The sequence below is a fragment of the Melanotaenia boesemani genome, chromosome 12, assembly GCF_017639745.1.
Source record: "Melanotaenia boesemani isolate fMelBoe1 chromosome 12, fMelBoe1.pri, whole genome shotgun sequence".
In the NCBI taxonomy this organism is placed as follows: domain Eukaryota; kingdom Metazoa; phylum Chordata; class Actinopteri; order Atheriniformes; family Melanotaeniidae; genus Melanotaenia; species Melanotaenia boesemani.
The window spans coordinates 34,577,244-34,721,422 of record NC_055693.1 but is presented as its reverse complement, the minus strand read 5'-3'; the positions used below and the strand labels follow the sequence as shown (position 1 = coordinate 34,721,422).

The window sequence follows — 144,179 nt, the reverse complement described above, 5'->3', positions numbered from 1 at the left end:
GGCTTACCCACACTCAGTGGTCTCTGTCTGGACCCTGCAGCTTCTTTCCCTAAAGGAGTGACTTCTGTTTGATCTCTTCTGCCTCTGGATCTCTGTGTCCTCTCTAATGTGCCGGTAACATTATAACTGTTTATATGTCCTGGGAATAGAAACAGAACCCGCATTTGTGACAGTGGGGTGAGTGGATTGGAAACAGATGAGTATGATTAGGAATCCAGAAAAGTGACTGGCTGGCAAGGGTGTGAACAATCGGCAATTCAAAGAGTGATTGCTGTGGAGAATGGCTGGGAAAGGGTGTGAAAATGGCAGAACGGGTGCGGGTGTAACAGTACCCCCCCCAAAGGCCAAGACGGCAGGAGCTGGATTTCTGGTGGATGCCCAGTAGGCCGAGACAGCAGCAGACCGGGCATTGGAGGACGGCCAGGAGGCTGCGCAGACAGGAGCTGAACCTCTGGGGGGCTCAGTAGCATCCACATTATGACTAACCCTGGTGCCAGAGGCAGAGGAGGAGTGACCTCCTCGGTGTTGGGAACCACAGGAGATGAAGGAGGAGCAACTTCCCCAGAGACTGCAGGCAGCGGAGGAGGAGCGACCTCCTTTGAGCCAGGAACCAGGAGAGGGTAGCGTCTCAACAAAAGACCCCTCAGAGCCAGGAACCAAGACCGGGTGAGGAGCGTCTTGACCAGAGACCCCCTCGGAGACAGGAGCCAGGAGCGGCTCAAGCACTGGACAGGACATGGGCGCCGTTGTGGGATGCTGAAGCACTGGGCAGGACCTGGGCACCGGCATGGGATGTTGAAAAGCTGGAGGTGACACTGGAGACGTGGGCCTGGGAGCTGGAGGCGACCCTAGGACATGAGGCATGGAGCTGGTGGAGACTGTGTGAGGCAAGGCCATATGGAACCCCGCCTCCTTCTGGGCTCTGCCATCTGTCGCACCGACCTTCGAGACGTGGTTTTGCCTGGAGGTCTCCAGATCGCCAATCTGGACCCCTGAAAGAGCAACCACTGGGAGAGTTCTCTGTACAGGAGGTACGCCACTCCAACCAGCTAACCATCTTCTGACCAAGTTAAACTCAGAGTAACAGAACATCATGACAGTAGCTGAAGACAGAGACTAATGTTTATTATTTAACTTTTCCCCCTCAATAATTAATATTGTTGAAAAGGGGTCCAATATCGTCCTGCATCCAGGTAAGGGTGCCAGCTGACCTGCCTCTAGACAACAGCAAACGTTTGGTTATATGTTGTGCCAGTCAAGAAAACTGGCCAATCAGAGTTGGTGAAGCCTCTTTTTCAGCCTCTTCATCAGGTTACTGTTTTATTATCTGGACAACTGGTTACTTTAACATTCACACCAAAGTAAGTAAGTCTTGTCTTGTCTTGTCTTGTCATATCTTATCTTGTTGAGAACTATTTTTCTATTATTAGACTTTTTTTTTATATATAATATATTCTTTGGGCCTTGTGTCATTGCCTCTGTATGTATTTGGAGCGCCTAGCGGTCTTGTTGCACTGCTGTGTGTAATGACAATAAAGGCTTTGAATTGAATTGAATTGAATTGATCAGAATTGAATTGAATAATAATAATAATAATGGATTAGATTTATATAGCGCTTTTCAAGGCACCCAAAGCGCTTTACATTGTGTGAATCCATTATTCATCCACTCCTCACTCATACCTGGTGATGGTAAGCTACGTGTGTAGCCACAGCTGCCCTGGGGCAAGCTGACGGAAACGTGGCTGCCAGTCTGCGCCTACGGCCTCTCCGACCATCACCGAACATTCACCCACACATTCATACACCAGCGATCCCAACACTGGAGGCAAGGAGGGTTAAGTGTCTTGCCCAAGGACACAACGACAGATGACTGCGGGAGCGGGAATCGAACCGCCGACCTTCCGATCATTGGACGACCTGCTCTACCCCCTGAGCCACTGCCGCCCCTCATCCCAATTGAATTAAATTGAATATGTGTACTGACCTTTTTTGAACTTTTTCTTTGCGTTTTTGTTGTATAATTAAAAAGAAATTACCTGATCTATTTAGCTGTTTTAATCACATTACATGAGTTTTATCAGCAGAGTTGTAGAGAAGAGTGACTGTTTTTTTTAGCTCTTCATAAACTTCTTAATCAGTGCTTAAAATGTTTAGTTACAGCTGCGCTTGCAGCACAATGCTGCAGCAGTGAGGTCTGGTAGGAATGGGATGTTGCTCAGATGAACAACAAAATGAAGCAACTACAACTCACACAAAGATGCTATGATGAGATTTATATGTCACTGATCACATGGAACACCACCCATCTCTAAACATCACTTCATGTTGGACAAACGTTCCTGTTTCAGGTTCTCTTTCCCTTCATTCATTCGTCCATCCAGAACTCCATGTACAACCTGTTTCTCACACTACACATTTAGCTTCTGGAACAAAGAGACATTTTCAACAATATCTTCTGATTTAAATGTGTTCTTACGTTGTATTTAAGAAGCTTTCTACAAAAATACTCTGATACATCTGATTTACGAACATGTGTGTGTCTTTCCTCTCAGATTGGTGAGTAAGTTAAAAGGATGTACCAGCTACTTCTACACCTGAAAAAGGCTTATACAAGGTCATGAGACTGAAAGACCGTGTGCAGAGACAAACAGAGGTGAGTCAGAGAGGAGAAAAAATAATGAACACAATGCCTAAAGAATGAATTAAATAAATAATCTGAAACCTGATTGTCCTTAAAAATAATCACACAGTGAGATTAAGATCATATAAAAGCAGTTTTATGTACCAACAGGTCATTAATTCCTCCTGAATCAGCCTGGTCCATGAACGCATCATGACCAACAACCTGGTGGTGACATCATCCTGCAGACTGGTCCACGAACGCATCATGACCGACAACCTGGTGGTGACATCATCCTGCAGACTGGTTCATGAACGCATCATGACCGACATCCTGGTGGTGACATCATCCTGCAGACTGGTTCATGAACGCATCATGACCGACATCCTGGTGGTGACATCATCCTGCAGACTGGTCCGCGAACGCATCATGACCGACATCCTGGTGGTGACATCATCCTGCAGACTGGTTCATGAACGCATCATGACCGACATCCTGGTGGTGACATCATCCTGCAGACTGGTTCATGAACGCATCCTGACCTACAACCTGGTGGTGACATCATCCTGCAGACTGGTTCATGAACGCATCCTGACCGACATCCTGGTGGTGACATCATCCTGCAGACTGGTTCACGAACGCATCATGACCGACATCCTGGTGGTGACATCATCCTGCAGACTGGTTCACGAACGCATCATGACCGACAACCTGGTGGTGACATCATCCTGCAGACTGGTTCACGAAGGCATCATGACCGACATCCTGGTGGTGACATCATCCTGCAGACTGGTTCACGAACTCATCCTGACAGACAACCTGGTGGTGACATCATCCTGCAGACTGGTCCACGAACGCATCATGACCGACATCCTGGTGGTGACGTCATCCTGCAGACTGGTTCATGAACGCATCCTGACCGGCATCCTTGTGGTGACATCATCCTGCAGACTGGTTCATGAACGCATCATGACCAACAACCTGGTGGTGACATCATCCTGCAGACTGGTCCACGAACGCATCATGACCGACAACCTGGTGGTGACATCATCCTGCAGACTGGTTCATGAACGCATCCTGACCGACATCCTGGTGGTGACATCATCCTGCAGACTGGTTCACAAACGCATCATGACCGACAACCTGGTGGTGACATCATCCTGCAGACTGGTTCACGAAGGCATCATGACCGACATCCTGGTGGTGACATCATCCTGCAGACTGGTTCACGAACTCATCCTGACAGACAACCTGGTGGTGACATCATCCTGCAGACTGGTCCACGAACGCATCATGACCGACAACCTGGTGGTGACATCATCCTGCAGACTGGTTCATGAACGCATCATGACCGACATCCTGGTGGTGACATCATCCTGCAGACTGGTTTATGAACGCATCCTGACCGACAACCTGGTGGTGACATCATCCTGCAGACTGGTTCATGAACGCATCCTGACCTACAACCTGGTGGTGACATCATCCTGCAGACTGGTTCATGAACGCATCCTGACCGACATCCTGGTGGTGACGTCATCCTGCAGACTGGTTCATGAACGCATCCTGACCGGCATCCTTGTGGTGACATCATCCTGCAGACTGGTTCATGAACGCATCCTGACCGACAACCTGGTGGTGACATCATCCTGCAGACTGGTTCATGAACGCATCCTGACCTACAACCTGGTGGTGACATCACCCTGCAGACTGGTCCACGAACGCATCATGACCGACATCCTGGTGGTGACATCATCCTGCAGACTGGTTCACGAACGCATCATGACCGACATCCTGGTGGTGACATCATCCTGCAGACTGGTTCACGAACGCATCATGACCGACATCCTCGTGGTGACATCATCCTGCAGACTGGTTCACGAACAGATCATGACCGACAACCTGGTGGTGACATTATCCTGCAGACTGGTTCATGAACGCATCCTGACCGACATCCTGGTGGTGACATCATCCTGCAGACTGGTCCACGAACGCATCATGACCGACATCCTGGTGGTGACATCATCCTGCAGACTGGTCCACGAACGCATCATGACCGACATCCTGGTGGTGACATCATCCTGCAGACTGGTTCACGAACGCATCATGACCGACAACCTGGTGGTGACATCATCCTGCAGACTGGTTCATGAACGCATCATGACCGACAACCTGGTGGTGACATCATCCTGCAGACTGGTTCATGAACGCATCATGACCGACATCCTGGTGGTGACATCATCCTGCAGACTGGTCCACGAACGCATCATGACCGACATCCTGGTGGTGACATCATCCTGCAGACTGGTTCATGAACGCATCATGACCGACATCCTGGTGGTGACATCATCCTGCAGACTGGTTCATGAACGCATCCTGACCTACAACCTGGTGGTGACATCATCCTGCAGACTGGTTCATGAACGCATCCTGACCGACATCCTGGTGGTGACATCATCCTGCAGACTGGTTCACGAACGCATCATGACCGACATCCTGGTGGTGACATCATCCTGCAGACTGGTTCACGAACGCATCATGACCGACAACCTGGTGGTGACATTATCCTGCAGACTGGTTCATGAACGCATCCTGACCGACATCCTGGTGGTGACATCATCCTGCAGACTGGTCCACGAACGCATCATGACCGACATCCTGGTGGTGACATCATCCTGCAGACTGGTCCACGAACGCATCATGACCGACATCCTGGTGGTGACATCATCCTGCAGACTGGTTCACGAACGCATCATGACCGACAACCTGGTGGTGACATCATCCTGCAGACTGGTTCATGAACGCATCATGACCGACAACCTGGTGGTGACATCATCCTGCAGACTGGTTCATGAACGCATCCTGACCTACAACCTGGTGGTGACATCATCCTGCAGACTGGTTCATGAACGCATCATGACCGACATCCTGGTGGTGACATCATCCTGCAGACTGGTTCATGAACGCATCCTGACCTACAACCTGGTGGTGACATCATCCTGCAGACTGGTTCATGAACGCATCCTGACCGACATCCTGGTGGTGACATCATCCTGCAGACTGGTTCACGAACGCATCATGACCGACATCCTGGTGGTGACATCATCCTGCAGACTGGTTCACGAACGCATCATGACCGACAACCTGGTGGTGACATCATCCTGCAGACTGGTTCACGAAGGCATCATGACCGACATCCTGGTGGTGACATCATCCTGCAGACTGGTTCACGAACTCATCCTGACAGACAACCTGGTGGTGACATCATCCTGCAGACTGGTTCATGAACGCATCATGACCGACATCCTGGTGGTGACATCATCCTGCAGACTGGTTCATGAACGCATCCTGACCGGCATCCTTGTGGTGACATCATCCTGCAGACTGGTTCATGAACGCATCATGACCAACAACCTGGTGGTGACATCATCCTGCAGACTGGTCCACGGACGCATCATGACCGACAACCTGGTGGTGACATCATCCTGCAGACTGGTTCATGAACGCATCATGACCGACATCCTGGTGGTGACATCATCCTGCAGACTGGTTCATGAACGCATCCTGACCTACAACCTGGTGGTGACATCATCCTGCAGACTGGTTCATGAACGCATCCTGACCGACATCCTGGTGGTGACATCATCCTGCAGACTGGTTCACGAACGCATCATGACCGACATCCTGGTGGTGACATCATCCTGCAGACTGGTTCACGAACGCATCATGACCGACAACCTGGTGGTGACATCATCCTGCAGACTGGTTCACGAAGGCATCATGACCGACATCCTGGTGGTGACATCATCCTGCAGACTGGTTCACGAACTCATCCTGACAGACAACCTGGTGGTGACATCATCCTGCAGACTGGTCCACGAACGCATCATGACCGACAACCTGGTGGTGACATCATCCTGCAGACTGGTTCATGAACGCATCATGACCGACATCCTGGTGGTGACATCATCCTGCAGACTGGTTTATGAACGCATCCTGACCGACAACCTGGTGGTGACATCATCCTGCAGACTGGTTCATGAACGCATCCTGACCTACAACCTGGTGGTGACATCATCCTGCAGACTGGTTCATGAACGCATCCTGACCGACATCCTGGTGGTGACGTCATCCTGCAGACTGGTTCATGAACGCATCCTGACCGGCATCCTTGTGGTGACATCATCCTGCAGACTGGTTCATGAACGCATCCTGACCGACAACCTGGTGGTGACATCATCCTGCAGACTGGTTCATGAACGCATCCTGACCTACAACCTGGTGGTGACATCACCCTGCAGACTGGTCCACGAACGCATCATGACCGACATCCTGGTGGTGACATCATCCTGCAGACTGGTTCACGAACGCATCATGACCGACATCCTGGTGGTGACATCATCCTGCAGACTGGTTCACGAACGCATCATGACCGACATCCTGGTGGTGACATCATCCTGCAGACTGGTTCACGAACGCATCATGACCGACATCCTGGTGGTGACATCATCCTGCAGACTGGTTCATGAACGCATCCTGACCTACAACCTGGTGGTGACATCATCCTGCAGACCGGTTCATGAACGCATCCTGACCAACATCCTGGTGGTGACATCATCCTGCAGACTGGTCCACGAACGCATCATGACCGACATCCTGGTGGTGACATCATCCTGCAGACTGGTCCATGAACGCATCATGACCGACATCCTGGTGGTGACATCATCCTGCAGACTGGTTCACGAACGCATCATGACCGACATCCTTGTGGTCTTGGGGCAAAAGGGAAAAGTGGTTCATTGTTTTTATTATTGGATTTTAAATATCTGAACAAAATAAAACAAACTAAATTCTACACAGTAAACAAAAAAAGTACATAAGTTAAATATATTTACCATATTAGCTTCCATTCCATAACATTTATTGCTTATGTCAATGTCTCAGCATAATTTGTCCTTTTTCAGCTGGCTGAAGTAATAAATAACCAATTTTACTTTGAAAATGAATTTATTCAGTTATTTCATTAGAAGATGTCTATGTTTATATCTAAATATTGTCTGCCATCCTGAAAGGCTGTGCCTCTGGCCCAGGGGTCAGGGTCTGGTGGGACCTAAAGGAGAGAAGGTAAAACTAAATGTTGTTCTGACCTACAAACCAATAGTAGATAAATGCTACTCTTTCTGTAAAAGGTTCGTAAGTAGAAGAAAGGTCGATGAGGACCAAATGTTGTTGGGGAGCAGCTTTGGGGCGACAGATGTTCGTCTATAACTTGACTATCCATCCATCCATCCATCCATCCATCCATCCATCCATCCATCCATCCATCCATCCATCCATCCATCCATCTGCTGTATCTCTCACCCTGCCAGCCTGAAGCTGTTGAACACAAGAAGAGGCTTTGTGGTCCCTGAACGCGCCTTCAGTACTGCAGGAGTCAGGAGGTCAGCATGGTGGAAGGTGGGGTGAGAAGGTGAGAAGGCTTACAGCTTGACAGGGAGACATATTAAATAGTTTTTTGTTGTTGTTTTTAGTGTGGGGGAGGGCAGGGCAGCACAGCTGACAAGGCTTCAGTTGTTTTACTGAACTGGAGAAGAACAACCATGACATTATGACATCGTGGACTCACAAAAATATACACACTGTTCCACACTGACCTCTTCACCTCCATCAGCCGAAGAGAAAACATAATTTCTGATCTGTTTACAGTACTCAGACAATGTTAATGCTGCTTTTCTTAGCAACACAAGTCAGGATTTATGCTTCAGTCAATCAGATTTCCATCCTAAACATTACCAGTTTCACCATAAACCTGTAAACCCAAAAGAAAGGAGTAAAAAAAAGAAAAGGAAAGGAAAAAACGGAGGTCCGTTAGGCTTTATGCTCATTAATGTTCACAAATATGCTTTCAAGTTTCAAAGCCTTTTCTCTCCTGCAGTAATCTGTCTGAGAAAGAGCTGGGAGGGAACATAGTCCATGTTACCAGAAAGGTCAAAATGTCGCTTTGGGTTGAAGCAAGAAGTAAACAGGGTTGGAATAAGCTTCTATCTTAAGGGGCCCGCAGCGTAAATCCTTAGAATAAGATTGGGTTAACATGATGACTCTGAGCAGAAACAAAGGGTCAGGATTTCATCCCCCATGGTGAACAGCCGTTACCGGCATTGGGGAAGGTGAGGCACAGAAAGCTGTGTCAAGTAACGGGAGTGAAGATCAGCTATTCCAGGTTCAGTAAACGTGGAGCGATGTGCAGCAGAGGAATGCCTGGCCTCAAGCGATGAATAGTCATAGATTAATTGCTGGAAGAATGAAGTTGCTGCGCTGATAAACCAGCTGACCCTGTCAGCTTAGCAGCTGTCATGACCTCAACCTGTGTCTGTATTAGATGTGGGAGGGGGGCCGAGGGACAATATTTGTTCTAGCTGATAAGTAGGGGTTGTAGAGGTTGTGAATACATATTCTGTAACCTAGATTATGTAAACTTGTCATGATGTAGCAAAGGAGAAGGATGCCGTTATTGATGCAGTGCACATGCAACTACACAACATTAGGGTGTGATTTTGCATGAGCGAGTGTGTGGCCCGGGTGTGCAGCGTGCTTAATGGCCCAAAGCTCGTGCTTGACTCCGTTAACATTCCATCTGTTGAGATTTTTGGCATGCATTTGAAGCATGACAAGACAGCTACACACTCTCAGCTCAGACTGTCGTTTATCTGAAGAAGCATGAGCTTCTTCAAGATGATTAACCTCTTCCTGACTAGTCATCTGCACAGGGTTAGCATAAGATCCTACGGTCCAGAAGATGTTAGCAGCCACCAGGAAGCAGCAATGCTAGCATGTAGCATAGCAACATGATGGGAGAAACTCAGCTAAAAGACTCCACCAAGCATCGGCATCCAAAACAAACACAGTTCAAACCCCAGCAGTTATACAGGAATGTGAGACAACCAGGAGAACATCTCTGTCCACTTTACAGCTTCAACTAGTTTCTCCACACAAACCAGGAGTCACATGACAGCAGAGACTCTGCTGGTTCCAGAGACGTCCGTCTCATCACTGTGGGACAGAAATTATGGAGCTAGCAGCCAGAACCAGAAACCAGGTCTTACTGTTGCTGTTTGTGGTGAAAAGTTTGATTCCAGCTCTAAAAATTCACTCTTCCTGTCATAGACTGTCTTGCGCTTCACTTCTTCCTGAATCCTCATGGTGTTTCTAAGGTGAATGTGGGGCTATCCCTGGATCCTCCTCACTCTGATCATTGTCCACCATCATCATCATCATCACCATCATCATTGGCCGATGGCTTCCTGACATCGGCCAATGATGATGGTGTTTAATAGAGGCGATGGTGTTTAATAGAGGCGTTCCTTACATTCCTGTAACGCCTCTATTAAACGCCTGGACTCCTGCTCAGGTTCACGTTTTACCTTCTACTGCAGCACAGTTCCTCATCAGATATTACTTTACTCATTTCTAGGATTACTTTACTCGTTCTTACTCGTACTTACTTCTGTATACTCTCATATGTCTCAGCTTTCCTAAGAGACCAAGATGATACATACAACCCTTGTAGCTTTGAAGATATATGTCATTTCAGTCGAGAGGCAGAAAAAAGCAGACCTCATGAAGAAGTTAAAAACAACTTCAGCTCATTTCTCTTCTTGTCAGCCTGCACATCAATAACACCATGACACTGATGTGTTTTCTCCTGATTACTCTCAGCAGGACGTTGCGCTGCGGCTGACTCATCCGTACTACCGCAGGTAAAGAGTTATTTACACTGATCCCTCCCTAACGTGCTATTTGCCCCGCAGGCAAACAAATCACAGATCCAAATACACACATATCCAGACGTTAGGTTGAGCAAGCCTCGTGCTGTTGACACACTGCTCCTGATGTTATGGCAACCTTGTGAAACAGAAAAGTGTTGCAGCGAGGATGCAGCTGTGGTGCAACAAACAGCACGGCTGCACCTACGAGCAAAAGAACTATGCAAACTATAACACCAAAATCTCTGCATGCACATGCAAACACACTTCAACTCCGGAGACGAAGGGATGGAGCAGATAGGCCGAGCCGAGGTATGTGAGCTGGCACACACCGTGCATGCCTCTCAAACTGTTAATCATGACTGTAATTATCGTCTTACAGCTCCGACTCAATCCTGAGAGAAGACAGCAAAATACTTTTTATGTTTCGACCACAGCGAGACTGAAATGTGTGTGTGCAGCTCAGCCCCACGTTTTTGTTTAGGTGTGCATCAGCTCATAGAAAAAATTTAAAACACAATCAGGAGAAAAACAAGGAAGAATTAAAGGTTACGAAATATTTAGCAAAACATTTTATTTTACATAAACTGTACAGATCACATTTATTTGACTAAATGACTCATAATGAACTAAAAATAATTCTTATTAAATAGAAAACTGAAACAAAAAAATAGAATTAAGATGAAAAAGTAAGTGTTGCTTATTGTACAAAACAGAGTGAAAATAGAGCCGAAAAAGAAAATCATACATCGTACCCTGATACAGTGGTAGGCCTTTTCCAAAATGATCAAAGACAGTAATGTACACAGCAGCTGGATGGCCTCGCCATCTCAGCTCAGTAACTAACACCTTGGCCTCTTTGGTTGCATTAATTAGGTAAAATACATCTTAGACATAATTCAGTTTACTTCTATAAAAATAACTTTTTAATGGCAATTTCTGTTTCACTAATCCCGCAACTTTTCAGTGCAAACGTCACAACAATCATTCGCTTTGGAAAGAAGCGAAAGACAACATTTCAAGTATTCTTTTAAACAATTGACTGAAGAGAGAGAGAGCAATAGAAAGAGAAAGAAAGAGAAAGATGGCGAGAACTCCGTCTAATAGAGCGTGTTGAGTGTGGGTGAAGGTTACTATACATTGCATAGCTCATGTGGCACTTATGTAGCGATCTGACAGGACACTCGGTACCCCTTGGAAGGCATTTCTTTTATACAAGTGCTATTCAGGGTGTGCATTTCAGTTTCTGCAAGTGCTACACTGCACCGTGGCGACCCATCGGGCCAGAACTCCACGCTCCCAGCCCACAGGCCGTCTTCTACTGAGGCTTTATGGGGGAAGGAGGAAGCAGTTCTCTCTCTGTCACGCCCAGTGCACAAGTGAAGTGCACTTGTGAGCTCCGTCTTCACCTGGTTGTCATGGTAACAGGCAGGAAGTTGAGGTTGAGGCCCAGAGTCAACAGCAGCGAGTCGTGGAGGACTTTGTTTTGCCACTGTGCTGCTGGGGAGGCTCTAATCCTGCAAAGCATTAAGCACTGCTGGTCTAATTCCACCAGAGAGGACAGTCAGACTGTATCTGTCTGCATAGGAGGGAAGTGCTGGTGTTCTGAGTTGTATAAGCTGATGAATTGTCAGTGCTTTACAAAAACAAAAGGTCTCTCTTGTGCTAAAAGTACTTAAAAGGGTTGGAGGAGCAGGGATGGGGGCGTGGTCTGATGCCAATCTCGTTATTGGCCGATCCTGTCACTGTCTTTAAGCGCTTCTTTATCTTCATTCAAGAGATGATGGGCCATTATTTTTTGACTAGAAATGGCAAAACTAGAGCAAAGTAGCATTTGGTGATAGTCATACCCTTCTCGTCCTGTTGCTGACCAGAACTCAGACAGCAAGTGTTTCACTCAGTCAGATAAATACACACACTCGCACCAACAGGCACACACATGCACGCATGGATAAAACACTGATAACTGTGTTTGCTGGACTGTGCCAGTGTTGTGTGAGTTGCTTGCACATACAGTAGATACAGACAGGATGAATATGTGTACCGTACAAAAATGTCATGTTTGTACAAAAGGCCTTTCTGACTGTTCCGAGTTGGGATCCGGAATACTCGGCCGGACTCAAGCGCAGCCACACTCCTCCACGATCATGTTGGGCACGTCTCTCTTGACGATGTTGTACTCGTCATCGAAGTAGAGCATGGACATGGTGCTGAGCTTGGTGGGGATGCAGCAGGAGTTGACCGAGCCCGGGCTCATCCCTCTCATGCGGTACTGGTTGACCACTGCAGTGTGGAAGGACGAAGCCGAGCCCGGGACGCCTGCCATGTAGGCGGGGCAGCTGCCCTCGCAGTAGTTACCGTAGTAACCAGCTGGTGCAATGATCCAGTCATTCCAGCCGATGAGGCGGAAGTCGATGTAAAACTGCTGCCGGCAGCACAAGCCCCCGCTGGTACCATCGCACTCCAGGCCCCGTTTACGGATGCGGTGTTTTCCGTCCACCTGCCGTGCACGCACCACCAGGAAGGGCCTGTGGGACGGGTCACCTGGATCTACCAGCACCGGAGCCACGCCGGCTGTCTCACAGCCCTCACAGTGGACCTCCAGGTCCTGCCTTCGGATACCTTTCCCAAACACAGCACGCACTGCCTCAGAGAGGGGGAACGTGTGCCACCCGCTGCGTTTTAGATCCACCCGCTTCTCCACCAGAGCCCAGCGTCCTGTTCCCCCTCCTCCACCTCCCGGACCTCCCTCTGCGCTGTTCAGAGCGCCAGCTTCCTGATAGTGTATCTTCACGGTGATCTTCCTCCGGAGGCCCTTCTCAGGACCGGCGGGCAGCAGACGGAAGTACAACCACAGGTTGGCCTGGGACACAAACAGGTTCTGGTGGCCCTCATTGGAGATGAGGAAGTACAGACCCGACTTGGGGGATGTGTGTTCATCTGTTGGGGAGAAAAAAAAAAAAAAAAAAATAAGAGGAAATCTTTAGTTTATTTAACCAGAACAGAGAATCCTGACACAAAGTGATCTCTGAAAACCTCCGTCTGACTGTTAGATAATGTCAGTTTCAGACATGAGTTATGAAGCAAATCTCTTTTTACCATTTCCATAAATCTGCCACTCTGGACTCAGGCCTTTCTGACCACATCATACTTAGACTGTTATTGCTATCAGAAGGTCAGGTGCACTGTGACTGTATGTATGCAGGGTTCAGCTGACAGCAGATTTTTAACCATGTTCTAGTGACTGAGAGGAAGCCACAGAGTGGGACGGTTTGGACTTAACATGGAAAAGTATTCTGAAATGCAGATTGTTGGCCAAGTTCAGACCCACCACAGCTTTGTTTAAATGTGGCTGCATGCAGATCACAGAGGTATGAAAATGTTAGCATGATGCTAACACGCTCAGTTGACCTCAGATGAATGAAAATCATGTTGCATGGTTGAGTTTTTAGCTGGGTTTGGTTAGGAATCATGAAACAGCGATGACCTGTGGCTGAAGCCTCGCTTCAGACTTTTCTGTCATTTTGCAGAGAGACACACAAACATGACCACACCAACACACACTAACAGAAAGACTGAAACCTTAAGAAAGGGCTCCACTTTGTTCTTAAAGATTTGTTTTCTCTCCTCACTCTCAATTACTATGTCAGGTGACCCCTGTGGCAGCCCCCGATAGGCCAGCTGTGTCCAACCAGTTCTGGGATCGGGGCCCAACTGGCTCCAGGTCCAGCTTTGTAAGTGACAGGACCAAAGAGAAAGGGAGGAGAACAGAGGGGAGGAAGACCAGAGAAAGGAGGAAGGATGCACGGGACGGTGGGAGGGTGGTGGACAGGGCCAAGGCCTGCGGGGGGTTCATTGAGTTCACTGTTACTGCCCAGCCTGGAGCCCACCCCTCGCGATGGGAGCACCCTGAGAATGACAGCACAAAGCCCCCTGTGAGGCTCTGGGAGGCAGCCATGCTGCAGTACAGCATTCAAACGCGTGGCTTTCCAGCAAAAAGCACGATGAAGTAAAAATACGCAGCATTTACATGACACAGGCCACTTTCTACAGCAGCACAATGAAGAGATCCCATGAGTCTAAAGGTGGCGCTGGGCTCCCCGGCAGCGTTTTCTCTCTTCTTTTTCTTTTCAGAAGCCTAATGATGTCTTCCAAATTACCCCGAGGTAACTTGAAAGGTTTCTATTTCAGGAGATTTGGTACAATGTGCTCAAGCAGCTCTTTTGAAAGCTCTTAAATGACTTTGTTTGCCAACTGACGAGTGTGTGTTAATGTCAACAGGTGGCCACCAAAGACGGGGCCCTCTTTAAGGTGCCGTGCACCTCTTCCTCCTGCAAACCACAGCTTTACATTCACACACAGACCTGTTCAGACCAGCACCTCACACACGCATTCACACACGTTTGCATAGATCACACAGCCGGGAAGCCGTGCATCAGTCCTCTCATGTGGCTGCAAAGCGTGCACATGCTGAAACCTCTGCAGCAAACACCATGAAGGAATCAGCTGACCAGCAGCTTTTCCTTTAACTGCTGTAAACAGCCCTCAGGGCTACAAGCAGCAAACTCACCTCAGTCAGCGCTGTACCATCTTACGTGCCTCGACAGCTCCGAGCTTTAAAAAATGTGGCATCGCACAGCAGCGAGTGCTCAGTGACAAACAAGCAGGGACTCTCATCAAGATCAGCTGTTTGTGTTTGATCAGACCAACTCATATGATTCGCTTCACTTCATGAGCTGATTGGTTCCCTTTCATGATGTCTGTCTCCCCCCAGGAAACTAAAATCATGTGCTTCCCAACAATGTGCAGCATCGACTGCTTTTTGATTTACATTCTCTAAAGACAAAGAGATCTTTAAAGCTCAAGAGCTTTAGGTCTGAATGACAGATTCAAGACATGAGGCGGTGCTGCTAACAAAACCAGGCATTATCTCAAGTTTTCTGTTAGAAAATAAACAGAAAATCAGCTAAAACTGTAAGCTGCTGGTGAGAAAGACCTCGAAGCTCTCATCTCATCCCATCAGCCGCATCTACCTCTTCCATCATCATCAGTGTCTCAGGAGCAGTGGTGTGTAGCTCTGCGGGGTAAATGTGATGGATAGCTACATTTCCTGCTATTTCTATCCCATCCAGGAGGTTTATAATCCAGCAACTAAATGTAGTGATGATCCATGATAACAGCATTATTTATCACATTTCACCATAAAAACATCACCATCACTACTATGTTGCTAAGAGACCTCTATTTAGACCTGGACATGATGATGAAGCCACTTCCTGTCAGACTTTCCACCAATCAGAGAGCTTAGATTGACGGTAACGTCCAATCAGGAGCAGCCAAAGATCAACCAGTGAGCAGAAAGTTCTGTGTGTGTGTGAAAAGAAGAAAAATAATGCTCCTCTATGGCTGGAATAAAGCCAAGAAGACGTTTCTGATGCACGGTGGCGCCACAAAGCAGCTGAGCTGGAGTTGGTTTAGTGAGGATAGCAGGTAAATAGTAGCAGGAATAACTGGAAATGAGGAAAAAGTGGAAACATGGAAATAGTTTCTGTTGTGTGTTTGTTTCAATAACAATATTTTTTCTCCTGAAAGCCAAGACTTGAGAGAACGATGAGATGAGAAAAGGTTTGGTCACTGTTGATCTGTGTGTTATTTCTACAAAGTTCTGTTAGTAATAAATTCTGCTTTCTTCTTCTGGTCGACCTTTATGCTGCTACATCTATTCATACATTCATTTTACATCATTTTACCTCCCAATCTGACAGCTGAGAAACTTCATGATGCTGACTGGGATTAAAAGGCTTCTGCGTGCATTTTTACATTTAAAAAACAAACAAAAAATAAATAAATAAATAAAAAACTTTGAAGTTATAAGGGTTAAAGGAATGAATTGTTCTTTTCCTTCAAAGCTATAAACAATCTGGAGCTGGCCTGGACACGCTTCAGCTGACCCCACACAGGAAGAGTTGCTGCTGATTATCAGCAGGCAGGACACCTGGGTGGGCTCGGGTGGAGTAAGACCTGCTTCAGCGTGTCTCCACCTGCGAGGCAGAGAAGAGGCTGTGGAAGCAGGCGGAGAGCTCCACAGCTCATTACTCAAAGCTGCTGTCGACAACTCTACACGGCGTGGAAGGACCGGGCCTTTAACAGCAGCTGGTCCTCAAGATCTCCAGGAATTCAACACAGAGTGAGGAGGTGTTGGAGGGAGGTGGAGAGGGTGGAGATCTAAATCTGGTGCTGTCAAAATGATATTACATAAATCATTTATAGCAGGGATTCCCAACTCAGGTCCTCAAGGGCCCCTGTCCTGCAGACTTTCCATATTTCCATGCTGCAGCACACCTGACTCAAATGACGGGCCAGTAGCAGACTAGTGCAGAGCTTGTCAGACATCCATTTAATATGAATCAGGTGTGTTGCAGCAGGGAAACATGGAATACCTGCAGAATAGCGGGCCTTGAGGACCAGGGCTGGGGATCACTGGTTAATGGGATCAAGAGCTGGACAGTAGCAGCCAGACTTTGAAACCCCCCCACACCCCACCGCTGAGTGAATGTGGAAAGTGATCTGGAGTGGGTCCAGGACTGCTGTGACTGACAGCGTCTCATGTCCCAGAGAAGACCTGCCAACCTGATCCTCTGGAGGAACAGTGGAAGTTAATGAGCTCCCATGATTGAAGTCTTAATTCTAAGTCTTTGACCACTTGCCACTCGTACGCCGGGTCCAAACAGCTGATCTTAACTCCTCTATGGACCCCCTGCTCTCTTCCCCTCCCTTCTTCTTTGCTTGTGTTCCCCGCTCCGCTCCCGTGGATACGGGATACCAAATCCCTCAGTAAGGACCCACGGGAGCGTGACAGGTGAGAAGGGAGATTGGCATCATCTCCCTCACCTGTCCGGGGCGACTTGGCAGACCTCTTACCTCTGCAGAGCTGCAACTAGAGATAAGGAGCTGCAGTTAACCCTGAGTTGAGCAGAGGCAGAAGACAGAAGTTGACCTCCCTGTCCCACATGCACACAGCAGATAAACACCCATCCACTTCCATTTGGTGGCTTAAACATGTGCCAACCCCACACCCCCAACCCACCTTGTCCTAAAACAACAAATCATGGCTCCCTCATGCTTTTGGGACAAGCGCCCCTGGCTTCAGAGCTTTCTGGAGACCTTGCCTCTGAGCCATGCCCCGGCTGGCAGCATCCGATCTGGGGGGTGTGAGCCAACTGGCCAGGAGGCAGATGGGGTCTAGGGAGCAGGGACCCAAGCCAGCTCCATGGTACAATGCCACACAAAGGCTCAAAGGTGTGAGGAAGAATAGGACTAGAAAAAAGAAGTAGAAGAAGAAGAAGAAGAAGAAGAAGAAGAAGCAAAGGAGCCCAGCGAACCTTTAGAATGACAAAAGCATTCTTTTCAATACTGCAATATGGGCACACACACGCTGCTGCAATATCAGCCCCCGCCACCACCATGTCCCTCCACCCTTACTCCCCCAACACAACCCTGCTGGGACTCGAATGTCTCATGCATTATTCTGAGCAATTTCTTTTGTTTTGGCTGCTTTTTTCTCAACATTGACATGAAGAGTTCAGCAGGAACACACACTGCTCTTATAATAATTGCCTGGCTTTTGTTCCCTTGTCATTAGGGGGCTCGGATCATTCCCACTGGAGGACAGGACCCAGCGGTCCATTCAGGGCCAATGGGAAAAGACAGGACCGTGTCTGCGTGTCTTTAATTGTATGTTTTCTTTTTGTTGAGCTAACAGTTTGTGTAAAACTCATGTTTCTCACAGCAACAACTGGCAATTATTGGATTCAGTCAAGTACAGAGGATTTTAGGTGTGTGTGCATGTGTAGTAAGAGGTGTGTGAGAGGAGACAGAGGACAGGGTGAGAAGTTACACATTCTCAGAGAGATAAATGTCCAATTTAGAGACTTTGTCCGCGTTTAGAGGAGACTTCAGAGTTCAGCCTCAGAGATGAAACTGGATTTTTTTAGGTTCTTTTTGTCCTCAGATCAGCACACAGGAGTAATTTAAGGACTTTGTTTCATTTCGTTTTGATTTTCATCAGACTAAAAAGGGAGGATTTAACAGCACTTTGCGCAGGAGTGAGCTGTGATGTAATGAGGAGATAAAAACGGATCCCATCAGTTTATGGCGTGTTTTTAAACAGTTAAACATGACAGGATAAGCCCGCAACCTAAAATGTAATCTATCAGCGGGACTGATTTGATGTTATCATCTTACCTGCTTCCATTCAGCGCTTACACCAAGTTAAAAGGTGAGCGAGTTCACCTGAGGGTCGATCTAGACATGCGCAGTAAATTATTGATTATTACCTGACTCGGCGAAGCTGATAATCTCGGAGGTCTCTGCCTGGACCTCGTTGTTGAAGGCAGCATTCCCATCGAGGCTGGGGATCTCCACCCGCCCGTCCTCCCGCACCTTGCCCGCGTGCAGCCTTCTGAGCGCCGTCACCATCGCAGCCTTGGGGATGGGGTGGGTGATGTTCGGCCTGTCCCTCATCTGCAGCCGGTTCAGGATGTGCCTCTTCACCGCCTCCACGAAGTCAATGTTCACCCGCTCCGCCTGATCCGGCGCCCTGAGGCCGCAGGAGGCGCACGACTCCTGGGGCGCGCTCTGAGTCTCTGCCCCGGTCACCGAGATGCAGCGCGTGAACAGAACACACGTCACTAAACTTGCCAAAACCAGGCTGTGTGAGCTCATGTTTCACAACCTGAACCTTGAGTCCAAAACAAATAAATGTTGAAGCACGCACACTGACTTTAAAACTACTTTTAATTTACAAAATGCGCGAGTTCCGGGAGAACATCTACGGCGCTCTCACAACGGAACCTCAGGAAATCCACACAAGCCACAGACAGATTTGTATTCCCCAAACTGCTGAATGTGTGAGGTTAATTTCCTCCAGTCACCGCGCATTCAGCCATCCAGCTCTGCGTCTCTTCTCTGCGCAATGAAACAGTTCATCCATTTGATTTCGAGGCGCACTCAGGAGTTGTGATTGTTGACGCGCCTCTGAAACCCCACGGTTGGGTTGAACCTGGAATCAGATACACTGACTCTCTTATATGTGGAGATAAAAACCACCTGGTTGCCAGAAGACGTTCAGTCTGCGCTCTGCAGTCTGAAATCAGTCAGAAAGTCCACTTCCCCAGCTGCGCCCGCTCGGTCCGGTGTCTATTGTGTAGCCCGTGCGCCTTGGTACCGCGTTCGGTGCGCGCAGGTCCCGTGCGTACTTCAAGATGCTGCTCGCTGAGACCCTTTCTCTCTTTGTAATCACGACAACAGGGGCTCCGCACACCCAAAGTTTTTATACAGGAGTCCAAACCACGTGGGGATTTCCACCAAATGGGCGCAAAGGGATTATTAGCGCAGGAGCCCACGGCTTCAAAGCTGCTCCGGTGGAGAGAAAAAAAAGCTTGTGTTACGGAAACAGTCCGACTCCTGGAAGGCAGCGCAGTTCTTCCACCTAAGTTGGAGGATCAAACATCCAACTTTTAAAAGTTAGATGATCATCACAAGCGGAGCTTTCCTCACGTTACACGCGTGTTCTGTCAGTTCGGCTCGGGGTCTCCAAATACTTGATCAGACTGAAATGGCCACATAAAACCATTTAGACATGAAATAAATATGATTTAAAGACATATTAGGGCTCCTTTCAGGGGCCATCCAGATTCCTCCAAACATTTAGGTTTGTGGGTTGCTTCAAAATGTTTTATATTAAAATGAATGTTTTTATTAAAAATCTTAAGAACATGTTCATTAATAATAAAAAAAAAACTATTAATAAAAATATAGATGAAATCATGAATGGAGGATGGAAGTTTGAACCCAGTGAGCTGATTATTGTGTTGATTATCAAACAGCGCCATCTACTGACAGAAGCATCTCATTACTGGTTAAAGTCAGTAAATGTGTTTTTTTTTTTTCTTCCTGGTAAAAAAAACTGATGCTGCTGGAAAGTCTGTTTATTTCCTTTATAAATGGAGACACATTTTAAAGAAAAATACATTTGTGGGATCAGCAGCAGAGCCGTGTGGGTTTGTCCATGAAAAACGTCTCATATTTTCTCTACCAAACAGCTGATTCTGCTGTTGATTCTTGTTTGTTTCCACTTGGACCTCTAAGATATTTATTGTCTTGAAAAAAGAGAGATGGTCTATTAGCCCATGATACCCGCATGATTTCATATTTTATCTGTGAATAAAGAAATGAATCAGTGGGATAAATGGGAAGAAGTCAACTCTCAGTGTACCGTTACCCCCCCAGCGTGATGCTTGCCTACTTTGTGTTTCTGGAGGAAGACATAATCTACGAGTCCTTCCATTTGTCCTGTGTGCTAAGCCACCAGGAAAAATGCGAATACACCACCAGCTGCCTTGTAACAGCTGGTTCTCAGCACTGGGATTGAGAACACAGTATGGCTTCCTTCTGTCACAAATTAGTTTGAGAAGTTTGAAAGATATGTAAGTATTAACTAAAACTACAGTCCTGAAAAAGAGTCTAAAGTGAACCCACGTCCACATACAGAACGTAAACAATCAATGGCCACATCATGTGGTTGTGAGAGAAACTTTCTGTAGAATAGAAGAGTGGAGATGTCCACTGATGTGATGCAGGTGAACCAACGAAACTTAGATTGATGGATTATTTTATTTGTTGTTAACGATGCTTCTAAAGAAACACAGCATGGTGGTCATTTAGCATTTATCAAGATCCAGAAACAAATACACCCTGGTACCTCCTCCTCTAGCCTGATACCTCCTCCTCTAGCCTGGTACCTCCTCCTCTAGCCTGATACCTCCTCCTCTAGCCTGGTACCTCCTCCTCTAGCCTGATACCTCCTCCTCTAGCCTGATACCTCCTCCTCCAGCCTGGTACCTCCTCCTCCAGCCTGGTACCTCCTCCTCTAGCCTGATACCTCCTCCTCCAGCCTGGTACCTCCTCCTCTAGCCTGGTACCTCCTCCTCTAGCCTGGTACCTCCTCCTCCAGCCTGGTACCTCCTCCTCCAGCCTGGTACCTCCTCCTCCAGCCTGATACCTCCTCCTCCAGCCTGGTACCTCCTCCTCTAGCCTGGTACCTCCTCCTCCAGCCTGATACCTCCTCCTCCAGCCTGGTACCTCCTCCTCTAGCCTGATACCTCCTCCTCTAGCCTGGTACCTCCTCCTCTAGCCTGATACCTCCTCCTCCAGCCTGATACCTCCTCCTCTAGCCTGATACCTCCTCCTCCAGCCTGATACCTCCTCCTCCAGCCTGGTACCTCCTCCTCCAGCCTGGTACCTCCTCCTCCAGCCTGATGCCTCCTCCTCTAGCCTGGTACCTCCTCCTCCAGCCTGATACCTCCTCCTCTAGCCTGGTACCTCCTCCTCCAGCCTGATACCTCCTCCTCTAGCCTGGTACCTCCTCCTCCAGCCTGATGCCTCCTCCTCCAGCCTGATGCCTCCTCCTCTAGCCTGGTACCCCCTCCTCTAGCCTGGTACCTCCTCCTCATGCCTGATGCCTCCTCCTCTAGCCTGGTACCTCCTCCTCTAGCCTGGTACCTCCTCCTCATGCCGGTGTACAGCCTGGTACCTCCTCCTCATGTCGGTCGTCGGTCTCCAGCCTGATACCTCCTCCTCTAGCCTGGTACCTCCTCCTCCAGCCTGGTACCTCCTCCTCCAGCCTGATACCTCCTCCTCATGTCGGTCTCCAGCCTGGTACCTCCTCCTCATGCCGGTCTCCAGCCTGGTACCTCCTCCTCATGCCGGTCTACAGCCTGGTACCTCCTCCTCATGTCGTTCTCCAGCTTGGTACCTCCTCCTCATGTTGGTGTACAGCCTGGTACCTCCTCCTCATGTCGGTCTCCAGCCTGGTACCTCCTCCTCATGTCGGTGTACAGCCTGGTACCTCCTTCTCATGTCGGTGTACAGCCTGGTACCTCCTCCTCATGTCGGTGTACAGCCTGGTACCTCCTCCTCATGTCGGTGTACAGCCTGGTACCTCCTCCTCATGCCGGTCTCCATCCTGGTACCTCCTCCTCATGCCGGTCTCCATCCTGGTACCTCCTCCTCCAGCCTGATGCCTTCTCCTCCAGCCTGATGCCTCCTCCTCTAGCCTGGTACCTCCTCCTCTAGCCTGGTACCTCCTCCTCATGCCTGATGCCTCCTCCTCTAGCCTGGTACCTCCTCCTCTAGCCTGGTACCTCCTCCTCATGCCGGTGTACAGCCTGGTACCTCCTCATGTCGGTCGTCGGTCTCCAGCCTGATACCTCCTCCTCTAGCCTGGTACCTCCTCCTCTAGCCTGGTACCTCCTCCTCCAGCCTGGTACCTCCTCCTCCAGCCTGATACCTCCTCCTCATGTCGGTCTCCAGCCTGGTACCTCCTCCTCATGCCGGTCTCCAGCCTGGTACCTCCTCCTCATGCCGGTCTACAGCCTGGTACCTCCTCCTCATGCCAGTCTACAGCCTGGTACCTCCTCCTCATGCCGGTCTACAGCCTGGTACCTCCTCCTCATGCCGGTCTACAGCCTGGTACCTCCTCCTCATGCCAGTCTACAGCCTGGTACCTCCTCCTCATGTCGTTCTCCAGCTTGGTACCTCCTCCTCATGTTGGTCTCCATCCTGGTACCTCCTCCTCATGTCGGTCTCCAGCCTGGTACCTCCTCCTCATGCCGGTGTACAGCCTGGTACCTCCTCCTCATGTCGGTGTACAGCCTGGTACCTCCTCCTCATGTCGGTGTACAGCCTGGTACCTCCTCCTCATGTCGGTCTCCATCCTGGTACCTCCTCCTCATGCCGGTCTCCATCCTGGTACCTCCTCCTCATGCCGGTCTCCATCCTGGTACCTCCTCCTCCAGCCTGATGCCTCCTCCTCCAGCCTGATGCCTCCTCCTCTAGCCTGGTACCTCCTCCTCTAGCCTGGTACCTCCTCCTCTAGCCTGGTACCTCCTCCTCATGCCTGATGCCTCCTCCTCTAGCCTGGTACCTCCTCCTCATGCCGGTGTACAGCCTGGTACCTCCTCCTCATGTCGGTCGTCGGTCTCCAGCCTGATACCTCCTCCTCTAGCCTGGTACCTCCTCCTCCAGCCTGATACCTCCTCCTCATGTCGGTGTACAGCCTGGTACCTCCTCCTCATGTCGGTGTACAGCCTGGTACCTCCTCCTCATGTCGGTCTCCATCCTGGTACCTCCTTCTCATGCCGGTCTCCATCCTGGTACCTCCTCCTCATGCCGGTCTCCATCCTGGTACCTCCTCCTCCAGCCTGATGCCTCCTCCTCCAGCCTGATGCCTCCTCCTCTAGCCTGGTACCTCCTCCTCTAGCCTGGTACCTCCTCCTCATGCCTGATGCCTCCTCCTCTAGCCTGGTACCTCCTCCTCTAGCCTGGTACCTCCTCCTCATGCCGGTGTACAGCCTGGTACCTCCTCCTCATGTCGGTCGTCGGTCTCCAGCCTGATACCTCCTCCTCTAGCCTGGTACCTCCTCCTCTAGCCTGGTACCTCCTCCTCCAGCCTGGTACCTCCTCCTCCAGCCTGATACCTCCTCCTCATGTCGGTCTCCAGCCTGGTACCTCCTCCTCATGCCGGTCTACAGCCTGGTACCTCCTCCTCATGCCGGTCTACAGCCTGGTACCTCCTCCTCATGCCAGTCTACAGCCTGGTACCTCCTCCTCATGCCGGTCTACAGCCTGGTACCTCCTCCTCATGCCGGTCTACAGCCTGGTACCTCCTCCTCATGTCGTTCTCCAGCTTGGTACCTCCTCCTCATGTTGGTGTACAGCCTGGTACCTCCTCCTCATGTCGGTCTCCAGCCTGGTACCTCCTCCTCATGTCGGTGTACAGCCTGGTACCTCCTCCTCATGTTGGTGTACAGCCTGGTACCTCCTCCTCATGTCGGTCTCCATCCTGGTACCTCCTCCTCATGCCGGTCTCCAGCCTGGTACCTCCTCCTCATGCCGGTCTACAGCCTGGTACCTCCTCCTCATGCCGGTCTACAGCCTGGTACCTCCTCCTCATGCCGGTCTACAGCCTGGTACCTCCTCCTCATGTTGGTGTACAGCCTGGTACCTCCTCCTCATGTCGGTCTCCAGCCTGGTACCTCCTCCTCATGCCGGTCTACAGCCTGGTACCTCCTCCTCATGCCGGTCTACAGCCTGGTACCTCCTCCTCATGTTGGTGTACAGCCTGGTACCTCCTCCTCATGTCGGTCTCCAGCCTGGTACCTCCTCCTCATGTCGGTGTACAGCCTGGTACCTCCTCCTCATGTTGGTGTACAGCCTGGTACCTCCTCCTCATGTCGGTCTCCATCCTGGTACCTCCTCCTCATGCCAGTCTCCATCCTGGTACCTCCTCCTCATGCCGGTCTCCATCCTGGTACCTCCTCCTCATGCCAGTCTCCATCCTGGTACCTCCTCCTCATGCCGGTCTCCAGCCTGGTACCTCCTCCTCATGCCAGTCTCCAGCCTGGTACCTCCTCCTCATGCCCCATGAGGAGGAGGTACCAGGCTGCATCTCATTCTTCAACCAGCATCCCTCACCAGTCAGCCAGTGTGGTTGTGTCGGTCACTCTGGTACCAACAGCCCAAGATAATCCCACAGGTGATCAGTGTGATTGGGGTCAGGACTGCAGGCAGGCCCTCCATCCTTTGTTGATGGTCTCTGATAAACCTGCTATGTGTGTACCAGCGTGCTCATCTTGGAGGATAGAGTTCAGTCCCAGACTGGGTTGTTATTCCAGTAAGGGAGATGCTGCCCTGCACCATCACACTCCCTCCGTCAGAAGACGTTACCCTACATAGGTTTCAGCAATCAGCATCATGTTCTCCAAGTCTTCTCCACACTTTGATCCTACCATTCAACTGCTGTAGACAGGAACTGGACTCACCGCTGAACATAACATTCCTCTACAACACAAAAACTACATTTTCTGGACACACTCGTATCCCTACAATGAAGCACACTGGTGGTATTGTCATGCCCTGGCAGTGGTTACACCAGAAATTTCTTCAGTACGACACTTCAGCCGAGACAATGTTGTAGTGTCTTCAAGTTTTCCAGTGATCCGGCCAAACAGGCTGAAACCTGACGGAGCATCACTGAAGGGAGCTGGAGCAGGTCCAGTCTGCTGGATCTGCCAGCAGTTCTTTCATTAACCTTAATTTCACCAGGAAAAGATTAAATATCACTTTTACAAATGTTCAAACAAACACACACACACAGAACAAAATAAAATCTAGACAAAGGTTTGCTCCAAAAAACTTGAATTGCACTACAAAATGACAAAAAATTTCTATTCAGACATTAGTAATGTTATAGTGGGGTCGTTTATTTTTAACAATAACAGTGTAAAATTATAATGATTTTCTTCATCGGCTGCCTGTAAAGAAACGTTAAACAGTAAAATTCAGAGATTTTGTTTTCTTGAAATGTTCAGAAAATGAAAGTTTCATCCAGTCCTCTGGTTGTTGAGGAAGGCCTCAATAAAACCTACTAATGAATAATCAGACTACGTTTAATAAACTCTGACTTTTTCATTCACTTGTAAAATCCTACAACTAAAGAAAAAAAAACTTGTTTGGTTGAGACTTCATGTCAGAGATTCTGTCTGAGTCTCAGAGCAGAGCAGCCGTTCAGGTGCAGTGTGGTAATCAGCTCAGTGTCCCTAAGCTCTGGTAGGGTTCATAGAAGGCCCCCCACCACCAGCACCACCACCAACAGGAGAGCCCCACCACCAGCAGCAGAGCCCCACCACCACCACCACCAGGAGAGCCCCACCACCAGCAGCAGAGCCCCACCACCACCACCACCACCAGGAGAGCCCCACCACCAGCAGCAGAGCCCCACCACCAGGAGAGCCCCACCACCAGCAGCAGAGCCCCACCACCAGCAGAAGAGCCCCACCACCACCACCACCACCAGGAGAGCCCCACCACCAGCAGCAGAGCCCCACCACCACCACCACCAGGAGAGCCCCACCACCAGCAGCAGAGCCCCACCACCAGGAGAGCCCCACCACCAGCACCACCACCACCAGGAGAGCCCCACCACCAGCACCACCACCACCAGGAGAGCCCCACCACCAGCAGCAGAGCCCCACCACCACCACCACCACCAGGAGAGCCCCACCACCAGCAGCAGAGCCCCACTACCAGGAGAGCCCCACCACCAGCAGCAGAGCCCCACCACCACCACCACCACCAGCAGCAGAGCCCCACCACCAGGAGAGCCCCACCACCAGCAGCAGAGCCCCACCACCAGGAGAGCCCCACCCCCACCACCAGGAGAGCCCCACCACCAGCAGAAGAGCCCCACCACCACCACCAGGAGAGCCCCACCACAACCACCAGCAGCAGAGCCCCACCACCAGCACCACCACCAGGAAAGTCCCACCACCAACAGAATAGCCCCACCACCACCACCAGGAGAGCCCCACCACAACCACCAGCAGCAGCTGGAGATGACCTGGTCAAAGATCTCCAACGTGTTGCTGCAGACATTGAAGGATCTGAACCGTCTCCAGAAGTAGAGCCTGCCCATCCCCTTCTGGTACACAGCATCTGTGTTGGATTTCCAGTCCAGACTGTGGTCGATGGTCCCTCCCAGGTACGTACAGGTCTCAGCAACCTCCAACTCCTGCCCCATGATCTTCAGTGGAGGTAGAGGAGTCCTCCAGATGTAGGCGATTCTTGCCAGTCCACTCTACAACCCGTCCACCAGTGCTCTGTCCTCCTCAGATAACAGACTGAATTTTTAAAACAACAGATCTTTTAATAAACAGATCCAGCCAGGTCCAGGCCAAGTCCTCCATACTACCGTCAAAAGATGCATGTGAGGACTTTGAGAACCACTCAGAAGTAAAATCCAATCCAATCTGTTATCTCAACAGGATGTTTATTTGAAATAATCTGAAGCTTTGTTTTTACCTGAGGAAACACTGGAGAGTTTTGTCCTGGTTGATGCAAAGATGCTTGGTCGAGTTTTTTTCCCAACTAAACCAACAACCTGCCTTTTAGACCCAGTTCCCACATCACTTTTAAAAACATTTTATGGTTTCTTTGAGTGTGAACTTTTAAATATTGTTAGTTACTCTCTTCAGACGGGTGTCTTTCCAACTGCCTGTAAAACAGCGGTGACGAGGCTCCTTCTGAAGAAGCGTCATCTCGATCCCACTGTTTTTAATAACTACCGACCTGTATCCAACCTACCATTTTATGTAAAATAATAGAAAAAGTTGCTTTAACTCAGTTAAATGAGTTTTTAAATAAAAACAATATCTTGAAAAAATCTCAGTCTGGTTTTAGGACAAACCACAGTGCTGAGACGGCCCTTTGAAAGACCTCAGGTGTGACTGAAGCTTCAGTTCTGGTTCTACTGGATCTAAGCGCCGCCTTTCACCAGTAGATCACCAGATTTTATTAAATCTTTGTATGTTGTGAGAGTGCGTGTGTGAGATTGTGTGTAAAAAAGTGAGGTGTGTTTTAATTTCCTGTTATTTACTCTGGTGTGTGAAGGCTTTTAAAATTTGTTTTTAATATTAATAATTTATTTTTATTGTGTACAGCACTTTGTGTTGTTGTGCATGAAAAGCGCTCTATAAATAAAATGTGATTAGATTTCATTTCAACTTAAACCTCTGAAATCATCTTCAGGGTTTTTATCGTGTGAGATGTGGAGACATACACGCTCTCAGAAGTCAAATATGATCTGTTTACTGTGAAAAACACGAGTGCTTAATAAATTTACAACAACAAAACTTGCTTACTTATAAAAGTAATTTTAACATGTGGACTTATTAACAGGGCGTCAGTCTTTAACTTGCTGTCATGGAGAGGGAACGTCAGGAGTCCGTCAGAGTCATCTGCCACACGGAGATGGGACTGTGTTGGGCGTACGGCCGTCCTCCCAGCACCAGCAGCAGATCAGGGAGATGCTGGGTGATGTCCTCCTCTTCCTCCTCCTCCAGCAGCTCCTCCTCTGTGCAGCTCCACTGCTTCCTGAAAGCCCGGTTCTCAAAGGTCAAGCAGCTTCTGATCAGCTGGGGCTCGGTGCTGCTCTTCACCCCAAAAGAACGGCTTCCATTTTCAAAACACTTCCCAGGACTTAACGTCTCCAGTTCGATGGTGACCTCTGACCCCAGATAGGTGAGCGGTGCAGGGAAGCACCGGTTCTTAAAGGGCCTGAGTTTGGCCTCCAGCAGCTTGGGTTGGAGCGCAGAGCTGGGGGGGTGACTGCTGGTGCTGGACTGGTAACTGACACCCAACCCGGCGCAGCAGTGGTGGATCTTGTCTGGGGGATTGGAGTCCGACAGCGTGGCCATTTGGGCCCAGGTCTGCGTGGAGAAGCTGTACCTCCACAAGCAGCTGCTGAGAGAGTTCTGGCTTTCACCACCTCCGAAGAGAAGCATGCTTTCTTTGTAGGTCACAGCGGAGTGGCCCACCAGTCGGGGGGGTCCGGACCTGAAGGAAACAAGCACAGAAACATACGAAGGCTGTGGATCAGGAGCTAGCGTCCCCAACCAATCTCAGCTGCTGTAACTGCTGACCAGTATGACATCACTGATGGAGGAGCGAGGGAATCAGGGCTTCAGTGAAGGGTGGGTGTGTGATTCTGTCCGTCATGCCAAGAAATAATACCTTGTCAACCTACTTAAATAAGATGGAAATCCCCTAAAAAAAAAAGTCATACGTACCTTGTCATGGTCTCGGTTTAATTCTCCTACATTTTCATGTCTTAGGGCTTGCTGAGCGTAATTATTGTTTAAATGCTTGTGTAGTGTACCAGGCTGTCCATGACCTCAAGCATAAACTGTGCAGCCTCATTCCAGCCTTCCTGCCTACTTATACCACCAAGAATAAAAACCAAATTACTGGAAAAAAATTAAAGCTGAGTTTCCTGAATGTTATTTAAAAAACACAAAGGCTATAGTGTTTGGGCCAAATGGCTCCAGTGGCCCCTCCCCAGTTGATCTGGGCCCCTTGTCCAGCTTTTTAGAACCAACTGTCACTAATTTGGGTTTTAAATTAGACAGTGATTTTAAACTAGATCATCAGAGGATTTTTAACCTTAGTCAATTTGCTTAGGCAAAATAACTTAACTGCTCCAACCCTGAGACAGTAATTCATGCTTTCATCACCTCTTGGCTGAATTACTGCAACGCACTTCATCTTGGAGCCAGCCCGTCATCTCTATCGCGTCTGCAACTCGTCCAAAATGCTGCTGCTTGTCTTCTGATTGGTGCCCGTAAGAGAGACACATTAGCTTATTTTACCATCGCTTCAATGGCTGTCTGTACGTTCTGTTCATTTTAAGATTCTTTATTTAAATGGTCTGGCCCTGCTGTGCCTCCCTGAGCTGCTTTTCCCATACTTGCCAGTCCGGCACCTCAGATCAGCTGATCAGCTTCTTTTGGAGGTACCGAGGTCTCGGTGGAAGCTCAGAGGGTCAGAGCCTTTGTGGTCGCTGCTCCTAAGCTGTCGCTACAGGTTAGAGACGCCCCATCACGGCCCATCTTAAAAACTCACCTTAAGACCCATTTTAGTGATCTGGCCTTCGATCTAGCATGAGACTCTTGCTTTCTTAATTTTTTATTTTATTTTTTTTATTGTCTTACCTCTATCGTTTCTGTTTAATAAATTTTATTTTACTATTAAATTTTTTGCTTCTATGCTGTGTTCAGCACTTTGTTCAACTGATGTGTTAAAGTGGGCTAAAAATAAATAAAGTTGAGTCTTTATTCACCTCCTGCTGGGCGTTTCATTCTGCTCACTGTAGAGCTTCTGCTAATTTCTCTACTTCAAGCAAACCACCTACTCTGGATTAAAGCTGAATGCTCCCATCCTGCTGTTTAAAACCCTCTTAGAAACGGCAGTTTTTAAAGCTGTAAGGTTATTAAATGTTATAACACACTGCCTCAAAGATAAATTCTGAAGATATAGAGAGTGACGAGTTTATGTGGTGGAGACATGTTTCCGTGTCCAGCAGGCCCTTCCAGGCTATGGTATCAGGTCATTTAGTGGAATAGAAATGGATAATGTGCGAAGTCCTTGAATCCAGATTTACAGGAAAAGGCCTCATCAGGAAGAGGACAAATAAAGTTGTGTAGATAAACTACCTGAATCTGATGTCTATGGTGTGTTCACGGTGTGTGGAAACTTTCAGTTTTACAGAACGTTCAGCTTCACTTTCTTTAAATCTTTGAAGAATTAAATGTAAGTCTGTAAAAGCTTGATTACAGGAAAGAATAAAAAGGTAATTCGAGGTAAAAGTGGTCCTTCCTCCTCAGCAGGTGGAGGACTCGCTCTGTTGTCCATGAAATCAGGACCGTGGTCCGGAACTTGTGGAGTTGTTCTGGTCTGCTCTCACACTGACATGTTTAACACGATTAAAGTGTTTTTATGACTTTCAGTCTTCAGTAATTAACAGTGTAGAGTATAAAGGAGGCTGCAGGTCTGTTCACACATCTTCACTCTGACGACCCCTAAACAGCAAAATGAGGAGGGTCAGGTGGTCCACTCAACGACGAATCACTTCTAAGACAAGTGGAGTCAGACATCACCGCCATCTGGATGTTTCCATGGTTTCCTCTGCCAAACGCCAAAACTCACCACTTACTTGTTTTTAAGTTTAGTCCATGTGTGGTTGATGGAGCTCCACTTCCAGAAGTCTCTCTGCTCCTGCAAACCTTTCAAACCCCCGAAGATATACATGCAGCTCTGGTAGGCCACGGCTGAGTGGCTGTGCCGGGGCCCGGGGCCCAACGAGCCACTGAGAAGAGACCAAGCCTTCGTATCTGTAATCCAGAAACAAAGGAAGTGATGTTATCTGCCGCCTTCATAGGAGGAGAAAACTGGAATGTTCTCAGGTTTACATTCACAGGTTGGTTTCAAGCTGGAAGACAGATCAGGATAAAGACACCTCGGTGAATAAAGGCGTGGACTGATGTCCGCCATGTCCATCTGACATCCGTTTACATCCAAAAAAGCTGTGAGTTCAGGGTTTAAAGGGAAGTCATGTTCTGGATCTCTGACATTTAATGAAAGTAAATGGGAGGATTATAGTAATTATAGAATATTATAGTAGATTTTCTGGTGAGAAGTTTTGGAAATTATTATTTTTAATGCAAAACAAAATTAAACAAATTCTAAACTCACCAAAATTCAGACTCCAAAAGTCTTGCGAGGATCCTTTAATATCTACAATCCCGCCGTACATGAGCATGGCAGAGCCCACCACCACAGCACTGTGTCCTTTTCTGTTGGTTGGGTTCTGCACACAGACACAGGAGAACATGTAATACCACCATCTTCTCCACCCACTGCAGGGGGACAGGAAATAACCTGCCAGTGCAGGAAGATCATTACACCTGGAAAGATTTCCTGGAATAAAAACAAATATCTAGAATCTAGACGAGTAAAAAAATATATTAAAACAAGTAATGAAACACTCATTCCAGATTTACTATCAAGTAAAAATGTTTGTCAATGTTTCTTTCTCACTTTGGTGAAAAAACCTGAAAACAAGAGAAACTAAACAAGATGATTTTCTGGATAGAAGAACTGCTAACTGCTTACCAGGCAGTAGAACTGCCTGAAAGGACAAACAATTAATAGCAGTTATTTCATTCAGAGGAATCATTTCTCTCATTTTCAGATCTTTTCTCTCAATGTGAAAAGGAAACTGTAAGAAACATTGACAGGATGGTTTCTTTTTAATAGAGGACTTGGGATGAGTGTGTAGTGTCTGATTCATTTCATAATTAGAATTAATTAAAATGACATAGATTAGCTGTAAGCAGAGAAGTGAATGTTAGACTCCATGTAAGGACCGGCCGATAAGTTCCTAGAACTATCTAAGCATAGCATTATGTAAGACACAATGAGATTGTCGCCATATAAGTATCTATGTCTTAAAGGACTCCAGCACAGGACACGCATAAAATTTGAAGAAGCACACGAACATCATAGAGGGTAATGTGATTTGTTATTATATGTGGAGTCTCAGGAGAGCTGAGGATTGGTTCCAGATGTCCTTATGAATATTCTTTGTTTGAGAAACCATATATAAAGCACCTGACACGTATATTCAGTAGGTTTTCTATTTCGGCTGTAACAAAACCATCTTTTTTATTATACATCAAGCTGGCATCCAGAGCTCTTTTTGTCACATCACCTGCTTAAAGTAATTCACTACAAAACGGCAGCATGATCCCGAGAAGAAGACCGTCATACAATGAAGCCATCACATCGCAGAAACAACAGCACCAAGAACACCAAAAGAAGGAAACGGCACCGAGAAGAGGGAAAGCTGTCAACCACACAATGGCTTCACAAAACTACAGAATGCTGTCAAGAACAAATAAACAACTCGTGTTTCACCACTTTTTATTAATTCTAGAATATTCTTCTGTCAGGAAATCTTACCAAGTGTAATCCTCTTCTTGTTCTGGCAGATTATTTCACTGGATTATAGTCTGAATCTTCTCAAATTATGTGTTTTTCCAAATATATAGACAGATAACTTTTGCAATGGCCTCCCCTTCACTCTGTGGGTCAGATGAACCACCATCATGTTTCTGAACTGTGGAGGAAACTGGAGAATCTGGAGGGAACATCCACATGCAGGTGAAGAACATGAACACGGTGACTTCATCTGAGATGTCAACCAGGAATCTTCCTGCCTTGAGGAGACGAAGCTAACCAACCAATGTGCAGAAACAACCCTGGTTCCTTCAAACTGGGCTGACCTGTGGTATTTAGGACTTCTCTCAAGTCAATGGAGGACTCAGAAACCTCTACAAAGTCCATTTGGACATTAGCTTGTTTAAATGCAGAAGCAGGCAGTGATACGGTACATCTGGTCGGTGTGATCAGCACAAACAGCTGGTTGAAGAAGCAGGTAGTGAAATTTAGCTGAACTAACTAATGAGAAACAATTTTCTGATCATTTTCATGGGTTTTGATAGAGAAAGAGAAATGTTGGGTCTTTTTCTTCTTTCTTAAGTTCCAGACAGAAAACATCTCTTCATGTTAATAAAGCCACTCTCTCTGACTACATCAGACGCTGCAGCAGGGCCAGACCTGGAGGAAGAGCCCTGGTCTGCAGCCTCTGCATGAGGTTCCTCTGGTTCAGAACCAGTGAGCAAGAACTCTGGCTCTGGTGTAAAAACTGTGTAAGCGTGCGATAAAAAAAAAAAAAAATTAATTAATATGTGATAATGCGTGATAATAGCGCATTAACGTGCCCTGTCCTATTTACTGTTAACTTCCCTTAAGTAAATGTCAGATGTCCAAGGGTCAGTAAATGCAGCATGTAATGTGCTTCTATATGTTGTTCTAAATCATCTCTACCATGTTTTAGATCATAATGAAGAATTAATCTATCCTCATCTCACCAATTGTCTCCATGGTGATAATTTCTGTCCTAAGTAAGTAAGTAAGTAAGTAAATGTTTATTTATATAGCACCTTTCAAGATAAAATCACAAAGTGCTTAACAACAAGATAAAACACCAAATAACAATAATACAGAGATAATAAAAACAAATAAAACTAAGTAAAAGCAAGTTTAAAAAGATATGTTTTTAGCTGCTTTTTAAAAGAGGTCATGGAGTCCACAGATTTGAGGCCTAGAGGAAGGGAGGTCCAGAGGACAGGAGCCACTGCTGCAAAGGCTCTGTCACCCTTAGTTTTCAGCCGTGTTGGTTTAACAACCAGCAGATCCTGATGACTCGATCTCAGGGACCTGCTGAGCACGTAGAGCTTTAGGAGATCCCTGATGTATTCAGGTGCCTGGTCATGTAGGGCTTGATATGTAAACACCAGAATTTTAAAATGCACCCTGTAATAAATGGGCAGCCAGTGCAGCTGGATTAGTAGAGGAGTGACATGGGTGAATTTGGGGGATTTAGTTATCAGTCTTGCAGCAGCGTTCTGAACCAACTGGAGACGGTCAAGCGATTTTTTGTTTAAACACGTGAAGAGGGAATTACAGTAATCCAGTCTGGATGAGATGAAGGCATGTACGATCATCTCCATCTCAGATGAAGAAACAACTGGGCGCAGCTTAGCAATGTTTTTGAAGTGATAGAAACAAGTGCGAGCAAGTAATTTTACATGAGCATCTAAGGACATTGCAGGGTCAAGGGTCACCCCAAGGTTCCTGACCGAGGGCTTAATGCATGAGGCAAGTGGGCCGAGACTCTCAGCTATCTCAGGTAAAAATCTGTCAGGGGCACAAACAAGGACCTCGGTTTTTTCATCATTAAGTTGAAGAAAGTTGTCATTCATCCAGCTCCTGACAGCATCCAAACACCCAAGCAAGGTCTGAATCTTAAAAACATCCTGAGGTTTAAAAGAAATAAAAAGCTGAATATCATCAGCATAACAATGATAAGAAATATCTTTAAAAGAGCCAATAATGTGCTGCAGAGGCAGCAAATATAAAATAAACAATAAAGGACCCAAAACAGATTCCTGTGGAACACCAAAATCAAGAGCTGAAGACGAGGATTTAAACTTAGCAGCAGCCACGGAGACTAATCTCCCAGAGAGATAAGAGGAGAACCATTTAAAAGCAGATCCTGAAACCCCCACCCAGTGTTTCAGCCTGTCCAGCAGGATGCGATGATCTACAGTGTCAAAAGCTGAGGTCAGGTCCAGTAATAATAACACAGAGCAATGACGAGCATCGCTCTGCATCAGGATGTCATTGGTGACTCTGAGCAGGGCTGTTTCAGTGGAGTGAGCCCTGCGAAAGCCAGACTGAAAATGATCCAGGATATGGTGTGTTTCTAAAACAGCTGTAAGCTGCTTAGCAACAATTTTTTCTAAAATTTTAGAGATAAATGGCAAATGTGAAATAGGTCTATAGCTGCTAAAGAGGGAGGGATCGAGCTTGGTTTTTTTAAGAGTGGATGAATGACAGCATTCTTGAAATAGCAGGAACTTGACCAAGCAGCAGAGAGGAGTTAATTATTGTGAGGACACAGGGACCAATAGCCAGGAAGACATCTTTAAAAAGGGATGTAGGTAGAACATCAAGAGAGCAGGAAGATGCCTTCATTGAGCCAACTAATGTCACCAGCTCGGATAAAGAAACAGGTGAAAATTTATCTATAATCACAGGCCGAGATGGACTGGGAGCTGGCAGAAACACAGCTGACGGAGACAAAGAGCTTCTCACCGTTTTTACTTTATCAGAAAAAAAGGCTAGGAATTTTTCATAATCCTCATTAGAAGCAATAGGCACAGCAAGAGCAGTAGGAGTAATTAATTTAGTAATGGTGTTAAATAACACTTTAGGATTACCACGACTTTTTGTGATTAGATCTGAGAAGTAGGCAGCCCTTGCATCTTTAACAGCATCATTAAAGGAAGCCAGGAGATCCTTCAAGTAAAGCAGGTGGACATGCAAACCAGTTTTCTTCCACAACCGCTCAGCTCTTCTACAGCAGCGTTTAGACAGCGAGTGCTGTCGTTTAACCAAGGGGACAACTTAGCTACAGAAGCAAATCTGGTTTTAACAGGACACACTTTATCTAAAATGGAAAGACTATAATCATTAAAAAGATCAATGGAGAGATCAAGGTCGTCATCAGAGGATAAGACTAAATGAAAAGCATCAGAAAAAACACCAGCAGTAGAGGAGTCGATGATACGAGAGCTCACCTCTCTCCGAGCAGGAGAGATCGACACAGGAAAGGACAAGTTAAAAAATACAGAGGTGATCAGAAATAAAAATGTCCTCAGAAAAAAGACAATCAATATCCAACCCCAAAGTAAAAACAAGGTCTAATGTGTGGCCTTTGGCATGTGTGGGCACAGACACATGCTGGGTAAAATTAAAAGAATCCATGACACTGATGAAACCTCTGGCAAAGAGGTCAGAGTCATCATCAACATGTATGTTAAAATCACCAACTATAACCAGGCTGGACAGCTTCAAAGTGGAGGATAAAAAGTCACTAAATTCAACTTAAGACTGACTGTTTGGACCAGGTGGACGGTAGACAATAGTGCAGTAAAAGGGGGTTTTATCACCCACTTTAATCAGTTGCAGTTCAAACGAAGCAAAGTGTCCGACGTTCACGGATCGACATGCAAAACGGGTCCTAAAAACTGCAGCAACTCCGCCTCCACGGCCAGATGTCCGAGGCTGACCGATGAAGGAGTAACCAGCTGGGCAGAGTTCAATGAGAGATGAAAAGTCCGAGGAACGCTGCCAGGTTTCAGTCAGAAGCAGGAAATCAAGATTTTTAGAGAGAATTAAATCGTTCAACACAAACGTTTTATTTGATGCAGATCGGGCATTAAGGAGAGCCAAGTTCAGAGGGGCCTGTTTTTTTACAGAGACAGCCCAAGTCAAGGGCCGCAGGAACTGTGGATTAACTCCATGATTCTCTGGTAATCCGCTCACAACGGGAAAATGAGACCAAGCACACGAAGAGTTTGGATGAACACTCCGCAGATAGCAAGGCCTCAGAAGTCCAGGCCCTGCATGTCCAGGCAGGGACGCGGAGGAAAAACTCTCACCCATGGAAAACGACCGAGCACAGTTGACCATGAACGCTCGACGTCGCTTACCGGACACTCCACGCTTCCAGAGCAACCTGATCATCACCTGGACACCAGCTCCTTTTCCTCTCCTCCGCGGTCTGCGTGATCCCGAGACGCCAGATGAGAAACCAGCCTCCGGGAGTAGAGAATGGAGAACACCAGCGCACGGAGATGAGGTATCCTTTCCGATCATGAAAGATCCGATGGATAAAAGTGTCAGGCAGTCGTAAACTATAGCAGCAAAAACGTTAGTGGAACTAAACAAAAACAGCAGAGCAAGAAGCAGCAGTAACGCCGCTTTGCTAGACAGACAGCTGCCGGTAGCGGCAAAGCCAAACACAGGCGCCATCATACCGGAAGTCCACTCTTAGGATCCAAGAGGACAAAGATGTGACGACTGAAGTTAAACAGCCAACACTGATGAAGAAACTCTGATAAAACTGATGATCTGCATAAAAACAGCTTTTTCCTTTTATCATTGAAGTGTGAGTGTTTGTGCAGCAGTGATAAAAGTCCTACAGCAGCATCAGAGGGAGGAAGCAGCTGCTGCACAAACAGAGACCAGAGATCCACTAGAGCATGTTTGTGTAAAATACAGAAAAAGTAATAATAAATAAAATGAAATATAAATAAATAACTAAATAAAGTGAGGGTGTGGAACCGAATTAACATGACAAGTGTGGGCATTAAAACACCATCATCTACCATGGCAGCGCCGCCCATGTGTTGTTGGGTCAATTTTCTTTTTATTCTCATCAGCAGGCTCATCTTTTCCATCTCGCCTCTAGACGCCTCCATGTCCCGCTGTCATAACAAAGAAATGACGGTTGTATGGGGCTTGTCATGCTGTGCATGCTTTAATTGCATTAAAAATATTCAAATCAAATCAAACTTTATTTATAAAGCACCTTTCATGCCCCAGCCACCCCGATAAATGCAATCACCATGACAGCAGCCCCCAGATCGAGCAGGCAAAACCTCCCGGCGTGGAGGATCCCCACAAGGAAAACATTGGAGTTAAAATTAAAATTAAACAACCTTAAGAAACAATAAGAACAGCTAAGAATGAATAAATAAGTAAGTAAATAAATAAATAAATAAGTAGTACAGTTGAATAAAATGAAAATAAAATAACGTGAAATAAAATTATGTAAAATAAATTAAGATCAAATAAATTTCGTTAAAAGCTAAGCTAAAAAGGTAGGTCTTAAGCCTCTTTTTTAAAAACATCAACGTTCTCTGCAGCCTGAGGCCCTCCGGCAGACTGTTCCACAGACGAGGGACGTAACAATGGAAAGAGGCCTCGCCGTATGTCTTGGTCCTCACCCTTGGAACAACTAAAAGGCCAGTACCAGAGGACCTCAGGATCTGCGAGGGTTCATAATTTAAAAGAAGGTCTGGTGAATAAGAGGGCCCAAGACCATTAAGACATTTATATACTAAAAGAACCTTAAAGTCAACCCTGAAACGCATGGGGAGCCAATGCAGCGATTTTAAAACTGGTGTGATGTGTTCCCGCCCTCTGGTCAGAACACGTGCCGCTGAGTTCTGAAGTAGCTGTAGGTGTAAGATGGACTTTTTAGGAAGACCAGAGAGCAGGGCATTACAGTAATCTAATCTACTTGAAATAAAGGCATCAGCACCTCTGTGCTGGCAAGAGAAATGGGCGGACTCTGGCAATGTTTTTAAGATGATAAAATCCCGCTTTTGTTATATTTCTGATGTGTGGAGTAAAATCCAGCTCAGAGTCAAAAAGAACACCCAGATTTCTCACGCACTGAGAGGGATTAAAAGGATGTAGTTTTGATAAAATAATCTCTCTCTCTCTTGTCCTCAGGACCGATAATTAAAACTTCAGTTTTGTCCTGATTAAGCTGTAAGAAGTCCTCTGCCATCCATGACTTAATGTCTAAAATACCGTTTAAAAGGACGTTAACTGGCTCCAGGTCATCAGGAGACACGGCGATGTAAAGCTGTGTGTCATCAGCATAGCTGTGAAAATCAGTGCCGTGTCTCCTGATGACATCCCCAGGCAACATGTACAAATTAGAAAGTATTGGGCCTAAAATTGATCCTTGGGGAACCCCACACTTGACTTTATGGATTCCTGAGGAGCATGTATCCATACTTAAAAAGAATTAGCGATCTGTGAGATTGCAGTGAAACCATTTAATAACAGTACCTGAGAGGCCCACCAGACTTCTGAGTCTGTCTAGTAAAATCTGGTGATCAACTGTATCAAAGGCGCCACTAAGATCCAGTAGAACCAGGACAAAGTTTCTGTGAGTCTAAATTAAGTCTAAGGTCATTAGCAATTTTTAAAAGGGCCGTTAAAAGTAGTTTTAAGAATATTTGTGAAGCACAACCAACTTTATGAATGTAGTCAGAATGTGCAGGAGAAACATCCAATTCTTTCAAGTGAACTTGACATGGGCCTCTGGGGTGAAAAATGTTCATTATGTAGAAGCAAAGATTAAGCTTTCTGAGAAACAGAGAAAGTTGAACATATTAGGTGTGTCCAAGTTCAGGGTCTGCACACTTCAAAGTGCGGATTCGTCGGCCACGTACGTCATCACGGTGTGCGATGAACTGTCCCAATTCACAGAATTTGAAGGACCCTCCGAATCCACCCTTCAAATCCGCACTTCGTTTAGCCCCAAACGAAGGCTGCTGGTGATGCATCCTTCACAGCATCTTTTCTCCCAGAATTTATTGCACACAAAACGGTGGCGAATCACCAACCAAGCTCAGAAAAGTCGTATAAAGTTTAGATAAAGTTTTATTTTAAAAAAATATGCTTTTTTTAACTACACTTTAGTATAAACATTACAAAACCAACAACATTTAGCACATTTGTTAAATGGTGACATTGAAATTCGGTAATATTTTATATTCATGGACTTTTAAGGGGCTAATGAAGTGTGTATCAGGTGGAAAACAACAGAGCCTCAGACCGTGTTTGTTTTTTTGTTTTTTTTTTTTACTGTCGGTGTTACCGGTTGGTGTTCAGCGTCCACTGAAGTGTCCTACGAGTAAGTTTAGAGGTTTAAGTGATTCAACGTCCTGTGTTGTTGCTATGGGAAATTCTTGTTGGCTAGGTAGGCTGTCCCATTTCACGAATGTTAAGCAGACTTTGAAGTGTGTAGACTACGGAGGACACTCTGTAGCCTACGTAGTCTGCGCACTTCGAAGTGTGCAGACCCTGAATTGGGACACAGCTATCGTTCAAGGTTCAAGGAATCTTTATTATCCCGTGAGGGTAACTTGTTGTACAGGCAGCAGTAAAAACAATCAGTCACAAACACACAAATAAAAATAAATATTTAAAAGGACTGAGATAAAAATAATATTTTTTAAAAAAATAAAAAATTAGAGCTACTTGTTCAACAGGGCAATGGCTGCAGGGACAAAAGAGTATTTGTGCTTGTTGATCCTGCATTTTGGTGGGATGTACCTGCGCCCTGATGGAAGCAGCAAAAATTCACGAGCCAATAGGTGGCTTTGGTCTGCAAGGATTAAACGAGCCTTGTTTAACACTTTGGTTTGATGCAGGGCTGAAAGGTCATTCAGGGAGATCCCTGCAATTTTCCCACATAGTCTAACAATCCCCTGTAATCTGTTCTTGTTCTTGAGAGAAAGGGAGCCGTACCAACAGATGAAAGAGAAGATTAAAAGTGATTCAATAAAACAAGAATAAAACATTTGCATAAAAGTCCTGTCAACATTAAAACTACGAAGCTTCCGATAAAAATACATGCTCTGGTGAGCTTCCTGGTCCTGGTATAGTTTCCGTATAGCGGATTACACAACATGGAAATAAGCATGCATGTGGGAATCTTTGGTTATTTATAATGTCATCAATGATAATCCTGAGTTTTAACTTGTGAAAAACATCTATATTGTAAATGCATCAGTGTATTATTTTGAATGCCAACCTCTCTCTACAGCTGGGTGGAATAACCACTACTTGGCTTATGAGGTAGAAGTTCCCTGCCTTGCTCAAGGCAATATTTTTGTGCATACTGAAAATCACCACACTAATATGTAAATCTCAATAACGGCAAATCCAGTGAAGTAGGACCAAACATCATTCTTGTGGCTGTTTGGGCTGAAATGAATGTTTTTAAGCACTGGTACACCCTGTAATTGATGACAGTATTTATGAATGATGTGGTGCCGTCTGTTCAGAGAAGGAGATGTAATTCCAGCTTTTGTCTCTATTTCCAGATTACATGGACAATTTTATGGAAATAAGAAAAAATAAATAAATAAAACCACACTCGACTTAAGTAAGAATCACTGTGTGTGTGAGTTGGAAATGTTACTCTGCAGTTTTCAATAAAGCAAGTTCAAGTTAAGCCATTTTTTAAACAAGATGATTCGTCTTTTACAAATAACAGCAGCTTAAAAACCTTATGACACGTCAAAAAAAGCTTGTCTCATCTGAGAAATGACTCAAAACATGATGGTTTCAAGTCAATTTCACTCAAGATTTTCCAAACAAGATTCCAAACAAGTTCCTATAGCTCGCTGAAGTGTTACTCTTCAGGTGATTCTGTCTTCTGGTGTGATGAGATATTTGGACTAGAAATTAGACAAATACACTCGGCATGATTTTGACCTTTGGTTCATTAGTAATTCAAACAGAATCCCACCAGATCTTTTCTAAAATGTTAATGACGTTTGGCTGGTCGTTCATTTGACATGAAAGTTCCTGTAAAACAATAAATTCAGTTAAATGAATGTTTCTTCTGTCCCAAGTTGTCATGGGATTCCTCTGCTGCTTAACTTGGACTTCCCTTGTTCTGCTGGTGAAATGGAAAACTAATGTGTGTTTTTCTTTTCAAAAACCCTGTACATTTAACGGTGCATGGTAAAGTCTGATGACTACAGAGTGTTACTGTTGAAGTCTGATGATTAAAACCAGATTACAATGGTCTGTCACAGTTCTCTGGTTACCGCCTTATCGCTCCGATATGAAAAGCAGTCTGTACCTGAGGGGAGCTCGCCTTTCCTTGGAAACACACCCACTTCTGCTTTACTGAAACACACAACAAAAAGAAAACTAAATCCACCTTAAACATGAGATCGGAGATGACATATGAAGTAATCATTTTCTTTAGTCCACATACAAACAATTCAGAAGTAGACATATATGTTTGTGTTTTAGCTCTGAAAGGAAAGTTAGAAACATGACTGTTCTAGCTCGAGTGAAAGTGTAAAGAAAGAAGTGAAGCAAAACCAGGATTGGGTCCTAACACACAGGAGCCAATAAGCCCTGGGATCTTCGGATTAGGAAACTTCAACTGATCCTCCTCATATCGGTTTTACTTACAAGTTCTGACAATGTGTCATATGGACATCACAGCTGTTCAGTCCTTAGAAAGGCTTGTTCTGGGAATATGTCGGTGTAAGAGGTCTTTTAACAGCACAAAAAGGTTCATTTAGTCTTCTTTCTTAATATATTTAACGTTTCTTCTTTCAGACAAAGAATAAGGCAGAGGATGCTTGTTGTTTACCTCCACATGTTTGGACTGGCAACTGCAGTCTTGCTCAGAAGTGTCATCTGACAGCTGGCGCTGGTTGAGGGATGAGGGAGCTTTTATGCTCTCGCACACCTGGGACTCTTCCTCCAGACCATCGAGCAGTGGGGGTGGACACTCGATGGTCCCGCCTGGGAAAAACAGCTGATAAACGACACGTCACAGCTGTCAGATGACGCCTCTGACTGCCAGTCGAAACATGTCGAGGTAAACAACGAGCGTCTTTTGTCTGAAAGAAGAACTCTTTAATATAGTCCTGTAACAGCGGGGAACTGCTACGTGAATGACTTCACGTGTTGGCGGCTGAAATCAATATATAACAACATGTTCCATCTATTAAGCTCATTTGCTGACAATAAGTTGAGGTGTGTTCACAGAGATCCATGCAGCTCCAGAGCGAAACTCACCAACGTCAAATACCCAGAGGGCACATCTACATCTGGTGTACGGCGAATCCAACATCCCTCCAAACACATAGAGGAAGCCCTGAAAAGTCAAAGCATGTCTGAGCAGGGTGGACAGAAGAGGACTTTTGCATTTTTAAACAGAAACTTAAAGGTGCTGGCTGCAGAAAAATGTAATACACGCCACAAAATGGATCAGCTGATCCTGGTGAGCTGGTACCTCATGCGCCACCATTGAGTGTTCCTCCAGTTCCTCCGGTGCAGCTTCACCAGTGCAGCTCAACTCTGTCCATTCGTTGTGCACTGAAAGATTGAACACAGCCATTCAATTACATAAAGGACACGTAACATAAAGCTGTTAATATAACAGCTTACACCATGGTGTATGGATATTGTATTTATTAGGGGGGACTTGATTCAAAAAATTAATCTCATTACTTTTTAAATCAGGCTTTGGAATTAATTAATTTTTAATTAATTTTAATTAATTTGATTTGCATTTTTATTGCATTATAACATTTGCTCGAAAAAGCAACTTTTTTTTTATTTAAATGGATTTTAGTGGATGACTGAATCAATCAACAGACAGACATTAATAGTGTGAACTCAAGCTCTAGTAATGTCTTATAGAAAGCATTTGATTGCATTTTAATTCCAAACAGGAGAAAAAGAAATAGAAAATATCCCTGGCCAAAATGAACAGACCTCAAGTTAAAGTGTCATTTTAAGTCTTTTAACCAGCAGCCCCAGATGTTCTCTGATTAAAAGTCGACAACATGTTACAGAACTTTAACTTTCAAAATGTGTCCTCCACACTCTTTATTAATAAGCCTTAAAGGTCCCGTATTATGTAAAATTCACACTGTTTTCTGACAGTGTATGAGGTCCAAAAATGAGAAAATTCTGTCTCCTCTCTCACTTGTTTGCTCCACTTTTTAGTGAATGTGTGCTCAAACAGGTGAGTCTGAGACCTTTCCCTTTGTGACCTCACAAAGGGAAACAACCACTGCCCCCAGCAGTGGATGCTGTTATTGTCCCCCCCCCCCCCAGCTAGCTGAGTCTGCCCTCAAAAATGGTGGTCGTCAGTGAAAGCCAGATCCTCTTCCAGAGAGGGGCATGGACAGGCACCACTCGTAAACATCTAAAGGTTCGGACACAGGAATAGTCTGTTCTCCGTAGAGCTCATTAAGGCCACTTTTGGAACGGCTGAAATTAAGACCAAGGCTGAATTTGGGGTTATACACCTTGAAAACAATGTTGCTGGACCTCTGACACCCATATGAAGTTGTTGAAAATATGTATAAAATGGACCTTTAATATGTGATGGTAAGCCAGCAGCAGCTTCATTCTGGTCCTGGAGCAGAGGGGAACGTCTGCTGCTCTGACTGCAGCAGGAAGCTAATGGACGGGGGAGGGGCCTGTGGACAGGGGAGGACCTGGTGGAGGTGGGAGGGGAGGAAGCTGAGAAGAAGTAAACATGCTTTCACCTCAGTTTCCAAAAGTCTCCAATAACACCAGAAAAAGTGACTAGATTTCTTGCTAGTCGCTTCTTTGAACTACAGTCGCTAGATGGATCTGAAAACTCGCTAAATATAGCGCCAATGTAGCGAAATTAGCATCACTGATTTAGCCGAGCTCTGGCGTGTGCATCAGTTAATTCAAATCGTGCACTGACAAACATTCCACGTTTGGAATTCAAACAGCAATTAGGTGCGTACATTTTTTAATGCGTTAATTTGTTGTAATTAATAATTGTAATTACCGCGTTAAAGTCCCACCCCTAGTACATATATATGTAGCGCATTGTGCTTGCTTTAGGCACCCTACGTCCTGGGTGGATGTCTTGCCTTGGGCAATGGATCATTGTGTTAAATAATCATGATTTCATTACTGACCAAAAACATTCAGGATCAATCCCTGCATTACCTGACAAATTTCAGTATTATTCTGCACCAGGTGAGCCTGTTTGGACCTGGTAGTGATCACTCTGACCGATCAGGTGGGCAGTGCTGAACACAGGATTCAGATCTAATCACTGCCCACATTCAGAAGTTGTCTGTGGCACATTCCTGTAACACATTTGTTCTGGCTACATTACAGGATGAACTCCCCTGATTTTATTTTTACTGTGTAAAAGTCACACCTATGCCGTTCATAGAGAAATCTCCTGCTGGTCTCGTTTGTTTCTGACCATCAGCATCAGTGAGCGTAGAGCCACTCACCTTTTCCTGGGCCGGGCCCGGCCTCATATTTCTGCTTTCAGAACTGGTGTTTGAATGCAGCACAGCAGAACTGAACATGGCGTGTTGGAGTAAAGGGAAATGGGGTGCTAGAGGTGGCTGGCAGGTGTGAAGGTGTCCACCTGTGACCTGATCATGGACGATGCACTTCTGAACATCCTTTCTGCCTTTATTCCAGCAGCCGTCCTGCTGATTTTGTTTAAACTTGGACAAAATGATTAGTGTAGACTTACCTACGCTGTACTTCCAGAAGTCCCTCAGGCTGCTGGTTTCTCTGCCTCCCAGGATGTAGACAGATCCATTGTAGCTGCAGCAGGCGTGTTTGTAGCGGTCACATGGAGACTGGCTGCTCTGAGGGAGCTGCAGCCACAGACAGGGATTACTCTGACTCATTGCTGGAATCCATCAATCTCACTGGATCATCCTCTTAAAGAAGCCTTCAGACACACAGATAAATCTATTCAACTTTGATTTTAGCAGGTTTTACAAAAACCTTAAAGTGCTCTCTGCAGAAAAATGTAATAGACAACATGGTGCTGGGTGATATACTGAGATCTCTTCATTAGTGCTGGATCAGTGCAGATCTTAAAGCAGGTGTTTCTGTCCGTCTTACAGCTGGTTGATGCAACTATTTCCAACGTGCACGCTCTCTGTCTGCAGGTGTGAGTGTAGCTCACCTGGGTGTGCACGTGGCAGGTAGCGATAGGACGTGACTACATGTCAACATGAGAATGAGATGGATAAAACCAGGCTGTGTAGTTCTTATAAACCTGTTCTAGAGGAAAGGGAACCCTGGACCACTGCTGCTGTCATCTGGTGCAGAATTAAATAAGCTGAATAATAAAATCATATTTTAATATAAAATAACTGAATGAAAAAATATGTCAGATATTAATTGAGTAATTATAGAAAATAAAATAAATTTGATGTTCTAGGGGTGGCAGGGGTTGATGATAAAATAATGGTCGGGGAAAGAAGAGCAGGTCCTGGTTCAGAATAAAAAAATAGTTGAAAGTGAAAAATCACTATAAATAAAAAATATCGATATGAAATTTGGTTCATGAAAAAAATGAGAGGAGCGGCTGCACCAACTGAATGTTCTTCAGATGACCAAATCCCTGAATCCATCTCTACATTTCTACCTGACGGATGAAAACTAGGAAAGTTTCAGCTAAAAGTGACTCCAAGTGTCCGCTGACACGTATTTATATTTATATTAGTGCTGGGCAACGATTACAATTTTTAATCGCAATTAATCGCATTGTTACGTGCAAAATGTCTCTTTCCTTTAAAAGAAGGCCTACGGCTACATGAAGAAAATCCAAACTTGGTGTTTACAAACACTACGTCAGGGGCCTCGTCTGTCTGGACCTTCCACAAAGCCTCTAAATACGTGGCTAACATATTTTTTTAAATCTATCTTTCTTGTCATTAGGTTGGAAACCAGGGATTTTTTTCTTTTACATCATTTTCCACAGATATCTACATCCCTTAGAAGAAAGTCTGTTTAGCCTCTTTTTATAAAGGTTTTATGTTTTTCTTCATTTTAAAACATAAAAATGGAAATAAAAATGTGGTTCTTTAACAATAACAAACATCCTATGGTGGCTCTTCATTAAAATATATATTAAGTTTCCTTTTTGAAAAGTCTGGTAACATCTGCGTCTCTAAAGGAGTTTTATTTAGCTGGCTGAGGGAAAAATGGCTCTTTGGATTGGAAAGGCCTCAGACCCCTGCACTTAACACATAAACAGGTTTAGCAGCAGTTTTCTCTTTAAACAGCAACAGTTAAAATATTTGTGTGTGTGAGCAGGACGAACGAGCACTGTGATTGGCTAATGTGTGGAAAGAGGCGGGTCTTGGGGGAATTTATTATTCCTCAGTGTTACCAGCGTAGCGACTTTGTGGTTGTATTTAGCGAGTTTTCAGACCCTCTAGCGAGTTTTTCTGGTTATTGGAGACTTTTGGAGACGGAGGTGAATGAAGGGAGTTTATCGGTGCTGTGCAGACCCTCTCATACGAGGCTTGGTCTTCTCGCAGCAGCAGCAGCTGCATTCAGACGACGTTCACCTCTGTTTCATGACCAGGCTGGAAATGAAACGTAAAAGCTGCTGCTGGAGGATCCTGCTGGTTTACCGTCACAGTAACGTCTGTTAATGAAGAGTGTGGAGGAAATATTTAAAACGATACGAGTCATGCTCCAGACTTCTAATTAAAAAACAAAATACAAGTAAAAAAAACTGAACCAAAAAATAAAGAAAATATTGACAGAATTATTATTTTAATTTATTTATTGATTTATTTTGCTGTTCTAAACATTTTTAGATTGTCTTTTTATCAACTTTTGCTTTTCCCACCACGTCCCTCTTTATGGCAGCATCCATAACTATATGTACCAGGCTGATGATGCTAATTAGTGACTTGTAGGACAGCCAATAGCTGCTGTTCTTACTGAGGAGTGGGAACAGCGGCTGGAGGAGCATCAGTCCCTGAAGCTGTTTATTACCAGGAACTACATGGAGCAGTCGTACCAGGTCCTGTGGGGGATGATGAGGACAACGATGTTGTTCTGCTTTGACTACAAAGTGAAAATCAAATCAAATCTGATTTGATTTGATAAGTTCTGTCTTCTTGTTTTGTATTAGTGCGACAAGTAAGATGTTTTTTAATGTTATGTCAACTGCAAAAATGTGAAATGTAAACATTGTAATTTCTGAATTTATTGTTCAAGTATTTATCACTAATGCAGTGAAAATGAGAGGAAATGTGAATATTTGCTTTGCAAGGCGAATTCAGTTTGCACCCCTAAATTTTCTGCTTCCGCTCCTAAAAATCTAAGTTAGGGGCTGCTGTGCTCCTCGTAAAGAAAGTCTGGAGCCCTGACGCTTTACGTTTGTAAAAGTCAGAGAGGAGTTCTTACCTTTGCTGTCTTGCCTAAATCAAAAACACATTTATTAAAAAAATAATAATAAATGAATAAAAAGTTTCTCGTTGTCTTTTGGGAGCAGTTTCCCGTCCAAAAATCACGAAATTCTACCATCTGCACGAGTTTTGACAGACAAAGATAAACGTTGATTATTCTTCTTTTTTCTTAAGTTCCAGACAGAAAACGTCTCTTCATTTTGATAAACCCGCTCTCTCCGGATTACATCAGACGCACCGCTGCAGCAGGGAAGAGAGACATGGACGCCATGTTTCTGTCATCAAAGCCAGCGCCCAGCAAAAAAAAAACAAACAAAATAAAAAACCAAAAAAAAACTGCACGATTAAAGAAATTAAGAAATTAATGTTGTTAATTAAACACTGCGTTAACGCATATATATATATATATATATATATATATATGTACATATATATATACACACATACATACATACACATATATATATACATACATATATATGTATGTATATATATATATGTACATATATATATACACACATACATACATACACATATATATATACATACATATATATATACATACATATATATGTATGTATATATATATATATATATATATACATACATACATATATATATATATACAGTCATGGACAAAATTGTTGGTACCCTTCGGTTAATGAAAGAAAATATCACAATGGTCACAGAAATAACTTGAATCTCACAAAAGTAATAATAAATAAAAATTCTATGAAATTTAACCAATGAAAGTCAGACGTTGCTTTTCAACCATGTTTCAACAGAATTATTTAAAAAAATAAACTCATGAAACAGGCCTGGACAAAAATGATGGTACCCCTACAAAAGACTGAAAATAATGTGACCAAAGGGACGTGTTAATCCAAGGTGTGTCCACTAATTAGCATCACAGGTGTCTACGATCTTGTAACCAGTCAGTGGGTCTATATATAGGCTACAGGTAGTCACTGTGCTGTTTGGTGACATGGTGTGTACCACACTCAATATGGACCAGAGGAAGCAAAGGAAAGAGTTGTCTCAGGAGATTAGAAAGAAAATTATAGACAAGCATGTTAAAGGTAAAGGCTATAAGACCATCTCCAAGCAGCTTGATGTTCCTGTGACTACAGTTGCACATATTATTCAGAACTGTAGCCAACCTCCCTGGACGTGGCCGCAGGAGGAAAACTGATGACAAATCAAACAGACGGATAATACGAACGGTAACAAAAGAGCCCAGAAAAACTTTTAAAGAGAATAAAGGTGAACTTCAAGCTCAAGGAACATCAGTGTCAGATCGCACCATCCGTCGTCGTTTGAGCCAAAGTGGACTTAATGGGAGACGACCAAGGAGGACACCATTGTTAAAAACAAACCATAAAAAAGCCAAACTACATGTTGACAAGCCACAAAGCTTCTGGGAGAATGTCCTATGGACAGATGAGACAAAAATGGAACTTTTTGCCATCAGCTCTATGTTTACAGATGGAAAAATGAAGCATATGAAGAAAAGAACACCGTCCCTACTGTGGAACATGGAGGAGGCTCTGTTATGTTCTGGGGCTGCTTTGCTGCATCTGGTACAGGGTGTCTTGAATCTGTGCCGGTACAATGAAATCTCAAGACTATCAAGAGATTCTAGAGAGAAATGTGCTGGCCAGTGTCAGAAAGCTTGGTCTCAGTCGCAGGTTATGGGTCTTGCAACAGGACAATGACCCAAAACACAGCTAAAAACACCAAGAATGGCTAAGAGGAAAACATGGACTATTCTAAAGTGGCTTCTATGAGCCCTGACCTAAATCGTATTGAGCATCTTTGGGAGGAGCTGAAACATGCCGTCTGGAAAAGGCTTCCTTCAAACCTGAGACAACTGGAGCAGTTTGCTTATGAGGAGTGGACCAAAATACCTGCTGAGAGGTGCAGAAGTCTCACTGACAGTTACAGGAATTGTTTGATTGCAGTGATTGCCTCAAAAGGTTGTGCAACAAAATATTAAGTTAAGGGTACCATCATTTTTGTCCAGGCCTGTTTCATGAGTTTATTTTTTTAAATAATTCTGTTGAAACATGGTTGAAAAGCAGTGCCTGATTTTCATTGGTTAAATTTCATAGAATTTTTATTTATTATTACTTTTGTCAGATTCAAGTTATTTCTGTGACCATTGTGATATTTTCTTTCATTAACCGAAGGGTACCAACAATTTTGTCCATGACTGTATATACACACACATACACATATATATATTACATATTACATATATATATATATATATATATATATATATATACATACACATATATATATATTACATATTTCATATATATAAGAGGTGGAGCTGAGAGGGGAACTGTGAAGGTGAGGGTGGATGATTGACACCCATCAAACTCCAAGCTGACTGTAGCTAACCGAGCTAACCCGGAGCTAACAGCAGCTAACCAGCTAACGGAAGTAGGCGGGCTAAAGCTAAGCCACTGTTTTGTTGCACTCTCCCTTCTTGCCGTGGATATTGGATACCTGCCAATCAAAAGGACACGCCCCTAATTTTGCCAAATTTCAAGATTAAATAACATCCAAACAAATGAGTTAGAAAAAAATTCACCCCCCTCACAGATGTCATGAAGGTAAACTTGACCTATTAATCCTAAAATGGATTTTTGTACCAGGTTTAAACATGTTTATTTCTGCTGTAAAGTTGGTCTTTTTAACATGGAAGTCTATGGGGATTTGCTCTGTTTTGGAGCCCCTAGTGGACGAGGGGGGAAGTGCAGTTTTTTACACTTCCGCATAGGCTAGGATAGCAGGTAAATAGTAGCAGGAATAACTGGAAATGAGGAAAAAGTGGAAACATGGAAATAGTTTCTGTTGTGTGTTTGTTTCAATAACAATATTTTTTCTCCTGAAAGCCAAGACTTGAGAGAACGATGAGATGAGAAAAGACTTGGTCACTGTTGATCTGTGTGTTATTTCTACAAAGTTCTGTTAGTAATAAATTCTGCTTTCACATACATTCATTTTACATCATTTTAGCCTCATATTCTGACAGCTGGTGGTGGAAACATCACGTCGGCCTGACTGTATGATTTTTCTGTTTTATGTTTTCTTGTTTCAAAACCTCTGAGTGCAGCAGAAATGTGCTGTGTTCATATATCCGTCATCATTTCTGACTGTGCAGCAACGGTGCAGGAACAATAAGACAATGAGGCTCTGCACACAAACAGGTGAAAATGATAGTGTTATTACTTATTAACGTTAACCTGCTGAAGACACCAGTGGAAAAACTCCAGCATCAGTTGCTATGGATGTGAAGAGCTTGGTATAATGTTTCTCTGGGAATCTCGCAGTCACAGAGCACATGACTGGCCACAGAGGCCTTGGTGTCGGGGGGGGGGACAACTCCTGGGAATATTCTTCTGTCTGCAGTCTGCTCTCTTTACTGCATTTATCGTCCTCAGACTTATTTTAATCAGCAGTGAACACCCTGATAAAAAACACAATGTAGATCCATCACATCAGCCATGATGTGTTCAGGTCAACATCACAGTTACCATGACAACAGATTAAATTCTTATCATCTAGTAATGTAAATATCAGTAAAATTAAACATAAAATAAAACTAAGACGAAACCAGTCAGTAGAGATTATTGTCTCTCAGACCAGCAGCAATGTTCTGCCCGATCTGGAAAAAATGAGTCTGGAGACATTTTGTTTTCACCTTGAAATCCGCGTCATATTCGGCTCTATGGTGCAGCTTGACCACAGGTCCGTAGCCGTGGCGAAACATTGAAGCCACGTCCTTCACCCTCCCCACACTCCCCATCCAGGCCCGGGAGAGACGCTTCACTAACATGGAGACGAGATGGCAGTGATGCGTTTGTCCAAAGTTGTTCACTGTGTTAACTGAGTGCTGGTGTTTGGTGAGAAAAAAAAGTTCTGTTTGTTTATAACGTTTGTCTCTCTGCGTCTCTGGATTATTTAGTCGCGGCTCACAAAAATTTTACATTTTTCTATTTTCTTGTGTCATGTCGCAAGCCCCCGTGTGCACGTCTACGATCAATTGCCCAGCGTTTGTATGTTCTTGGTCAAATCTATTTGAAATCTGAACCAAGTGTTCAGAAGTGTTTGATGCATGTTAATTACAATTATGCTTAATAAAAAGCCTGAAGTTTAAAGCATTATCTGTAGTCTTTTTCACTCAACACAATAGGGTTTACCTTTTCTGTCACCCATGCTGAACTAAGAGATCTTGGGCCTTAAAAGGTTGGTCATCACCGGCCTAACGGGTAAGCTATCATCACAGTTTACATCACGGAGTTACACACTAGCTTCCTGACACACTGATGATGATGATAGGAGAGATGGCCACCATAGTGGAGCATCTTCTGATGCTACTTCCAGCAGGATAATGCATCATGTCACAAAGCTCAGATCATCTCCACCTGCTTTCTAGAACATGACGATGAGTTCACTGGACTCCAACGGCCTCCACAGCCACCAGATCTCAGTCCAGTAGAGCAGCTTTGGGATGTGGTGGAACGGGAGATTCTCATCATGGATGCAGCCGACAAACCTGCAGCAACTGTGTGATGCTGTCATGTCAATATGGAGAAAACCTCTGAGGAAGGTTTCCACCACCTGCTTCATCTATCATACCAGGATTAAAAAGGTCCGACCCGGTACTAGAAGGTGGTCCTGATGAAGAGGACGACCCGGTACTAGAAGGTGGACCTGATGAAGAAGACAACCCGGTACTAGAAGGCGGTCCCGATGAAGAGGACGACCCGGTACTAGAAGGTGGACCCGATGAAGAGGACGACCCAGTACTAGAAGGTGGTCCTGATGAAGAGGACGACCCGGTACCAGAAGATGGACCCGATGAAGAGGACGACCCGGTACTAGAAGGTGGTCCTGATGAAGAGGACGACCCGGTAGTAGAAGGTGGTCCTGATGAAGAGGACGACCCGGTACTAGAAGGCGGTCCCGATGAAGAGGACGACCCGGTACTAGAAGGGGGACCCGATGAAGAGGACGACCCGGTACTAGAAGGTGGTCCCGATGAAGAGGACGACCGGGTACCACCATGAAGAGGACGACTCGGTACCAGAAGGTAGTCCCGATGAAAGGACGACCCGGTACAAGAAGGCGGTCCTGATGAAGAGGACGACCCGGTACAAGAAGGCGGTCCTGATGAAGAGGACGACCCGGTAGTAGAAGGTGGACCCGATGAAGAGGAAGACCCGGTAGTAGAAGGGGGACCCGATGAAGAGGACGACCCGGTACTAGAAGGTGGCCCGATGAAGAGGACGACCCGGTACTAGAAGGTGGCCCGATGAAGAGGACGACCCGGTACTAGAAGGTGGACCTGATGAAGAGGACGACCCGGTACTAGAAGGCGGACCCGATGAAGAGGACGACCCGGTACTAGAAGGGGGACCCGATGAAGAGGACGACCCGGTACTAGAGGGCAGGCCCGATGAAGAGGACGACCCGTTACTAGAAGGCAGGCCCGATGAAGAGGACGACCCGGTACTAGAAGGCGGACCCGATGAAGAGGACGACCCGGTACTAGAAGGCAGGCCCGATGAAGAGGACGACCCGGTACTAGAAGGCGGTCCTGATGAAGAGGACGACCCGGCACTAGAAGGTGCACCTGATGAAGAGGACGACCCGGTACTAGAAGGGGGACCCGATGAAGAGGACGACCCGGTACTAGAAGGCAGGCCCGATGAAGAGGACGACCCGGTACTAGAAGGTGGACCTGATGAAGAGGACGACCCGGTACTAGAAGGGGGACCCGATGAAGAGGACGACCCGGTACTAGAAGGCGGTCCTGGTGAAGAGGACGACCCGGTACTAGAAGGCAGGCCCGATGAAGAGGACGACCCGGTAGTAGAAGGTGGACCCGATGAAGCAGTAACATTAGGCGCATTCCGACAGAGAAGTTCTAAGAACGCAGTTCTAATAACTGTCCTAGTTCTAAGAACTACCTTCTCCAGGGGAACTGTTTCATGTCGCATTCGCACATGAGTTGGGGGCGGTAGCGGGACCGATGTGACGCATACGTCTGCGACAGTGGCATGTGACTTTAGCGCCACATAACAACAAAACAAAACCCGCTAAAAACAAAACAACACGGCAAGCTAATATGGAGAAGAAAGAGATCGTAGTGTTCATGCTCTGCTTGATGGAGATGTTACTGATGGACGATACAACCAGGCGTCTCACGTCGAAGCCGGAAGGCTCCTGAAAGTCAGAAGATGAAGAATCCAGCAGCAGGAGATACGCCGCAGACAAAGGAGATGACGTGTAAGTTTAACTTATTAAACATGCGCCGATTGTATACGTGTCTTATGAGTAAACATTTCAGACGGTTTTCTACTGTCTGTGTTGAGCAGATTACAATAAGTAAATATTTCAGACGGCGGGTTTATTGTAACTCGTGTTCTGCGTTTCAGACGTTGCTGCAGCTCATTGAACCTTCTCACCGTCCAGCTGGTCCGGAGCAAAGCTGATAACTAGTGGGAAAAGGTTGTTCTCAATTTTACCGATGAGCAGTGGATAGAGAATTTCTGTTTGTCCAGGGAGACATTTCAATACATCTGTGGCCGCCTGAAGCTGCACTGGAGAGGATGGACACAACCACCTGCTGCAGATACTGAAGGAGATGGAGAACAGCCTGGATGCTTTACCTCCTGCCTTCCAGCTAATCACTACACACCTCTTCATAATAAGCATCATGTTCTGGAAGTTCCACAGACAGAACATACATGTATACATGATGTACACATTTAAAGAGAAAATGTTCCATAGAAAACGCATCATTTCATCTTTTTTTGTGTTATGTGTAAAATAAAGATCTCATCATCTGCTTTAAGCTTTGTGTGTTTTATGGAATCATCAGTAGAAAGGTGGAGGAGTGATCCATGACTGAAGGGTTGGTTGTGACTGACTTATGGTTTAGAATTATGACGACATAGTCACACAGATTTAGCGTAGATGAAGGTAAAAATATAAAAAGGGTGGTGAAATGTTTACAGGTGTGTAATTTGTGTCAGATCTTGGTTAAACATGATAAACTTCGTTCTGTGATATGGAGCATATTATAAAGTTGATAAACTAACATAATTTACACCCAGGATAAGACTTAAAACGTAGCGACCAAAGATGGATTATTTAATGTTTCATAGCTGTGATAAGTTAATAACTACTCAATACTTTTATTAGCTAAAATTTTATAGATGTGGCCAAAGCACATCTAACAGACACAAACTGAATACTTCAGACTCTTTACAAAGTCATTTATTTTTTTATAGTGAATACAGCAGATCAAAAATAACTATTTACATGTGTGTATATGCTGCATATCACACTGGCTTTTCCTGCCGCACGCAAGAGTCATTTGCTGCGGCGTTGCCCGAGTAAACATGTCGGTGGTACAAGCTGTCCAATTTACTGTTTTTTCGGTTCGTCCCGCTCCGGTTGTCGTGGTTCTTAATTTATTTGTAGTCTTGTGTGAGTTTTCTACGTGCGCTGCTTCGCGTTATCCCGTGTTCTCTGACTGAGAGCTGATCGTCAGGAATATTTTTATATTTCGCTGCGAACCTTCAAAACCTCTGAAAATCCTCTGTGGTGTAGACGGTCAGAAGAGCTTCGACCTCCTCGTCGGTCCATTTATCGCTTGCTCTGTTGTTGTTTTTGTCCGTACGTGCAACCGTGTTTTTTAAATGTGGCGGGGACACAAAATGCGGAAATCTGGCAAGAGGCGGAGCTACCAGTCACCAAACACCTACGTCAGTAGGGTTCCTATAGAACCCCGCTCAGACCCTGCTTCGGAGTAGGAGCTAAAATGGTTATAGGAACTGGGGGCTTTGGTCCCTAGTTCCTGTATGTCGGAATGCGCGAAAAAACGGTCTGGTTCCTGAAAAGGTTATAGGAACTGCAAAAGGTTCCTACAGTCGGAAAGAGCCTATTGTAAAGTTTTTTTTCCTAAATGGCATCATCCCCTCTGGCGTGTCACGGAGGTAGTTCCCTCTGGGTTATTCTGGTAGCAGCTTGGTTCCTTGCTGGACACGGTGGAGGGGTAGTTCCCTCTGGGTTATTCTGGTAGCAGCTTAGTTCCTCGCTGGACACGGTGGAGGGGTAGTTTCCTCGCGGCTTATTCTGGTAGCAGCTTGGTTCCTCGCTGGACACGGTGGAGGGGTAGTTCCCTCTCGGGTTATTCTGGTAGCAGCTTGGTTCCTCGCTGGACACGGTGGAGGAGTAGTTCCTTCTCGGGTTATTCTGGTAGCAGCTTGGTTCCTTGTTGGACACGGTGGAGGGGTAGTTCCCTCTCGGGTTATTCTGGTAGCAGCTTGGTTCCTTGTTGAACACGGTGGAGGGGTAGTTCCCTCTTGGGTTATTCTGGTAGCAGCTTGGTTCCTTGTTGGACACGGTGGAGGGGTAGTTCCCTCTTGGGTTATTCTGGTAGCAGCTTGGTTCCTTGTTGGTCACGGTGAAGGGGTAGTTCCCTCTCGGGTTATTCTGGTAGCAGCTTGGTTCCTTGCTGGACACGGTGGAGGGGTAGTTCCCTCTGGGTTATTCTGGTAGCAGCTTGGTTCCTTGCTGGACACGGTGGAGGGGTAGTTCCCTCTGGGTTACTCTGGTAGGAGCTTGGTTCCTTGCTGGACACGGTGGAGGGGTAGTTCCCTCTGGGTTATTCTGGTAGCAGCTTGGTTCCTTGTTGGACATGGTGGAGGGGTAGTTCCCTCTGGGTTATTCTGATAGGAGCTTGGTTCCTTGCTGGACACGGTGGAGGGGTAGTTCCCTCTGGGTTATTCTGGTAGCAGCTTGGTTCCTTGTTGGACACGTTGGAGGGGTAGTTCCCTCTCGGGTTATTCTGGTAGCAGCTTGGTTCCTCGCTGGACACGGTGGAGGGGTAGTTCCCTCTGGGTTATTCTGGTAGCAGCTTGGTTCCTTGTTGGACACGGTGGAGGGGTAGTTCCCTCTCGGGTTATTCTGGTAGCAGCTTGGTTCCTTGTTGGACACGGTGGAGGGGTAGTTCCCTCTTGGGTTATTCTGGTAGCAGCTTGGTTCCTTGTTGGACACGGTGGAGGGGTAGTTCCCTCTTGGGTTATTCTGGTAGCAGCTTGGTTCCTTGCTGGACACGGTGGAGGGGTAGTTCCCTCTGGGTTATTCTGGTAGCAGCTTGGTTCCTTGCTGGACACGGTGGAGGGGTAGTTCCCTCTCGGGTTATTCTGGTAGCAGCTTGGTTCCTCGCTGGACACGGTGGAGGGGTAGTTCCCTCTTGGGTTATTCTGGTAGCAGCTTGGTTCCTTGTTGGACACGGTGGAGGGGTAGTTCCTTCTTGGGTTATTCTGGTAGCAGCTTGGTTCCTTGTTGGACACGGTGGAGGGGTAGTTCCCTCTTGGGTTATTCTGGTAGCAGCTTGGTTCCTTGTTGGACACGGTGGAGGGGTAGTTCCCTCTGGGTTATTCTGGTAGCAGCTTGGTTCCTTGCTGGACACGGTGGAGGGGTAGTTCCCTCTGGGTTATTCTGGGAGCAGCTTGGTTCCGTGCTGGACACGGTGGACGGTGGACATGGTTTTAAACCATTCAGAAAGTTGTGAGGGAAATGTGGACGTTGTCCTCTGGTGGACCAGACTACAAATCAGGAGCTCTTGAGAGGTGAAGATTACATCACTGATATCAGCCATCACTGAAAAGTTTTATCATAACCACAACTAAAGTTTCAGTATTTGGAGTAATTTTGTTGATAGTGACCAGTAACCAGTTAACCAGCTCCAGACGCTAAATCTATGTGTGAAAAAGAAACCGCTAACTTAAGGAATGCTGACCTTAGTAAAATAGTTTCCTTTTCTCTGCTGTGGAGAAGTCTGGACACCGTGTGTAACGACCGTTAACCCGGTGGTTAGTAAACGCCTGTAACGGCTAGTTAACGTTAACGCCCCTTTGACGACCACTTCAGGAGGAAAGGATTTGTGTTTCCAGGAGTCTGGCTGTCGTTGCATGACTTTACTGGATTGAATATGCGCAATTTTGACTTGAGCCTGAAAACTAACGGAACATTAACCGGTTACAACGGTTCAACCTAAAAAGAGGAAATGACACGAACTTTTCTGAACTCCTTTCCGACTGCAGCGACGTTTTCCACACAGACCAGAGTAAAAGAAGCTCCAGCTTCGACCCAAACCGTAAGACACACGTATGAAAGACCCAGCAGAACAATAGGAAGTTACTTACGGTTTCTTCTGAGCGCCTCCGGTTGTTGTTTCTCTGAACCGCTCGGTCCGCGAGCAGAACGGTCATATGCTGCGTTCAATGCTGCCTCGGAAAACGCGCTTTCTTAAAGTAGGATCTACTCTAAAGAGAAGATTAAAGTAGCTGGACATGCTGTTTTTTTTATAGAGGACCAAAACTCCAAAATTACAAATAAACTCAGAAAGATAAAAATATAAAAAGGTCTCAGTAAACAAACTGATATGCCAGTCAGTTGTACAAAAATGTATTAAAAGATTTTTTTTCATTAAGAAATCGATAAAATGTGATATGATAGTTGCCCCATTATTGATTATGATTGTTTTAATGCAATGGCAAGTTAATTATTTATTTTTTTCTGAAGATTTCAGTGTTTTGTTTATTTAGATCACAAAAGATCAGCATGAGCTCAGAAGTAAGTTGTTAATACTGAATTTATTTGATGATTTTCATAACTGGTCTCAATCTATAACAACGAATTAATTTTTTTCATGCCATTATCTCAATGTTATAAAGCCCATACGTTAAATTTGGTCATTTTTTAAAGAAATGGGCTTTTTGTTGCATTAACCACATACTAGAAGTAGTACTTCACGTTATAATGAGCTTTGCTTTTTTTCAGCATCAAGCGACGATCAAGGTGCGCTTGAAAATGAGCGACTGTCCAAACACAACTCCAAAACAGTTCGGTCTCTGTGTAAAATATAAATAAAAACAGAATTTAATGATTTATAAATCCAATCAAGTCATATTTTATTCCCAGTATAAGATGAATAACATGTCAGAGGATGAAACGGAGACGTTTCACCATGTAACGAAAATATGAGCTGATAGTGGATCTGATGGAAAAAGTTGGAACAGGAGCAACAAAAGGCTGGAAAAGTACCTGGTACAAACCAGGAACACCTGGAGGAGCATTGGACAACTAACCAGGTTACCTGGCAACAGGTCAGTAACATGACTGGTATAAAAGGAGCATTTCAGAGAGGCAGAGTCTCTCAGATGGAAAGATGGACAGAGCTTCACCAATCTGAGACAAACTGGATCTAAAACTGGAACAATTTCAGAAAAATGTTCCTCAGACTTTGAAGATCCTCCATCTACAGTGTAGAATATCATCAGAATCAGAGAATCAGGAGGAATCTCTGTGTGCATGGGACAATGCAAATAGACCAAAGTGAGAAAATTTGTTATTTCTATTAAATTTAAAGATTGAGAAATAAGTCCATGTATGCTTTTTTCTTTCTTTCTTTGTTTCTTTCTTTCTTTCTTTCTTTCTTTCTTTCTTTCTTTCTTTCTTTCTTTCTTTCTTCCTTCCTTCCTTTTTTTTTGTTTGTTTTTTTGGAAACACTATTTTTTGAATTGTGTAATTGTGACCCTGTAAAAAAATTGTGAGAATTCCCGGCCTCGTAGGAGCAGTGAAACCAACATGAGTGGGAGTGGCCTCTGTGATGACAGACAGGAATCCTACTGAAACATGTTCAGGTGTTTCAGAGCTGGAACTTAGTAAATGTTCATCACATGACTGTAGTTACCGTATGGTAAATATCTTGGTGCATGTGGACGTGCGTTTGTAATCACACGTTGGACTTTGAACTAGATGAGTTGGGATTTATAACAACTGGTAAGTCTTAAGTTTCTGATGTTGGACTAAGTGATGTGTAAATAAATGTTAACATTTTATCTCATTATGTAAGAAGACATCAGGTTTCCTCTGATGTGTGCACGTGTGTGCGTGTGTGTATGCAGAAATATACATATAGCCATTATTACTCCCTGTATTATGATTCAGATTCTGAGCTACTTCTAACTTTCATATTTAGCCATGAAAACTGTTTACTGACACCTGTTCAGAGATAAATCTAAATCCAGTAACTGAGTCAAGACCAGAGCCGGTCCGGTTCTGAGGGTCTAAGAATGAATATCTGTTCTGAGCAGCTTTATTCTTCTTCCCGGTCTGAACCCTCTAGGAGAAGCTTTCTGTCATTTCTTCCAGTAGTCTTCAGGAATAGTTCTCCAGGATCCTTGAAGGTCCAAAGCTCTTTTCTAGATGTTTCTGCCTTTTGTTCCATTCTCTGTTCAGATGATCCCACACTACTTCAATAATGTTGAGGTCCGGGTTCTGGGGAGGATCCATCTCTTCATCAGACCTGTCTTCACTGATCTTCAGTCCAGTTCTTGTGTCATGTGACCTACCTCAGCTTTTTCTCCCTGTTTCCCTTCTTTAAGAAAGGCTTCTTGACAGTCACGTTTCCATGGAGACCATTTCTAATGAGGCTACAGCCAACAGCAGATGGATCAGCTGAAGGTTCTGATGCATCTCTCAGGTCCTGGTTCAGGTCTTTGCTGGATTTCAGATCCTGTTCATGTGCTGTAGATGGTTTTTAGTCCTGACTCTTCTTTTTTGTCCAGTTTCTGCCTCCATGCTGAGATAAGACAAGTTTCCAGCTAACAGCTGTTTGGGAATCACCAAGCAGTACGCAGCTAGCTCGCTAGTTTAGCTAGCTCGCTAGTTTAGCTAGTATAGCTAGTTTAGCTAGCTCGCTAGTTTAGCTAGTTTAGCTAGTTTAGCATGGTGAACAAGACGTTGGTTTTCAGCAGGAATTCTCCTCAGAAGAGACGACGATGACGAGGAGACGCATCGTTCCACTGTTCCTGTTTCCTGATGGAGACGAAGTTCTTAGAACACCAGAGCAGGAAACTCCTCCTCCTGCTCCTGCTCCTCCACCTGCTCCTCCTCCTCCTGCTTCTCCTCCACCTGCTTCTCCTCCACCTGTTTCTCCTCCTCCTGCTTCTCCTCGTGCTTCTCCTCTTCTTGCTTCTTCTCCTCATGCTTCTCCTCTTCTTGTTTTTTCTTCTCCTGCTTCTCCTTCTCCAACTTCTACTCCTCCAGCTAGTTCTTCTCCTCCACCTGCTCCTCCTCCTCCGGCTTCTCCTCCTCCACCTGCTCCTCCTCCTCTGGCTTCTCCTCCTCCAGCTGGTTCTCCTCCTCCTCCTACGTCTCCTCCTCCTGCTCCTCCTTCAAAGGCTTCTATTCCTCCAGCTGGTTCTTCTCCTCCTCCTGCTTCTCCCCCTCCTGCTCCTATCCCTCCTACTTCTCCTCCACCTGCTCCTCCTCCTCCGGCTTCTCCTCCTCCTGTTGGTTCTTCTCCCCCTTCTGCTCCTGTTCCTCCTCCTGCTGTTATTATTGAATAGGAGCAGATCTTAAAGCAGGTGTTTCTGTCCGTCTTACAGCTGGTTGATGCAACTATTTCCAACGTGCACGCTCTCTGTCTGCAGGTGTGAGTGTAGCTCACCTGGGTGTGCACGTGGCAGGTAGCGATAGGACGTGACTACATGTCAACATGAGAATAAGATGGATAAAACCAGGCTGTGTAGTTCTTATAAACCTGTTCTAGAGGAAAGGGAACCCTGGACCACTGCTGCTGTCATCTGATGCAGAATTAAATAAGCTGAATAATAAAATCATATTTTAATATAAAATAACTGAATGAAAAAATATGTCAGATATTAATTGAGTAATTATAGAAAATAAAATAAACTTGATGTTCTAGTGGTGGCAGGGGTTGATGTTGGGAATTCTAAAATAATGGTCGGGGAAAGAAGAGCAGGTCCTGGTTCAGAATAAAAAGTTTGTTGAAAATGAAAAATCACAATGAAGATAAATTTAGTATAAATTTCGGTCACTACCCACAGCTCGTGACCATAGGTGAGGGTCGGAACGTAGATCGACCGGTAAATTGAAAGCTTTGTCTTTTGGCTCAGCTCCTTCTTCACCACGATAGACCGATGCAGAGTCCGCATCACTGCAGACGCCGCACCGATCCGCCTGTCCATCTCCCGCTCCATCCTTTCCTCACTCATGAACAAGACCCCCAGATACATGAACTCCTCAGCATTGGGTAAGGCCTCATTCCCGACCTGGAGAAAATACTCCACCCCTTTCTGGCTGAGGACCATGATCTAGGATTTGGAGGAGCTGATTCTAATTCCAGCCGCTCACATTCAGCTGCCGGTTGCTCAAGCGAGAGCTGAAGATCACATCCTGATGAAGCCATCTGCAAAAAAGCCGAGACCCGATCCTGAGGCCACCAAACCAGATGCCCCCTGAAAGATGCTGAAGAGGGTGTAGAGCTGGTCCACTGTTCCACGACCAGGACAAAAACCACACTGCTCCTCCTCAATCCGAGGTTCGACTATCCAATGGATCCTCCTCTACAGCACCCCTGAATAGAGCTTACCAGGGAGGCTAAGGAGTTTTGATCCCTCTGTAGTTGGAGAACCCACCACCCAGTCCAGGAAAACTGTACCCAATGTCCACGCAGTGCTGCAGAGGCATGTCAACCAAGACAGCTCTACAGCATCCAGAGCCTTAAGGAACTCAGGGCAGTTCTCATCCACCCCCGGGCCCCTGCCACCAAGGAGCTTTTTAACCACCTCAGCAACCTCAGCCCCAGAGATAGGAGAGCCTACACCAGGTTTCCAAGACTCTGCTTCCTCATCAGAAGATATGTCAGTGGGATTGAGAAAGTCTTTGAAGTATTCCGTCAACCAACCCACAACTTCCCAAGTCGAGGTCAGCAGCCCCCCATCCCTATTGTAAACAGTGGTGATGGAGCACTGCTTCCCCCTCCTGACCCACTAGATGGTGGACAAGAATGTCCTCAAAGCAGTCATTCTCCATGGCCTCTCCGAACTCTTCCCATGCCCAGGTTTTTGCTTCAACAACCGCCAAAGCTGACAGCATTCCTCTCTGCTGGTGTTCACCAACGAGTTTGGGGATTTCCGTCGCGACAGGCACGACGACCTTACGGCCACAGCTCAAGTTGGCCTCCTCAACAATAGAGGCACGGAACACAGCCCACTGGGACTTAATGTCCCCCGCCTCACCCGGGACATGGTTGAAGCTCTGCCGGAGATGGGAGTTGAAACTCTTTCTGACAGGGGGCTCCACCAGATGTTCCCAGCAGACCCTCACAACACGCTTGGGTCTGCCAGGCCTGACCGGCATCCTCCCCCACCAGCTGAGCCAACTCACCACCAGGTGGTGATCAGTTGACAGCTCTGCCCCTCTCTTCACCCGAGTATCCAAGACTTGCGGCCACAAGTCCGACGACACGACTACAAAGTCGATCATCGAACTGTGGCCTAGAGAGTCCTGGTGCCAAGTGCACATGTAGACACTCTTATACCTGAACAAGGTGTTCGTTATAGACAATCCATGACAAGCACAGAAGTCCAACAACAAAACACCACTTGGATTCAGATCAGAGGGCCGTTCCTCCCAGTCACACCCCTCCAGTTCTCACTGTGAGCATTTAGGTCCCTCATCAGAACGAGGGAGTCCCCGGAAGGAGTGCTGTCCAACACCCCATCTCAGGACTCTAAAAAGGGTGGGTAGTCTGAACTGTTGTTTTGGTGCATAAGCAGTTATTATTATTCAGAATTTGCGTGCAGGGAGGCTTTGGGAGAAGGCAGGAATGGGATTTAAAATCCCATTTCATGCAGGTCTCTAATTCAGAGGTCAGAGTTAAGTTCAGATACCAGGACTAAACTGAAAATGAGGAAAAAAGATGGACAACTATTGATCAAGACCACTTTAAAATATTATAAAAGCATGAAGAGGACTGGATCAGAACTCTAGCTTAGGACACTAGATCAGGACACTGAATCAGGTAGTCAGGTAGGATCAGCACAGTAACTATGAGATATTTTCATTATTTCAGGTCTAAAGGGCCGCTGGCCGTATGTAGTGAGCTGCTTTCATGACTGAACGCTGAAATTCAACCAATACTGAACAAGAGTCACAAGCGCATGAGTTGAGATAAGTTCTTCAAATAGAGCCTCCAAGAGAATAGAACAAGGTCATGATCTTTGTGCCTGAAGGACAGTCCTTCATCAAATGTGTTTATTTAGTCCACGGCAGTGAAGAGAACTAAATATTTAATTTGGCTCTCCTCCAGATGCCTTTAGCTCTGCAGAGCTCGCGGATGTAGACCAAACAGCAATTTTACAGCGTTTGGGAGGATGAGGCTGCATTCACGATGAACACCTGAAACACACGTTAATGACACTGAAGACCAAGAGGGATATATTTATCACTCAGTATTTCAACAAGATGAATAATTATTGGTTTGGGTTGGTTATTAGACAGAAAACTAGCAAATAAACGAGTTGGAGAAAATCTGTCAATTCATTTACCTGTTTAAATAAATCAGGTCAAATACATATATTTTTGTGATGAATGAAAAAATGACTTTTACATACTATTAGAAAAATAATGAATTGTGTCAGTCTGACTAAATATGGACATTTGAATTTAGTATAAACGTATTCTGGTATAGTTTACAGACCATTCACATCAACATCACATCGTTCGTTTACGCCGCCATGTTGGGTGGCAAAAAAAATAGCTGGGACCCGCTCCTGCTGTAGTGCCTATTAACCGTTTCTCATCAGGGATGGCGCTAGCGAACTGAACACTTTCCACACCAGTTCAGCACTTATGAGGTCAGACAGTGATATTTTGGGAAAAAAAAAAGTACACTTGATGGTGCTGTAAATACGTTTGATTTTCTAAATTCCTGGTTAAAAAAACTCCAAAACAGACAGATCCAACTGATGATACCCAATTTACCTGACCTAGACATACTACCTACGGACAGTCGCACTTTACAGGAGCAGAATTAAAAGCATGAAGTCAGATTAAAGGCTTATTATTTAGTGGCAGGATAGGAATCAGACCTTCAGCTGTGGAAAGTTCCCAAAAGTTTTTCCTCTTCATGTCAAAGCTGAGCAGAAACCAGCAGATGCAGATACCGTTACCGCGATGTAGAGATTAGGGACATCCCGGTGAGATATTTAGGAGTTTACATTACTAACAGTTACTGGGAGGAAACATCGCTGTTAAAAGACTGTTTGGTTTATTGAGACCACAAAGGAAAATCCATGTCCAGCTTTTCATCAACACTGAAACCTGCCGTCACCGTGGTGATCTGCGGTGGAGGCTGGATTAGTGGAACATCCACCCGTCACCGTGGTGATCCGCGGTGGAGGCTGGATTGATGGAACATCCAACCAGTTTCACCGCCTTTGCATTTCTACAGGGAGAAACTGGAGAACGTTTTGTTCATGAACTTCTTATCTGACCGTCCTCCCGGTTACACATGAACAACGTTTCTGTGTTTCTTGTTAAATGAACCAGAAAATCTGTTCAAGAATTAAAGGAATGAACGAGACCATTTTAATGTAATTTGTTCTCTTCTGCTCTTTTTTCTTGCTGTCATCTTTCAAACTTTTCCAGGTCATGTGGATGTGTGTGTATGTATGCATGTGTGTGTATGTACGAGTATTTATGTATACACATTTACATATGTTTTATATTAGTGTTGAAAATGGTTTTCCTTTAGGTTTGGTGTGTATTGTGTTCTGTGCAGTGATTTTGACATGTCTGCAATGAATCACTCAGTCAATCAAAAAGATGTTTTTCCCCAGAAAAGATGCATGTCGTGTAAGTTCTTCAGGAATCTACCAGAACCTTTGTCTGCTGATCAGAAAAATTCATTTACAGCTCTGGTTGTTGTCAGACTAATAGACTGAGCTCACATTCACAGCAGGTAGTAAATAAATATTTAAAGGGCACCACGTTGTACATTATAAACATTTATTTCTGTACACTTATTAACAGACAGGAAAACTTTAAACAGATGATCAGAGTAGGAAAATGGCAGACTTTTTATTAAACACGTTTATTGTGATGCAGCACACGGGTTACAACACAGTGGTTTAATAAAGTTGTTATTAACAACAGCCACAGATGAATAAATATCTTTGTTAAGTTTGCTCAGATTTCTTCACATGAAAAAGGGAAACTGAGTCTCCGTGTGGTAAAAATCTGTCTAGAGGAACGTTGGGTTTGATCACAAGACCGAGTTCTGCTCCTCGGTCAAGCCCTGAATTTAGTTTGCCTGAGCTTCTCCGCTTTCAACCATGTGTTTGTTTACCTGAAGCATTCCTGAGATAGTTATGGACGCGTGTGTTTGCAAAGTTAACATGAAATAAATCACTGTAGCTGTGTCCAGCACAAAAGTCCACCTTGTAGAAATCATTGATCACTGATCAGAACACTCACATGAAGAAAGGCTTGTTTTTTAAAAAAATATTTATACACGAATAAATTAAAGGAGAGGAGGGCCTTGAGTTAAAAATACCAAAGCCGTTCAGCATTAAAGAGAAGGATGCATGTGCCCTCCTGGTCCTCCTCTGCATCACACACTCGCAGCCTGCAGATGGTGGTGTGTGTCCAAAGTCTCATCTGAGATCTCACAGATCCAGATTCTTGAAGGTTCCCTTGATGCCGCTGTTAGCGTTCTCATCAAATGCAAAGGCTCGATTATCCTTCTCCTTGGTTGCGTCGGTGTCCACGGCCTCGCTGTCGGTGCCGTCCGGGCCGCGGCTGCAGTGCTTTTTATACAGCTGGTAGACTGAGGAGGAAAACAGAGGTCGCTTACTTCAAAAACAGCATCATTTTCTCTCAGTTACAAACACACAGATTCAAGGAACCCGGACAGGAGGAAGCCGAAAGACCTCTGAATCAGCACTGACCAGAACCAGGCAGTTACTTGTTAATTGAAGTGATTTATTAAAGGAGTTCATCTTGCTGATTCATCAGGAAATCCAGGGGTGGAGCTAGAGTTGTGGTCAGGGTGTCACCTTTATCACTACAGGTTAGAAGTAAATGTTAAACTAGTTTCTAATCAGTCATCCTTTATACATATTGACATCTGGCACATTTCTAAGAGATTTTCTGTGCAAGCAAAACCACTAATGCTATGTAAAGCTATTAACCTGATGTTAGCATGACGCATGTAGCAGTGCTAATCTTGTTCTATGCTAGCACTAGGTTAGTTTTAGGATAATGTGGGGAAATCATATTTAGTTTTCAGTGAGTTTCATTTAAACAGGAGGCTAGCAAGGCTGCTAGTTGGCTTTAAAGCAGCTACAGCATGACAATGTGGAGAAACAGATCCTGCAAACAGTCATGTTGTAGAGGAAGGTAAACAGTGTTGTGACAAAGTGTTTGGCCCCCTCCTGATTTTTTATTTATTTATTTTTGGTCACACTTAAATGTTTCAGATCTTCTAACACTTTAAATATTGGTCAAAGGGCCATGCAGGTTTGGATTTCTTTCTCTCTAATAATAAAAACCTTCATTTAAAAGCTGCATGTTGTGTTTACTTGCACTGTCTTTCACTAATATTTAAATTTGTTTGATGATCTGAAACACATCAGTGTGACAAACATGCAAGAAAATAAGAAATCAGGAAGGGGGCAAATACTTATTCACACCACTGTAAGAAAAAGAGAAAGGAAGACATTTTTTGTAAAGAGGAAGGACACAGATGGGGCCGAGACAGACCCTAACCTGGAGCCAGCCATGCAAGTCACTGTCTCCAACCACATCAAGCTCCTCATATCCTAACACACCCAGCTTTCCTTTCTATGGATGTTTTTGAGCAGTGGATGTGTGTGTGTTAAAGAGAGGAAAACAGTAATTCCCTTTTTTCAATATATGACCCCCCTGATAAAGTCTTATCCACCCTCTGGCCCCCCACGTATAAAAGTCTAGCACCGCCACTGCTCAGAACTGACTCGGTATTTTGGGAGCCTAAAAACAGTCCCTGACCAGACCAGAGTTTCAGAGGGAAATATCTTATATGTTGACATTAGAGAAGATTTGGAAGCAGCAGCTTGATGAAGTGCAGCGTTTCATCTCTTACATCCCACAGAGAAAAGCGCAGCAGCCAGCTGGAAGATGCTGTAGATGAGAGGGAATGCAAACATGACTTCCAGCTCCTCTGGTTTGAAGGACAGCTGGACGATGGTGCTGCACAGCTGGGAGTTCTGGAAACCTGTCTCCAGGGCGATGGTCCGGCATCTGAAAGAAGAAAGGAATTAAAGACATGAAGGTCAAATTTGTTTTTATCATTAAAACTGTATTAGAATTCACAAACACTCCAGCCTTTCCAAACTGTCCCCCCACCTGTCCCAGGGTTGACCCACAAAGCGGGCCAGGAGGAACCCCAGGCCAAATCCAACAAAGGGGTAGATAGCACCAATTATCCATAAGGAGGGAGCAATGACCCAGGAGGACTGGTACAGGACCCCCCCAACCACAGCTATGATGACGATGAGAGCAAATCCAGCAATGGATCCCACCTGTGGAAAGTCAGACTTTATTAGAGCCTGGTCCGGGACTCCCCAACGACCACTCTTTATGCCCATTTATGCTGGACACAGAAGACGGATACACAGACGGATGGTTTCATCCGTCTTCTGCATCGGTTATGCGTTTAATTTCAACCGTCTTCCGGCAGCTTAGCTATTCATCGCTTGACGCAGAAGAAGAGCAACACCACCAGAAATTGTGGGGCAGTGCTGAGATGAATGACATGCAACCAGTGAAAGAACCAAACCAGAGAAGAAGAGGAGCAGGAAGGGAACAAAAAAGCAGAAGAAGAATGAAGACGAGGTCAACTACTGTAGAAATTGCGTAATCTTTTGAAGAAAGGAAATATACAAGTGTTTAGGGTGTGTTGGGCGGTTGAAAACAACTTCTTAGTGATGCATTACCGCTGCTAAACGATGTTTAAAACGATTGTTGGCTGGCGGGAGTGAACTCTGAACTCAGCACTGCCTCCTAGTGGAGAAACTGACTTATGGTAAATGGTCTGTACTGTGTCTGTGGTCTGTACTGTATATATATATATATATATATATATATATATATATATATTATACTTTTATCCAAAGCGCTGTACATATAAATCAATGCCGCACCAACAACACACCCATTCACATTCACAAACTAATGGTGGAAGCGGTGGAAGTGAACCGGCAACCCTTGGGCTACAGGACGACCACTCTACCCACTGAGCCATGCCGCACCAATGACTTAACAACCACGGCAACGTAAAGCGCACGTGGAAGTATGAAGATGGCAACGTATGACAACGTAAACGGATGTCGATATTTACGCATGTTAGGGAGCATAAATGGGCCTTTTCTCAGACACAGCATGAAGACGTGGAGCATTCCTACCTTCAGGATCTTTTTGGCTACGTTGGGCCACCGGCGCTTCATGTATATCCCTGCAGCGATGGGGATGAGCAGAGCTGCCAGGGTGATACCTGGAAACATAAAGCTTAAAAATGAGGCCGAGGCCGCATCCATCGCTGGAGCCAATAACTGCCCATCCTAATATCACCTGCAACCCTTCTTTACACATCTCCATACCACTGTGCTGACACAGGTAAGGACATTTGGTTTTGAGGAAATACAATAAAATGTGAAATTCAGCCATTTTTGTTAGTGAGGTTTTAATATATTACACTTTGTTTTATTATATTTACTATATTATTATTTTATATTTTATTATATTTAATTTAAGAAATATAAACAATCTTACATTAATGTATAGTCTAATTATTTTCTCTTATTTAAGGGATATAATTTTATCTTATTTTTTATTTAAATTAATGAAAAATATATTTATTATATTTTCAATGCATTTTTTTCTTGTATTTATGTTCATTTTATTCATCTTTCATAGTGTCCTGGTAATAAACATATTAATGCACACTGTACAATCGGGGCCAAAAGCATCATATCTATATTAATGGAAAAAGTACCATAATCTCATGGTATCGTATCAATAGGAAAGTTTTTGGTGTTCCTACTGAAATTAGGACAAGGTGATCTGAAACACAGTTTACATAACTGTTAGAACAAACTTTCTATCAAATAAATAAGATTTATCATTAAAAAATATATGATTTAAAGATATGAAAAAATAATTTTGCTTATTTAAAAACACATATGTTGTTTATAAGGACTTATTATAGTTGAGTTAGTATTTATTTATTTTTTTGCCTCTCCTCCGTCCTCCTAGCTCTCCGGTTTGGCTGCTTATTGGACACAGCTGGTCCTGACTTGGCTCCACCATAAAAGCCTGGGGTTCAGCGCCGGTTGGTTCGCTGCTGCTTCTTTTCAGGATTTGACCAAATTCCAGTTTTTTTGGTTATCAAACCGTTTCGTTTTTTTTTTCCTCTCATCATCTCTTCATTTCTGTTCCTGGCATCCATGCTCATCTTTAAGCATTATCACTGTGTATTATGGTTTGTAATGTGTTAAATATCCGATGAAATGCTGTGAAAGTTTCAACACTTAAGTTATGGTGGTCAACAGGGTTCGAACTAGATAATTATCTCACTTCATTTTTACCCTTTTCCAATTTTAAAAGCTTTGATTTTGTGTGCTAAATGTTTACTTTTTTCATTTTCATAAAATAAAAATAAATGAATAAATAAAAGAAAATTTAATCTATATTTGGATTACAGTAATTACCTCAGCTGTTTGCTTACCAATGCTGTCAAAGGGAATCTTAATGGTGTCGCTGGAAGTCCATGTCGTGGTGTAAATGAAGAGACAGAGAGGCATCATCCCCAACGCCAAGATGGAGGAACAGGCCGTCATACTGATGCTGCAGAGAGGAGGCCATCACAGAGATCAGAAACAATCAATCTATCCTGAAAACGGCTCAGATTAAAACTGATCTCATCCCAGAAGAAGAAAGAAATGTTTGAAATATGTCTAGCTATAGTTATTTTTACAATGATGCTGCAAACAGAGCTGGATGTCTATGCAGAGGCAGCTGTTGTGTAACTGGTTGGTATTGTGACAGAGCCGGTCCGGTGAGGAAGAGGCTGCAGAGACACCTCTATAAAACACAGGTGTGTGTTGGTGTGTGAGAGAGAAAACTGTGTTTAAATATTGAATCACAGCACTTCAGTAACTGTGGATGCTTCATTAAATGCATCCTCTCAATCTGTGTATTTGACTTGAGGTATGTGTGATTCCAACGTAGCACACACAGCTGCGCCTGCTCATTGGTGTTGCTATGACGACAGAGACATCAAACACACTTCTCCCGATGGAAACACATGTTTTAATATAACTTTTGTGAGTGCTGAGTTGAATCTGCCTGACTAGTAATGTGCAAAAGGTTGAGACAGAAAAGGGAGAAGTTTAATGATAAGGTGGAATAAAAGCATGTATGCACCTTAATGCCTCTATTTTACTTTATACCTGTATATATTATACCTTGTGCTTGTCCTGCTTTACTGTTGGTGTTGTATTGCTGCTGGTACCCAAATTTCCCTGAGGACTCTCCAAAGGGATTAATCAAGTATTCTATTCTATTCTATTCTATTCTATTCTATTCTATTCTATTCTATTCTAATGCTTGCAGTTGGTTACTGTAATAAAGGTCAGATTTCATGCTTGTTTTCTGTTTATATAACTTCACAGCACACTGCAGAGCAGTGATTCTTACCTCAGGTCCATGTCTCCATCCAGCCAGTAGCAGATGATGTTTGAGCCCGAACCTCCGGGACAGCAGCCCATGATGATGATGGCGATAGCCTGAACAGGCAGCACCCCGAAGGCGAGCGCCAGGGCAAAGGCCGTGAAGGGCATGATGCCAAACTGGCAGAGGAAGCCAATGACGATGCCCCAGGGCCTCTTGATGTGACCCCACAGCTTTTTGGCGTCCACAGTGCAGCCCATGGAGAACATGACCATGGCGAGCATGACGGTGAGCACTGTGCTCAACACCAGGCTGAGGGTGGCGTTAAAGTCACTGGAAGGGGCGAGGCAGTTGGCACCTGAACAGACTGTGGCGAGAGGGTCGCAGGAGACCATGACTGCTGCCTTCAGGGACATGGTGGACGACGTGAAGGGAGGAGAGTTTTCACAAGACTTCCAGATTAGATTCCAGAGGACAGCTCCAGGGTGTCCCTCCCCGTCTGTCTGATCAGGTGGTGATGGTCACAGTGACAGGAAGCATCCAGATCACCAGCCTTTATACCCCGCCATGCTGCAATCACGTAAAATTGGGTGGGAAAAGTCAGGTGAGAAAAAAATGAAAAATTAACCAATACTTGGTGTTTTATGGGGTCAGTGTTCACACGCATATAAAAAGAAATTTCTCTGAAATACAAAATGTGATTGCTCTGTGGCTCCAGCCTTTTACAGCATCATGGCCATTAAAAGTTTATTGGGCAGCCATGCCATGCAGTATCATTACTGTTCCCTGCCAGCATGGAGGAAAGATGTCCAGGAACATCATGCACACAGTCGGCACATTCCTTATAAAATTCACCCCTTTGGCCTCCTTTTTATTGTTTTTTAAACGTAAACCAGACAGTCGTGTGGAGGACTAAAAGTCTTTCAGCTTATTAACAAAAAACACATCCTGAAAGTATGAAAAACTGGAGAAATTCCCTCAGAATACACAGAAAAGGCATTTCCTTACTGTATTTCTGTTTCAGTATGTGGATCTGCTTCCCTTTTTAAGCAGCTACTTGATTCCATCCAGGACAAACGTTTACAAGCTGAAATCTGCTCAGATTGCGTCACGTTTCACAAGTTTCCCTCAAACACTGATGACGTAAAACTTGTGAGCACGTTTGAATTCACTGCTTTTGTACATTTTAGTTTTTTAGATGCCCTGATGTCTCCACCTCATGTTGTAAAACAATAAAATGTAAGAAAAAAGTTTTATAGACTCTTTCAGTCCAGCAGCTGCACATGTCAGCTGTGGAAACAATAAGAATGGTTTCAGTGTCATTTAGTCCAAAAAGTCTCTAACCAGACAAAGTTAGTGGTAGTCGGTTGTTCAGGTCTGCTGTGATCCTGATGAAGCGTTCTTACCTTCATGACTCCTGCTGTTGAGCTACATCACAGTCTGTGCTGGTCTTAAAGGAGTAATGACTAACTTCGTGGTTAAAGGACAACCAGCTGACAGACATCTGAAGACCTCCAGCTGGGAGGATTACATGTGAAGAGAAGTTTAACATAACACTGATACTGGTTTATATACAGCTGCTGGAGCTGGGCCACATCTGGGCACAACTGTTGTTTAAAGCTGCAACCTGCAATAAAATAAAGAAGACAGAAAATTTTAATCATAATGCATCAAAATTCTCTGTGAGCAGCTTGTTTGTCAAAACATAAACATCACTTTCAACCAAAAGTACATCACTTATTTCACAAAAGACTGGCGCATCATCTTTCATTGTAATACAAATCACAAGTCCAGCTTTTTAGTCCAGTCTATCAATTTTAATGCAGCTGGTTGAACAAACATCTTTGGGTGCAATCATTTCAAACACCTCACTGTTGACCTCAACTTCTCCAAGGGAAAACGATTTAATTGGTCCATACTCTGCTTCAGGGAAAATGTTTCCCAGTGATTAGCGATGGTCATCTGATGTTTTGTAGCTAAAGATTTTGTTATGTTTTTGAAATTTTTAAAATAATCTTTAAACAGTTTGTGTTTGGCTTTAAACCTCATACTCCACGTGTACAATAAAAGCCCAATTTTCCTAACTGAAGATGGGTAATGAATCATAAAATCATGCGGGGGTATTAAATTTCTGTGTGGAGACAAGTATTTAAAAAGTTGGTCAACAATTAAGTGTTTTAGATAAACTGTCATGCCAGTAGTGAGGAAAGGTGAAAAGATTATGTTCACTATCTTTAGTAATAAAAGAAATAAACTCCAGTTTTTGTCTCCTGGAGGAACAATGTCTCCAAACAACAATGGGATGTTTTTCACCAGGCACAATGTCTGAATGAAATTCAAACCAATGCTATTACCTGGTGTAGTGGAATTTTTATTATCAAAGGTCACACACTAAGTGAGAATCAAACAAAGTATTTTTATTAAGAGCTGATCAGCAATGAGAATCCCACAGTCAAAGAAGCTTTGGCTGCGCGAGTCTGAACAGATGCATTTGGGTTTGGTTTATATAGACGAGCATGAGCTGATCACATCAAGATAAATCATTAGTCCTCTGTTTCAAAGGAATGTTATCAGAAGATTGGAAGGGGAAGTAAATGGAGCTCACTCAGTTCTTATCTGGGTAGAAGTCATCCTCCTTCCTTAGTAATTCACAAGACAAGGTTTTGTAACAATACAAAGTGTAGAATACAAACTATAAGGGTTATGTGTATAAAATTTTCCATTACACTGGACCCTCCAATATAACCTTTCTATGACAATTTTTACATTCTAAAAAACCATAATCAGAGGAATAAATTCTAAAAAGCAAGTCCTGTTCTGATAAAAAGTTCTGAATGAGATAACCAAAAAGCAGTTTTATTTCGTATTGAGCCACACCCCCAAGAAGATCATGCATGATATCAAATGAAAAGCTTTTGCAAACATGAAAATACTTTGTGTACTAAGAGTACACTAAGGGTACTAAACACTACAATATTTAGTGTACAATTTCTTTTTAAACCATAAAATGATTTCAAATGTGGAATTTTTTTTTTTTTTGGAGAGACTGGCAATGCATGTCAAAGATTTCTTTACCACAAAGAATCACCATTGGATCATCTTCACTGTATACGGTTTGAATATCATTCTTTTCAATCAAGCAAAGGTGACAGCATGAAGGCTACTAAATGATTTATTAAAACCAAGGATTGTGTTCATCCCTAGATTATCCCCAGTGATTTGTGCAATTGTGCATCTCTAAATGGAAGCTTAATTCCTTCACATTCCCGTTTCTTAATATCATTTATCAATGGTTCAAGTATGACATCAAAACCATACTTATTCAGATCTTTTATATGAAAAAGTGACAAATTAATATTCATAAGGACTGAACTAAATTTCGGGGGCAAGTTTCTTTTGTGAATTCTTCGTTTGGAGAGGGTTGGCAGTTTTGAAATCATCATATTATAGTTGGATTTGTTATACATGTCTTTTAGTCATAAACAAAGGGTGGGCTTTAAAATAACTTCCATCACAAAAGTCTGTTTAAGTGTCTGGTTCTGATATATAATCTCTTCTGAGTAGATCACAAATTCCCAGATTTCTGCCCATAAATTTCAAGGTTTCTAAAATTGGTACATATATAAAAGTATCTTTAACAGGTACTTGATCATAAGTACCAGATTCCTTTAGTCTGTTGTCATATCTCACTCCAAGTGACACTTCAATTGGCTCAACAATTCCCCATTTTAAGTTAAAGTATTTATTTAGTTTCCATTCAGTATTAAGACTAGCAAACAGATTTTCTCATTTTTCAAAAGACTCCTTTATCACTGATAAGTAGGGATCAGTTTATTGGTAAAGCAGTAAGCATGTTATGCTTTGCTTGTAACCAGAGTTGGGAGTAATGAAATTACTTTTTTGTGTAACAAAGTAAAGTAGTGCGTTATACTTAAAATATTGATAACAAAATTACTTTACTGGACTACAGTAACATGTTTTTCTGCGTTACTCGAGTCGTGTTTGTCTGTGTGTAAAGTTCTGATCTGTTTTAAGTGGTACGCGTATGCTGCTGCCTGCGTGTGTGCTTGCCTTGACACGTTGCCATAGAGATCGATTTGTGTGACATAGCTGATAGTGCGCCAACCAAGGAAAAAGAAAAATGCAGCTGACAGGGGCTTTTGGTCAGTGGTGATATTCGCAATATTTTCAGTTCAGTCCAGTTTCAGTCCAAACTTGTGGAGAAAGATCCTCCTCGCTGGTCAGAGGAAGGACACCCGCCTAAACAAGCAGCCACCCGCCTTAACAAGCAGCCGACCTGCCTAAACAGGCAGCCGACCAGCCTAAACAGGCAGCCGACCAGCCTAAACAAGCAGTGGACCCTCCTAAACAAGCAGCCGACCCACCTAAACAAGCAGCCCACCTGCCTAAACAACCAGCCGACCCACCTAAACAAGCAGCCGACCCGCCTAAACAGGCAGCCGACCCGCCTAAACAAGCAGTCTACCCCCCTAAACAGGCAGCCGACCCGCCTAAACAAGCAGTCTACCCCCCTAAACAAGCAGCCGACCCACCTAAACAGGCAGCCGACCCGCCTAAACAAGCAGTCTACCCCCCTAAACAAGCAGCCGACCCAACTAAACAAGCAGCCGACCCACCTAAACAACCAGCCGACCCGCCTAAACAAGCTAAGCTTTTTTCAACATTCCCTGGAGCGCAGCAGCCGGTAAGACAGAAATTAACAAGCTAGTTGCAGGTTCATTGTAGGAGACATGCCCCCCCCCGTGTCCATTTCTTTCCACAGTCAGGAATGTTATTCTTGTGGTTTTAAAGCCATTTTGTTTACAATATACAGTAAATACAGTATTGTCCACGTCTACAAGGTGATGTAAGAAATGGTAAAGTACAGTAATAAGTAGTGGTGTTACTTTTCAAATGCAGTATCAAGTAAAGTAATTTCATTACAATTTACAGAAGTAATGAGTAACTAGTAACTAATTACTTTTTTAGAGTAACTACCCCAACACTGCCTGTAAGTGAAGCTTCGCTGTGAGTTCCTCTAAATCTCCTACAATTGAGGACACTAAACTGTTTGAAATGCCACTTCCTTGTAGTTTGGCCACAAGCGATGCACACAATTCTTTAGCTGAATCTTCAGGAAGCTCTGAATTATTGTTCTCCAATGAACTACTGGAACAAGCAGATTGCTGTAGGGAACAGAATGGCTCCTCCAACACAGGAACTTGGGATGAAGTTGCAACTAGCTCACTGGAACATCCAACAGTGGACGTTGGAGCAACTTGCTGAACGTTGCTATGAATATTATTAATGTCAGGGACTGATGTCAACAACCTTTTTGTGAACAAATCAGTTTGAACTTGGGCCCAGTATAATAGCAATGTTCAACTCTTAAATGTGAAATTAACAGCTGAGTGCTGGAATATAATTTCTGACAAAGAAAACAAACCAGGATTTTCTCAATGCTAGCACATTAAGTTAAGGCTACTGACTGGCTCAGCTGTCTGGCTCTCAGGTCTCTTACTCTGAGTGACTCTTTCATTTTCCCCACATCAATGTTGTACACTGTTGTTTGTAGGAATGTATAGAAGTTTACAAGTGCACCATCATGCGACAAGTTAAACACAAAATGTGTCTTAAAAAGTTCATCAAATGCTCCAAGGGAGCGGTTTGCCTGGCATGGGATCAGATACTTGTCAAAGGCCATGTAGAAGTCCTCAGTCTTGCTTTTTGACGTCCAGCAGCAAGGAGGTACGTCACTACCATTACCTTATGGAAGACACATAAGTGAGACAGTTATCTCTCAGACCTGGTGTTTGCTGAGATGCTCCTCCAAACTGCAACATGACCAGGATTGAGAAATGAACACTAAATGTTAGACAGCGATTAACTGCTGTGACTAGCAGTTATTCAAGTGATGATCAAATGATAAAGCAAACACCAAATTAAACTATGTTGTATTAAAATTCCACTACCTTATGGAAGACTACAAGTCTTTCAGCTGCATCACAGGCACTAATCTTTGGAGACTTCTGTCCTCCAGGTCATGGTGAAAGGAGATGTATCAGCAACAAAAGGGATTTCCTGGACATATTCTGAGGACAAACAGCAGAAAAAGAAAGTGATGAGATAACATTCATCAGAATAATTGCGACCTACTTGGGACAAATTGCTCTGGCACAGAGTAATAAGTTACTGAGAAAAACACCCACTTATAAGTCGTGTTACAAACATTAACAGAGTTTGTGATTACAGTGGCGGTACAAATAAAATTAAAAGCTTATCATTTACAACTCACCTCCTATCTCATCAAGGTCACTTCCTTTCTGCTGACTGCCACAGCTGATTCTACTCTGGTAATGAAGTGAGTCGCTTGGCCTCTTTGATAACATTTGGTTTGAAGAACATGTCCCATTTCCGAAGCAGCCTGGATGGTGTCTCATCACCACATAGGAGAGCAAAGTCTTGATCCACCTTAAAAAGAAGCAATTACTAGAATATTCTACTGAAGCCATAGTAAGCAAGTTATTTCAAACTTACCAATCCTTTTGTTTCCAAGAATCTTAGAAGGTAGAAAGGATATCAACAGCTCTGCCTGGATCATTAACAAGTTTCTGATGATGCTGAAAGGCCTTTCTCATCATCTGGAAAATCAGAGACTTGTCTGTGGTATGGTTGAGCAAAGACATGGCCTCTTGACAAGCATCACCATCAAGCTGTCCTTCAACATTTGAATTCCTCTGGCAGTTTGGGCCTCCAGGAGAACCATCCGCAGGACTACCACGATGCCACGATGAATCTTTCTTTGGGCCGTTTTCAAACATCAAGCAATGTATCCTGTATATCCTTGCAGTATCATAGAAGTGTTCCTGAAAAAAAGAAGCTATAATTAGCAATATCACCCAAAAACAACATCCCACAGAATCTGCTATAAACGTCATCCAAGCATCTCATGAGTTATAGAAGCACAATACTAACAAACAGATGCTTTAAATTTAATTTGTAGTGCAGTTTCATAATTATTTACAGTAAATTCAGGAGGTACCGCCAACAAACTTCTTTTGCTCATTAACCCACGATGTGAAAAGAAGTACCAAATCTTACTATCGTACACATATGCATCTTTGACTGTAGCAGCCAATAATAAGGACTGTTTTGGTAGTACATTATTAGCCAGTAGGACTATATCTTAGCACAAGCTCTATGAAGAAAAAGTCAATGTCTTAAACTATGTCCTTTTAAAAACAATAACACCGTCATTCGGGAAAGTAGTCAGCACCACGTTGCCTTGTCCGACAAGGTCGATGAATATTACTCATCTACTTCTGTGCCTGTTGCATCTTTGTATGTAACATTTGTTTGTGGTGGCGTGCAAAATCTCTCAAGAACTAGACTAGAAAAAAATTTATTTGCTTTACATATTATAGCCACTGTGTGGATTAAAAATATTCACATTATATGGTACACAGAGGGGAACCACAGCTTATTTGAATAAACAAAAGTCGTGCTAATCAAATCAAATTTTTTTAAAATGATTTTTTTAAATACCTTTTTCATGAAACTGAATGAAGTCATATAGCCCCTCGGTAAAATCCAGCTTCACATATTTCTGCTGATGTTTGTACTTGACCTGGACCAGCATTTTAACTGGGATATGCAAGAAACGTTCACAAGTCAGGTTGCACAGCAGTTTAGATCTTTTGTAAAAGTCATGGTTACTGACAGTTCTGTCTGGCAGGTATATGACAGTTTTATTTCAGCACAGTATCTGTTGCATTACCTCCTGAGCTAGAAGTTTGAGGGTGGATAGGGCAAATTAAGTTAGCTGAAGAAAATCGACACACACCCCTGGCCCTTATACAAACATAGGATCATTCACTGGTCTACACAGCAGGAATTCTCATTGATTTCACCAATGAAATTTATTATTTACATTTTTCAGACCTTTTCTTACAGAGCAATCCTTTGTGCATTTTGTTTTCAACTGGAAATCCTTCTGTCCCTAACTTACTTCTACCCTCTAGCTATGTCTATAGTTCTGTTACTAAATTAGCAACAGCTAATATAACCATAAACATGTTGCTGAGTCCTTCCTACAGTCTGTGAGTAAAAAATGTCAATGAGGGGGAAAAACGTAGGGGCAGAGGACCGTCACCCTCTCCACCCCTCCCCTACTTGCAGTCCCACTGACCATTATGATTGAAAACTGTGAGAAAATGGCACCACTTAAGCTTTGAAATGTGCACTATTTCTGCACCATATTACATCGCTTGGCCTTTAGATCTTATATGCTCTCGTTTTTCAATCACAGCCTGCTCCAGAAGCTAGCAGCTTCAAACTAATTAGCAACTAAAGACCAGCTAGCAAGCTGACATATCACAGTACTGTTCATTTAAACCATAAAGGAAAACATTAACATATTATAACGTCCTGCTGGACGTGTAAAGAACAGGTGGAAGCTTCTCCGAGAACAACAGCTTTATTGCTCTGAATAACGGTTACTGTTGGCCGTAACCCCGCCGTACACTCGTCAACAGCTCTCCCCTCTTCCCGACCTTCCCAGTCTCTCACAAAAAAACTCAGAGAAAAAAAAAAAAAAAACTACTGCCCCTCCTTTTCCCCGCCCCTCCAACATTCTAACACCCGTAACATTAGATAGAACCATGGGGAAATAACACTACTCTTAACACAACTCTTAACATTAGCGGGACCACTATGGAACTGCTACACTGCCTCCCCCTTAGAAAGCCCCTCGCCCCGAGGGGTCACGTAAAAAGTCTCTCAGGTGTCCTGGGGGTCTCCTCTGTCTTCTAGGCCGTCTCGGAGAGAGTTGCTGAACTGGGGATGAGATGGGGGTTGGGAGAACATGAGAGGTCCCTGCATGGTCAGCAGTTGGTGACTCCTGGCGCGCATTCACCTCCCAAAGCTGGGGCCGCAACGCAAAGCCCGGGCGCTGACTCTGCCGGGCAACGCCCCTATATGGAGCCAATCTGTCCCTGTGGAGAACCACTCGCCTGCCCCCAGCTGACAGCTGAACTCTGTACACCACCTCGCCAAGCTTCTCTAAAATCTCACAGGGCCCTAGCCAGTGGCAGTCCAACTTGGGGCATCGGCCCTTCTTCCGCTTTGGGCTATACACCCACACTAGGTCTCCAGCTTTGAAGTCCTTCCTTCTGGCCCTCACGTCGTAGTTTCTTTTCTGTCTCATGCCAGCTTTCTGCAGCTGACCACGGGCGAAGGCATGTGCTGTTTCCATATGGTCCTGGAGCCTCCTAGCGTACTCCGGTCCAGGTGGTGCTCCCGGGGTGTCTGGGGGCCTGCCAAATGCCACTTCCACTGGCGTTCTCAGCTCCCGTCCTAACATGAGAAGGGCAGGCGTACATGCCGTCGAATCCTGCACCGCTGATCTGTACGCCAGCAGGATAAGGGGAAGGTGACTGTGCCAGTCCTGCTGGTGCTCTGTGCTGAGGATGGCGAGCTGCTTTGCCAGCGTCCTGTTGAACCGTTCGATGAGCCCGTCACTCTGGGGGTGTAAGGTGTGGTCCGGGTCTTTTGCATGCCCATACATTCACACATGGCAGTAAACACTCTCGACTCAAAATTACTGCCTTGGTCGCTGTGGATGGTCTCCGCCGCTCCGAATCTGGAAAACATGCCCTCCACCAGGGCCTCTGCAATAGTCTCGGCCTCCTGGTTTGGAATAGCGTAGGCTTCCTGCCATTTAGTGAAGTAATCCATGGCGGCTAGCACGTAGCGGTTCCCCTTGTTTGTACACGGGAATGGACCTATTATGTCCACAGCCACCCTTTCCATCGGGGCCCCCACCGGCAGTTGTTGGAGTTGGGCGCGAGACTGATCCGGGGGCCCTTTGTGAGCGGTGCAGAGGTCACAGCGGCAGCAAAAATCCTCTACATCTCTCCGGAGCTGCCCCCAATAAAAGCTTTGACGGAGGCGCCAAAGTGTTTTGGAGACACCAAAATGTCCTGCCCCGGTAGCCCTGCGTGCGGTTTTTAACACTGCTTCTCTCATTGTTTTGGGGACCACTACCTGCCACCTTTTTTCGCCAGTAGCTGGTTCCTTCCAGGCTCGCTGCAGTACTCCATCCTCCACCCGCAGGGTCTCAAATTTTGCAACCAGTCCCTTAGTGGCAGGAGAATGCCCAGCGGCTTCGTTTCATTGCGGCTTATGTGCTGACTACACCCACCACTGGTCCTATGTCAGCGTCCTGCTCCTGCTGTGCTCTCCAACTGGGTGAGTCCATAACCTGCACTCCTTTGCAGACCGGCCCTTCCCCCTCTCTGCGGAGCTCCTTCTCCAGTTGTTTTCTCAAGAAACAGCACTTGTCAGGGTGGAGCTTGAGGCCAGCTGCTGCGATTCTCTACAGGACCCTCCGCAGGGCCCCCAACGCTGCCTCAAAAGAGTCCCCGTGGACCAGGATGTCGTCCAAGTATACCAGATATTCCTGTCGGGGGATGTCAGCTAGCACCTTTTCCATCAGCCGTTCGAACGTGGCCGGGGCATTGCACAGTCCAAAACAGAGGACACGAAACTGTCACAGCCCCCTGCCAGTGCAAAATGCAGTCTTCGGTCTAGCTTCTGGGCTAAGGGGCACCTGCCAACACCCGCTGCGCAGATCCAAGGAGGAGAACCAGGACGACCCAGACACCAAGTCCAGGGACTCGTCGATGCGGGGTAGGGGGTACGCATCTTTCTTGGTCACGCTGTTCAGCGGTCTGTAATCCACACAAAATCTCATCTTTTGGCTGTTTAGCTCTCCCCTCTTCCCGACCTTCCCAGTCTCTCACAAAAAAAACTCAGAGAGAGAAAAAAAAAGAAAAACTACTCCCCCTCCTTTTCCCCGCCCTTCAAACATTCTAACACCCGTAACATTAGCTAGAACCATGGGGAAATAACACTACTCTTAACACTACTCTTAACATTAGCAGGACCACTATGGAACCACTACAATATATTTTCATCTTAAATTCACTTTTAATCAAAGCATTTAAAAGCACTATAAATGGTTTATGCAGTTAAGTACATATGAATATTTTTTCCAAGGCCGGATTATCCAATGGGCATAACGGGCACGAGCAGTGTTAAAGAAAAAAAGAAAGGCTTTAAGTTTTAGATATGGGAGCTGATAACCAATAAAAAGCACGCTGATACATTTTTTAACCTTAACAGAATTATTTGATTGGTGGGGTGCAATTGTGAAAACCATGGTAACCTGCCCCATGGTCCCGTCCCCTATCCACTGTCTTTAAATTATCCGGCGTTGAACTGTGGGAGTATTAGTAGGCTGAGAGAATGAGCTAGAATAATAGAAGTGGTTGTTTTAAACAGAGACAAAAGCAAGAAAAGGAGGAGAGGGAGGCGTGTTTATTAAGAAGCGTACCTTCTATAGACACATTCTGCGTCAAATCGAGGGAGGAAAATGAGGATGAAGTAATATAAGACCTGGAAGCTAAGCTGGCGGTCTGGATCTGGAGGAGGCTACCGTTAGCCCTACAACAGAACCTGAAGCTAGCTGCAGCGACGCCGACTAGCAGTGTACTTATCAGGTCTGTGACCCGGCTTTGTGGGGGACAGTCAATGAAAATGCTGCGCTGTCCTCACTGATCATGGAGCTGCTGCCTTTCACAACAAAGCCAGCAAATATTCAGCTTCAACTTATGATGAGGGCTTGGGCGATAAAGTGCGCTCCCTCACAAATGATCTAATGTGCTGCCATCTTCCAAATGGGGAAAAAGTCTCTCGAGACTGGATCACCTTTTCACCATCTACAGGTAGCATTTTTTGCTTCCCTTGCATCAATGTTGTGTTGGCAGGTTTCTCAGTTTTAGTCTTAGTTTTAGTCTTGCATATTAGTTTTAGTCTTCAGGATGAAAATGTGTTGTGTTTTCGGGTAACATCAGAATAACACTCTTCAACGTCCAATGAGGGTTTCTTTTTAATGAACACTTTCACCGTCCTTATCAGTCCACCATCTTACACACTTCTTCTCCGTTCTAGTTCTCTCGACACCACCTAGTGGTACGGAGTAGCACATATTACTAGACACAACATCTCCTCTCTCTTTAAGAATAACCTTCCTTAAAAGAATTAGCAGAACAGTAGAATAAGTAATTAGCCCGTAAACTAAACAGTTCTGAAACACATATTTTAAACAACTTAGCAACTGAAATACATTATACTTATCTCCTTAAGCAGTACGAAATAATGCAACTGAAGACTTAGGCAAAATATGTAAGTTTACCGGCATATACTAAATTAAGTCTTATGTACTTATAACACTTACACATAACTTAAGTAACCCAAGGTATAGTACAATCTTGATTCCAAAATACCGTATACACCGTTAATACATTTATGGCATCACATAGTCCTTGTGCCAACCAGGCTTATATCTGGTACGCGGCAGTTTCTTGGGAGCAGATGTAGCATCCCTAGTGTGTGAAAACCTGGAAGTACCAGAGTTTTGTTCAGTCATTGTAGGGAAGTGGGCAAGGTGTGAAGCATTCCAAATCCTGCCATCACTGAGCAAGAAGGAGTGTTTGCCTTTGGTCTTCCTTACGATTTCAGGAGGTGTGAACCTGGGATGGCCTTTAGCCACATGATGTGGTTTTCTTATCCTCACCCTCTCTCCTGACCGGAAAAGCGGCTTTCTTGCGGAACGTTTGGTGTCAGTGTAGGCTTTCATGTTTTGCTGACGTTCACGAACTCTGCGGCGTGCAAAGTCATGTAGAGCAGAATCAGCTGGAGGCAAGGAAAGAATGTTCAGTTTAGTGCGCATTTTCCAACCATACAAGAGTTCATGCGGAGAAGTAGATGTTGTTGCATGTGGTGTTGCACGGTAGGCGTGAAGCCAATCCATAACTGTCTCTTGCCATGGCATGGAGTGTTGTATTGCAGTTTGGATGCATGATCTGAGTGCACGATGAAACCTTTCAATGGCTCCGTTAGCAGCCGGGTAGTACACTGATGTTCTGTTGTGAGAGATATTTCTCTGCTGGAGGAAAGAAGCAAACGCATCGGAGGTAACCTGTGTACCATTATCTGTGACAATGTTTTCAGGGTTTCCATGACGACTGAAAACAGAAGACAGAAACTTAATGACATCACCGGATGTGGCAGTAGGTGAAAAAGCAACTTCCGGCCATTTAGAGTAATAATCAGTAAGGGTGACGGCAAATCTGCAAGCAGGGTCAGCAGTTTCAAAAGGTCCAACAATGTCTAGACCAAGTTTTTTCCATGGTCCATCAGGCAGTGGAATAGGCTGAAGTGGAGCAGGATGTGTGTGAGCAGTCTTGTCATTTAACTGGCAAGTGACACATGCAGCAATGAAAGAGTGTACGTCAGAGTCCATTTTCGGCCACCAGTAGAGATCTCTTAAGCGCTGTTTTGTGCGGACAATCCCCTGGTGACTCTCATGAGCAAGCGTGATGAGTGCAGCTCTTACTGAAAGTGGTGCAATAAGTCTGGAACCCCTGAGAATGTAGTTATCCACTGTAGAGAGCTCATCTCTAATTTTGTGGTAAGGGGCAAGAATGTCAGAAACAGATTTAGTGGATGGCGGCCAGCCATTTCCAATCTGGGCACGAAGAGCAGACAGTTCAGGGCAAGAAGAACATGCCGAGTCAAAGTCAGTCACAGAAAGTGCAGATAAAGTAGCAGAAATGTGTGCTACCATTTCAGGTTCTGGGTCCAGAGTAGAGTCAGTAGACACAGGTAAGGGAAGACGTGAGAGACAGTCAGCTGTGTAGTTCTGGGAACCTGGGCGGTAGATGACGTCATAGTCGAAACACAGCAATCGCGCTGACCAGCGAGCGATACGCATTCCAGCTCGACCGATTCCCTTTGTACTCAGGAGCGTTGTTAGCGCCTGATGATCTGTGCGGAGAGTGAAGCGGCGTCCCCACAAATATGTACGCCATTTCTCTGTAGCCCATACACAAGCAAGGGCTTCTTTCTCGACAGTTGAGTACTTACGTTCAGTCATAGTGAGCGTGCGGGAGGCAAAAGCTACTGGCTTTTCTGTACCGTCCTGTTGTATTTGAGCCATGACAGCTCCAAGGCCGTAGTCACTGGCGTCTGTGGAGATGACAACAGGCAGGGAAGAGTCAAAAAGTGAAAGTGCTGTACTATTCACAAGGAGTTGCTTAACTTCCTCAAAACTAGACTGTGCTGCAGGAGTCCATGTAAAACTGTCCTTGTCGTTGGCAAATGCGCGCATAGGGGCCACAACCGTGGCAAAGTTGGGCAGGAACTTAGAGTACCAAGAAACAAGGCCCAGGAAAGATCTTAGGGCAGCAGCGTCTGAGGGTGAAGGAGCTTTAAGAACAGCGTCAATATGGTCCTGATCCGGAAGGATACCATCAGCTGTAATGACATGTCCTAGAAAACGCAGTGATGTTTTCCTGAAGTGACATTTTCCCTCATTGAGCACTAATCCAGCTTCTCTGAGCCTGTGGAGGACAGCACTGAGGTTTTGATTATGTTCTGAAGTAGTTTTCCCGAACACGATGAGGTCATCCAGGTAACTTTGGACACCTGGGAGATCTTTGAGGATTTCTGCCATCATTTTCTGGAAGGCAGAAGGGGCAGAAGCTAGACCATATGGGACTCTACAGAATCGAAATAGGCCCTCGTGTGTGATAAAAGCTGTAAGGTCTCTGCTCTCCTCATGTAGGGGCAGCTGGTAGTATGCATTAGCCAAGTTCAATTGAGGAGAACATTTTTGCACCTTGTAGGTTTGTGAAGATTTCCTCCATATGAGGCAAGGGGTAGCAATCGGTGATGATGGCTTTGTTTGGTTCTCGCATATCTGCACACATTCGTATGCCACCATTTTTACGTCCTGTCACCACAATGGGTGAAACCCAGGGTGAAGCATCAATCCTTTCAATGACATTTGCCTTTTCTAAGCGGGCTAGTTCTGCGGACACAGAAGCTCTCACAGCAAATGGCAGACGTCGTAGTTTCTGGCGAACAGGTCTGACTGAAGGGTCAATTTTCACTTTGTGCACAAAGGCAAGCGCGCAGCCAATGTCAGGCACAACCAGAATGCAAGGTGAAGGTGATGAGTCTGTGGTCATCACAGGTACAGGAGGAACTGCTTGCGGAGAGAGAACAGTGTTGCCTTTAATGCAGATGTTCAAGGCTTCCATCAGGTCTCGTCCGAGCAAAGGTGTACCCTGTTTCACGACAAAGAATGTAGCTGGGGTAGTTACAGTACCTCTAGTCACTTTGACACATAAACAGCCTGTTACAGGAATTTTTCCTCTGGTGTATGTTACCAACTTAAGTTCTGGAGGCTGCAGTGGTACGTCGGTAAAATATTTCGAGTAGATGTGATGGGGCAGGATAGATACTGCAGAGCCTGTATCTATGATCAGTTCAATGTCTTTAGTGGGGCAAGCAGGTGTACTGATTTTAATCCCACATTGTAGTTTCTTAGGTGCATGCAAGGAATTTCTCAGATATAGCACAGTAAGGTCAGGTAAATGTACTTCACGGACCTCTCCGGACTTGGATGAACGGCAAACACGAGCAAAGTGTCCAATTTTGTAGCATGATTTACATGTGACCTTAGCAGCAGGACATTTGGCAAAGTTAGCAAGATGTTTACTTGAGCCACACCTAAAGCAGATCTGGGCAGGCTTGGAAGAAGCAGGAGAGCCAGGCTGACTAGTATTTCGTTTGTACTTGTTTCTTTTAGAGTGTAACTGGGGCTGTACAGCTTGGACTGGAGCACTGTCATCTGCAGCTATTGTTTTAGCTTGATGGGCTGCTGATTCCATGTGTATTGCGAGTGTAATAGCTTTATCTAGCGTCAGCTCTGGTTCAAGTAAAAGTCTTTCTCTTATGCTAGAGGTAATGACATGTTCGACTAACTGGTCGCGGATCATTTCATCCGTTTTATCGTCGAATCCACATTTGGAAGCAAGGTCGCGTAATGCGGCAACATACTGTGCAACAGTCTCGTGTAGTGCCTGCTTCCGCTTCCTGAAAGCATGTCGTTCCACAACCACGTTAACTCTCGGTGAAAAGTGCTTCTCTAGAGCAGTAACAGCTGAAGTAAAAGTGTCCCCCGTATTTGGTAAAGAGTAGAAAATCCGTTGTCCCTCCGTTCCTAAGCAGTGAAGTAAGGTTGCTCTCCGTCTGGCGTCAGGCCAGGCATTTCCTGATGCATTAATAACAAGCAAGTAATTGTTGAACATACGCATCCACGTGTCGAAGGGCAGCGCTGGTTCTCCGGGACACGGTAAAAACATTGTAGGCGGATGGACATTTGCAGCCATGTTCCGTCAGTAGCAGGACGACGTTGAAAAAAAAAGGGGCAGAAACGTTGGTTCTCTTGTCGCCAATTTTGTTGTGTTTTCGGGTAACATCAGAATAACACTCTTCAACGTCCAATGAGGGTTTCTTTTTAATGAACACTTTCACCGTCCTTATCAGTCCACCATCTTACACACTTCTTCTCCGTTCTAGTTCTCTCGACACCACCTAGTGGTACGGAGTAGCACATATTACTAGACACAACAAAATGCTTATTAGTTTTAGTCAAATAAAAAAAGTATTAGTCTTTTAAAATTAATTTTGGTCAATAATATGTATTAAAAAGTGGAATCAAGGTTGACAGGTTATAACAAGTAATTGATAAAACAAGTTAAGCTTAATGCTTTTACATAATAACCAGATCCTTTACCAGACTGATAGTTTTAGCCGAGACTTTCCCATCAACAGGGAAGCAATGCTGCCGTGTTACTTAACTGCTGCTGGGCAGAAACTTTTATTTCTATATTTCAGCTTTTATCATGAACTGATGCCCGACTTCATCATACAAACAAGTCACACGAGAAAATAGCAGATCTATAAGTTCAACATACAGCAACACATTGTGAGCTTGTTGTTTTCATAAATAATTACAAAAATTAAAGGAATGGTTTTAGACTTAGAAGGTTTCCAACCAACAGCAGATACTTTCTGATCTACTTAGGGTGATGCATATGCACAGATAAATAGAATAGAATAGAAATACTTTATTAATCCCTTTGGAGAGTCCTCAGGGAAATTTCGGAAAGTGCTAAATGTGGAATCAGTTACTCCTAAAAAGCAAAGGGCAACAACATCCTGACTTTGGTAACTGTGGCTTTATTTCTGAGAATTTTCTGAAGTGTAAAACTCCACCCTGAACACACACATATCCAAAATATGAGCAAAGGATGAGGAACACATGCTCAACTTGACCTGGTCTGCCAGTGAAATTATGAAGGATTTTAGTTAAAATATGTCCATGTATTGTTTCATCGCTTCCACCAAACCCCTTCGTCCACACTATAAAAACTAAACTTTGATATTCTGTATGTCAAAGTTTCATTTCTATAGTGTTGTCTCATGAAAAGATATACTAAAATATTTGCAAAAATGTGAGGGGTGTATATATATATATATACACTACCGTTCAAAAGTTTGGGGTCACTTTGCCATGGGATTCAATAGGGAAGTGACCCCAAACTTTTGAACAGTAGTGTATATATATATTTGACATGTTAAAATCACACTTTTGGAGTTAAAATTAACTCAGAAATGTGTAACTCTCCAGTTTTTGCTGTGTTCTTGGTAATTATTTGTCTTCTTTCATTTTTCAGCCAGACAGGTGTCGCTAAGCAACCCAATGCAGCAGCAGCAGAAAATTACCAGAATTAAAAGTCATCGGTGAAAGGCCGTCATTTAAACCTCAGAGTTCAGGTTGCACTTTGGTCAGACTCGTTAAAAGGTGATGACGCTTATAGCCGTTACCATGGTTACGCTGTGTTTTGGATGGAGACGCCGGGCAACACCTTGCAGGAACAGAAAACGTTTAGAGAGCTCTGAAATCGTTTTAGTCTGTGACTTTTTTTATCGTGAACTTCCAGCTGTTGACATGAAAAATGAATTAAGCTGCTCATGCTGCAGCAGACAGGATGGTTCAATCCTGGATTAATAAAGTCAGACAGAGCAGATCGTACCTGCTACTGCTGTCGACCAAGAAGAAAAAGCCTCTGTAGGCCTGGAACTGCTGTGGAGAACAGAGAAGAAGAGGCTCTCAGGTACAAACCAAACACAACTTTTCTCTTTGGGGTGGAGTCTGTCAGCTGTTGAACAGAAAGAAAAGGATTTTACTGGATATGGATGGACTGAAAACCAGAATAATGTTTGTAAGGGTTGAAGTGATTGTGGAGCCATTAAAAAGAAAATATGGAGTTTCCACATGTTCATTCATGAGTGAAGCAGACAGAGGAAATTATTCCATAAAAATCTGATATCATTTGGTTTCTGTGGGAGATTTCTCGCTCTATGACAGTTCTCCTTGTGACACATGCAGGGACATCATTCAGTCTGTTCAAGCAGCAAGCCATCCTCTTCGTATGAATGAACTAAAAGATGCAGGATTCATGTGTTTTTTAGGTATTTTGCTGCAAATTCTGCAAAAACAAACCATTTGAAAATACTTGACAGATGTCACCACATAGAGGATGAAGAATTTGGGGCCCAGCACTGACCCCTGTGAGGCTCTGTGGGTAATGTTTAAATGGGTTGATGTTAAAGTTTATCTGCACAAACTATAACATCTTAGCCGATTTAAAGCAACCCCTTTTAACAACAATACCATCAATGACCGTTTTACTAGTCATGTCAATATCATTCCAACCTTTAGATGTTTTATTTTTACAGCTTGTAACAATATAATTTTCTTTTTATCTACAGCTCTTAAGAACATTGAACAGGGATTTCTGTCTCCATAATTCTCAGGACTCCCACCCGCTCTGGGTTGTGGCAAAACTTCATAATACTCGTTCATTTGTTTTTATAACTTTTATATCTAATCTCTACCTCCGATGTTCTATGTTCCAAAAATGTTCTCTATAGGATGTTTTTTTTTTTTTTTTTTTTTTTACAAGCATTTAATAGTCCTTTCGTTGACCATGGCCTGTCCTGAGTCTGTTTTCTCTTGGATTGTTGGATTGGCCATTTTTTTTTATCGAATAGTGATTTAAATATTTTTAGAAAGGAATCATAAGCCATGTCAGTGTCCTCAGCTTCATAAACAGTTTTCCAATTCTGTGTTAATAATTCCCCTCGAAATGCATTCAAGGATTCTTCTGTCGTCACTCTCTTGATGTCATTATCACCATTTTTCCTTCAGTGGTCACAGTCAAACAATGTAAAAACAGGGAGATGTTTACTAATATCATTAAATAGTAGACCACTTACTAGGTATGTCTCCCTACTGTTAGTGAAAATATTGTCTATTAGTGTGGAACTATGTGGTGTTATTCTGCTTGTAGATAGATGCTCATACATGCATGATTGTTAGGAGAAGTCTGTTAAAATCTCTACAGTTGAAGGTGATCTTCTGATGAGAGTTTGCAAACACTTCTTCCATGATATTTTAAAGTGTCAATATTAGAACTTGGTGTCTTTATACACAGCTAACGATTATATTTCTATTTCTCATGCAGATTTTCAATAGTAGTACACTGTTAGTTGTCACATTTTCCACTACCTTATATTTCATATTTTTATCTATATTCAAAACCATACCGCCTCCTTTTTTATTCTTTCTATTGTTATAGTTCATTTCAAAACCATAGTTCAAAATCCAGCCCCTTCTCTGGGCTGAGCCAGGTTTCTGAAATAGCTATCGCATTGACTGGTTTGGTGAACTGGTGTAGATATTCATTCATATTTTGAAAGTTTGCAAATAGACTTCTGGTGTTGAAGAGAACAATTGACAATTATCAGACTCAAACTTTGAAATAAACTGTTCATCTGTATATTAGTGACACTTAGTGTTAGGGTTATTGAAGACATATCTTGTTCAGGTCCAAACATCAGTTAAATTACTCAGAAGTTCCACACAGTGACATTTTGTTTAGGTATTACCTTGCTGTGTTACTCTTCTTATGAGTACTTGTCCAAATCTTCCTCATTTCCAATGACAATTACTTCAGATTCTTCTGGTGCACCAATCAGTTTTATGAAGACTTTATAGTATGAGGTCCACGTTGAATAGATCTTCTTTAGCAGCAATCTGCCTTTTTCTGGCAATATCTGTATTTCTTTTAGTCAGAAGCTCATTCAAAGACCTCTGCTCCCTTCAGCTTTTTATCCTGTCTCAGCAGCGCCACCTTATGCTTTCTCTTTGTAAACTTCATAATTATGACTGATTTCTCTTTTTTTTTCTTTGCGGAGAATAATGACAGTTTTCAGTGTTGTATCTACCTCTGTTCCTTTTGATTGAAGGAAAATTGTGACCTGTTGTTCCACTGATTGATCTTCCATCTCATTGGGTTCAGAATCAATCCAAGCCAGCCACCCTATGTTCTAGCTGTGCAATCCTTTTGCCTTCTCATCATTTTTCAGCCTCAGGCCTTTGGCCTCCTCCACCATTATTTGTTTCTGTTGTTTTCTCACCACTGTCACCTCTTCTGAGAGGAAGTCAAGGGACTTTTTTTTTTTTAGCTCCTCAACTTCCTCACTTGCCACGTTTCCTTTGGGAGGCATTTTGTTGGTCCAAAGAATGGACCTGGTGGCTGATGGAGGATCCTTGTGTTTTATTAAAATAAAAAACAACAAAAACTGAGTAAAATATTAAGTTTACAAACACCAAGATCTTTTTGGATCCCTGTTAATCCTCTGAGATTTTTTTATTTTTTAATTTTATTTAAATAAATCTAACATTGATGCATGATATGACATACGTTTGAATCAGATATTTGACTACATGAGCAACTGAACTTTTGGCCATCCCATTTAAATCCAGCCCCTCTCATCAGCCACAGTGAAGCATGGTGACGGCAGCTTCATGCTGTGGGATGGTTTTAATCAGCAGGGACTGGGAAACTGGTCACAACTAGTTGAATGATGGACAGAGATAATTCAGGCACATTCTAAAGGAAAACCGGATTATTCTTCCAGATATTTGACACTGGGAAGGAGTTTCTAGTCATGTCAAGCTTGCAGATAAAATCACCCGAGCTGCTGAAATCTGGGAGAAATATTTGATTCTAAGTTTATTTTTAATGGATGTGTAACCCCGCTAGTTTTAGGACCCAGTATTGCATTATTTTGTTGATCTAACTCAGATTAATCCGCCAGTTGTCAATCATCCCTATTGAACACACCTGTAGGTCAAAAATAGTAAACACGAAGCCTCATTGGTCGAAAAAGTTAAGCCCCGCCTTCCCATGCTCTTGACCGCCGAACTTTCCACAACAGCGTCAGACGCTGAGAGAGACTTGGATGGGAGACCGCTGTTGATACAAACTGAAAAGCTAATTGCCAAAAACCACCTATAAACTTGGGAAAATCGACCAAATATTCACAACAAACACCCTCGTGGACCTTGGAGGAAAGGACCCGAACGCTTGCAGAATATTTTGGAACTTGAAACTGACGCGATCAACACGGGTGCAGGGCGAAGCGGACCAAACCCTAACTTGAGAGCTGAATGTTAGAAGAGACCTGGTGAGTCAACTGGGGCTGGGATAAACTATTTAGCAGCTAACTGAGCAGCTAATGCTAACGCTATGCTAAAGCTAACCACGTTTTACATAGGAGGTGATGTACGGGGTTTCCCTCAGAGCGCACTTGTTTAGAAGCACTACGGTCATGTGCTAGTGTTATTTTAGTGCTGTTAGTTGAACCTTTATGTCCCAAAAAAGGGTTTAATGTTAATTTCGAAGTCATAAAACAGTAAAAGCTATTTTACTTGCCCTTGATAATTTAGCAGTGCGGCTGTAATGTAACAAGGCTGTCACAGCATAGCTCTAAAATGCCGATACACTGACGTGCACTGTAAAACTATGCAATATGCGCATTTATTCATTTTATGACACGATTGGAAGATTTAAAACGAGACTTAATGTGGAAATATTTATTTTGGTTATAATCTAAAGATTTATTTTGGAAAAAAAGAAAAAACATTATTGTATTAAGTAAAGAATAAGATATATTGAAATATATTTGTAAATCATTTTATTTTACAAATTTATTTGTTTTGAACATGATTATTGAACATGATTATTGTTTAATATGTAAAGTTATGGTACAATAATTCATGTTAAAAGGACCATATTGTAGAGATTTTATTCACTGTAATTCATAGTGCATTCATGATTTCTGTCTAAAATGTGAACTTTTGATAAACGATTTAGCTGGGATTTAAAATATACATTCCATAAATAAGCTGTATTACAAAAATAGAATTGGAAATGAGTGTTAATGTTTTGTGCTATTACTATTTGGATTATAGCCTTACATTATTGAACATATGGCCATATAGTAATGTAGAAATGTGAACTTGATAAGTAGTAGCCCTGTTGTTTACAGGCTAGGTTTTTTGTGGGATCGTTGGATATGGAATTCTTCCTGACGAGGAAGATGGCGAGCCTTTTCCCTTGAACCGAACCAGAGCCATTCCAAGTTGGCCGTGAGAGAACTGGAGTTCTCCCCCTACAAACTGTTACAACTGTGCGGTAGGACAAATCGCACCTCTCTCAGACTTTTGACTATTGGATCTTACTTGACTTGACTATTGAGCCGGCAGGACTTTACCGTATCTGAGCTCAGATAGGACACTGGGGTATTAATTGTATTTTTATTTCATTTCTGTATTCTTACATTTGAATGTGCACTGTTCTTTCCAAGTGTTCAATACAATTTCAATTGAGTGCAACTTTATCTTTGAATCCAGTTTTCATTCGGCATTTTACACTACTTACCTTAGCCCTCCTACGAACCTAACGAACCTAACTATTGGCCCAATTCCCATCAAACACCTACTTACACATAAGTAACTATATCTCTTCCTGTACTTGGCTACAGAATTTGGCGAGCCAGCCAGGAGGACTATTTTGTGTAATTTGCAGAGTCGTTAACCCCCTACCATTAGTTCACCCCCTTAAGAGTAACTGGAACTTCACATTGACTTGTTTTTTTTCTTGTGGTACTTTAAGTGTCCTAAAAATGGAAGCTGTGAAAACAGAGAATGTCAAAGTCCAAAATGCCGTCTTAGTTAGTGGTTTAACTAACACCGAAATAGACAAAGAAATCTTTGAGTTCCTGAAAGGGTTCGGACCTGTCAATAGGCAAATTGACTTGACAACCAGTGACCAAGCTATTGTAGAATTTCAACATGAAGCTACTGCTAAAGAACTAGTGAAACAACATTTGCCTTGTGATAGGCCGTGCACAGCGAAACCTGAAGTTATTTATCACATCCAAAACCTAGCCAGCGCTTACAGTATTGAAACTAGTGCGTCCGCTACTGTAACTTATCTGTCTGAACTAAAAGATATAGCAGCGCGAAGCAACCGATCTTTTAAAGACCTTTTGATGGATGAATTAGCCAAGATTGGGGAGTCATTGGGTGGGGGAAGTCACACCACTGAGCCTTCAACTGAAGAAGAGCCCATGCCCTCCAGCGATTTGCCCCTACTATCGCCTCCTCAATCACCCAGAAGCGACCATGTAAGTGCCGAAACTTGTCCACTTACAGAAACTTTGAAGCCCACACCTCAGATTTCTGCCGATCTCTTGAACCCTCCTGAGGTGCAGCGAGTCATCGTCGAGCACATTGTCAAAAACAACGAAGTAGCTCCTCCACCAACCTCGCACTATAAACTGAAACCTTTCTCTGGAAGAGTCCCACATCCTTCTTTTGAAACTGATTATGACACTTGGCGCAGCAGTGTAGATTTCTGCCTTTCTGATCCTTCACTCACTGAAACCCAAGTTGTGCGAAGAATTGTCGAAAGTCTTTCACCTCCAGCAGCAAACATTGTAAAAGCTCTTGGTCCGAAAGCAAACCCCAAAACCTACCTTGAACATCTCGATTCAGCTTATGCCACTGTAGAGGATGGTGACGAACTATTTGCCCGTTTCCTAAACGCCAATCAAAATGGCGGCGAAAAACCATCAGAATTCCTGCAAAGATTGCACACGGTAATGAACTTAGTCATAAAGAGAAATGGTATCACTTCCAGTGACATCAACAAACAGCTACTCCGACAGTTTTGCAGAGGTTGTTGGGACAGCTCATTGATTGCAAACCTCCAACTGGAACAAAAAAAGGATGATCCGCCCCATTTTGCTGAGCTCCTGCTCCAACTACGAACAGAGGAAGACAAACAGGCAAGTAAAGTCACACGTATGAAACACCATCTGGGTATCCAAAAGACTCGAGTCTACTCCAACATGCAAACAACATGCTCACAAGGTAGGAACAATTTTGAGCTCGACCTGGACGATAATTCTGCTGACCTCCACAAACAAATTGCTGATCTTCGAACACAAATCGCACAACTCAAAGCGGACAAGACAGACAAAAGACCAAACAAACCTCAAAAGGAACAAAGAAAGAAACCAATAAAGAAAACTCAGGATGAACCAAAAGAAATACAACAGATCACTGCAGGGCTCCCAAAACCCAAGCCTGGATACTGCTTTAGATGTGGGGAGGATGGTCATATTGTCTCCAGCTGTAGCAATGACCCCAATCCAGCACTAGTAGCAGCCAAAAGAAGTGCTCTCAAACAGAAACAGCGAGAATGGGAAATGTTCCACAAAGTCACAGAGTCCCCCTATTTAAACTAGAACCAGCGCCTGTCGCGGGACAGATGGGTGCTAACTCTGAACCACGTCCCACCAAGAAAAAGACGAAGAAAGTTTCATGCAAATCAGTCAGTGTCCCACCAGTACCTAAACTCCCAAAAAGACTTGTAGGCAGAAAATGTACAGCAAGAGTTTCCATCAATGGAGTTAATTGTAGTTGCTTGCTCGATTCAGGTTCTCAAGTAACTACCATAGCCAAATCTTTCTACCAAGAACACCTGTCTGACCACCCCATTAAACCAATCAGTGATCTTCTTGAAGTCGAAGGCGCAAACGGTCAGACAGTGCCCTACCTGGGGTATATTGAAACAAGTATCAAGTTCCCTAAAGATCTTGATCAGTCCGAGCCTGATCTGCCTACTCTCGCCTTAATTGTCCCAGACATTCGTTCAAACTCAGACACGCCCCTGCTAATTGGCACAAATACACTTGATCCCTTGTATGAACAGCTCTGTGAAAACACCATGCCTGATTTGAAAACCCTCCCTAATGGCTATCAGCAAGTGCTAAGGACATTAGGAAAAAGACAAAGTGATAGTGGCAAGATTGGCTTAGTTAAGCTCAGAGGCAGAACCCAAGAAGTCCTTCCTGCTAACCAGAAGGTACTGATCGAAGGGTTTGTGCATGCTAGCCACGCTAAGTCTGATCTGTGTGCACTTATTGAGCAGCCCACTACTTCCTCCTTACCTGGTGGTGTGTTTGTAGATTGTAGTCTTATCTCATTGCCAAAGCACAGCCCATATAAAATCCCTGTTGTCCTGAGAAATGAAACTAGCCATGACATTACATTACCCACCAACTGTGTAATTGCTGAGTTAGTTGTCCCTGACCATGTCATGCCATTTCCGGAACCTGTGAAATGTGACCAAAAAGTTTCTGCGACTTGTAACTCCCAGCAACAGACCTTGAACTCGACACCCCCTCTCGATTTTGACTTCGGTACTTCACCACTACCTGAAGAGTGGAAGAAAAAGATAACTGAAAAACTGAACACGTTCTCTGATGTCTTCTCACACAGTGACCTCGATTTTGGGCATGCAACGCACACTAAACATCACATAAACCTAAAAGACGAAACCCCATTCAAACAGAGGTCTCGCATGATCCATCCCCATGATTACGAGGCAGTCAAAAAGCACTTACAAGCCCTCTTAGATGCAGGCATAATCAGAGAATCTGAATCCCCATTCTCGTCACCGATTGTGGTAGTCCGCAAAAAGAATGGTGACGTTAGATTGTGCATCGATTTTAGAAAACTCAACCTGCAGACTATCCGTGATGCATATGCCCTGCCTAACTTAGAGGAGTCCTTCTCTGCCCTTGCGGGTTCTCAATGGTTCTCTGTGATGGACCTCAAGTCGGGGTACTATCAAATTGAAATGTGCGAGAAGGACAAACCAAAGACAGCTTTCGTGTGCCCCTTTGGGTTCTATGAATTTAATCGTATGCCTCAGGGGATAACAAATGCTCCTAGCACCTTCCAAAGGCTTATGGAGAAGTGTATGAAAGATATAAACCTGAAGGAAGTGTTAGTCTTTTTAGATGACTTGATAGTCTTTTCCAGTTCCCTCGAAGATCACGAAACCAGACTCACTCATGTCCTTGAGCGTCTCAGAGAGTACGGGCTCAAGCTTTCACCGGACAAATGTCGGTTTTTCCAAACCTCAGTACGGTACCTTGGCCACATTGTATCCAGAGACGGAGTAAAAACTGATCCTGAAAAAGTTGAGGCACTCAAAACCTGGCCAAGACCCCAAACCCTAAAAGAACTCCAGTCATTTCTGGGTTTTACCGGTTATTACCGGAGATTTGTGAAAGACTACTCAAAGATTGTCAAACCCCTCACCTCCCTTACATCTGGTTACCCCCCAAAACGAAAGAACTGTAAAACTCCCCCCAATGACCCAAAGTACCTGAACCCCAAGGAACCATTTGGCGAACGTTGGAGTGAAGACTGTCAAAAAGCTTTCCATAAAATCATAGAAAAACTCACTACATCACCTGTACTTGGATATGCTGATGCAAAACTCCCCTATCTGGTGCACACCGACGCCAGCACAACTGGGCTTGGCGCAGCCCTATCCCAAGTACAGAATGGCACCACCCAAGTCGTTGCCTATGCAAGTCGTGGTCTGTCCCGTAGTGAAGCGAGATACCCCGCCCACAAGTTAGAGTTTCTAGCTTTAAAATGGGCCATAACTGACAAATTTCACGATTATCTATATGGGAACACCTTCACAGTCATGACAGATAATAACCCGTTGACTTACCTTCTCACGACAGCTAAGCTAGACGCCACAAGTTATCGTTGGCTGGCTGCATTGTCCACTTACAACTTCGACATCAAGTACAGGGCTGGAAAACAAAATCTCGATGCGGACGGGCTATCTAGAAAACCTCATGACAAACTTGAACATGACCCAATCTTTGCTGAAGAATGTCAGCGCATTGACAAGTTCAGATCCCATCTCCTGTCTTCAGTCAAGGATGTAGAGCTCCAGCTTCAGGCTGACACAGTAACTGCAGCCTGTCAAAGACACACAGCCCTAGCCCAAATTGATCCTTCCTGTGCGCTAGTCCAGTCCCTTGCCATGTCCGCAGCAGCCATCCCAGACATGTTCCAACAAGAAGGCGACGATAACAACCTCCTAGCCTTGCCCAGATACACCCATACCGACCTTGTCAACCTGCAAAGAGAAGATCCAGTCATTAGTAAAGTCATTCAACTGCTGGCAGCTGACTTCCGTCCACCAGCCAATGTCAAATCCGAGTCTCCCGACGTCCTCATGTACTTGAAAGAGTGGAAACGTCTTGAGCTCCAAAATGACCTACTTTACCGAAAACGCCAGTCAGACTCAGAGACCTTGTTGCAGTTAGTCCTTCCTGTTTCCTTACGACCCACAGTAATGCACAATCTTCATGACAGTATGGGGCATCTAGGGGTCGAACGCACACTTGAACTCATCCGGTCTCGCTTCTACTGGCCAAAAATGGCTGTTGATGTGGAAAAGAAAGTAAAAGCATGTGAAAGATGTGTCCGCAGAAAAGCCCCACCAGACAAGGCCGCCCCACTTGTAAATATTAAAACCACCAGGCCCATGGAGCTCGTCTGTATGGACTTCCTCTCTATCGAGCCAGACAGTAAAAATACCAAAGATGTCCTAGTGATTACAGATCACTTTACTAAATATGCTGTGTCCATTCCAACTAAAGACCAGAAAGCCATCACTGTTGCAAAGAACTTGTGGGAACACTTTCTAGTCCATTATGGATTTCCTGAGCGACTCCATAGTGATCAGGGGAGAGACTTCGAGTCACACACGATCAAAGAACTCTGTTCACTCCTTGGAATCCGCAAAGTCCGAACAAGTCCATATCATCCAAGAGGTAACCCCGTTGAGCGCTACAATCGTACGTTGCTCAGTATGCTCGGTACCCTGAAAGACACAGAAAAACAACACTGGCGTGACTATGTAAAGCCGCTTACTCACGCTTATAACTGTACGAAAAATGACGTGACTGGATACTCCCCCTATCAGCTAATGTTTGGTCGACAACCTCGCTTGCCTATCGATATTGCCTTCGGTCTACCCCAACCAAACACTCAACCCTTGACTCACTCTCAGTACGTCAAGCAGCTGAAAAGCCATCTTGAACAAAGCTACGAAATAGCAATCAAAAACTCACAGAAAGTGGCTAACAAAAACAAGAAACGGTTTGACAAAGTCATTCGAGAATCCACATTAGATGTGGGAGACCGAGTCTTGGTTCGAAATCTTCGCCTGAGAGACAAACACAAATTAAAGCTGCAAGCAGCGTTGGAGGCCCTCGCACCTCTGGCGCCGCTTCGGCCTATTGCACCGCCCCATCGGCCAAGAGCCTCCCTCCAGCAACACAGCCTCTGTTGCCCACAGCCATATACCCATTCTTCCAGAGTTTATCTCCATCAAGAGGTGATTTTCCTCATCAGAAGATCAACTTGCACGTCAGCCTGTCCAGTGATGACATCTGAAGCATTCATGACCTTGTTTCTTACAAACTGTGTTGAATTCCCACAATCTGGAGCATGATTTCATCAAGAGGAAAATTCCACGTGGCCACTAGGTGGTGGTAAAGTTCTTTTAATGTACGACCATGTTCAGATTGGAACTCTAATGAGAACAGGAAAATATTAGCTCAATTGGTCAACTGACAGCAGGGTTAGTGCCACTTCCTGTATAATGGCGAATGATTTAAACCATCACAGGAAGCCATTTTAATCATGATGCTGTAAGAAGTCAGTCATATTTTCAACCATGAGTTCATGAAGGATGATATTAATGAGTTAGAATTAGTTATACAGAGGATAAAGGGTTAAAATGGTGGGACTTCCTTTTCCCAGGGCTATGGTGTTGAGAACATCAGGACATGAAGTGGCTTTTTTATTTGTCCTGGCATGTTATATAAATATGCCACATTTTACTATGTCGTTCAAAGCAGTGGGTGGAGCTGATAGACTAAATATTGATAGGGGGCGCTATAGAGCCATATTACCAGCATATGTGTATTTGAATCAGTTCCAGGCCTGACCACTGTCCTCCCTGCCAAGTTTGGTCGAGATCAGGAGTACATTGGGTCAGTTACAAGTACTTCCTGTTTCATGGCGGTGGACGCCATTTGCCATGTTTTGCTTGAGGAAGGAACTTGAGTTTTTTTTTCTCTTATATCATGAAAGGGTTTGACCTGATCTGAAGCACTGTAGAGTGTGTGAGGTTAATCCCTGACGAGAGGGACCCTGCTGCAGGAAAAAGGCACTTCCTGTTTCAAGTGGGCGGGGCTTAGGCCAAGACCAGAAGTAATTACATATATCTGTTAAGAAGCAGACTCTGATTAATCAGTGCAAGTGTGATGCTGATTGGATGAAAATTGAGGGATTTATACTCAATAATGATGTCATGGCGTTTTATCCAACCTTGTCATGGCGCCACGGTCTCGCCATGCAGCGTTGAGCAATGTCCAGATGACAACATCAGGACTTGTAGATGTGGTCGGCATGGAAGTGAAGAGAAATATATGCAGTTTGGTACAGAATGAGTGTTGTATTGCAGAAATAATAGATTCCGTGCTTGTTGGCGAAACATCAAAACTTGATGAGGCGCCGCCGCTGAACGCCACCTCCTATTAGAAAATTTTCAATAACTTTTGACCACGCATGCCTCTGGAGTGTTCAGACTGAGTTTGAGGTAAATACGATAAAATCTGTAGGAGGAGTTCGTTCAAATGCAAGGCAAAGAAACATGCAAAAATGACCCCAAAAATGACACTTTTTTCAAAATGGCTGACTTCCTGTTGAAGTTATCATATAGGTCCAAGAGGCTTTTTTGTACATCCTTCCAAGTTCTATCAATATACTGGATTTCAGCCATATCAGTCAATGTAGTGGGCAGATATGATCAATTAAATATTTGTAGGTGGCGCTATAGAGCCATATTGCAATTTTTCCAACATATGTCAATGTGGCTGAGTTCTCGGCTGGTCCGCGCTCCTCCCTGCCAGGTTTGGTGTAGATCAGCAGTACAATGGGTCAGTTACAAGTACTTCCTGTTTGATGGCGTCGGACCGCTATTCGCCATGGTTACGTTTGGCGAAGGAGCTTGAGATTTTTATTGTGGTATCATGAAAGGGTTTGACCTGTTGTGAAGTACTTTCAAGTGTGCACGTTTTATTCCTGAGGAGATGGACCCCTGCGTCTGAAAAAAAGCACTTCCTGTTGGAAGTGGGCGGGGCTTAGGGCTAGACCGGAATTGGTGATATGAATCTGTTCAGGGCCGGACCCTGATTAATCCCTGCAAGTCTGATGGGGATTGGATCAGAATTGAGGGATTTATAGTGATTTATGATGTCATGGCGTCTTATCAAAGTTCGCCATGGCGCCACGGTCTCGCCCTGCAGCATAGAGCAACAGTTTTCACTGGTTATCATCACCAACTTGTTTTCTGCTGTCTGACCCAGTTTGGACCTGGTTGTGTTCAAAACGTCAGATAAGAGGGTCTCCAAGTAAAAACCATGACTTACTGTCGCCAGGGGGCGTGGCCAATTCATAACCCAAATATTGACATGTAGATGTGTTCAGGATGGGACTGGCATCATACATGGCCATTTTGGTTCAGATACATTGTTTTATGTGGAAGCTATATCACTTTCGTTCTTCACGGCGACACATCAAAATTTCAGGCCCCACCCCCTCCATGCCCTTTCTCCTATTAGAAAACTTTCAATAACTTTTAAAGACACATGCCTTCTGGACATCCTGAGCTATTTTGGTAGCGGTACGATGAAATCTCTAGGAGGAGATAGATTTTGAAAATGTCAGTAAAACGCCAAAATGGCGACTTTGACCCAAAATGGCCGACTTCCTGTTGGTTTTAGTCTGTTGCTCCAAGAGGATTTTTTGTTCGCCCGAACATTTAGAATATTTGTAGCAATTTTCATAAAGATTGATGACGTGCAGTGGCGGGGCATCGTAAATAGGTGGCGCTCTCATTCAATTTTGCCCGAACAGTCCCAAGCACCCCAAAATATCAAATTTTTCACATTCCTTTGGGGGGGTACACAAAAATAGGCGCGTTTTCGTGCATGTTCAGGTACCCAAAAATGCCTCCAATGTTTAAGAAGAAGAAGAAGAAGAAGAAGAATAAGGAAGAAACGGAGCAATTACAATAGGCCTTCGCACCGCCTTCGGTGCTCGGGCCTAATTAGCAGACAAGTGGGAGCCAACAATCTATGTCGTCACCAAACAAATGGAAAACATACCCGTATACACAGTAAGACCAGAAAAGGGAGATGGACCGTGCCGAACACTCCATAGAGATCTTTTACTCCCCTGTGGATTTCTTTCACCCACAGGGCAAGAACCTGACCGAGTCACGAAGCCTAGCAGACCTCAAACCAGACAAAGTTCAGCTTCAGATCTCAATGTCGATCAAACGCTTGAAGAAGAGGACGATCAGTTCTATTATTACCCTGATCCCCCACAAGTACAAGAAAGACATTTCTTCCAAATGTTCGAAACTCCAACAGTGCGGGCCAATCTCACCAACACTGGAACTTACTTACCCACCTCTGAAATGGGAACTTACTTACCCAACCATGCCACGGGAACTTATTTACCCACCACTAACGGGGGGATTGGAACGTACTCACCTGGAGAGCAGCATGGATCTAAAACAGACTCACCTCAATTGGAAAATGAAAGTGAAACAGACTCACCTCAAATGGAAAACAAAAGTGCAACCGACTCACCTCAAACGGAAAATGAAAGTGAAACAGACTCACTTCAAATGGAAAATGAAGGTGAAACAGACTTACCGTCAATGAAAGATTCAGTTCACCAAGTCTCACCGGAAAGACAAACTAAAAATGACAGAGTTGTTATTGACATGGATAACAGTCAACAGGAGACGCGGCAAACTGAATCACAGGTCAGGAGATCTGAGAGAAACCGCCAGCCATCCCAAAGACTCACCTACTCGCAGCTGGGGAATCCACTAATAACGGTAGTTAAATCACTCTTCCATGGATTAAACCAAGCCTTTATTGACTCCCTTGCTCATGAAACAGACTATTGGGATGTAGCCATGCACAGGGACGTGCATGAGATTTAGGAGGGGAGGATGTAACCCCGCTAGTTTTAGGACCCAGTATTGCATTATTTTGTTGATCTAACTCAGATTAATCCGCCAGTTGTCAATCATCCCTATTGAACACACCTGTAGGTCAAAAATAGTAAACACGAAGCCTCATTGGTCGAAAAAGTTAAGCCCCGCCTTCCCATGCTCTTGACCGCCGAACTTTCCACAACAGCGTCAGACGCTGAGAGAGACTTGGATGGGAGACCGCTGTTGATACAAACTGAAAAGCTAATTGCCAAAAACCACCTATAAACTTGGGAAAATCGACCAAATATTCACAACAAACACCCTAGTGGACCTTGGAGGAAAGGACCCGAACGCTTGCAGAATATTTTGGAACTTGAAACTGACGCGATCAACACGGGTGCAGGGCGAAGCGGACCAAACCCTAACTTGAGAGCTGAATGTTAGAAGAGACCTGGTGAGTCAACTGGGGCTGGGATAAACTATTTAGCAGCTAACTGAGCAGCTAATGCTAACGCTATGCTAAAGCTAACCACGTTTTACATAGGAGGTGATGTACGGGGTTTCCCTCAGAGCGCACTTGTTTAGAAGCACTACGGTCATGTGCTAGTGTTATTTTAGTGCTGTTAGTTGAACCTTTATGTCCCAAAAAAGGGTTTAATGTTAATTTCGAAGTCATAAAACAGTAAAAGTTATTTTATTTGCCCTTGATAATTTAGCAGTGCGGCTGTAATGTAACAAGGCTGTCACAGCATAGCTCTAACATGCCGATACACTGACGTGCACTGTAAAACTATGCAATATGCGCATTTATTCATTTTATGACACGATTGGAAGATTTAAAACGAGACTAAATGTGGAAATATTTATTTTGGTTATAATCTAAAGATTTATTTTGGAAAAAAAGAAAAAACATTATTGTATTAAGTAAAGAATAAGATATATTGAAATATATTTGTAAATCATTTTATTTTACAAATTTATTTGTTTTGAACATGATTATTGAACATGATTATTGTTTAATATGTAAAGTTATGGTACAATAATTCATGTTAAAAGGACCATATTGTAGAGATTTTATTCACTGTAATTCATAGTGCATTCATGATTTCTGTCTAAAATGTGAACTTTTGATAAACGATTTAGCTGGGATTTAAAATATACATTCCATAAATAAGCTGTATTACAAAAATAGAATTGGAAATGAGTGTTAATGTTTTGTGCTATTACTATTTGGATTATAGCCTTACATTATTGAACATATGGCCATATAGTAATGTAGAAATGTGAACTTGATAAGTAGTAGCCCTGTTGTTTACAGGCTAGGTTTTTTGTGGGATCGTTGGATATGGAATTCTTCCTGACGAGGAAGATGGCGAGCCTTTTCCCTTGAACCGAACCAGAGCCATTCCAAGTTGGCCGTGAGAGAACTGGAGTTCTCCCACTACAAACTGTTACAACTGTGCGGTAGGACAAATCGCACCTCTCTCAGACTTTTGACTATTGGATCTTACTTGACTTGACTATTGAGCCGGCAGGACTTTACCGTATCTGAGCTCAGATAGGACACTGGGGTATTAATTGTATTTTTATTTCATTTCTGTATTCTTACATTTGAATGTGCACTGTTCTTTCCAAGTGTTCAATACAATTTCAATTGAGTGCAACTTTATCTTTGAATCCAGTTTTCATTCGGCATTTTACACTACTTACCTTAGCCCTCCTACGAACCTAACGAACCTAACTATTGGCCCAATTCCCATCAAACACCTACTTACACATAAGTAACTATATCTCTTCCTGTACTTGGCTACAGATGCTTAGGTTAAATACTGAATTCAGTCTTGTTTTTATGGTCAAACTCAGCTCATTTCTTTCAGTTGCTGACTTAAAAAAAGTTCTGCAGCTTCTACCTGTTCACACCTGGACTTCTGTAACTCCCTGATACCCTCTTGTGGGCTCACCACCTGCAGAAGGGGCCATAGGGGTCAGGTGCAATGCAGTATGAGCTGGGTGGCGGCCAAAGGCAGGGACCCTGGAGTGGAACGTCACCTTTCTGGCAGGGAAAAAACCTGAGCTGGTGCACGAGGTTAAGCAGTTCCAGCTAGATAGTGTTGGGCTCACCTCAATGCATGGCTTGAGTTCTGGAAACACTGTCCTTGAGAGGGGCTGGAGCTTCTTCTATTTTGGAGTTGCTCCTGGTGAGATCATCAGGTGAGCAGGTGTGGGCATACTCATTGCCCCCTGACTTGGCACCTGTACGTTGGGGTTTACCCTGGTGAACAAGAGGGTAACCTCCCTCCGCCTTTAGGTGGGGGGACGGGAGTTGGGTCCGGAGTCGGGTTACGGGGGCAGCTGCCTAAGCAGGGAAACCCAGACTTCCTTCTCCCTGGCCACATTGACAAGCTCATCTGAAGGGATCCCGAGGCATTCCCAGACCAGCCGAGAGATGTAGTCTGTCCAGCGTGTCCTGGGTCTTCCTCGGGGCCTCTTTCCGTTGGGACGTCCCCGGAACACCTCACCAGGGAGGCGTCCAGGAGGCATCCTAACCAGATGCCCGAGCCACCTCATCTGGTTCCTCTCGATGTGGAGGAGCAGCGGCTCTACTCTGAGCCCCTCCTGGATCTCCGAGCTTCTCACCCTACCTCTAAGGGAGAGCCCGGCCACCCTGCGGAGAAAACTCATTTCGGCCGCTTGTATTCGCAATCTTGTTCTTTCGGTCACTACCCACAGCTCGTGGCCATAGGTGAGGGTAGGAACGTAGATCGACCGGTAAATCGAGAGCTTTGCCTTTTGGCTCAGCTTCTTATTCACCACGACAGACCGATGCAGAGTCCGCATCACTGCAGACGCCGCACCGATCCGTCTGTCTCCCGCTCCATCCTTCCCTCACTTGTGAACAAGACCCCGAGATACGTGAACTCCTCCACTTGGGGCAGGACCCTATTGCAGACCCGGAGAGAGCACTCCACCCTTTTCTGGCTGAGGACCATGGTCTCGGACTTGGAGGTGCTGATTCTCATCCCAGCCACTTCACACTCGGCTGCGAATCGCTCCAGTGAGAGCTGAAAATCACGGCCCAATGAAGCCAACAGAACCACATCCTCCGCAAAGAGCAGAGACCCAATCCTGAGGCCACCGAACCGCATCCCCTCAACACCTCGGCTGTGCCTAGAAATTCTATCCATAAAAGTTATGAACAGAATCGGTGACAACGGGCAGCCTTGGCGGAGTCTAACCCGTACTGGAAACGATTTTGATTTACTGCCGGCAATGCGGACCAAGCTCTGACACTGGTCATACAGGGACTGGACAGCTTGTCCAAGCGGGTCCGGCACCCCATACTCCCGGAGTACCCCCCCACAAGAGTCCCCGGGGGAAAAGGTCGAATGGCTTCTCCAAGTCCACAAAGCACATGTAGATTGGTTGGGCAAACTCCCATGCCCCCTCAAAGACCCTGAAGAGGGTGTAGAGCTGGTCCACTGTTCCACGACCGGGACTAAAAGCGCACTGTTCCTCCTCAATCCGAGGTTCAACTATCCGACGGACCCTCTTCTCAAGCACCCCTGAATAGATCTTACCAGGGAAGCTGAGGAGTGTGATCCCCCTGTAGTTGAAGCACATCCTCCGGTCCCCCTTTTTGAAGAGGGGGACAACCACCCCAGTCTGCCAGTCCAGGGGAACCGTCCCCGATGTCCACGCATTGCTGAAGAGGCGTGTCAGCCAAGACAGCCCTACAGCATCTAGAGCCTAAAGGAACTCTGGGTGGACCTCATCCACCCCCGGGGCCTTGCCACCGAGGAGCTTTTTAACCACCTCAGTGACCTCAGCCCCAGAGATGGGAGAGCCAGCACCAGCTACCCCAGACTCTGCTTCCTCATCGGAAGAACTGTTCGTGGGATTGAGAAGGTCTTCGAAGTATTCCCCCCAACGCCTCACAATGTCCCGAGTCGAGGTCAGCAGCCCCCCATCCCCACTGTACACAGTGTTTATGGAGCACTGCTTTCTCCTCCTGAGCTGCCGGATGGTGTACCACAATCTCCTCAAAGCCGTCCGGAAGTCATTCTCCATGGCCTCTCCAAACTCCTTCCATGTCCCAGTTTTTGCCTTAGCAGGGTTTTTAAAGCCAACAGTCTCAAACTTGGGTTTTAAGATGGACAGTGATTTTAAACTGGATAGTCAAATCAGCTCTGTAGTGAAGTCCAGCTTTTTCCACATCAGGCAGCTTGCTAAGGTCAAATCTTTTCTTAATAAACAACACTTTGAAACAGTAATCCGTGCCTTCATTACATCTCGGCTGGATTATTGTAATGCTCTTTATTTCGGGGTTAGCCAGTCCTCCCTCGCACGTCTCCAGTTGGTGCAAAATGCAGCTGCACGCCTCCTAGCTGGAGTACATAAGAGGGAGCACATAACCCCCATCCTGGCCTCACTTCACTGGCTGCCAGTGCACTACAGAGTTCATTTTAAGATTCTTTTATTTGTTTTTAAATCTTTAAATGGTCTGGCGCCTCCTTACCTCTATGAGCTACTCCATCCCTATGCTCCTGCTCGGTGCCTCAGGTCAGCTGACCTGCTGCTCCTGGACGTACCGAGGTCCAAACGGAAGCTCAGGGGGGATCGAGCTTTTTCAGTCACTGGTCCAAAACTGTGGAATGAGCTCCCTCTCCACATTAGACAAGCTTCTTCATTGTCTATTTTTAAAACTCATCTTAAAACCCATTTTTATTCTTTGGCTTTCAGCCCAGTGTGAGACTGTTCCTGTTTTAGTGTGCAGTGGTTTGTTTTACTTATTGGTTTTATTTGTTTATATTTGTTCTTTTAAAATTGCTTATTGTTTTAAAACCGTTTTTTAAAACAATGAACAATTATTTTATTATATTTTATGATATTATTTATTTCCTGGTTGATTTTTGTACTTTGTGTTGCTTTGTCCATTTATGTACAGCACTTTGTTTCAGCTGTGGTTGTTTTAAAGGGCTATATAAATAAAGTTCAGTTGAGTTGAGTTGAGTTAGCGACCGCCGAAGCTGTGCTCTGCTTAGCCCACCGATACCCATCAGCTCCCTCTGGAGTCCCACAGGCCAAAAGGCCCGATAGGACTCCTTCTTCAGCTTGACGGCATCCCTTACTGCTGGTGTCCACCAACGAGTTCGGGGGTTACCACCACGACAGGCACCGACGACCTTAGGGCCACAGCTGTGGCTGGCCACCTCGACAATAAAGGCACAGAACACAGCCCATTCGGACTCAATGTTTCCCACCTCACCAGGGACATGGTTGAAGCTCTGTCGGAGATGGGAGTTGAAACTCTTTCTGACAGGGGACTCTGCCAGATGTTCCCAGCAGACCCTCACAATACGCTTGGGTCTGCCAGGCCTGACCGGCATCCTCCCCCACCATCTGAGCCAACTCACCACCAGGTGGTGATTAGTTGACAGCTCCGCTCCTCTCTTCACCCGAGTGTCCAGAACATGCGGCCGCAAGTCCGACGACACGACTACAAAGTCGATCATCGAACTGCGGCATAGAGGGTCCTGGTGCCATGTGGACACTCTTATACCTGAACAAGGTGTTTGTTATGGACAGTCCATGACGAGCACAGAAGTCCAACAACAAAACACCACTCGGATTTAGATTAGGGGGGCCGTTCCTCCCAATCACACCCCTCCAGGTCTCGCTGTCATTGCCCACATGAGCATTGAAGTCCCCCAGCAGAATGTGGGAGTCCCCGAAAGGAGTGCTCTCCAACACCCCCTCATAAGGACTCCAAAAAGGGTGGGTACTCTGAACTGCTATTTGGAGCATAAGCAGAAACAACAGTCAGGACCTGACCCCCCGAAGGCGGAGGGAGGCTATTCTTTCTTCCACCGGGGTAAACCCTAACATACAGGCGCCAAGTCGGGGGGCAATGAGCATGCCCACACCTGCTCGGTGCCTCTCACCGGAAGCAACTCACCGGTAGAATGGAAGAGGGTCCAGCCCCTCTCAAGGACAGTGGTTCCAGAGCCCAAGTTTAGGCTCCTTCCGCGCCAGAGAGGTGACATTCCACATCCCTAGAGCTAGCTTTTGCAGCCGAGGATCAGACCACCAGGGTCCCCACCTCTGGCAGCCACCCAGCTCATACCGCACCCAACCCCTATGGCCCCTACTGCAGGTGGTGAGCACACGGGAGGGGAGGCCCATGTCACCCTTTCGGGCTGAGCCCGACCGGGCCCCATGGGCAAAGGCCCGGCCGCCAAGCGTATGGTCATTAGAAAAGTACAGCTGTTGCTGATTTAGAAATTTAAGGAATGTTTATTGGGCCTGCAAATCCTGGATCTAAAATATTTAAAATATTGAGTTTTTTTATTCATTTTTAAAGTTTCTGTACTCATCTCACTGAGTTATTGCAAGCCCTTTAAAAAAAGACTGATTCAAATTACTAAAGGGTCAAGTGGATCATGTCTGTTGCAGCAGGGAAACATCTAAACCTGCAGGATCCTGCAGCATATTGACCCTCCTCTCTACATTGAGGAAAAACTGCTATGAACTGTAGTATCAGTATTTTTAATTTCGCAGTGGTTCCAGATGCATTTTGGTTCACATTAAAAACTCTTGGTAAATTATGTTAAGAACATTTTTAATCTGAATAAATTTCCATGTTCATCTCCAGGTTTTCTGAATTCAGTAAAGCAAAGAAATCCTCCAGAGGAGGGACGGAGCATCGGTCAGTGTAAGCTACAGATCAGAGCCGTTACTAAATGCTGGTAGAGAAAGGCTGAGCACGGATTTTACTGTCCTTGGATATTATAAGCAGACCAGGTGGCAGATTACTCATTACAACTAAGTGACTTGAGACGTGAGTAGGACTGTGAACATCTCTGGAAGATATAGCTATGACACCTTATTATGATGATGATAACAATTATTTCTATTGACCGACAGAAGGAAAATGAAGGACTGCTGCTGTGTTCAGAAAAGTTTGACGTTTTTATTTTATTTGACTTATTTTACTCTTACTTATGTGTTTGTTTTGGGGCCATGGTGAAACAATCCAAAAAACATGGATTGGATTTCAAGTTAAGACAAAACATGTTTAGTTTTTACAGAAATAGATGAAGAACCAGTGACTGTAGTTTTAACGTTGAGTGTAATTATTATCAGAAGGTTGGAGTGATGAACGCTCTGATTCATCTAGCTCATAAAGAGGAAAGGTGTGTGTTGGTGGTAAGAGGAAGGGGATAGGAGACTGATTCTTATCAGCTTTTATCTTTTTGATTCCATGCAGTAAACTTTAAGACTGCAGGATCTTCTGCTCAATGTGTGTTAATGAGTGTGTGAAGGCTGGTGTCGTGTCATGGCTGCTATCTTAAGAGATCTGCCTCCAGATAACCATCTGCTCCACTGTTAAACAAGCAAATGAAGATAAAACGTTTTGGGAAATCATCAGTGCTTGGATCACGTAACAGGAGGACGGCAGAGAGAAGAAGAAAGAAGCTTTTTAGTGTGTGACTTTGACCTGTTGGAGAGTAGCATCAATAAAAAGCTTTATGGCTGAGTGCTTGCTGATCTGTTGTACAATTTGACATTAAATTTCCACCTCCAAGCAGATTCTATAAACTGCTGGATCATGAAGAGACATGATCAATATTCAACCAATGCAACTCTTTGATTCTTACTAACAGTGCGTAAAATGAGTTAGAAAAAAACCTGCTGATTTTTAGCTACTGAACAACTTTGATCTTGAATTTTTTTCCTCAGAGTACAGACTATAACTGCTTCATCCTTTTACAAAAGTCAGAATATTACTGAAGCAGCAGGTGTGACTAGGATTCATTGGCTTCGTTTCAACAAGGCTGATCTAGGCCTCAACAAACAGCATAAAAATCATGCATGGTGCAACATTAAAACAACCACAACTCCAAAAAGGTTGGGTCTGTGTAAAATGTAAATAAAAACTAAATGCAATGATTTATAAATCCCATCAGGTAATATTTTATTCCTAGTAGAAGATCGCCAACACATCATATGATGAAACAGACATTTCACCATGTGATGAAAATATGAGCTGATAGTGAATCTGATGCAGCAACACGTCTGGAAAAAGTTGGAACAGCAGCAACAAAAGGCTGGAAAAGTACCTGGTACAAACCAGAAACACCTGGAGGAGCATTTGACAACTAACCAGGTTACTTGGCAGCAGGTCAGTAACATGACTGGTATAAAAGGAGCATTTCAGAGAGGCAGAGTCTCTCAGATGGAAAGACGGACAGAGCTTCACCAATCTGAGACAAACTGATCTAAAACTGTGGAATAATTTCAGAAAAATGTTCCTCAGACTTTGAAGATCCTCCATCTACAGTGTAGAATATCATCTACAGATTCAGAGGAATCTCTGTGTGCTGGGGAACAGTGATTTACAAAAGTGTCCCAACTTTTTGGAATGTAATGCAACAAACTAGAAAATTTGTGAAGACAGTTTGATGGCTGCCAATGCAGCTACTGCCCGCTCGCATATACATACATGTATTATGAGGGCAGCCATGCCACAACGAAGCTGCTGCGTAACTGGTTGGTATAATGATGGTATAATACCCTAACGCAGGGGTGCCCAAGTCCGTCCCTGAGATCTACTATCCTGCAACTTTTAGAAGTATCCCTTCTCCAACACACCAGAATCAAACGGATGGATTCCCTCATCCGCACGTCACTCAGCTCTGCACAGGCCTGGTAACGAGACGTTGCTTTGACTCAGGTGTGTTGGAGCAGGGATGCATCTAAAAGTTCCAGGATAGTAGATCTTGGGATGGACTCGGGCACTCCTGCCCTAATACACAAATTATACATGGTAGTATAGATAGTACATTAGTAGTACTAGTACTTGATGATTTACTAGTATAAATAGATGGTTGGATCATAGATAAACATCTTGATAATGTACTAGTACTTCTTTGTACTAAAACTAAATTATTTCTTTATATCATTACTGGAGACCAGATTGTTCTCAATGTGGAACCTGGACTAAGATGTAAATTGACACCCCTGGTTCAGGTCTGGACAGGGGTACAACCTGGAAAAAAGTCTGAGTACCGCTAAGCTAAGCGCAGAGTTCCATAGATCCGTGTAAAAAACGAGGACACCCTATGAAAGCCTGGGCATTTTGCAACAGTTTTGGACATGTCGATATTTAATTTCAATTTTAACAACACTGAGAGAAAGTGATATGACTAAATTAAAACTGAGGACCTTTAAGATCGTCTTTAAAATGTAATTCTACAAAAACGCATATTCTGAGGAAACAGGGCACCCTACCCCCGAACAGAAACACTGCAGTGAGACGCTTCTTGTAGCCATCTACCCGTCTCTGACATCGGTTTGCCCCACTCCTCGAAGAGCTCGTTTTAAATCACCCCATAACATCTCAACGGGATTAAGATCTGGGTTTTGACCCAGACATTCCAGGACTCTCCATATCTTAGTCTTGAGCCAGTCCTTGGTGGATTTACTGGTATGTTTTGGGTCATCGTCGTGTTGCAGGGTCCAGTTCCGCCTCAGCTTTAATCTCACATTCTCTTCAAGCACCCTGTGATACACAGTAGAATCCAGGGTGGATTCTATGATTGAGAGCTTTTCAGGGTCTGTTGCAGCAAAGCAGCCCCAAACCATGACACTTCCACCTCCATGCTTCACAGGTAAACAGAGAAAGCCTCATTCACAATGCTGAGTAGCCATCTTCTAATCAAGTGCACCTGGTGTGGTACACCTGTGTGTGAGTTGAGCCATTTTAAGTGGGAACAAATGTGGGGGTGTCCTAACTTTTTCCTCAGAATATGTATTTTTACAGAACTAAATTTTGAAGATCTTGAAGGCTTTCCTTCAGTTTTGTTTATATTTCTTTCATCTGTGTTGTTAAAATTGACATTAAATATCCACATGTCCAAAATTGAAGCAAAGTGTCCAGGCTTTCATAGGGTGTCCTTGTTTTTTCACGACCAACTCGGTGGTGATGGAGGAGGAGAAAAAATACTTGTAAAAATACTTAATTAAAAGTAGAAACCAGCAAGGAAAAGATGAGGAAGTCAGAACCGCTCTAACATCCTGCACCAGCAGAAAAAAAGGTCATTTTAGCTTTTTCTTCTTTCTGAGGACAAAGCAGCAACTCCCTCCTTCAGAATATCTGGAAATACAAACATTTGGTATATTTTACAGAAATTATTGATCTAACAAATCAGGCTCCAAAATAATTCCAAAAACTGGGCTGTTTTCTGGCGGACTGGGGGGTTTATCTCACCTTTATCTTGTGGTTTATCGTCATGGTTTTTTTACTTGTTATTCAACACTGTTGTATAATCACTTATCTACAGTACTAAAGTTTGATAATCCTACAAACCATGCAGCGAACTCACCGTAGCGACATAAAAAACATGGTGGATGAGAACTTCTCTGCAGCAGGTCATTTATTTTAGCTACACTAATATGATTTCCTTTTTTACTGGGTTCAATCCATATTTCACTCTGAGTCAGACTTGCATCATTTAACTTTATTTTACTGCTTCGTTTGCTTGATAATGCATTTTCAACTTTTCTCTCGTTTTAACATTTTTTTATTTTGCAGAAGTTTGTTTGTTTAATCTGTCTCGCCTGTGAATCTTAGCTGATCTTATACATAGTCGTGTTTGAACGGAGTTGTAGTTTCTCCAATTATGTTTACATGAACTCTTGTTACTGAGTAGACTCTGATGGGTGGTCTGACTGCAGTCATGATGCATGACGAGTTTAAACTGATCTAAATGACCTGCGACATCAGAATGAGCCTCAGTCCTTTCTCATTAGAATGAATGCGAACGTCTTCCAGGCTCAGACTGGTTTCCAAGCTCCGCTGTTTTACTGAACTAATGGTCAGAGTCCAGTCTTTCCTTCAGTCTCACAAGGTTTCTGCTCCTTTGAGTGGGAAATGTCGTCTTCTGTTCTTCCTCCCTGTTTTCTTGTTTTTAAACCATTACAACTGGACTGGGTGTGTGTGCACCCATATTTAAGCTTTAAGCAGCTTCTCTCGGGTAACTAAATAAATGTCCTCTGTGTGTGAATAAACTATCTTTTAATAAAATTTGCACTGACTTTGGGCCTTTGTCGTTGCTGCGTATGGAAATGCAACAAAACTGATGCATATTTACACACAAAGGGCAGAAAACAGAATCTAAATGTTGAAAATTTAAAAAAGTCTAATTGAACAAACAATGAAAAAGTGGTAAAGTTCCAGTTTGAGCTGATGTAAACTCATCTTTTATTTTAATGAAAGCAGACGGGTGGAAACTGTCTGGGATGCAGCAGGTGAAGGACAGGATGGCTGGGATGGGAGGGGTCGCGATGTGGTGGCGTCTACCTGAGGGGGCAGGTAGGTTTCTGACTTTTTCCAGGGCCCTGAACACCACACAGAGATGCAGTGAGAAAGGATGCTCTGATCTGTAAACCAGCAGCAGCTTCCTCCCCATAAACACTGAGGAAGCAGAGTCTCAGTTCAGGACATGTCCTCACATACATGGACGCCACACGATGGCTTTCCTCCTGAAGTCCCGGACCTTCTCTCTTACCTGTGTGGTGCCGATGCTTACCAAACACCTCTCAGACAGTTTTCTTTTAAAGACACACAGAAGTCTTTACGGTTAAACTCTTTTAACTTATTAGTTTTAATTAACGGATGCTTTGTCCAGGTTGTCCTCACTGATCCAGACCAGACCGTCATCAGCTCTTAGAGGTGTCTTTCAATCGGATGCTTCCTGTTACATGAGCGATGAAGCACCTGAGCAGGTAAATCCCCCAGTAATGGACAGAGCTGAGGCAGAGAGAAAGAAAGGAGGATCTCTATCAGACAGCCAGTCGCTCGACTCCTTCAGCAGCAAAACAGTGACGTTAAATGATGAAACCACGATGCTCCGATATATTTTAGAATCAATAGAGCAGTTTTTTTATTTCTAACATGGGTCTGTATCATCATTAACTTCTTCATTACAAAGCCTGCATTTTCTCTGCCTCTCGTCTGAAATGTATCTCCACAACGACCTGGGCTCTGTGTATAATCCTGGTCTCCACAGACCGCTGGGACATGTGAGATCAGTACAAACATGCACCGTATGACCTGGATAGCTAGACTGCACGGACACGATGAATCTGTTGACAGTGCGGGTGTTTCCTGTCACCTGATGAGGAACGGCTGGGGGAAGCAGCTGGTGGTCTCAGTTCTCACCACATCCTGGAGCTTCAGCAGGTTCATCAGCAGAACTCCAGGCCTGCATCTGTCGATCTTGGTCACCACAATCTAAACAAAAAAAAAAGAAGACATTTTTACACAGATATTCACACTTAGTTTTAATTAAACTTAACACACACATTAACCATCAAACAGCAACTAAAACAGCCTGCAGATTATTACCAGTTAATCATGAGATCAGTGGTTGGGATGACACTAAAAACGGATCCAGTAAGATCAGTTTTTTATCCTTCTGGTGGTACAAATGAAACCGTACTGAACCTTCAGTAGGAGACTTCTGTCCTGTGGCTCTGATCCTCGTGGGGTTAGAGGAGAAAAGGAGGAAAACTTCTGGCCAAATGTCTTTTTGTCTCTGCTTCCCACTCACATCCTCTGAGCAATCATACTGAGGTTTTCCGTCACCGTGGTAACTCAGGGCTTTTCTAAACTAGGTGGGTTTTTTCTTGGAGTAGATTGTGTTAAAGGAGCAAACAGAAGCTATTAAGGCTTGTACTGACATCTGCTGGCAGGAGTAATTCTGGGATTTAAGGACTTGCTGCCACCAGATAAACTCATCACTCTCCTTTTACTTCTGAATTTTTCTTAGAGGCAGTGTGTTATATGTTCAATAACCGAACAGCATTGAAACCTGACTGCAGAGAGAGCAGCGCTTCATTATAATGTCGTTTCTAGGTTTTCACTGGCAGGAGGTGAGCGTTCAGCTTTAATCCGGAGTGGACGTGAGGATGAGGATTCAGGAGAACCCCGTCTCCGTCAGCATGGAGACAGGATTCGTTCTGCTTGACCTGTTTTAATGGATCTCTGAGGAGAATCTTTAATTGCTGTAGAGTGAAAAGCATAAATGTCAGGACTTCTCCGGTCTGTAGACTGATAACATTCTTACATGTGATATGGTTTCAGTCTACAGCACATTCATGTCGACCGGTGAAGGTAAAAACTGTCTTTTCTACGCAATCAGCTGGAAATTTATCTTCATTTGATCAGTGGGTGATGGTTGGCTTCTCTGATGTAGTTCTAAATGGAAATGATGTTTAGAGATGAAGGTTTCCTACCACATACGGACATCTGATCTCCTCGCACATCTCCAGGGCGATCAGGTCGGCTTTCTGAAGACCAACGCTGCCATCGACCAGCAGGAACGTCCTCACCAGACTGAAACACAACAGATCAGCTGTTTTCAGAGTCCGAGCAGCCGTCTGGATGAGATGATGCTGAAGATGCTGCTCATCCACAGGTTTAACAAACCCGGTCTGCCTTAAATTCCCAGACTGGCTTTAAAAACTTCACAGAGCTGAATCAGCATCTTTGCAGGTTTTTAATGATCTAAGTTTCAGACTGTTGACCCCAGCATCGTCCTCTCTAGGCTGGACCACCCTGTCGAGATAGAAGGAACCACTCTGGAGTAGCTCACCTCTTTATGATCTATTTAGATCATAGGACTGTCCTCCTCTTCATCCCCCCGGACGCCAGGTATCCCCCAAAGGCCCTTTCCTGGTCCAGCTAAATGTTCCCGTTCAGCTACAAGTACAATTCAAAGTACTTTACATAAAACAAAAGCCTTCCAAACAGGAGCTGGACCAGTTAAAGACCAGAACCGCTCCAGAAAGTCCAACCCAGTTTTCCAGGATTCTGTGATCTACAGTATCAAACAAGCACTGAGATCCAGCAGAACCAGAACCGATACTAGACCAGGAACCGATACTAGACCAGAACCAGGTCTGATACTTGACCAGAACCAGGACTGATACTGCCCAGAACCAGGACCTATATTAGACCAGAACCGATACTAGACCAGAACAAGGACCGATACTAGACCAGAACCGATACTTGACCAGAACCAGGACCGATACTAGATCAGAACCAGGTCTGATACTAGACCAGAACCGATACTAGACCAGGACTATGACCGATACTAGATCAGAACGAGGTCTGATACTAGACCAGAACCGATACTAGACCAGAACAAGGACCGATACTAGACCAGAACCAGGACCGATACTAGACCAGAACCAGGACTGATACTAGACCAGAACCAGGACCGATACTAGACCAGAACCAATACTAGACCAGAACAAGGACCGATACTAGACCAGAACCGATACTAGACCAGAACAAGGACCGATACTAGACCACAACCGATACTAGACCAGAACCAGGTCTGATACTAGACCAGAACCGATACTAGACCAGAACCAGGTCTGATACTTGACCAGAACCAGGACTGATAGTAGACCAGAACCAGGACCGATACTAGACCAGAACCGATACTAGACCAGAACAAGGACCGATACTAGACCAGAACCAATACTAGACCAGAACAAGGACCGATACTAGACCAGAACCGATACTAGACCAGAACCAGGTCTGATACTAGACCAGAACCGATACTAGACCAGAACCAGGACCGATACTAGACCAGAACCAGGACTGATACTAGACCAGAACAAGGACCGATACTAGACCAGAAGTGATACTAGACCAGAACCAGGTCTGATACTAGACCAGAACCGATACTAGACCAGAACCAGGACCGATACTAGACCAGAACCAGGACTGATACTAGACCAGAACAAGGACCGATACTAGACCAGAAGTGATACTAGACCAGAACCAATACTAGACCAGAACCAGGACCGATACTAGACCAGAACCAGGACCGATACTAGACCAGAACCGATACTAGACCAGAACCAGGACTGATACTAGACCAGAACAAGGACCGATACTAGATCAGAACTGATACTAGAACAGAACCAGGTCTGATACTAGACCAGAGCTGTTTCAGGGCTGTGATGAGGTCGGAAGCCGGACTGAAATTTATCAAGTTTCCACTTTCATTTAAAAAGTCATGAAGCTGGTGAAATACAACTTTTTCAATAATCTTGGAAATAAAAGAGGTTAGAGACGGTCTATAGTTGTTCATTATAGAGGCGTCTAGAGTCCTTTTCTTTAGGAGGCTTAATAGCAGCTATCTTTAGTGACTTGGGAAAAGTGCCTGATGCCAGTGAGCTGTTAACTATCAGTAGGAGACCACTTTCTACTGAGGTAAAAACTGGTTTTAAAAAGTCGGATGGTATCATGTCCAGAGTGCATGTTGTTGATTTCAAATGCCAAACTGTTTCTTGTAGGATTTTTTAAATTGACCCTAATAAATTTTGAATTAGCAGAAATATTTCCGGGTTTTAACACAGACTACTTTTCTTGTGTGACTGTGTGGAATTAATATTTTGCCTAATTGTTTTAATTTTTTGGCTAAAAAAGTTGGCAAATTGGTTTTATTTCTCAGTGGAAAGGAGCTCAGGGCTTATCTGTATAGGAGGATTAGTAAGTTTTTAAATTATAGCAAACAGAGAGAATTGTTAATGTTCCTGTTAATCATTTCAGATAAATGCAGCTCTCAGGAGCTCTCATGGATCCATCCTGCCTTGGATCAACGCTTCAGGCTGCTGGTGTCATGGTGGGGGGAGATTTTCTTGGTCCACTTTGGCCCCCTTAGTACCAACGTGGCCTGGTTTAACCAGCACAGCCTACCTGAGTATTGTTGCTGACCATGTCCATCCCTTTATGACCACAGTGGAGCATCTTCTGATGCTACTTCCAGCAGGATAATGCACCATGTCACAAAGCTCAGATCATCTCCACCTGCTTTCTAGAACATGACGATGAGTTCACTGGACTCCAACGGCCTCCACAGCCACCAGATCTCAGTCCAGTAGAGCAGCTTTGGGATGTGGTGGAACGGGAGATTCTCACCATGGATGCAGCCGACAAACCTGCAGCAACTGTGTGATGCTGTCATGTTAATATGGAGAAAACCTCTGAGGAAGGTTTCCACCACCTGCTTCATCTATCACACCAGGATTAAAAAGGTCCGACCCGGTACTAGAAGGAGGTCCTGATAAAGTGGAGGGTTAGGGTTTTACTTGAAACCAGCTGCTCTGTTTTCCAGACTGAATCATAAAACACTGTGAACCAACAACACAAACTGAAAGGAAGGACCTACTTTTTCCTGGTGTAAAGATACGGCTCCACCATGTCAACAAAGTCTCTGGGAGCTCTGTGTCCGTAACCCGGCATGTCCACGATCGTGAAAGCTCGGCCCACTCTGAAGAAGTTCATCTTCTTTGTGTGACCCTGAGGAGAAAAATGAAGTTTTAAACAGTTTTAATATGTTGGTCAGATGGTCTGTTTAGTTGGTGTGTGGACCACTGAAACACAGGAGGTGTGTGTGTGAACTTTGGTCAAATTCAACATGAAGACGACAAACATCCAACACATCAGCAACCTGCAGCTTCACGTGACATGAAACACGTTTTTATCTCATCTCTGCAGCAGTTCTAACATCGCTGCCCGCCCTCTGAAACATCTTCATTATGATCATATTTCTATATAAAACATGAACAGCTGCCTCCTCTCAAACACTTTACCGCCACAGATGATGACATTTAATACACTTTTATTCTCCAGGCAGACGAGCCAATAACAGAAAATCTGTGGGAACCATCGGGTCTACGGTTAAATATTAAAACCCTTCAGCGATCTGTAACCCGTCTTCTGTTCCCAGCTGTGCAGCAGAATGCATCCTAGAGATGTGGACCCAGACTGAAACTGATGTGTTAAACAGCTGCTGTGGATCCAACTCAGCTTCAGTCATGATCAATTCTTACTGTAATAATTCACCACTAATGACTTCACTAAAGAATATTTAAAACCTCCTGCAGCTAAATCCACTGCGACTCATCTCTCAGCTTAGCTGGTTAAAGATGTGGAACATCGAACAGCCTGCAAACACACATTCCACTATGGCCAGAGGAGGGAGGGAAGATGTAGGCTTGTAGATTAAGTTTAGGACAGTCTGAGTGTTCTGTAAGTTGTATTCAGGTATCATGAAGGCTCAGTTACCTCCATTCTTACTGGGTTCAGAAGTTCTGAGACATCCAGAAACATCAGAGAAGCATGCATCTAATCAGTCATTATAAATCATCTTTTCCAGAATGATGTCACAGTCTAACTTATGGAGAAGTTAGTATGTTTTTAACATGAACTCAACCCTAAAAAAACAAACTTTACATCACTATTTCTAAGTATGTAACCACGGTAACATGTTTTCTAATCTAGTTGACCTTGGTTGCTGGATTTCTGCTTCCATGAAGCTCCAGATGTTGTGTACTGGTGAAAGGTCTGGACTGCAGGCAGGCCAGTTCAGCAGCCGGACTCTTCTCCTGTGAAGCCATGCTGCTGTGATGGATGCAGGATGTGGTTCAGCATCGTCTTGCTGAAATCTGCAAGGCCTTCCTTGAAAGAGACGTTGTCTGGATGGGAGCAGATGTTGCTCTAAAACCTCCATGTACTTTTCAGCACTGATGGAGCTTCACAGATGTGGAAGCTGCCCACGCCATAGGCACTAATGCAGCCCCATCCCATCAGAGATGCAGCTTTTCACCTGTCCACTGATAACAAGCTGGATGCTCCCTCTCCTCTTTAGTCTGCAGGACACGCCGTCCATGCTTTCCACAAACTAGTTCACATCTTCATCCAGGTTTCCACTTTGCCTCAGACCATTTTAAATGAGCTTTGGTCCAGAGAAGACGGAAGAAGCTGGTTCTGGATCCTGTTCACATCTGGCTTCTTCTCTGCATGATGGAGCTTTAACCTGCATTTGTGGGTTTCATGGTGAACTGTGTCCACAGACAGTGGTTTCTGGAAGTCTTCCTGAGTCCATGCAGTGGTTTCCAGTAGAGAATCATGTCTGCTTTTAATGCAGAACATCACCAGCATCCAGCCTTGTCCCATGCATACAGAGATTCCTCCTGATTCTCTGAATCTTCTGATGATATTCTACACTGTAGATGGTGGAGCTTCAAAGCCAGTTTGTCTCAGATTGGTGAACCTTTGTCCGTCTTTCCGTCTGAGAGACTCTGCCTCTCTGAAATGCTCCTCTTATACCCAGTCATGTTACTGACCTGTTGCCAGGTAACCTGATTAGTTGTCCAATGCTCCTCCAGGTGTTTCTGGTTTGTACCAGGTACTTTTCCAGCCTTTTGTTGCTCCTGTTCCAACCTTTTCCAGACGTGTTGCTGCATCAGATTCACTATCAGCTCTGATTTTCCATGAAAGAGTAAAAAAGTCTCAGTTTCAACATCTGATATGTTGTTTATCGTCTACTATTCAGGTGACACTGAATCTCTCATCTGCACGGTTGCACACACACACACTAATTCAGTCTCACACACACAAAATTACACACATGCAGAGGGAAGCCATGTCCAAAGCAGACGTACGGGCACTGATGGGACTACTCACTGGAGTTTTGGAGACTCGGACTTCCACCTCAGGAGTCAGAGAAAACAGAGCTTTGATGAGCGATGACTTGCCCACGTTGCTTCTGCCGATGAAACACACCTGGACAAACAAAGACGGGAAATCACAGTGAGCGCTGGTGTTCGGCCGCTTGTGTTTTTAGTATTTTCAGGTTTTATTCATCCAACATCTGAATAAACTCCTTCTTGCTTCAGCCGCCGAGCTCATCCATCTCTGCAGGACGAGGCAGATGGATGGAGGCTGGAGCTGCCAGCGAGCTGTGAATAAATCATCGCCTGACAGAGGCAGAGTGGTAACTACGTCGGCATGCCAGAGAGAGCCCGCGGTCCTGTCAACACAATGTTCCATTCTGAGCCCTCTGCTGAACACGGATCTCTGGAAGGTTATAAATCTGCTCATTTATTATCAACAGTCAACGTCTGCTCACGTATGCATGAGGCCGCAAGAGGGTAAAGAGGTAACATGCCACGCTTTCTACAGGTTGGGTCTATAATTTACAGCACGAGGGGACATGGTGAGCAACATCATCCTGACTCACACCAGCTTCAACCTAGTGAGGTGATGAACCCAGTTTAAGATGAAAGCCCAGGAATTCCTCTTATTACCACTTTACTAACATTGATATAACATCTCCTGAAGGAGGAGAGCTGTTTGTATGGATCTCACTGAAAATCTGAAAATCTAAAATTAACCAGGACATTCAAAAGCGCTTCATCTAGAAGAAAAAAATCACCGATTCAACTCCAGGTATGAACGGGACTATAAAAAGAATGAGGGCCTGCGAGTAGAATGTACTTTATGTCGGGTCAAAGACGCTTCAGGGACAGATTGTCCCACCGCCTGGGATGTGAGTCACCGTACCGTCCTGGTGCCAAGAGCAGAAGAAAACAAGGAAGCATCCTCTTCTCTTCGGGGGGTTCCTAACGGAGAGAGAGCAGGTGATGGGCACGTTCTGAAGTAAGGAAGCTTCCTTTATTAACTCATTTACCCAAAAAAATGCTGAAAAAGAAAAAAAAGCTGTCTTTCAACCGCCACACAACTGCCTGACAATAAATAACAGGTTTTTTTTAAAGACTCTTGATTTTTGTTACAATTGTTCGACCAACATGTCGAACATAGTAAATCAAACACGCTGAACTCCCCTCCCCCACCCCGACAGAGAAACAATGAATGAATGAATGAAAGCTGTATCACCATATCCTAGTATGACTTCCTACTCTCTGCAGTTCTCCTCAATCTGTTAAATCTAATTTGGAGTTTTCCACAGCTGACATGAATGGCTGCAGGCTCGTAGAATCTGCCTACTGAACCTCTCAGAGTGGATCTGATTTACTCCAGACACAAAAACTGCATTAGCTCATCAATCCAGTGACTGTGGGTGGTGGTTCTCTCACCTTTCCACCTAAGGACAATTAACCTTCTTGCACTCCAACATGCAAAAACTAATGCATTTAATTTATATTTTGGAAGATCAGCCTCCTCAGGGGCCACTCTGAATAATACTATCCGTGGAGACTGAGGTGAAGAAATTTTGAATGCCCCTGAAAGAATTGTAAATATTTCTCCCCAGTATTCAGAGTCTGGGCCAAGTCCAAAAAGTGTGACTAAGTGTCCCTGTTAAATTTTTACACCCTGCACACATCAGGTTCACATCAGCATATATTCTGGCTAATCTCTCTTTAGTGGAGTATCAGTGGTGGGGAATTGTGAATTGTAACCCTGCAGATAGAAGAAGAGTGGACCCTGTCCAGGATCAGATCCCAGCGATTTTCGCTTAGATACCATTTTAAATCCTCCCCCCATGATTATAGATAATCAATCTGGAAATTGCGTAATATATTCGGGTGACTACACCTCTCCCAAGTGGGTTTATGTCCAGAATGCTTTCTACTGTAGTTTTGTTTGTCAGGTAGGGGAACATGTTTAAATTAGATCGGGCAAAGTCTCTGACCATAACATCTTACTAGACCCGCTGAAAAACTGGGTTGGACTTTCTGGACTGCACCTCTCCCAGCACCTCTTCCTGCATCATTCCCAGCACCATTCCCAGGATTATTCCCAGCACCTCTTCCTGCATCATTCCCAGCACCATTCCCAGGATTATTCCCAGCACCTCTTCCTGCATAATTCCCAGCACCATTCCCAGGATTATTCCCAGCACCTCTTCCTGCATCATTTCCAAGATTGTTCCTTTTATCGTTGCCTGCATCGTTCCCAGCACCTTTCTCTGCACCGTTCCTAGCATCATTCCCTGCATCTCTGATGGGATGGGGCTGCATTAGTGCCTATGGCGTGGGCAGCTTCCACATCTGTGAAGCTCCATCAATGCTGAAAAGTACATGGAGGTTTTAGAGCAACATCTGCTCCATCCAGACAACGTCTCTTTCAGGGAAGGCCTTGCAGATTTCAGCAAGACGATGCTGAAACACATCCTGCATCCATCACAGCAGCATGGCTTCACAGGAGAAGAGTCCTTCAAACTGTTCTGAAAAGAGGACATGCTACAACGTAAAAATACGTCCCCATCCCCCTCCTAACTTCTCTGAGACCCGGCGGAAGCATCACATTTGACATGAGCTCAATTTGTGCATGAAATAGTCAAATTTCTCAGTTTAGACATTTGCTTTGCTATAAATGTTCCAATGTGAATAAAATATTGGCTCATGTGACTTGAAGGTCTTTTATTTTTCAAATTTTGTTAACATTTAAAGAACGCCCCAACTTTTCTGGAGTTGGAGTTGTATGAAACTTGTATCCTTACGTATGATGCTGCTCATGTGATGCATTTATGTGGTTTTATTTATTACTGTCAAGTGTTAAGTGACATGGACAAACATCATAGCCGAATCATCACTGCCTGTCTGCATAGTGTTTACTGTATATTGTAAACAAAATGGCTTTAAAACCAAAAGAACCACATCCGTCTGTGGGAAGAAATGGCCACACTTGTCTCATCATTTTATCTAATATTTTTCTAAACCTGGGCGATTCAATAGTCAACAGGGGGCATGTCTCCTACAATGAACCCTGCAAGCTTGTTCATTTCTGTCTTACTGGCTGCTGCGCACCAGGAAATGTTGAAAAAAAGCTTAGCTTGTTTAGGCATGTTGGCGGCTTGTTTAGGCGTGTTGGCTGCTTGTTTAGGTGGGTCGGCGGCTTGTTTAGGCGTGTTGGCTGCTTGTTTAGGCGTGTTGGCTGCTTGTTTAGGTGGGTCGGCGGCTTGTTTAGGCGTGTTGGCTGCTTGTTTAGGTGGGTCGGCGGCTTGTTTAGGCGTGTTGGCTGCTTGTTTAGGTGGGTTGGCTGCTTGTTTAGGCATGTTGGCGGCTTGTTTAGGCGTGTTGGCTGCTTGTTTAGGTGGGTCGGCGGCTTGTTTAGGCGTGTTGGCGGCTTGTTTAGGCGTGTTGGCTGCTTGTTTAGGTGGGTCAGCGGCTTGTTTAGGCATGTTGGCGGCTTGTTTAGGCGTGTTGGCTGCTTGTTTAGGTGGGTCGGCTGCTTGTTTAGGCATGTTGGCGGCTTGTTTAGGCGTGTTGGCGGCTTGTTTAGGTGGGTCGGCTGCTTGTTTAGGCATGTTGGCGGCTTGTTTAGGCATGTTGGCGGCTTGTTTAGGTGGGTCGGTGGCTTGTTTAGGTGGGTCAGCGGCTTGTTTAGGCGTGTTGGCTGCTTGTTTAGGTGTGTTGGCTGCTTGTTTAGGTGGGTCGGCTGCTTGTTTAGGTGGGTCGGCTGCTTGTTTAGGCATGTTGGCGGCTTGTTTAGGCGTGTTGGCGGCTTGTTTAGGTGGGTCGGCGGCTTGTTTAGGTGGGTCAGCGGCTTGTTTAGGCGTGTTGGCTGCTTGTTTAGGCGTGTTGGCGGCTTGTTTAGGCGTGTTGGCTGCTTGTTTAGGCGTGTTGGCGGCTTGTTTAGGTGGGTCGGCGGCTTGTTTAGGTGGGTCAGCGGCTTGTTTAGGCGTGTTGGCTGCTTGTTTAGGTGGGTTGGCTGCTTGTTTAGGCATGTTGGCGGCTTGTTTAGGCGTGTTGGCTGCTTGTTTAGGTGGGTCGGCGGCTTGTTTAGGCGTGTTGCCTGCTTGTTTAGGTGGGTCGGCGGCTTGTTTAGGCGTGTTGGCTGCTTGTTTAGGTGGGTCAGCGGCTTGTTTAGGCATGTTGGCGGCTTGTTTAGGCGTGTTGGCTGCTTGTTTAGGTGGGTTGGCTGCTTGTTTAGGCATGTTGGCGGCTTGTTTAGGCGTGTTGGCGGCTTGTTTAGGTGGGTCGGCTGCTTGTTTAGGCATGTTGGCGGCTTGTTTAGGCATGTTGGCGGCTTGTTTAGGTGGGTGGGTGGCTTGTTTAGGTGGGTCAGCGGCTTGTTTAGGCGTGTTGGCTGCTTGTTTAGGCGTGTTGGCTGCTTGTTTAGGTGGGTCGGCTGCTTGTTTAGGCATGTTGGCGGCTTGTTTAGGCGTGTTGGCGGCTTGTTTAGGTGGGTCGGCGGCTTGTTTAGGTGGGTCGGCGGCTTGTTTAGGCGTGTTGGCTGCTTGTTTAGGCGTGTTGGCGGCTTGTTTAGGTGGGTCGGCGGCTTGTTTAGGCGTGTCGACTGCTTGTTAAGGTGGGTCGGCAGCTTGTTTATGCGGGTTGGCTGCTGAAGGACTCCTTCCACTGAGCGGCGAGCAGGATCTTTTGCCACAAGTTTGGACTGAAACGGGACTGAACTGAAAATAATGTGAATATCGCCCCTGTCTCCGTTTCCTTGTTGTCTGCCACATCTGTGTTTGTTGATGCTGTCTCTCATTTTTGTAGATTCACGCTGATGGATGTCATCACCTCATTTTTGGAATATTTGACTAATTTAACCCTTTAAACTCCTTCATTTTTGCTATTTATGGTCTGGCTGTCTTTTTTGTTCATTTCATAACAGAACTTTGTAGAAATAACACACAGATCAACAGTGACCAAACCTTTTCTCATCTCATCGTTCTCTCAAGTTTTGGCTTTCAGGAGAAAAAATATTGTTACTGAAACAAACACACAACAGAAACTATTTCCATGTTTCCACTTTTTCCTCATTTCCAGTTATTCCTGCTACTATTTACCTGCTATCCTCACTAAACCAACTCCAGCTCAGCTGCTTTGTGGCGCCACCGTGCATCAGAAACGTCTTCTTGGCTTTATTCCAGCCATAGAGGAGCATTATTTTTCTTCTTTTCACACACACATAGAACTTTCTGCTCACTGGTTGATCTTTGGCTGCTCCTGATTGGACGTTACCGTCAATCTAAGCTCTCTGATTGGTGGAAAGTCTGACAGGATGTGGCTTCATCATCATGTCCAGGTCTAAATAGAGGTCTCTTAGCAACATAGTAGTGATGGTGATGTTTTTATGGTGAAATGTGATAAATAATGCTGTTATCATGGATCATTGTGGATTTACCAGATAGAGTCTCTGAATAAAACTACATTTAGTGGCTGGATTGTAAACCTCCTGGAGGGGATAGAAATGCCTGGAAAACCTCCGTAGACCTAAAGGGTAACTATCCATCACAGTTTAACCCACAGAGCTACACACTACCACTGCTGGGAAAATGCTGATGAGAGCAGAGACAGACCTCAGGGAGAGCTGCTGGAGTTTTAATGGTTAATGACAGAAGGAATTAAGTAATTTCTTGTGAGAGTAAACTAGTGCTGAAGGCTGCACTACACCTTGAAGTACAAGCTTCCACATTTAGTCTTTTAGTGTTACAGCTACAACCAACTATTTTTTCTAAATGCTGACTCCTTTTCTGCTCATATTTGTAAAGTTGTACTTTAAGTAAACATGTACTCTGACAGTACAGAGTGAAATCTTCAGGTGTTCTATCAACATAAGGAGAAAAAAAAAGGCCTGATTTAGATATTTAGATTTTATGACAGGATACTGAGCAGAGGTAGAGTTTAAGATGGTGCTTTCGCTCCTTACATAGCTTTGCAGCAACTAATTTCATCTTCTGCTTTCCCTACCCTAAAACTTCATATAGCAGGATGAGCAACTAAACTCATTCAGCTGCAAATGCGGACCTGATAGCTGTGTTTTCTTTCAGGTTACAGGGCTGTCTAATTAAACATAGAACACCAGATAACAGTGTGACTGAAGATGTGCACTAACCTCAGGCGGCATCAGTGCAGGTGCATGGTCCATCCTCTCTGCTGACATGTAGTAATCAATCTTATGAGACGGTGAAGAGTAGAAGAGCTTCTCTGCCTCAATCATGACCTCCAGACTTGGATGGAAGAGCTGAAACGGTGTCCTGTCCACAGACCTGTAAATGAAGCTCCATTTGATTAGAAGATCTAGCTCAGGCCTTTACTCTGACATCTTTATACAATACATGACATCACACAAAGCGTCGCACCTGTCCAGGTACGCATCCAGCTCACTGAATGGATAAAGCAAGCTCTGCATCTCTTTGGGAGAAAGTGTGGTGGCCTTCTGAAGCGAGGCCAGCTTGTGGATGCTCCGCTTGGCAGCATGAAGCCGACATCCAGACTGAAGCCACAGATGAAGCTTACAAAACATCATCTTCTGAGTCACTGCCAGCTGCTCAAGGAAAAACTCAAAGTGTGATTACCTGAAAAATAACAGCCTGTTAATGACTTGCATAAAGTATCTTCGTTAAATATCTGGTTAAATAGTTTTTTCCCCACAAAACCATGTCACATAGAGGGAAAATTGTTAAACAGGAGATTTACTGTTTTCACCTCATTGTAAACACCTGGTGAAATGAGTAAGTGCGTGTCTACAGCTGGTGACGGTCGGGTCAAGTGAAGCTTGGGAGCTAACATGCTAAAAACATTAGCACGCCGTCATAAAAACTGGCGGCAGTTATTTTCATATATAAATTGTTCAGTGACTCACCTCAACTCTTCGTCTTCATGTTCCAACAGAACCAGAACCAGACTGCGCTTCTCCAGAAACTGTCACTACAACACTCTTCTATGACTATTTTACTTTTCCTAGAGGGTTCCATGCTGGGTGCACCAGCAAGAGACGACCGAGTGAAACAATATGATGTTTGTAAGGGTTCCGCTTTTTTCATACTTAAAATCCAGAGGATGTAAAATAAAATAAAATAAAATAAAATAAAATAAAATAAAATAAAATAAAATAAAATAAAATAAAATAAAATAAAATAATCTGCCGGTGAGGTTCTTATTCATTTAGTGTTTGTTTTATTAAGTAAATGGAACGAGTTTAAACTGTGAAATGATTTTTGCATCTTGTGATGTGCATATGTTCACAGCTTTCAAGGAATGAATAAAATTAATAGTAGAACTAGAAGCAGCATGATTTTCCGTATCACAGTTTGCAACTGAGATTCCAGAAGTTAAATTTTATTAAATAATTCAACCACATATTTAACCATGAAACAACAAAAAGTATGAATAAGCAATGCCCTGGTATTAATCAAGTTTACTATTATTATTATTGAAACTCTGTGTTAGAGAATAACAGAGAATAAAACTGGACCAGTGTACCACCTCTATCCCTGTTCTAATATTGCATGGGTCTTTGAAACTTAATCTATGAGCATGGATCCTCTTTTAGACTCAGCTACATTCTTCACAGTGATGTATGGCTGGAGAAACACACAGAAACATTCCTGTTTTGCTGAAACTCTCCCATCTACAGGGAAAGGTATGGCTCCTGCTGTCACATACATCCTCCATCACCCTCTTGGTGGGGATTATTGAGGATTATAATACTGACGTCCAAGCAGAGCAAGCCAAAGAAATGTCTTCATAAATTTGGTTATAAGAGGTGGCAGTGATAAGAGCAGCCCAGACCTCTTCCCCCCTCTGCATTCTTTTACACTGAGTCTCCCAGAAGGAAATGGATATCCATCAATAGTCATGCTGAATCGGTGGTCAGATTCATGAAGTGGCTCTCCTCCTTCTGAGTTTTCTTCATATTCATTGCTTGAAAACGTTCTAATAATCAAACTGGCACTGACTAATGGGTTTTAAAAAGCTTTTTTTATTTGAAATGTGAGGACTGTATTTTCTGTGACGCACGCCCACATTCCTCTCTCGCCACACGGTGGCGGTGCAGACTGCTGAAAGCATCGCTCTGAGCTCAGCCTGGTATGTTGAATATCTGCCTCACCACCTTGTGCCAATCCTCCTGCTTCTCCATCTGGGTTTTATGACCTCATGTGATTCATAGTATGTTCACTGAACAAATTAATTCACAGATACCCAATTACAGCTCTCATATTTTCCCTGTCTCCTCATGCTGGGGTCTTTTACGTGCACCTTTTTAATTCATCCCTGTCTAAGAGGAGTATACTGTAGGATTCATATGCATCAACAGCCTTATTAAACTACAAGATAAATTATATAATTGAAAGATTCTCTGGGGCTGCCAGTCTTTCACTGTGCTTCTTACACCCCATTAAATGAGTGTAACATTCAGATGAAAGAAGAACAGAAATAGTGGTTAGACCTGCTCAGGTTATTGAGTGAACTGAAGGCTTTGAGCTGCATTACTTTACCATTTTATTATTTCACATGGAAATAACGGCACAAAGAGTCAACAGCAGGTGGACATTTTGTTAGATGTCAACTGTTTACAAGGCTTTTAGCACCACAGGACCACGAACAAAACCTTTAAAGCCTTGTGTCAGAAGGGGGGTATATAGTTAAAGGGATAGATAAATTAATGAATCTGCACAGAGGGAAGGGGTATAAGAGAGCAGAGTGGAGGGGGGCAAGGGTGCTCCCACTACTCCAACCCCCCCTTCACAGTCAGCCACAAGATCAAATGCCAGACCAATCAATCATCCACCAAGCAGACATCCACAGCACAAGCCATGATGGCATTTACCTCCCCAGGGTGCATATCAATAAAATAAAAAAAGATATCATACAAAATTGATTTCCCTCCCCAAACAGTCGGCACACCCACACCATTAAGCCGGCCATGTGCCATCATCATCTGTCCCTGTGCTGCTCATTTTCCCTCTGTCACTTCTTTCTGTTTTACTTGTTGCTCCCCGTCCAATCAAATCTTTCATCACGTCTGACGGGTGTCCAGCAGATGTGGTTTGCAGACTTTATTCACAATGTAGCTGAAGGAAAGAAGTCCAGATGCAATGCTGACCAGCCACCCACAACGCCCACACATACACATCAATGATCTCACGCGATTATCACCGATCTGGACCTCTGTGACCTTTCAGAACCATTAAATAGTTCATTTGCATGTTAACCAGGACGGCCGATCCCAGCCCCCCACCCAGCCTCTTTTACCTCCCACAGCACCACAATAGGACGCGCGCTGCCAGAATAACAAAGTCCTCATCATTTCTTGCTTTTGTTTGTCCAGGAGGGTGAAGTACATGGGAGTTTATCAAGTCATGAGGTCAAACCATCAATACACCTCGAACAAACACCCTCGGCTGTCACATCCACTCCACGAAGGGCAAGAAGACCAGAGCTTAGCCTGGGCTGTGTTTGTTCTGGCAGAGCTGAAAACTGTCAGGTTAACACCTGTGGCAAACATCCTCCACTTCTCCTGCAGTCTGTATACGAAGATCTCTGCTTATGGAAGCAAATGCTGCATCATTTAATCCCACACAAGCCTTCCCTCCCCCCAGTGTTCCCACTCACATAACTCTCTGTCTGAGTTAAGTAAACATGGCTGCCCTCACACTCGTGAAAAGGGGTAAAACAAGACTTGTTACAAATGAGGTCATTTACCCAGCTATAACCTTGATCATTATTATTCATACTCGTCACCAGAAACACTGAGCTGGTAGCATTAGCCCTGCAGTGTTTAACAGAAACAGCAGAAAAGCATCAGTCATGATATGAGCTGCACCGTGCCCTCTATAAGATCCCAGCAAGCCTCCGGCTGTGTCGTTCCCTGTTCTTATGTCTTCCCTAAGTATCTCCCATGAATACAGCATAAATATTTTGGCAGGTGTTGCTGGGAGGATATTAGAGCACAAGCACCGAGTGCTCAGGGATATCGATTTTGCTTTAGCGGCCAAGAACCTTGGCTCTACTGGCATCAATATGTGGAGGAGAGGAGGCTGAATGAGGAGAAATGACCTTGAGCCAGGAAGCAATCTTGATAAATAAAGCTCCAGGAAGGAGAGGCAGGGAACGAAACACTGACAAAGTCGTGGTGCAGAGACTCAGGGGTGACACAAGAGACACAAAACGCATCAAGGGCTGAAAACATTTGATGTCTGAAGGAAACACATTTTCTTTACCTTTCCCTCTGGACCAAATTCAGTCCACCAACCACTTCTCTCATGCACATCATAAATTTGCATGAATTAAAATCATTTTGGGAAGAAAAAAAGTGGAGAATTATCAGGTCACGTTAACAGTGGAACAGTTTGCTTTTCTTTCATAGAATTTCTGAAGATCTGTGACATTTCTGCAGCATTTGGTTGGACACGTGATTTCCTTTCAGGCTGAAACAATCGCAGCATCGGCTGGAATAACTGCTCATGTTGCAACAATCCATATATGTCTCATTGTAAGCAAACAGAAGACAGAGTGCATCAAGAAGTAGGTCTTTCATTAACCCCTGCAGGTTGTTTCAATTTACTACCCTTTTGGAAGATTAGAGGATGAAAAAATGTCCTCTCCCAAAAAACTGCTGGGAAAATATTACAGATAAACAATTATTCCTTTTTTTTCTCAAACCTTTAAATCAGCTTCAATCTGTACCAAAACTACCACATATGTAATTTTTCCAAAGATTTCAACCCTTTAAACGGCAGTTTGATCTTATGAGATCACTCAAAAAAGCGTGTTATTTTCTATAAAATCTGTTTGGGAGCTGGGGGATTTTACCAGTCTTAATAACATTACTGTTATTAATCTTTAAAAAAAACTGACACCCCCCTATCATACATCATAGGAAATGACTCATTGTTTGAGATGTTTTTATTAAAGTGATTTTATTTTATTTAAAATAACCTCATAAGAACAACAGCTTCGTTTCAGGAACAGCTGCTGCCTCATGCTCGTAGACTTTGACCACATTTAGCTCATCGTCTTATTTCAGGGAGGTTTTCTTGATGCTGATGAGCATCTCAGGTAAATGGGAAACGGAGTCTAATGGATGTTTATGTGCTCCAACATAAAAACAGCACCTGTAGCACACCTCTACATGAGCCCCGTTTCCACCATGCGGTCCGGCTCTGGGTGGAATGGTTTGGTAAACCCTGAACTCTGTTGCGTTTCCACAGCAACCGTACCCTTACCTGGTAGGTGGAAAAGTGAAAATGGAGGACTTTGACCTGACGGGCCTGAATCCATGAAATCCCCAACTTCTTTATTTCCCCAATGTACGTGCTTTCATTTTTTTATTCATCAGGGTGGAAATGAAATGTGAAAGCACAGCGGTCGTCCATGCCAACCCTCAGCTGGTCAACAGCACGGCGCTGTGCAGCTGTGTGAGGTAAACTCAAGATTTATTAGGTCATGTTTCAGGATTTAAAGCATCCACCGCTGCCAGTGCCTCTTTTTCTCTATTGCTTCTTTCCTCTTTGCCTCACACACACACATTGAAACACACTGAAACACAAACTCACAATCCTCTTTGTGCCTCTGTCTTTCTCTCTTTCATTCCACAGAGATGATTTATTTTGTTTCTCCTCTCTCCTCCTACAGTCCTCATCCGCCCTCGGGGTCAGCTCCATCACTCTGTCTGGATTCTTAATCCCCACGCTGGAGACGCCCGTGCCAATACAGAAGAATAACAGATTAAAAAACACAGCCCAAGTCCTGAGTATCTCCCATTTCTCTCACTATGTCTCTGTCTCTCCCAGTCTCACAATAGATAAGTGGAAAAATAAACTTGGAGCAGCTAAGCCGGAGCTGAGAAGTGAGCCATCGACCAGGGGATGACAGAGAAGTTTCCAGCACAGTGGTTAATGAAGGTGATGCAGCAAAGCAAGGCCCTCTGCAGAGCCTCCTCTGAGTTATAACACTAAAGCCTTGGGAGGCGACCTGACTGCAAGCAGGATGCTTTCTGCTTGACTGCAAGAGTCTAAGGAAGATATACGGTTGACCTCCAGGCAAAAATATAAGTAGCAGCACATAAAGGAAATGAAAGAAAAGGGGGATCCATTTTCACATAACCAAAAATGGAAAGTGGTTTCTCCTCCAGGAGGCCACCGATGTTTGACTCCGAGATGAAAGGAGGCTGGGTGGAAGATTCCTGGTAATGACTACAAAAAAATGCACGAGAAATTAAAAAAGAGGAAAAAAGTGACGATCTTAATCACTTTTTCAAAGAATGCCTAACCGTTGATCCAAGACCAGTGTCTCAGTGAGCTTATGCTGGTATTTGCATGATTTCCCAGCTCAACCAGTGACCTTAACCCACAATCATTCACGTAGAAGGCTCCTGTCCCTGCTGTGTGGAGAGGGCGGAGGGGGGGCAGCTGCAAGAGAGATAATGGCTGTGTCAGTTTCACACTGCTGTCCTCATAAAGCTGAGCTAAGAGGAGGCTGAGAGGGAAGGGCAATGCAAGAACATGAGTGTGTGCAGAGGCTTGGTCGACCCGTTTCTTTCGTTGCCCCAAAATGAGGGATTTCTTCTTCTTACTGATGAGGAGCATCAGTCCGACCCGACTCACAGCTGCCACAAGGAAAATAATTCAACCCTCAGCTTTAAAAACAAACAGAGAAAGAATAACTGCAGCAATTCTGTAAGAGAATATGGGGGGCAGCTCATCATGAGTTAGCATTAATCAATACATGAGGGAATTACTTGTTAAAGGGAAAACAACAACAACAAAGGATGTATAATATCTTTAGAGTGGGACAGGAGTTTGACACCAGATAGTTAAACTGACCTGATTAAGTCATGAATGAGGCTGAAATACATTGTTTTTACAACATTCAGGTGGTTGCCTTGACAACATGTCTAGACAACAACAACAATTGTCACTTCCCAGTTTGGACTTTGTTAGGGTTAAACAGTCTCCTCACCAACATGAAGAGACAATTTAGATCTTAGTTCTTCCCGTCAATGCTGACAAGACGAGCCTCACACATATACAACAAACCATGCAAGTCTTTCCAGAGCTGCACACAGTCCAGAAGTACGCATCAAAAACCAGAAGCATGCCGCTCTTATTCAGGATTTCTTTAAACACTTTGATCTGAGTGCTTCAGTTCATAAATACTTCATAAAAATCTTTTATCTGGCTTGAGTGGAAACGTCTGATGTCCTGGTTGGAATTTCTTGTAGCAAACACCTGTTAGGGTCCAACCAAACGGCAGTTTAAAGACAAGTCATGATATTATGTTAGAAACAAGAAAGATGTGTTAATGTGTGCATGCCCTCAGCATCGTCGTTCCCTCCTTTATACTTCTTTGACTTTTATGAGAAGGTAACACAGTACACAGTGTTGTAGGGTGACTCCCTCATCCTCCTCCTCCTCTTCCTCCACTTCTGTTTCATCCCATCTTTTCCCTCTGTCCCTAAAGAAAGTCTTAAGACCCTGACGGCGGGGCCTCCCTCTCCTGTGGCTTCACTACTGCTGCTTCATTGTGACTCACTGGACTCTGACAGCACAGCCTGAGCACAATGTGTTTATTGGACACTGCTGCATGCGGCACTTCACCCCCCCTCCCCACCATCACCACCACCCCCATCCCCATCCACATGGGGCCCCTGAGCCCCGTCTGTGTGGTGCCGTTGGCAGGTGGGGGTCTTGGCTGGACGGTGAGGTCATCTGTGTGGGGACAATGGGGAGGCAGAGCCGAGGGTACAGGCCAAAGCGAGCGGCTAAAAGATGAGTGGGGAGAGTTATCTGCAGCAGCAAAGAGGATTAGAGCTAGAGGTGTGTTAACAGAGGGAGAGCTGGGAGAAAGTAAACACAGAACAAGAGTAAAGCCTTGTTCAGGTTCCAGGGGGAGGTGAGCTGAAAATATTTACACTTCCTTAACTACTTTCATCAAGAGCCACTTGATGCATAGCAGCAGGTGGTTCTGGTACAGACATCATTCATCCACCACAAAGAGAAAGAAATCACAATTTCACTGGAATACCTGAAAATCCAGCTGGTTTAAAATCGTACTCAATGGGAAAGATGAAGAAAGTTATCAGAGGGAATGAGAGAAATCAGAAGTTTCCCTGTTGATACCAAACCATAAGTTTATGGTACATTTTCATCGATACCGACAACGATACAGATACAGATACCGATACTGATCACACCAAATCACACCGTTAGTTTAAAGATTTATATTTTTATTGCAGCAGCAATATGAAATATTACTTTATATTGTACGTAAGTACATAAATACTGTACTTACACAAGTTAAATAAGAATAGGATGAAAGTAAATATTATTATAATGATGAAAATAATTTCATTACAAATTGATATAAGATTATTTAAATTTCTTAAATTAAATAAATTAATCCAACCATCTTCTTTAATAAAACATACTACAGAATAGTAATATAACATAATGCTAAAGAATCTGCATTAAACTGCTAAAATATTAAAACTAGGGCTGAACACGTTAACATGTTATTATCATGTCATGTTTGTTTGTTTGTTTTCCAAAGTTCTTGCTCACTGGTTCTGAACACAGAGAAACCACATGCAGATCTACCTGTGCAGGTTGGATCTAGAATCGGATCCAGAATAAGATCCAGAGTCAGAGCCAGAATCTGAAGGTGGACATCATGATGAACCATCACAACAAAGACGTCCGTGTTTGGTAAATCCGTTCATCACCAGCAGATGACGTCATCGTTCAGCTCCTCACTGTATATTCTGCTGTGAACGACATGCTAGCAGGTACACACGTGGGAATTGTTTTAAAACACCAGCTGAGGCAGAAAATACCTGCTGCAAACTTCTAGAAAGATGATGATACTCACACACTCCCCCACTGCAGCGTGGGGATAAGCTGCTGATGGTTGTACATGATGCATGAAGTGTGCTTGGGTAATTACACTGTAATACACGATACCTCAAACAGCTCACGATGGAGGACTGAATCCAAGACAAGATCTGATCCAATCCGTTGCTTTCCTTATCTATGTCATTATTTTATGAACTGGTTTAAGTTATTATAAACTGGACTGATGTGAATCAAAGAATATTTAATTGCATTATAACTGGACTCTGTCTGTAAAAGTACCTTGCGATTACTTTGTTGTGAAGATGTTGCTGTACAAGTAATACTGAACTGAACTGGATAAAGTATCATGCTCTGGGAAGTCATGGTGGATCACTTATTAGTTTTGGTGAAAAACTTTTGGCTTTTAAATTACTTGCAGTGCATAACGTGCAGAATTTGGCTGGACTCACCTCCTGCAAAATCTGACCATACAAGTAAAACTACGATGTCATAGTGGCCGGGCAGCTGATAAAGTCATGCCAGACAGAGTTCAAGATTACTGGATATACCAAGTTTCTTCTGCATAAAAATACTAGCCAGAACACATGGCTTCTCTTGTTTCCGTTTGGTTCAAGCACAGATTGCAGTTTGCATTTTACCACTTTACACGTTTTATTGAAGACATTAACAAAAGAAAACACTAAAATACAAGGGAGTCATAGATGGAGCAGCCCTCTTCACAACCAGGTCTTCATTACATCACAAATGAGATCATATGTGCCATCAAGCCAGCATCCACCCATCCATCCATTTTCTATCCATGTTTCATCCTACTGAGATTCTTCTGAGGAAGGAAAACTTTCTAGCCAACTGTTGCTGTTCTGCTGTGATACAGAACCTCTAACTGGCCATGAAGTTCTGATGTTGTGATTAGACCAAAGCATAAAGTATCCAGAAATGGATGCAACAGCCTGTATGTCTCATTTCTGTAAATAGAGTAACCGGGTGGTATACCCAAAATAATTGACTGTTTGTTGTGGTGGTTTCTGACACGATGAGCGGCCATGAAGGCATCGCGGGCTGTTCTCCCCTTCTGCTGGAGAACCAGATGCATTCACTAAGCAGCTCTTCCACACCTCTGGGCTTGTTTGCGCTGTTACGGTGTGTGTCGCCACTGGTTTGTCGTGGCTGGGCCCCGAGCCTCCTGCTGTGAAGATTGTGCTGCTGTGTCTCTTGTGTGACGTTCAAGTCGAACTGCGTTGCTCATGTTAAGAGATCTGCTGCCTGCTATGCTCTCAATGCTCCCACCTGTGCTGCAGTTGCTGTAGTAAAATGTGTTTACTGTGTGGCTATTATCTGTCCTAATATATGCCACCGATTTGCTCTCAAGCAGCTAACTTTTAGCCCCTTTCCCATGATTAGCCAACTACACCAGATTTATTTTCGACTGTATGCACAACGGACTTTAGGCACTTGGTAATTTGGGATTTATTTGGTTTGATTTATTGTTGGCATTTATTTACTAACAATGGTTTTGGTTTGGTTACTAATTTTGTTTGCAGTGGTGTTTGTGTTAAATCAGAATCAGTTGAGCCATTTTTAATGTTGTGTTGTTTACTGTTTTAATATTGTTGTTAAATAAAATACAGATAATTTTTACACTACCTTGCTTCTGTCAATCTGCGTTCTGTAATAGGGAAACCCTAGACCAATTCTTGGCGTGGGTTGGTCTACCCATGGGCCCTTGTGGGCCCGTTCTAATCCGAGCCATGTCCCCCATGTTCCAGTAGATACAGTTTTCCTGTGGACTCATTGAGTCACACACCTCCAAGGAAACTGAGAAACTGGTTCAAAATGCAACAAGAACTGAGTAAAAAAAATGTGAGTTCAAAGCATGTTATACTGGAATGACACGTTTAACCCTTAAAATTCCAGGTCACCTTTAGCCTTTTTTTAAAAACGTATAATATAGAAGCTGAAGCTTTTAATCCCAGTATAAACCAGTCTGTAACAGCTTTTAATCCCAGTATAAACCAGCGTGTAGCAGCTTTTAATCCCAGTATAAACCAGTCTGTAAGAGCTTTTAATCCCAGTATAAACCAGTCTGTAGCAGCTTTTAATCCCAGTATAAACCGGTCTGTAGCAGCTTTTAATCCCAGTATAAACCAGTCTGTAGCAGCTTTTAATCCCAGTATAAACCAGTCTGTGGCAGCTTTTAATCCCAGTATAAACCAGTCTGTAGCAGCTTTTAATCCCAGTATAAACCAGTCTGTAGCAGCTTTTAATCCCAGTATAAACCGGTCTGTAGCAGCTTTTAATCCCAGTAAAAACCAGTGTGTAGCAGCTTTTAATCCCAGTATAAACCAGTCTGTAGCAGCTTTTAATCCCAGTATGAACCAATCTGTAGCAGCTTTTAATCCCAGTATAAACCAGTGTGTAGCAGCTTTTAATCCCAGTATAAACCAGTCTGTAGCAGCTTTTAATCCCAGTATAAACCAGTCTGTAGCAGCTTTTAATCCCAGTATAAACCAGTGTGTAGCAGCTTTTAATCCCAGTATAAACCAGTCTGTAGCAGCTTTTAATCCCAGTATAAACCAGTCTGTAACAGCTTTTAATCCCAGTATAAACCAGTGTGTAGCAGCTTTTAATCCCAGTATAAACCAGTCTGTTGCAGCTTTTAATCCCAGTATAAACCAGTCTGTAGCAGCTTTTAATCCCAGTATAAACTAGTCTGTAACAGCTTTTAATCCCAGTATAAACAAGTGTGTAGCAGCTTTTAATCCCAGTGTAACCAGTCTGTAGCAGCTTTTAATCCCAGTATAAACCAGTCTGTAGCAGCTTTTAATCCCAGTATAAACCAGTGTGTAGCAGCTTTTAATCCCAGTATAAACCAGTCTGTAGCAGCTTTTAAACCCAGTATAAACCAGTCTGTAGCAGCTTTTAATCCCAGTATAAACCAGTGTGTAGCAGCTTTTAATCCCAGTATAAACCAGTCTGTAGCAGCTTTTAATCCCAGTATAAACCAGTGTGTAGCAGCTTTTAATCCCAGTATAAACCAGTGTGTAGCAGCTTTTAATCCCAGTATAAACCAGTCTGTAGCAGCTTTTAATCCCAGTATAAACCGGTCTGTAGCAGCTTTTAATCCCAGTATAAACCAGTCTGTAACAGCTTTTAATCCCAGTATAAACCAGACTGTAGCAGCTTTTAATCCCAGTATAAACCAGTGTGTAGCAGCTTTTAATCCCAGTATAAACCAGTCTGTGGCAGCTTTTAATCCCTGTATAAACCAGTCTATAGCAGCTTTTAATCCCAGTATAAACCAGTCTGTAGCAGCTTTTAATCCCAGTATAAACCGGTCTGTAGCAGCGTTTAATCCCAGTATAAACCAGTCTGTAACAGCTTTTAATCCCAGTATAAACCAGTGTGTAGCAGCTTTTAATCCCAGTATAAACCAGTCTGTAGCAGCTTTTAATCCCAGTATAAACCAGTCTGTGGCAGCTTTTAATCCCAGTATAAACCAGTCTGTAGCAGCTTTTAATCCCAGTATAAACCAGTCTGTAGCAGCTTTCAATCCCAGTATAAACCGGTCTGTAGCAGCGTTTAATCCCAGTATAAACCAGTCTGTAACAGCTTTTAATCCCAGTATAAACCAGTCTGTAGCAGCTTTTAATCCCAGTATAAACCAGTCTGTAGCAGCTTTTAATCCCAGTATGGACCAATCTGTAGCAGCTTTTAATCCCAGTATAAACCAGTGTGTAGCAGCTTTTAATCCCAGTATAAACCAGTCTGTAGCAGCTTTTAATCCCAGTATAAACCAGTCTGTAACAGCTTTTAATACCAGTATAAACCAGTGTGTAGCAGCTTTTAATCCCAGTATAAACCAGTCTGTAGCAGCTTTTAATCCCAGTATAAACCAGTCTGTGGCAGCTTTTAATCCCAGTATAAACCAGTCTGTAGCAGCTTTTAATCCCAGTATAAACCAGTCTGTAGCAGCTTTTAATCCCAGTATAAACCGGTCTGTAGCAACGTTTAATCCCAGTATAAACCAGTCTGTAACAGCTTTTAATCCCAGTATAAACCAGTGTGTAGCAGCTTTTAATCCCAGTATAAACCAGTCTGTAGCAGCTTTTAATCCCAGTATGGACCAATCTGTAGCAGCTTTTAATCCCAGTATAAACCAGTGTGTAGCAGCTTTTAATCCCAGTATAAACCAGTCTGTAGCAGCTTTTAATCCCAGTATAAACCAGTCTGTAACAGCTTTTAATCCCAGTATAAACCAGTGTGTAGCAGCTTTTAATCCCAGTATAAACCAGTGTGTAGCAGCTTTTAATCCCAGTATAAACCAGTGTGTAGCAGCTTTTAATCCCAGTATAAACCAGTCTGTAGCAGCTTTTAATCCCAGTATAAACCAGTCTGTAAGAGCTTTTAATCCCAGTATAAACCAGTCTGTAGCAGCTTTTAATCCCAGTATGGACCAATCTGTAGCAGCTTTTAATCCCAGTATAAACCAGTGTGTAGCAGCTTTTAATCCCAGTATAAACCAGTCTGTAGCAGCTTTTAATCCCAGTATAAACCAGTCTGTAACAGCTTTTAATCCCAGTATAAACCAGTGTGTAGCAGCTTTTAATCCCAGTATAAACCAGTGTGTAGCAGCTTTTAATCCCAGTATAAACCAGTCTGTAGCAGCTTTTAATCCCAGTATAAACCGGTCTGTAGCAGCTTTTAATCCCAGTATAAACCAGTCTGTAACAGCTTTTAATCCCAGTATAAACCAGTCTGTAGCAGCTTTTAATCCCAGTATAAACCAGTGTGTAGCAGCTTTTAATCCCAGTATAAACCAGTCTGTGGCAGCTTTTAATCCCAGTATAAACCAGTCTGTAGCAGCTTTTAATCCCAGTATAAACCAGTCTGTAGCAGCTTTTAATCCCAGTATAAACCGGTCTGTAGCAGCGTTTAATCCCAGTATAGACCAGTCTGTAACAGCTTTTAATCCCAGTATAAACCAGTGTGTAGCAGCTTTTAATCCCAGTATAAACCAGTCTGTAGCAGCTTTTAATCCCAGTATAAACCAGTCTGTGGCACCTTTTAATCCCAGTATAAACCAGTGTGTAGCAGCTTTTAATCCCAGTATAAACCAGTCTGTAGCAGCTTTTAATCCCAGTATAAACCGGTCTGTAGCAGCGTTTAATCCCAGTATAAACCAGTCTGTAACAGCTTTTAATCCCAGTATAAACCAGTGTGTAGCAGCTTTTAATCCCAGTATAAACCAGTCTGTAGCAGCTTTTAATCCCAGTATGGACCAATCTGTAGCAGCTTTTAATCCCAGTATAAACCAGTGTGTAGCAGCTTTTAATCCCAGTATAAACCAGTCTGTAGCAGCTTTTAATCCCAGTATAAACCGGTCTGTAGCAGCGTTTAATCCCAGTATAAACCAGTCTGTAACAGCTTTTAATCCCAGTATAAACCAGTGTGTAGCAGCTTTTAATCCCAGTATAAACCAGTCTGTAGCAGCTTTTAATCCCAGTATGGACCAATCTGTAGCAGCTTTTAATCCCAGTATAAACCAGTGTGTAGCAGCTTTTAATCCCAGTATAAACCAGTCTGTAGCAGCTTTTAATCCCAGTATAAACCAGTCTGTAACAGCTTTTAATACCAGTATAAACCAGTGTGTAGCAGCTTTTAATCCCAGTATAAACCAGTGTGTAGCAGCTTTTAATCCCAGTATAAACCAGTTTGTGGCAGCTTTTAATCCCAGTATAAACCAGTCTGTAGCAGCTTTTAATCCCAGTATAAACCAGTCTGTAGCAGCTTTTAATCCCAGTATAAACCAGTGTGTAGCAACGTTTAATCCCAGTATAAACCAGTCTGTAACAGCTTTTAATCCCAGTATAAACCAGTGTGTAGCAGCTTTTAATCCCAGTATAAACCAGTCTGTAGCAGCTTTTAATCCCAGTATGGACCAATCTGTAGCAGCTTTTAATCCCAGTATAAACCAGTGTGTAGCAGCTTTTAATCCCAGTATAAACCAGTCTGTAGCAGCTTTTAATCCCAGTATAAACCAGTCTGTAGCAGCTTTTAATCCCAGTATAAACCAGTGTGTAGCAGCTTTTAATCCCAGTATAAACCAGTGTGTAGCAGCTTTTAATCCCAGTATAAACCAGTCTGTAACAGCTTTTAATCCCAGTATAAACCAGTCTGTAGCAGCTTTTAATCCCAGTATAAACCAGTCTGTTGCAGCTTTTAATCCCAGTATAAACCAGTCTGTAACAGCTTTTAATCCCAGTATAAACTAGTCTGTAACAGCTTTTAATCCCAGTATAAACCAGTGTGTAGCAGCTTTTAATCCCAGTATAAACCAGTCTGTAGCAGCTTTTAATCCCAGTATAAACCAGTGTGTAGCAGCTTTTAATCCCAGTATAAACCAGTGTGTAGCAGCTTTTAATCTCAGTGTAACCAGTCTGTAGCAGCGTTTAATCCCAGTATAAACCAGTCTGTAGCAGCTTTTAATCCCAGTATAAACCAGTGTGTAGCAGCTTTTAATCTCAGTGTAACCAGTCTGTAGCAGCGTTTAATCCCAGTATAAACCAGTCTGTAGCAGCTTTTAATCCCAGTATAAACCAGTGTGTAGCAGCTTTTAATCCCAGTATGAACCAGTCTGTAGCAGCTTTTAAACCCAGTATAAACCAGTCTGTAGCAGCTTTTAATCCCAGTATAAACCAGTGTGTAGCAGCTTTTAATCCCAGTATAAACCAGTCTGTAACAGCTTTTAATCCCAGTATAAACCAGTGTGTAGCAGCTTTTAATCCCAGTAGAAACCAGTCTGTAGCAGGT

General features: G+C 44.2%; 4 protein-coding genes and 1 long non-coding RNA gene across 10 annotated transcripts; 1 reads left to right on the top strand and 4 right to left on the bottom strand.

Annotated features, from left to right (window-relative positions):
* Nucleotides 1-10,939: 10,939 nt before the first annotated feature.
* inhbb (inhibin subunit beta B) lies at nucleotides 10,940-19,944 on the bottom strand. The gene is made up of 2 exons (XM_042000785.1): nucleotides 18,719-19,944; nucleotides 10,940-13,322 (listed from the first exon to the last, which is right to left on the bottom strand). The coding sequence occupies exons 1-2, from the start codon at nucleotides 19,104-19,106 to the stop codon at nucleotides 12,502-12,504; spliced, it is 1,209 nt and encodes a 402-aa protein (XP_041856719.1). The 5' UTR covers nucleotides 19,107-19,944; the 3' UTR covers nucleotides 10,940-12,501.
* Nucleotides 19,945-28,072: 8,128 nt separating this feature from the next.
* On the bottom strand, nucleotides 28,073-58,364 carry si:dkey-3d4.3 (leucine-zipper-like transcriptional regulator 1 homolog). 2 transcript variants are annotated; one of them, XM_042000782.1, is made up of 8 exons: nucleotides 58,276-58,364; nucleotides 45,352-45,555; nucleotides 43,099-43,181; nucleotides 42,882-42,960; nucleotides 41,926-41,972; nucleotides 31,530-31,644; nucleotides 30,991-31,168; nucleotides 28,073-28,835 (listed from the first exon to the last, which is right to left on the bottom strand). In XM_042000782.1, the coding sequence occupies exons 2-8, from the start codon at nucleotides 45,509-45,511 to the stop codon at nucleotides 28,217-28,219; spliced, it is 1,281 nt and encodes a 426-aa protein (XP_041856716.1). In that variant the 5' UTR covers nucleotides 45,512-45,555; nucleotides 58,276-58,364; the 3' UTR covers nucleotides 28,073-28,216. The 2 variants fall into 2 exon arrangements, with proteins under 2 accessions (XP_041856716.1, XP_041856717.1); XM_042000783.1 differs by lacking the exon at nucleotides 58,276-58,364 and adding an exon at nucleotides 57,870-57,954.
* A 7,575-nt stretch (nucleotides 58,365-65,939) lies between these two features.
* On the bottom strand, nucleotides 65,940-92,112 carry slc10a2 (solute carrier family 10 member 2). 2 transcript variants are annotated; one of them, XM_042000786.1, is made up of 12 exons: nucleotides 89,668-92,112; nucleotides 79,202-79,300; nucleotides 78,194-78,522; nucleotides 77,952-78,127; nucleotides 77,629-77,748; nucleotides 73,063-73,283; nucleotides 71,684-72,226; nucleotides 70,713-70,831; nucleotides 69,391-69,479; nucleotides 68,333-68,508; nucleotides 68,070-68,227; nucleotides 65,940-66,773 (listed from the first exon to the last, which is right to left on the bottom strand). In XM_042000786.1, exons 7-12 carry the CDS (start codon nucleotides 72,070-72,072, stop codon nucleotides 66,613-66,615), a joined length of 1,092 nt encoding a protein of 363 aa, XP_041856720.1. In that variant the 5' UTR covers nucleotides 72,073-72,226; nucleotides 73,063-73,283; nucleotides 77,629-77,748; nucleotides 77,952-78,127; nucleotides 78,194-78,522; nucleotides 79,202-79,300; nucleotides 89,668-92,112; the 3' UTR covers nucleotides 65,940-66,612. The 2 variants fall into 2 exon arrangements, with proteins under 2 accessions (XP_041856720.1, XP_041856723.1); XM_042000789.1 differs by lacking the exons at nucleotides 79,202-79,300; nucleotides 89,668-92,112 and having other exon boundaries at nucleotides 78,194-78,586.
* A 22,904-nt stretch (nucleotides 92,113-115,016) lies between these two features.
* Nucleotides 115,017-129,510, bottom strand: gtpbp8 (GTP binding protein 8 (putative)). 4 transcript variants are annotated; one of them, XM_042000793.1, is made up of 8 exons: nucleotides 129,377-129,510; nucleotides 128,874-129,089; nucleotides 128,627-128,780; nucleotides 122,504-122,602; nucleotides 120,204-120,334; nucleotides 117,253-117,352; nucleotides 116,130-116,248; nucleotides 115,017-115,820 (listed from the first exon to the last, which is right to left on the bottom strand). In XM_042000793.1, exons 2-8 carry the CDS (start codon nucleotides 129,038-129,040, stop codon nucleotides 115,682-115,684), a joined length of 909 nt encoding a protein of 302 aa, XP_041856727.1. In that variant the 5' UTR covers nucleotides 129,041-129,089; nucleotides 129,377-129,510; the 3' UTR covers nucleotides 115,017-115,681. The 4 variants fall into 4 exon arrangements, with proteins under 4 accessions (XP_041856727.1, XP_041856729.1, XP_041856728.1 ...); XM_042000795.1 differs by having other exon boundaries at nucleotides 115,017-115,765; XM_042000794.1 differs by having other exon boundaries at nucleotides 128,874-129,058.
* On the top strand, nucleotides 118,823-129,418 carry LOC121649749. The gene is made up of 3 exons (XR_006012163.1): nucleotides 118,823-118,989; nucleotides 128,157-128,163; nucleotides 129,406-129,418. It is a non-coding gene; the product is annotated as an uncharacterized LOC121649749 (long non-coding RNA).
* Nucleotides 129,511-144,179: the final 14,669 nt, after the last annotated feature.

Bases quoted from the DNA above. Each gene is read 5' to 3' on its own strand.
- gtpbp8 (XM_042000793.1), bottom strand. From the start codon at position 129,040: ATGATGTTTTGTAAGCTTCATCTGTGGCTTCAGTCTGGATGTCGGCTT. The intron at 120,335-122,503 runs GTGAGTAGTCCC...TTTTCTCCTCAG, and splicing joins TCCGAGTCTCCAAAACTCCA to GGTCACACAAAGAAGATGAA. The intron at 117,353-120,203 runs GTAGGTCCTTCC...GTTGTGTTTCAG, and splicing joins TATCTTTACACCAGGAAAAA to TCTGGTGAGGACGTTCCTGC.
- slc10a2 (XM_042000786.1), bottom strand. From the start codon at position 72,072: ATGTCCCTGAAGGCAGCAGTCATGGTCTCCTGCGACCCTCTCGCCACA. The intron at 69,480-70,712 runs GTAAGCAAACAG...TTATGTTTCCAG, and splicing joins GATTCCCTTTGACAGCATTG to GTATCACCCTGGCAGCTCTG. The intron at 68,509-69,390 runs GTAGGAATGCTC...GACTTTCCACAG, and splicing joins TAGCCAAAAAGATCCTGAAG to GTGGGATCCATTGCTGGATT.
- inhbb (XM_042000785.1), bottom strand. From the start codon at position 19,106: ATGAGCTCACACAGCCTGGTTTTGGCAAGTTTAGTGACGTGTGTTCTG. The intron at 13,323-18,718 runs GTAATAATCAAT...TCTCCCCAACAG, and splicing joins TATCAGCTTCGCCGAGTCAG to ATGAACACACATCCCCCAAG.
- si:dkey-3d4.3 (XM_042000782.1), bottom strand. From the start codon at position 45,511: ATGAGTCAGAGTAATCCCTGTCTGTGGCTGCAGCTCCCTCAGAGCAGC. The intron at 43,182-45,351 runs GTAAGTCTACAC...TCAATCTTTCAG, and splicing joins CTTCTGGAAGTACAGCGTAG to TGCACAACGAATGGACAGAG. The intron at 28,836-30,990 runs GTAAGTGGTGAG...TGTTTCCTTCAG, and splicing joins TGGACTAAACTTAAAAACAA to GTCCGGACCCCCCCGACTGG.